Raw genomic sequence first — 144,179 nt, forward strand, 5'->3', positions numbered from 1 at the left:
CCTCCCCCACGGAGCTGCACTTTCAGGGAACCTCCCCATTGGGAGCGTTTGGAATCGCTGTTTTGTTTTTCACACTGCACTACCCCAAATGCTGTGTCCCTTGAATCTCCTGGGCTGGCTCACTGTCCAAGTCCCGTTCAGTCTCAAGTTCAGCCCTCTCAAGTCTCAGGTTGCTGGTTCAACAGGGCACCTGGACCAGTGCGCTTTGTGTGGAGCGCTGTGGAGCACCGCTGTGCTACAGCGCGAGCTGCCGCCACACCGGCTGCCAGCTACACCATGCAAAACCTCTGCCTGGCGTCCCACGTCTCTTTTATACCTGGGAATTTCCCCGTTCTGTGGGCAACAAAGGTCCATCTTGAAATGGGTCCCTGACTCACCCTCTCCACGCATCCACCGAGAGCTTCAATCCTGGGTTGTTCTCACAGCACCATTTTGAGTCCTCTCGTTTATGTTGTTTTAAGTAATTAAATTTGTAGTATTGTGTTATAGCAGTCATAGGAAACTAATATATACACACCATAGTCCTATAAGTGAATACATAAATGTACCAGATAATGTGAAAAAAATATTCCTAGCAGCTTTACTTGATACAGCAAAAACTGAACAAACCTAATGTCCATCAACAGGAGAGCGGCTGTAAGAAAGAAAAGGAGAGAAAAATAGCAGAGTATAATGTATTTAAGAGCACAGATTCCAGAGTTACCACACCTAGCTTTGAATTCCAGTTCCACTTATTTTCAGATTATATAAATCTTTTGCCTTTTACTAATTATTCAACCAAACAGTGCCTTACTTTTCTCATGTGCAAAATGAGATTATTTATATTGACTATCTTACCACATTTGTATGAAAATTAAATAAATTTATATATGTGTGTGTGCATATATATATATATATATATAGTAATTAAATTTGTAGTATTTTGTTACAGCACTCATAGGAAACTAATGAGAGAGAGAGAGAGAGCGCGCGCACTTAGGACAGCCTCCAAGATACAGTGCTATATGAGATTAGCTAATACTATTATAAATTGGAACTCAATAAAACCATAAAAACAAATTTCCTATGATTCAATACAGATGAACTTCAAAAATATAAAGTTGATGGAAAAAAACAAGTCACAAATAATATATTCAGTGCAATACAACTTCTTTAAATTTCAAAAATATGTGAATCTAAAATGAATTGTTTACAATAAATATATACGGGAATGATTGTGGGGTGGAGAAATTTATTGAGAGGAAAATACTCAGGGGCTACAGTGATATGAGTAATGTTCTAATTCTTAATCTAAGGGTTAGGTTCCTGGGTTGATTCTTGTATCATTTTAATTCTTGATATATAATAATTATATAAAATGTTTTCATCTAACAAAATTAAATGTTTAATCATACTTGTTTTGTTTAAGTATTTTATCATATAAATTATGGGAAAAAATGTAATAAACATTGGTACATATTCTCTAGGAAGTACTATGAGGCAATTAAAAAGAATTAGGAAATCATGATGTACTGAATTAATTATCTTCAAAATATATTGTAAAGAGAAAAACATTAAGTTCCACAACAATACTTTTAATACAAAGTTATTTATTTAAAAATCAAACAAAATGCTTTTACATATATACACTTCTGCCACTTTTAACAGATGAGTATCCTCTCTGGATCCAGGGAGGTCATTTCAGTGTCACCATCTCTTAGCCAAATAAGAGGTATGAAGATAGGAAAACGCATATGCAACCCTTTTAAAACCAAAACTCAAAGTTCTTCTACTCATACCTTCCTGGCTATAACGTAGGCATATGACCTCCTCTAGCTGCAAGAAACTATGGGAAACAAAGTTTTCATTCAGGCTGATATGTTGCCCAGAAAAACTTGGTTACTATGAAAGAATGAGGAAACAAATATTGGAGGAAAGTAAGTTTGCCACAAATGGCAATAACCATCATATTGAAAATTAGATGGATTTAAAAGGTAAGATACCTATAAAGCTATTTGTGTAGATGAAGAAAACATTATATACCACATAGCCTCAAATAAAAAGTTTATAAGTTGTGATTCTTCTCAAGGAAAAACTAGCTATATAATATTCTCAAAATAAATTGTCAATGTGAAAAATATCCTTCTACTTCTTATTCTCTCTACAACTGGAAATGTTAATAATGACCAAGTATATACCACAGGAGAAAAGTGAAGCTATGAATAATTTCAAGCCTTTGGAATCAAAATTTCTAATTACTTTTCTTGTCCTCTCAGCCCTCAAATAATATATAACAACCTTTACATGTATTTTTATAAGTAACACAAATTCATAAAAAACTAAATGTATTCAAGTCACAAAGTTGGTTCTACAGTCCAGCACTGACCGGGGGATAAAAACTAGCCATTTTGTCCTCTCTGTGACTTTCTCTGTTATTCTAAAAGTGTTTTATTGTCAAATGCACACTACTGTACAGTGGAGTATGCTAAATTTACCTTGTGGTCAAACAGTCTCCACAGACAAGCAGCTTGAGCTAATAAATGGAAAGATCCGTGGAACAATTCAGTCATAGAGAAAGCAGGGTGTGTTTCTTCATCTAGGGACTTTTTCTGTCTGGATTTTACCCAGTTGAACTGATCAGGCAGGGGAAAAAAAAATCTCAGAAATGCTACCATTATGTGAAATTAAGTTCAGTAACACAACTTTGGAAATGGAAAGAAGAAAAGCAATTTGCAAAGCCATATCCAGCCAGATGCCTGTTTCATTGTTGTTGTTGTTGTTGTTGTTGTTGTTGTTTGTTTTTATTTCAGATGAGCAAACTCAGATGCAAAGAGGTAGATAACTTACTTGGAATCACACAGTAATATTGGAAATGGATCCCCTAGCACCTTCAGGAAGCAATTCTATGTGCTCACGCTTATATATAAATTATCAACTACTCTTTTTGGCTTTTTTCTTTTTTGGTATAGCTCCACAGTCCCATGTTTAAGCAGCTCCCCTGCACACTTTTATTACAAATTTTCTTTGAACAAATAAAAATGTTCTATATTCTTTTGGGCAGTTTACTTTATTTGATAATAGTTGACTCATGGGAAAATTTAATTGGTCATAGGAGAATGTGCTAGTGAATATGAGGTTTAGTTAAAGATTAAAAATAAATACTCTAACTCTGGAATTTTCCTTGAATTCTAGGGACTGCCTAAAAAAATCAGACATGAGAGTGCCAGAGTCTGTGCATCTGTCTAACTGCAGGGTACATGCTCAGGTAGAGGGGGTTGGCTTGTATTTTCCTAAGAGTTCTTTCCCTGGTTGCTGGAACCTCCTCGGACTCTGGATTTCATGACAGAAATAAGGTTAACTGACCTTGAATTGAGCAGCAGAGGCAGCAGCTGAAATTTTACAGGCAGAAGCTCCAATTAAGCTGGCCTGTGGCACCTGCAGCTGCTGCCTACAGGGTAGGACTTCTTACCCCTCCTGCAAAAGTTTCCTGGTCAAAGCACAGTTTTCCTGTGTCTGGAATGTCTGTCAGACCATTTTCCAGACAAATATCCAGTCTTTTCCTGGGGAGCATTCCAGGAAAGCTAGCACTTGAACTGATGTCAGTCATTTGCTTTTGATTACAAATTTATTTCTGTATGCCCTTTAGTTAAATGTAATGGTGAGATTATAGAAAGCAGGGTCAGGGTGACCTGCAAGATATTATTATAGAAAGGGGCAATAAACACTGAGGCAGAAGGGCACAACATGCATAGAATGAAATCAAATTGAATTAAAAATAGCAGAATACATAGATATAAACTGTTCCATATATCAACTCTCAGTTATATACATTGAATCTTGGTATTGATTTTATATTTTTTATGTAGTATATACCCCTTATTGTGGGACACAGTTTAAAATTATGAAATAGCTAAGAGAAATACGTAACAAATATTTTTATTCTTTATGAAGGTTTGCTACTATTACTTTATTAGTTATATTCCAGATGAAATCATCAAAATTTCCTAACCACTGGCCACAGGGGCACACACCTGTAATCTTTAGGAGGCAAAGGTGGAAAGATCCCTTGAGCCCAGGAGCTCAAGACCAGCCTGGGCAATATAGCTAGACTGTCTTAATGAAACATTTAAAAGTTAGCTGGGTATCGTGACATGTACCTGTAGTCCCAGCTACCAAAGAGGCTGAGTTGGGAGGATTGCTTGAGCCCAGGAGGTTGAGGCTCCAGTAAGCTCTGATTGCACTATTGCACTCCTGCCTGGGTGACAGAGTCACCTCTGTCTCAAAAAAATGTACATATGACAACAGTTATATAATTACATAAAATTATTAGAAGTCCTATAGATCTGCTTTACATGAATGATGTCTTCTGAAAAGAGATTACATATCCTTAAATCGGGCACTACAGGAATTAAGGTTAAGTTCTGACTTGATGTAATTCAGGCATCTGGCATCATTTATTTTCTTAAAGACAGATATCAGCAACTTATACATGTAAAACATAGCTTAATCTCAGAAAATTTTCCTGTTCAAGAGTTATTATTTCAACTAATTCTAACACTGAGTTTAAATGACTTCCCATTTAACTCAGTTGACTGCAATGGCTCTCCATTTAACTCAAGGTAAAGTCAAAGTTCTTACCATGTTCTATAAAGCCCAGCATAAACTGGTCCCTTTTGACTACTGCCTTGGCTCACTGCTTCATCCACATTGGTGCCTTCATTGTCCCTTGAACACATCAAGTATGCTCCTAGCCTAAGGCATATTCTAGACTCAAGCTTTATTTTAACTGTCCCTTTTCCAGGGCCTTTATTCCCTCAAACATTCCTTTGGCCAGATTCTTCATCCCCTATAATTTGTATTTAGTTTTTATTTCTCAAGGCAGGCCACTTTGGCCACCTTATTTTATACTGCTCACATAGCCACCCACACCCCTAACCGCACTCTAGTTTTCCATTTTTTCATACCACTTGTTACTTTTTAACATGTTATTAGTGTTTATTATGCTTATTGTTTATGTTGCTAGAATGTAAATTTTATAAGGCATGAAATATTCCTGTTCAATAATTATTTCAAATCATTCCAACAGATTTGAAATTATTTCCCATGTAACTCAGTTGACCAGCACATAAGAGTTGCTCAAGAAACATTTGTTGAAAGAATGCTGCTGAACAAAAACCTTTGTATCTTTTTTCTTTTAACCCTTCTACTATCACCATGTACCTATATTTACCTATATTTATATTTATATTTATTTTTATTTTTATTTTTATTTTTAGCTCTGGGGTACATGTGTAGGTTACACAGGTTTGTTACAGAAGTAGACATGTGCCATAGTGGTTTGCTGCACCTACCAACCCGTTACCTAGGTATTAAGCCCAGAATACATTAGCTATTTTTTGTAATACTCTCCCTCCCCACCAACGCCCCAACAGGCCCCAATGTGTGATGTTCCTCTTCCTGTGTCCATGTGGCCTCATTGTTCATCTCCCACTTACAAGTGAGAACATGTGGTGTTTGGTTTTCTGTTCTTGCATTAGTTTGCTAAGGATAATGGCTTCCATCTTCATCCATATCCCTGCAAAGGACATGATCTCATTCCTTTTTATGGCTGCATAGTATTCCATGGTGTATATGTACCACATTTTCTTTATCCAGTCTATCATTAATAGGGATTTGGGTTGATTCCATGTTCTTGTTCTTGTGACTAGTGCTGCAATGAATATACATATGCATGTATCATTGTAATAGAATGATTCATAATCCTTTGGGTATATACCCAGCAATGGGATTCCTGGGTCAAATGGCATTTCTGGTTCTAGATCATCACACCATCTTCCACAATGGTTGAACTAATTTACACTCCCACCAACAGTATGTAAGTGTTCCTTTTTCTCTGCAACCTTACCTGCATCTGTTATTTTTTTAATTGTTTTTTCTTTTTCATTTCATTTCTATAATTATCAACATATATTCTTTAATCTGTTCTGTTCTTTTCATATTGAAAAAAATTTTCAATTTTTTCCCAAAGTCAATAAAATGTATAAAGAGTGAAGAGGGATAGATAAAATAAGTGTGTGTGTGTGTGTGTGTGTGTGCAGGGAAGAGGGGTTGATGAAGTACCTTTTTAAGCCACTAGTAACATTTAGCAGCCTAGTCTGGCTGTATGTAATTACATTTTGATAATATTTTAGAGTCTAGTGGACATTTGCATGATTTTTCACTAAACAAACATTTTCGACAAAATCCCTATTTTCAAGGAGTTGTCTTACAGTGAATGGAAGCAGACAATTAAATAACATATCAAGAAATGATCTATATTATGAAGAAAAATAAAACAGGTTAAGGCTGTAGGGAATGATGAACAGAGATACAGAGGATGAGGGGAAGTTACAATTAACTGGAGTGACATTGCAAATATTTTGTAAAATATGTTTTATCTGCAAGCACTTGTGAATTTTTTAGTTATAAACCAGTAATGTCTTCTTCGGAATTTTTTTAGTGACATGACAGATTTATAGCTAAAAACAGATGTTCCTTGCTCATAATGGCTGTGAAGGAGTTAGGGGTACAGCGGAATTGCTAAATTCTCTCTTCATAGGGGTTGTCAGATCTTTTGTTATTAGATCTAGAAATTAGCCCATGATCTCTGCAGTTTAAATGAATGACTTTCCTTGCTGTGAATTCATGCCAATTTTTAACACTCCACTAGCCAAGATATGACTACTCCAGAACTTTCTCACATGATAATGTTTAACCTCTTTCTAACCATTTTCTATCTCAAATTCACACTTTAAAGTTTCACCCATTGAAAAGTTAAGATGTTTTTGTCCTTTAAGTGATGATTAATTTTATTCTATACAGAAAAAATGGTTTAAATATATAAGATCAAAACCCAGACAAGATCTGATAAGTCAGAGCATTTCCAACAGATCACCACAGATTGGTGGTAATTTTCTTTTTCCTGATTATATTAACTGAGTCAATGCAACCCCTTTGTTTCAGTTGCAGAAAATCTGGTCCTTCTGCAGTATTCTGCTCAAGAAGTTAGATCACATGTATGATGGGCTTATACAAGGAAGCTGGAAAAAATAGAACTTATCCACTACCAAGAAACTTCTCAAATTGAAAACCCTCAGGTTCAACTGATATGTTTTGACATTTAACTTATTTTTTCATAAAATAAATGGTAACCATTAAGCATAAGGCCAGGTGCTTACTGGCTTGGGCAGGATAAATGTAAAAATACATTTCAGGTGCTGCCTTTAAGAAGAACTACAATCTGACATGATAGATAAAATAAGTCCAAGAAAGTGTTGTTAGATAAGAGGAAAATCATTTTTCATTCAACGATGAGAGATGGATTTATTAAGAAAGTTGCACTGAAAATAGCCCAGAAAGATGGGTATGTTTTAAGAGAAGGCAATGAGAAAAAGATTTTTTTTTAATTGTATTTTAAGTTTTGAGGTACATGTGCAGAACGTGCAGGCTTATTACATAAGTATACACATGCCATGACAGTTTGCTGCATCCATCACCCTGTCACCTACATTCAGTATTTCTCCTAATGCTGTCCCTTCCCTATCCCCCACCCCTTGATATTCCTCCCATTTCCTCCACCCCCCAACAGACCCCAGTGTGTGATGTTCCCCTCCCTGTGTCCATGTGTTCTCATTGTTCAACTAATGAGTGAGAACATGTGGTGTTTGGTTTTCTGTTCTGTGTCAGTTGACTGAGAATGATGGTTTCCAGCTTTAACCATGCCCCTGCAAAGAACATGAACTCATCTTTTTACAGCTGCATAGTATTCCATGGTGTATCTGTGCCACATTTTCTTCATCCAGTCTATCATTGATGGGCATTTTGGTTGGTTCCAAGTCTTGCTATTGTGAACAGTGTCCCAATAAATATACATGTGCATATGTCTTTATACTAGAATGATTTATAATCCTTTGGGTATATACCCAGTAATGGGATTGCTGGGTCAAATGGAATTTCTATTTCTAGATCCTCGGGGAATCGCCCAAACTAATTTACACTCCCACCAACAGTGTAAAACTGTTCCTATTTCTCCACATCCTCTCCAGCATCTGTTGTCTCCTAATTTTTTAGTGATTGCCATTCTAACTGGCATGAAATAGTATCTCAATGTGGTTTTGATTTGCATTTCTCTAATGACCATTGATGATGTGCTTTTCTTCATGTATTTGTTGGCTGCATAAATGTCTTCTTTTGAGAAATGTCTGTTCATAGCCTTTGCCCACTTTTTGATGGGGCTGTTTTTTTTTCATGTAAATTTGTTTAAGTTCTTTGTAGATTCTGGATATTAGCCCTTTGTCAGATGGGTAGATTGCAAAAATTTTTTTCCCATTCTATTGGTTGCTGGTTCACTCTAATGATAGTTTCTTTTGCTGTTCAGAATCTCTTTAGTTTAATTAGATTCCATTTGTCAATCGGCTTTTGTTGCCAATGCTTTTGGTGTTTTAGTCATGAAGCCCTTGCCCATGCCTATTTTACAGGGTAAAGAGGCAGGAAAGACTGAACTATAGGCCGGGAACGGTGGCTCACGCCTATAATCCCAGCACTTTGGGAGGCCGAAGTGGGTGGATCACGAGGTCAAGAGATCAAGACCATCCTGGTCAACAAGGTGAAACCCCGTCTCTACTAAAAAAAAATACAAAATTTAGTTGGGCATGGTGGCGCAGCCTGTAGTCCCAGCTACTTGGGAGGCTGAGGTAGGAGAATTGCTTGAACCCAGGAGGCGGAAGTTGTGGTGAGCCAAGATCACGCCATTGCACTCCAGCCTGGGTAATAACAGCAAAACTCCATCTCATTAAAAAAAAAAAAGACTGGACTATAGCAAGTAGTTGGACATGGCTATTATACAATGCAGGTAAAAGTAAACAATGGGAAATCAAACTGAAAGTTTATTAGAACTGGCAGACCTTGAGTGCATGGAATAAAAAGAGTTGGTTGCCTGCCCTGTCCTGCATAACCCAGTGATATTTAATCCTCCCCTCAGACCCAAGGCTAAATTCACAACATCCCATGTAAGTCACGGCAGCATTATCCTTCCATTATTAGGTATTAGTTTAGGAGAAGCACATGGCCAATTAGAGGAGTGAGTTATCTGCTACGGGCCGTCTGGCAAATGTCATCTTGCTATTAAGCATTAGAAAGAAATGTTCCCACTCCTTCCAGTGTTGGATCTGCATGATACTTGAAATTTTTACAGCTGTTTTATCATCAACCTAAGGATGAAGCCAAGAAGAGAAAAAAAACATAGATCCAAAAGAACTGCTAAGAAGCAAAGGTAGGGGACTATCTATGAAATTACTTAATATTTGTGACTTAATAAGACCCAGTGTTGCTTAACTCATTTAGAATTGTGGGTTTTTTAATTATTTGCATCTTAAAGCATCTTAACTGATACACTCAGGCTAGGGAATTTGAACTTATCTATATCAGAGCAGAAAATGAGGAAGCACAGATACTTATAAGTAGAGGATTAATATTAGATTAATCTGGGCATGGTGTTTGAGATGGATTCAGTTAGGATGAAAGTAGATAGGAGAAGTTACTTAGTAGACGATTATAATTATCCCAGTAAGAGATACTGCAATTCCAAACAAGGGTGAGGCCATGATGAAGATAGCTTTGAATATATATGAGACAATGATGAAATAAAAGTGGACCAGCAAGAATGTTTGCAGGTAGGAAAAAATTAGGCAATAAAGAGAGAAAGAAGAAATTATACTGGAAAATAAATGTATTCTTGGCCATTTCTCACTGGAATCCACTGTCAGGAGCCACTGTCTATATGGATTCTTGAGAGTGCTGTAGATGGTAGCAAACTGTTATAATTGGCAGCAGCCTGCTTGACAACACGTTGTCCTATCTCCTTCCTGTCTCCTTCTCCTTGTCATTTACCCCGCTCCCTAGGATTGTGCCCTCTAGTGAAGGAGTCTTACAAAAGCCTTTGCCTTGGGCTCTGCTTCCAGGAGAACCCAAAGCCAAAACACTCTCCTAAAAGGAAGGTTGGACTAAATAATACAAAACTACTTTCCACATTCAAAATTGTGGTTTTAATAAACATAATAATGTGCTTTCTAAAAGCAACTGCCCTACAGAAGAGGTACGACAATTCCCTCTCAAGAATATTATTAACAGTTAAATCCTATTACTACAGACCAACAAAGGGACTTCCAAGTTCCTTTGCTTCACTGCTATTTTGTTGAGTGTAATGCTTTTTGATTTCCCTATGTTGTGGTCTTGGGCTTGAAAATGGATTTCCTATCCGGAACATTTGTTCTCATAATTTCAATGTGTTGGAATATATCCTGTGTAAGGATTCTGGCACATTCTAAAAACAAGCCTCAAAAAATATATATTCTAGTTTCCAAATGGATTGGCTAGTAAAAGTAATATAAATGAAAATGAAAAAAGGCAACAGGAAACAATATTGAAATTTCTAACTTAACCAGGCATAGGAGACCAGAACAGCAATGGAAACAGTCAGGGTTCTCAGTGCAGAAAAGCATTTCACAGTTTGATCTACAGGCCCTACCAGTGCCTTCAGTTTCAAGCATTTCAGTAAAGTATGAATCACCTCTCCCGTGGAGGTAACTGCAGTGAACCTAGAACTCAGCAATACCATACGAAAGGCACAAAGACCCCAACTAAGGCAAGCAGCCATGAATGGTACATGTAATTCCTTGTCAGTAAGACTAGATATATGGAAAATAACTCTACGATTATACTCAGAAATAAAGTATTGCAAGTCATAAACACTAAATCACTGAGAAAAAAAACTGAAGAGTAAGCATGAATTTCATTCCTCTAAGGTATCAAATACATAGGGTATTTACTTCTCTAATTTCAGAGAAAGCTAATCAAATCTGATAATGAAGTCATTTCTTAAAATAAATTGATTTAGAATAGTTTTCACCTTTTTTAATAGTGTGGGAATTTTCCAGCATGCCTATGAAATTTAAGGCATGTACTAGATTCAAACATCCAGAATTAAATAATAATGTTCTTATCTCAACCATTTAGTAAACAGCTTTCCAGACACTGGAGATAAGCCCAGAGTATTCAAGAGGCCTTACACACTTAACATCCATATCTACAGTCACTTTTTGCCATGGGGGATATCTGATGGAGCTGGCAAGGGACATTATTAGGCAGTGCAAGCATTCTCATGGATAAATAGCAATGATTACTAAGCAGGCCTGCCTTTTTTCTCTGTAGGAATTTGTCTCCCCTCACCCAAAAGACCTTCTTCTCTTATCCTTTTTTGATTAAGGATCTGGTAAATTCATCTGAAGTGTCATAAATTTATTATTAGACATTATACTTTGTACTCTTCTAATACTAACATATTGTACAAAGTGTAACTTATTACATCTCTCAGAAATGCAGTCATGCTTAATGGTGCCAATACCTTCTGAGAAACATGTGCTTAGGTGATTTCTTCATCCTGTGAACATCATAGAGTACTCACATAAACCTAGATGGTATGGCCTACTACACACCTAGGATATATGGTAGAGCCTATTGCTCCTCAGCTACAAATTTCTACTGCATCTTACTGTACTGAATACTACAGACAGTTGTAACACAAAGGTAAGTACTGTGCATTTAAATATTGAAAAGGTACAGTAAAAACACAGCATAAAATAAAAAATGGTATGCCTCTACAGGGCACTTACCATGAATGTAGCTTGCAGGACTAGATGTTGCTCTGGATAAATTGGAAAGTAAGTAGAGGATGAACGTGATAGCCTAGGACATTACTGTACACTATTATAGTATTATAGTACCAGTATAACTGTACTCTATTATAAACACTGTACACTTAGGTGACACTAAATTTACTTTTAAAATATTTTTCTTCAACAATAAAGTTGCCTTAGCTTATTGTAACTACTTTCTAAACTTTTTAACTTTTTTTAACAGTTGACTCTTTTGTAATAACACTTAGCTTAAAATATACATTGTACAGCTATAAATATGTTCTTCCTTTATATCCATAGTGTATAAATATTTTTCTGTTTTAATTTGTTTTATTTTTACTTTTTAAACATTTTTTGTCAAAAATTACTGGATATATATCCAAAGGATTATAAATCATCCTATTATAAGGACATATGCACATGAATGTTTGTTGCAGCACTGTTTACAACAGCAAAGACTTGGAACCAACCCAAATGCCCATCAGTGATAGAAAGGACAGGGAAAATGTGGCATATATACACCATGGAATACTATGTAGCCATAAAAAATGATGAGTTCATGTCCTTTGTAGGGACATGGATGAACCTGGAAACCATCATTCTCAGCAAACTGACACAAGACCAGAAAACCAAACACTGCATGTTCTCACTCATAGGCGGGTGTTGAACAATGGGAACACATGCACAAAGGGAGGGGAGCATCACACACTGGGGTCGTGTCTGTTGGGGGGAACTAGAGGAGGGACAGTGGGGGGGGTGGGGAGTTGGGGAGGGATAACATGGGGAGAAATGCCAGATACAGGTGATGGGGAGGAAGGCAGCAAACTACATTGCCATGCATGTACCTATGCAACAATCTTGCATGTTATTCACATGTACCCCAAAACCTAAAATGCAATAAAATATATATTTTTTAAAAAATTAATATACAAACATATAAATTTGCCTAGCTAGGCTTACACAGGATCAAGGTCATGAATATCATTCTTCCTCCACAATTTGTCCCACTGGAAGGTTTTCAGGGGCAATAATATGGCATGAGGCTGTCACCACCTGTGATAACAGTGCCTTCTTCTGGAATGCCTCCTGAAGGACCTGCCTGAGGCTCTTAACTTTTAAAAATATATAAATAGAGGAGACATTTTAAGATAGCAATAAAGTATAGCATAGTAAATACATAAATCAGCAACATATCATTATCAAATATTATGTACTATACTTTTATAGGACAGTGCAATAGATTTATTTACACCAGCATCATCACAAACACTTGAGTAACGCATTGTGCTTCAATGTAATGATGGCTACAACACTAGGCAATAAGAATTTTTCAGCTCCATTATAATCTTATGGGACCACTATCCTATATGTAGTCTGTCTTTGACCAAAACATTGTTAATCAATGCATGACTTCATTTGCATGTTTTTTCTGTTCAGTAGGAAAAAAAAATGCCAACTACAAAATTACAGGCCTGCTAGTAGTGGAAAGATTGGTTTGGAAGACAAAAAAAGGGGCCAGTTGCCATATTCCTCACAAATAACACCAAGGATTTACTCACCCCTATCCTGTTTTCACATTCATCACAACTCACTGGATTGCCTTTACAGACGACAAAGACCTAGTTGATTGTTTCTGCAAGAGGACTGCAAAAGATTCATACAAGGGGAGTGTGCATTTTCACTCTGCCTGAGCAGTCTTTACAGGAGGAAGAAGGGAAATAAGGTGATTAACCCACCATCAAGCAATTTTCCTTCTTGTTAATAGAACCTCCTCACAAGAGATTCTTCCTTCACCCTTCTGTTTCCCTCTTGGGCTAAGAAGCATCAGTAAGCAAAGTTTTAGAGAGCCAAGCTAATGGGGGGTCAGAAGCAGAGGACAGAAGTAGACCCTAAAGAAAGGGTGAGACAAGCAGAGAACAGAAGTAGACCATAAAGAAAGGGTGGGACTTGATATCAAGCCAGCAGTTTGTTGAACCAGATGCTCCCTATGGATTCCTTTGGTCATGCAGCATTCAACACTTATTAAGACCTAATACACTGGGAAGTGGAGACACAAAATGAAAAGATAAAATATTTTTCAGTTGTTCAAAGCCTAGTGAAATCATTCCTCAGCCCACAGCACAACTGGAGAGGAGAATGGCTGGGCCCCATAACAGGTGCAGACGAATGCTGACTAGCAGTGAAAGAGCAGGGAGGAGAATAGCCCCTGAAAGCTTTTCCTTTTTACTGAACCTGGCTTTTAAGTTAAATGGTCTTGATATTCCCAACAATTCTGTAACCTGATTTTACTTATAATTTCAACTGTGTATTGTGGAAATTCTTATAGGGTTATCTGAGGCTGAGAATTACACTGTTTCTACTATACTTCAGAATTGTCATCTCATCACTGTCCTTTTCTTAAGTCAAATATGTTTTACTTTTTAAAGAAAATGTATTTTCCTCCTTTTATCCTGCTACCTCCATCTCATTTCACAAAATGTTAACATTCCTTCATTATGTCACACACGGCCTCCAACAAATGTCATCAGAATTGCAAAATTATTCGGTGTCTTATAACTGTTTTGCAGTATTTACCCAAGTTTCCTTGCAGATCTATTCATGAATAAATTTTGCATGCTCTATAAAGCTAACTGCATTCTCAGATATTGCCATTCATAGTTTTATGAGATACTAATTGTAAGAAGTTAATGTTTTCCCTGTCACATATATGTCCTTATTGATTCTAGAGTAGTTTTCATCAAAAAACAGCTAAATGGGAATAAAAAACAGCATGTAAACGAAGTAGTTGTCAGCAGTGAATGGCATGCTTAATTACTGCTGGCTATGGTGATTTAAACTAAAGAGATAACCTTTGGTAATTAAAAACACACATTAATTCTTTCCAACATATATCATTTCTAAAATACAAGGAAGTCAACATTCTTCCCAGTTCTATTCAAATTATGATCCTTTTATTTCCGGTTTAACTCTGGAATGCCATTCAGGTTTTATGTTTAAGCTCAATGCTAATGCCTCTCTCATCGGCACTCTTGACTCAAGGAAATGACCAGGAGCAATTGCTAAGTAAGTACAGGGCCCATCCACGAGTCTAACTGGCTTGCTTCCCAGATGCTCCTGCCATCTGTTGGAAATGTAGCCCAATACAAACAGAAGGTAGACTTAAATATGCACTTTTCCTCGTGTCTTTTTAAAAAGTGTGTTTATCACACTTTAATAATTAGCCATGTAAACAGGCTTTAAATCAGGGCCTCAGATACTGAAATAAACACTGCTCCTCCACTGGGCCACAGTAGGGAAGTTTTGCATCATGATATATTAAAACATATTTTCAATCTCTTTGTCTCCTTGTTTGATAAAATATGACACTGGCCCTTAAAAGAAGTCATACAGAGCAAAATGCAAGATGAGAGAATGGTTTTGCAGAAGAAAGAGGTCAATTAAGGGAGAAAAAAATCAGAGAAAAGGCACTCTGTGAGCCAAACAGGAACTATTTTCTCTCACCCCATGATATGTAGCTCTTGGTAGAAGTCACTGTTGAAATTTAGATAAATTTACGTGCAGTAGTCTATTCAATATCATGCTCAGATACTCTATAAATTAATGGAGATTTTAGCACTCATATTTTCTGAACCAAAGAATGCAAAGCACATTGGACCTCACTCCTGCCCAAAATACCATATAAATAATCAGAGCCCTAAAACAGTCATCCTCAAACTGTGCATCAGAATTAGCACACATTTCTAGCTGCAGAATTTCTGATTCAGTGGGTGTGAGGAGGCCCAAGAATGTATTTTCTAACAGTTTCCCAAGCTAGGGTGATGCTGCTGTTCTAGACTATAAAAGCAGTAAAGGTAAGAAAATAAGAATTCCAGAAAAGCAGAAACAGACTCAGACTAAGATGAGAAAGCCTTTGAGGACCATTGAATTTTACAGCTGAATGAGACATTAGTGTTAGGAGTCTCTAACTATAACCTCCCTCAATTAACAAGTTATAAAACAGAAGCCCTTGGGAGTTATCTGACTTTCTCTGAGTCGCTTAGTGGCCAATCCAAAACAGGAGCAGGTAAAAAGTTTGGCTGCTTTTGCTGTGACTCTCAGAACTGAAAACATAGTGAGAAATTTGATCAGTGGTATGCTAGTTGTACTCTGTAGATGTTTTTCCCTTTAGAAAACCTTAGGACAATGCACAAAAAGGGAGGAAAGAGTCTAATTCCTGGAAACACACATTCATGTGGACAAGTGAATTATAAATATCCTACGCATCTCCCTCCACACGTAAGAGACCTGCTTCAGAGATGGAATTTTAGAGGGAGGTGGAGGACAATGGAATACCAAAGAGAGAGACATAAGAGAAGATGGCATTCTTCAAGGGTACATTATATCCTTTCTTTGAGATTCCTGGGCAGTTTATGTGACTATTAAGTTGTCATCAAGGAAGCCAAACATGTCTAGAGAAGAGTTCCATCACGTGTCAGAGTCTCCAGAGCCAAGGGGTAAGAGAGCTTATTTAACCCAGTTTACAGCAAGTTACATGACTGTAAGAAAGTCATGGTCCAGAGACAACCTGGAAGGAGGGAAGGAAGACCTTAAGCCATAAAGGAGGGAAAGCAAACAAAAGGTTGAGAATTTGGCAAAATATGCCAATAAACTTTAAAGCTGTTATTTGTGTTTTTATATTTGTTAAATATTTTAATATTTGTACCGAGTGTCTTTACAGGATATAATTCATGAAGAAAATAAGACTGAATGTTTCAGTGCAATAAATTTCTCAAATAAAGTGGGAAATCTATAAAAAGTCTAATGTTAGCCTCAAAGTGGGAACCATGTTTTGTTCATTATTAAATCTCTGGCACCTGCACATAGTAGTCGGTCCATACTTTTGGCTTAAAGTTCCTTTAGAAGACTTCAGTCTACTTTATCCCTAAGGAAGAAATAAGGAAAGCTGTGTGGTTGTTTTTGAAAGAAAGAGTTGTAAAAAGGGAGAATTAAACACTGAGAACCAGATGAGGTGCTTGCAGTAGGAAATGAATAAGCGAAATCTAAAAGGAAGGAAAGATCGCGGGAGTATAATCAAGTGGCACTGCTATAAAAACTCAGTTGCCTTGCCACCACCACCTAAAGTTTTCTGCCCAAGCCTTAAAAGATTCTGGATATATGTTTGTTAGGAATACCATTCTCTTAGAACTGGCACTGTTAACTCAAGCAAAGTGAGATATGCAAAGCAGCCCAGTGAGGTCAGACATTAACATGTTCAAAATCTAAACCTGGGGTATGGAGCAAGCAAATGCTAATGGATTGGCTTCCCCGATCAGGTTTTTTAGTGCCTCTCTTAAACTGGTCTACTTTTGCATAGGTAAGCCACAAAAGGGAAAAATCCTATTCTAAGCCACATAGGGCCTGGAGCTCTAAGTATTACAAAGGGCTGAAATAATCGTCCCAACAGCAATCAATTCAGCTGTGAGTGGTGGACATGAATATTGAGTGAGGTGGGCAAAGAGAAGTTATGTAACACTGTTATCTTAGAAAAATGACAATGATGTCTTTATAAAAGCCATTTCCCCAAAATATATAACACCAAGTTGTTGCTGCAGTAAAATATTTGCTTCCTATAAACCCTGAAGGTGTGTTATGCGGATTAGTAAAATCCTTTAAAATGCCTCTAGCATTGCAAAACAAGAAATTCCCTCATGTTACAAACACAAGGATTCATTTACATGGGAGGAATTCCTGACCAGTCAGGGCTAATTTTTTCACTAATCAACCATTACTTAAATTTTGGTTCTGCATAAACCAAATGCCCCTCATGTAACTTTGCACAGCAGAGGCTGTGTAAATGCAACCATAAAATTTCATCTTGCTGTGCAGCTCTCAGGCCGGCTGAGCAAATCCAATGATGAGAAATGGGCAAAAGACCATAGCAGAGGGTACTGTGGTTCAACCATTTTCTAAGTTTTTTCCATTTGAAAACACTGAAATTTTGGAAACATAATCAGCCCTTGTTGCTAGTTGCTATTTCTGTGTGGTTCTTTGTGGTCCAGGCTCTCTGAGGGCACATCTGGTCACACTAATGGCTCTCCCAGGCAGGGTACTGCCCCATCTGCCAGGGCCTGTGGAGACAGGGGCAGGGCAATTCTTGCCCCCAAGAGGCTCTGGGCTCATCAGCACAACCTTCTGTGGTCCTGGCTGTTTGCCTATGCAGAGAAGGGCACTGGAGCAGAGGCTGAGAGCTGTGGGTCAGTCCAAGGCATGGATTTAATGAACGGTCTGCTGGAAGCCACATCAAACAGCAGCATGAGTCCACAAATCCACTCAGCAAGGTAACTTGAAGGGCACCTGTCACATTTCACTGCCATGATGGTTAACCCTTGATATGCCCAGAAAGAACTCTTTGCAGCATTTTAAAATATTTACCATATACCTCTCATATTGCCCACAAACAACCATAAACCCATAATACAAAGCTTATCGCCTCTCTTGGGTATTCACAAAGCAGGTGTCCATGCCCATTGAATGCTCTTAGGAATGAATGGGGAGGAAGCCTTTTGAAGCTGTGGTTGGGCAGAGACTGTAACAGTTCATCCACCTTAAGTCAAGCTCACAGTCAACTGGTAAACTTTCCTCCAGCTATGTTTCAGAATCACTCTATGGCCTGAACAGCACAGGACATAAGGAATTTAAGCATGCAATTTATGTATACTTGGAGGTTTCCAAATATACGAGTTTATGTCCCATCTCATAAATAAATTGAAAGCCATTATGTACTTTAAAAAATACAGTAGATTAATGTTTCCCCTCTCTGCCCAACTCCATAATTGTTTCTGTAAGCCTCTTGTAAAGTGAAACATACATTCAAATAGTAATTTTTTAGGCCATTGAGTAAAGCCTATTTTATGCTTCTGCTGATCCACTTTGCCACCAGGGGAAGGAAAAAACAAAACAGATTCAAGAACAACTTACGTGGAGTTCCTAAAATTTAAAATGCAGTCAATTAGAACCATTACCCCTGGTATCTTGGATGAGTTAGATGTTAAACCAGTATCAAGATGAACAAGAGAATGAAGCAATCAGATTTTCAAGTTTAAACAGCTCTTCTTCACAGTATTGTTCCCAAGGAGTAGAAAAGGCTAAACTATACCAATGATTCATGAGACATATCAGAGACCCACAGGCCTCAAAGAAGTTTCTTTCAGTGTCCCCAGAAACTCCATCTTATGTATTAACTAAAATTTATTTTCAATTTATCTGATTAATTTCCATTCTTATTAATATTTCAGTATGCATTTACATGATTCATTTATTCTTGAAATGACTGTTAATGAAGTATCCATAATGTACAGGTTACTGAACTAGAGTCAGTGAGAGATGCAAAGAATAATCACTTGAATCAAAAGCAGAAACTTACCTTGTAACACAAATAGATGATCTACCACATATATATGACCACCAAAGAAAAAAAATATTCAGTGATTCCTGTTAAAGCACGGTCAGAATGACTTTATTTAGCACTATCACCATATGTATAGGGGCCACTACAATGGGATTTTGCTGTAGAGGAGATTCAGCTCAACTCCAAATACAGCATGGACACCTGGGAATTTATATTCAAGGAGCAGGGTAGGTGTCAGGGGATAAAAAGTTACTATGAGGCAACATTAGGGTAAGGGAGATTCATGCTAAAAGTAGGCCAGGGTAATTAAACATCACCTGGGGGATGGTGGAGGATAAGGGCCCCAGCAGATACTGACGGTGGCTTGTTATTGAAGGTGGGAGGTTCTTTCGAAACTGACTTAGTAGGGGTCTCGGTAAAATTGGGTTTTACAAGAAAGTACACTGATGAACCTAAGAGAAGGCTCAAGGGTCTGACTAAAGTGTGGCCAAACAAAAATCTTTGTCAACCTCCTGGCCAGGTCCTTTGGTCTGTGGTCAACCTACTGTTCCCACCTCTCCACCGCCTGTGGTCCTATAATACTCTCTCTTATCTCCTTCTTCTCCTTTTTCATACTCACTTTCCCTGGTATTCTTCTCCTCTGTTGACAAGTTATATAAGCCCAGTTGTTTTAGAAAACCAGTTGTCTTTAGTAGATAATACCAAGTCCTGGGGTTTGGTATTAGCTCTCTCTCTCTCTCTCTCTCTCTCTCTCTCTCTCTATATATATATATATATATATATATATATATGTATATAATGTATGGTTGGATGGATGGATGGATGGATGAGGGAAACAGGGACCCCATTCTGAGTGAGCTTATGGACTAAACGACATAATAAGCAATATGAATGCCTATGTTCAATAAGTCTAAAAGTGATACATCATAAAAAATTAAGTGCAAAAGAGAAATCTGTAGGGTAGAATCAAGTATACTAGTTCTGGAGGAGGGATCCAAGATGGCTGATTAGGAGCAACTCAGGAATGCAGCTCCCAGCAAAAGCACAAAGGGTGAGTAGACTCCACATTTCCAGAAGGATTTTTATTGCCCACAGACCGGGAGATTCCCAGGCAGAGGAGCCCCATGGGTCACTAGCACGGCTGTTTTGGCAGGCATGGCTGTTTGGCCGGCACAGTTGTTTTTGCTGGCGCAGCAGTTGCCATACAAAATATACAGGTCTGGGCGCCATTTTAGCTTGTGTTTGGTGCTCTGGGCGCCATTTTAGCTTGTGTTTGGTGCTCTGGGAAGGCAGAGTCACCCATTCATTTGATTAAAAAGGGGACAGAAACAGGGAGCCAGGCCAGGAGATTCCTGGGCAAAAAAGGGCCAAAAATCCCAGTGCGGCTATTTCAGCTGGTGCAGAGGGTCACCACAGGGGAAATCACACAGATCCAAGAGCCTTTTCAACAGGTGACCGGAACACCTGGGAAAGAGTCAAACATTCAACTAAAAAAAAAAAAAAAATGGGTTCTGAGGCAGGGAGCCAGGTGATCAGGTTCGGCTGGTCCCAACCCCACAAAAAAAATAGCAATTGGAAATGCTCTGGATTGAGAGTTTCACAGCAACCACAGCTGAACCAGGGACAGTACAGCTCTGTGGGGGAGGAGCATCTGCCATTACCGAGAAACTCCACCCCTACAGAGGTAGTTTACCATTGCTGAGGCAGCCTGCCATTGTCGAGACAGCCCGCCATTGCTGAGGCAGCCCTCCATTACATTATAGAGGTGGGCCACCATTGCCAAGGCAGTTCTGACCACACCCATATGCACAGGACTGCAGGGAAGTTCACACAGCCGCTGGGCAGAGCCCATAGCAGCTCAGCAAAGCCTCTGCAGACAAACAGTGACTAGGCTGCCTCCTCACTGGGTAGGGAAGCCCTGAAAAAAGGCAGCAGCACAACAGAAATTCATAAATAAAGCCCTAATTCTCCAGGACACAACACCTGGAAAAAAACGGGTGGAGATTTATGAGTTCTGCTGCCGCAGACTTAGACATACCTTCCAGCAGCTCTGAATGAACAACAAAGCTCACAGCTCAGCACATGAGCTCCTATAAAGGACAGACTATCTCCACAGGCAGCTCCCTGACCCCGTATATCCAAAGAGTCACCCCATAAAGGAGAGCTCAGACTGACATCTGTCCTACTGGGACAAAATAGTAGAAGAAGAAACTGGCAGCAATCTTTACTGTTCTGCAGCCACTGCAGGTGATCCCCAGGGAAGCAGGGCCTGGAGTGGACCTCAGCAGTCTTACAGCAGAGGGGCCAGACTGTCAGAAAGAAAACAAAGAAACAGAAAGAAATAACTTCATCATCAACAAACTGTACGTCCATTCAGAGACCCAATCTAAAAGTCAACAACTACAAAGTTAACAGGTGAAAAAATCCACAAAGATGAGAAGAAACCAGAGCAAAAAGGAGGAAAATACCCAAAACCAGAATGCCTCTCCTCCTACAAGGGATCACAACTCCTCACCAGCAAGAAAAAAAGGCTGGATGACGAATGAGTGTGATGAATTGACAGAATCAGGCTTCAGAAGGTGGGCAATGAGAAACTAAAGATTTAGTCACAATCTCCTCTTATGCTTTATATTCCTGACCCTTGTTACATATTTTGTTATATATTTTCAGTCCTTTTTGTATTTTTATAATGGTTTTCTATTTCCTCCCTAAATTAGGGGTGAAAAGAGTGAAGAGAAGGTTGTGTGTAATTGAGAGACTGTGCCGCTGTTTTAGTCCTTAGAAGAAGTATTTCCCAGGGAGCTGAGACAGCAGGAACATGGCAGTAATTGAGGGGCTAGAGCCCTATCCTCTTGCAGCCCAGTCCCTGACTGCTATTCACATTGATCGCCCATATTCCCAGAAAGCATATAGTGGATTTCTCATACATAAAGATATTTATTTTAAGGGACTACTTGGATTCTTTAAGATCTCAAAATCTCTCTTAGCCTATTTTGAATAATGAAGTAAGCAAACATAAGCAAAAAAAAAAGAAGCTTCAATATTTGCAGATTATTAACTTGTGCATATATAAAATAAAACCCGGTATAAAATGTCACATATATTAGGGATAAACCTGAGAAACAGAGCCAATAGGACACACACACACAGACAAGAACTGCTTATACTGCTTATGTGGTTGTAGGTGCTGGCAAGTCTGAAATCCATAGGGCAAGACATCAGAAAGGGCAGAATGAAACTCTCAGGCATGAACTGAAGCTGCACTCCACAGAAAAATTTTTCATTCTTGAGAGACCTCAAGAGATTTGTCACCCTTAGAGGTAAAGGAGATGTGGCCTTGAATCTGAGGGAAGCAGGAAGCTAGACTGAGACCTTCATCTAGAGACGGCTCCTAGAAAACTGCCCCTTCAGTGCAAAAAATAAAAAAATATTCTCAAACTGGTAAAGAAAAGGAACAAGAAGACAGCAGCCAAAAAGATGAAAAAAAAAAAGGAAACTCCCATGAGAAATCATAACTCCAACTTTTTATTAAACAGGCACAGAATTCAAATGTATTTTACTTTCAAAGTATAAGTAATTGAAATAGAAACGTTTATGTGAAATCTGTTTCTACATTCATGAAATGTGGGACACAAGACAAGCAAAGGCAAACCCATAGTGTAGGGACACTTTTACAACACAGGGCATATAGGAATCCTCTGGGGAGTACAAGTACTACTACATAGGCAACAGTGAAGATGAGCTCACAGCAGGTGGGAGGACAGGTGCTGTATGCACTCATATACCATGTGAGGAAACACAAATCATGAAGAAGATGTAAAAACCTTCCAAACACTTGATAAACAATTTTAACACCGTAAAATGGGTTAAAACTGATCCAAGAGATAAAAGTAGGAATAGATGCCATAATAAAAGACCTGGAGCCTTAAGAGAAGATCCAAAATGGCTGTTTAGTAGCACATCAGGATTGCAGGTCCCAGTGAAAGCACAGAGGATGAGTGGATGCTGCATATCCAGATGGATCTTTATTGCCCACAGACCAGGAGATTCCCAGGCAGAGGATCCCCACTGGTCGCCACCGTGGCTGTTTTGGCCAGTGAACTGTTTTGCCGGCACCCTAGCATGGCAGTTCTCCGTACAAAATATACTCGTCTGGTTGCCCTTTTAAGCTGATGATTGAAGCTCCAGGAAGGCAAAGTCGCCCATTCATCTGATTATACAGGGGACTAAAACAGAAAACCAGGCCAGGAGATTTCTGGGCAAAAAAATGCCATGAATCTCAGTGCCATTGTTTCAGCCAGTGCAGTGGGTCACCACATGGGAAATCGCACAGATCCTGGCACCTTTTCAGCAGGCGACTGGAGCACCTGGGAGAGAGTCAACCCTTCAACTTAAAAAAAAAGGCTCTGAGGCAAGGAGCCAGGTGATCAGGCTTGGCAGGTCCTACCCACCCCCCGCCCCCAAAAAAACCAGCAGTTGGAAACGCTGTGCATTAAGAGTTTGACAGCAAGCACAGCTGAACCCGGGATGGTCCAACTCTGTGGGGGAAGGGCGTCTGCCATTACGGAGGCACTCCACCCCTATGGAGGTAGTCCACCATTGCTGAGGCAGCCTGCCATTGAAGAGGCAACCAACCATTGCCAAGGTAGCCTGCTGTTGCTGAGGCAACCCACCATCAGAGAGAGAATCTGCCATTACAAAGGTGGGCCACCATTGCTGAGGTGGTTCTAACCACACCCGTATAAACAGGACTGCAGGGAAGTCCACACGGCAGCAGGGCAGAGTCCACAGCAGCTCAGCAAAGCCTCTGCAGACAGGGACTAGGCTGCCTCCTTACTGGGCAGGGCACCCTGAAAAAAAAGGCAGCAGCACAACAGAAGCTCATAAATAAAGCCCTAACTCCCCAGGACAGAGCACCTGGGGAAAAAAAAGGTGTTGATGAGTTCTGCTGCAGCAGACTTAAACATACCTGCCCAGTAGCTCTGAATAAACAACAGAGCTCACATCTCAGCACTTGAGCTCCTATAAAAGACATACTGGAAAAGAAGGAGACAAGATGGTGCTGTAGGACCAATTCAGGATTGCAGCTCCCAGTGAAACTGCAGATGGTGAGTGGATGTTGAATTTCCAGATGGATATTTATTGCCCACAGACCAGGAGATTCCCAGGTGTAGGAGCCCCATGGGATGCCAGCACGGTTGTTTGGGCTGGCACAGCTGTTTGGGCCATCGTAGCTGTTTGGGCTGGGGCCACAGTGCAGCGGCACTCCGTACAAAATACACTGGTTTGGTTGCCCTGTTAAACCAGCAATTAGAGATTTTGGAAGGCAGTTTAGCACATTCATTTCATTAAACGGGACTTAAACAGAAAGCCAGGCCTGGAGATTCCCGGGCAGCAACGTGGTTCCAGCCAGCACAGTGGATTGCTGCACAGGAAATCACACAGATCCCAGCGCCCTTTCAGCAGGCAACTGGAACAACAGGGAGAGAATCAACCGCTCAACTTAAAAAAAAAAAAGGCTCTGAGGCAGGGAGCCAGGTGATCATGCTCGGCGGGTCCCACCACCACAAAAACAAATAAAATAGCAATTGGAACACTTGGGGTTGAGAGCTTCATGATAAGCACAGCTGAACCCAGGATGGTGCAGCTTGAAGGGGGAGGCACTGCTATCAAGGCACTTGACCCCTATGGAGGTACACTGCCATTGCTGACGCAGCCTGCCATTGCTGAGGCAACCCAAAATTCCCGAGGCAACCCGCCATAACAGAAAGAGTCCACCACTACAGAGGCAGGCCATCATCACCACAGCAGCTTTAATGACACCCATATAAACAGGACTGCAGGGAATTACACACGGCAGCAGGGCAGAGCCCATGACAGCAGGGCAGAGCCCACGGCAGCAGGGCGGAGCCCATGGCAACAGGGTGGAGCCCACAGCAGCTCAGCATAGCCACTACATGCAGGCAGTGATTAGACTGCCTCCTTGCTGGGCAGGACAGTGCAACAGATACTCATAAATAAAGCCCTAACTCCACAGGACAGAGCACCTGAAGGAAAAAAAGGGGCTTTATGAGTTCTGCTGCAGCAGACTTAAATGTACCTGCCTAGCAGCCCAGAATGAACTACAGAGCTCACAGCTCAGCCCTTGAGCTCCTATAAAGGAAAGACTGTCTCCTGAAGTATAAAGCACAAACAGTCTCCTCAAGCAGTTCCCTAACCCCGTATATCCAAACAGTCACCTCACAAATGACTGTTCAGACTGATATTTGGTGGGCATCATTCAGGGACAAAGATAGCAGAAGAAGAAACTGGTAGCAACCCTCACGGTTCTGCAGCTACTTCAGGTGTACCCCAGACAAGCAGGGCCTGGAGTGGACCTCAGTAGTCCTAGAGCAGAGGGGTCAGACTGTTAGAAGGAAAACTAAGAAACAGAAATACTTCATCATCAACAACCTGGATGTCCACTCAGAGACCCAATTGGAAAATCAGTAACTACTCACAGGACAGGTGGATAAATCCACAAAGATTGGAAGAAACCAGCGCAAAAAGGAGGAAAACACCCGAAACCAAAACACCTCGCCTCCTACAAGAAACCAAAACTCCTCAACAGCAAGGGAAAAAAGCTGGACAAAGAATGAGTGTGATGAAATGACAGAATCAGACTTCAGAAGGTGGGTAATGAGAAACTTCTGTGAGCTAAAAGAACATTTTATAACTCAATGCAAATAAACTAAGAACCTTGAAAAAAGATTTGAGGAAATGAAAACAAGAATGGACAACTTACAGAGGAATATGAGTGAATTGAAGGAGCTGAAAAACACAACATGAGAACTTCGGGAAGCATGAACAAGTTTCAACAGCAGAATTGACCAAGCAGAAGAAAGGATATCAGAGGTCGAAGATCAACTCAATGAAATAAAATGAAAAACCAAGATTAGAGAAAAAAAGTGCAAAAAGGAATGAACAAAGTCTCCAAGAAATATGGGACTATGTGAAGAGACCTAATCTACATTTGATGGGTGTATCTGAATGTGATGAAGAGAATGAATCCTAGCTGGAAAATACTCTTCAGGATATTATCCAGGAAAATTTCCCCAACCTAGCAAGGCAGGCCAATATTCAAGTCCAGGAAATAAGGAGAACACCACAAAGATATTCCTTAAGAAGAACAACCATAAGGCACATAATCGTCAGATTTGCCAGGGTTAAAATCAAGGAGAAAATGCTAAGGGTAGCTAGAGAGAAAGGTCAGGTTACCAACAAAGGGAAGCCCATCAGACTCACAGCAGATCTCTCAGAAGAAACCCTACAAGCCAGAAGAGAGTGGGGGCCAATATTCAACAACCTTAAAGGAAAGAACATTTAACCCAGAATTTCATGTCCAGCCAAACTGAGCTTCAGAAGTGAAGGAAAAATAAAATCCTTTGTGAACAATCAAGTACTCAGAGATTTTGTCACCACTAGACCTGCTTTACAAGAACTCCTGAAAGAGGCACTACACATAGAAAGGAACAACCAGTACCAGCCATTCCAAAAACATACCAAATGCTAAAAAGCATCAACAAAATGAAGAATCTGCATCAAATAATGGGCAAAACAGCCAGCTAGCATCAATGTGGCAGTATCAAATTCACACATAACAATATTAACCCGAAATGTAAATGGGCTAAATGCACCAATCAAAACACACAGACTGGCAAATTGGATAAAAAGACAAAACCCATCGGTGTGCTCTATCCAGGAAACCCATCTCACATGCAAGGATACAAAAAGGATCAAAATAAAGAGATGGAGGAAGATTTACCAAGCAAAGGAAGAGCAAAAAAAAGGAGTTCCAATTTTGTCTCTGATAAAATAGATTTAAAGCAACAAAGATCAAAAGAGACAAAGAAGGACATTACATAATGGTAAAAGGATCAATATAACAAGAAAAGCTAACGATCCTAAATATATATGGACCTAATACAGGAGCACCCAGATATATAAGGCAAGTTCTTAATGACTTACAAAGAGACTTAGACTCCCACACAATAATAGTGAGAGATTTTAACACTCCACTGTCAATATTAGACAGATCAATCAGACAGAAAATTAACAAGGATATCCAGGACTCGAACTCAGACCTGGAACAAGCAAACCTCATAGACATTTACAGAACTCTCTACCCCAAATTCACAGAATATACATTCTTCTGAGCACCACATCAAACCTACTCTAAAATTGACCACATAATTGGAAGTAAATCACTCCTCAGCAAATGCAAAACAACTGAAATCATAACAAACAGTCTCTCAGACCATAGTGCAATCAAGTTAGAACTCAGAATACAGAAACCAACCCAGAACCACACAGCTTCATGGAAACTGAACAACTGGCTCTTGAATGTTGACTGGATAAACAATAAAATGAAGGCAGGAATAAAGAAGTTCTTCGAAACCAATGAGAATGAAGACACAACATACCAGAATCTCCAGGACACATTTAAAAAAGTCTCTAGAGGAAAATATACAGCAATAAGTGCCCACATAAGAAGAGTGGAAAGATCCAAAATTGACACCCTATCATCAAAACTGAAAGAGCTGGAGGAGCAAGATAAAAAAAAACTCAAAACCCAGCAGAAGACAAGAAATAACGAAGCTCAGATCAGAACTGAACAAGATAGAGACATGAAAAACCCTTCAAAAAATTGATAAATGCAAGAGCTGGTTTTTTGAAAAGATCAGCACAATAGACGGACCACTAGACCGATTGATAAAAAAAAAAGAGAGAGAGAATAACCAAATAGACGCAATAAAAAACGATAAAGGGGATATCACCACAGATTCCACAGAAATTCAAACCATCTTCAGAGAATATTAGAAAAACTCTATGCAAATAAACTAGTAAACCTGGAAGAAATGGATAAATTCCTGGACATTTGTGTCCTCCCAAGCCTAAACAAAAAGGGAGCCGAAACTATGACTAGACCAATAACAAGGTCTGAAGTTGAGGCAGCAATTAAGAGCCTAAGACAGAAAAAAAGCTCAGGTCCAGATGGGTTCACAGCCGAATTCTACCGAACACACAAAGAACTGTTACCATTCCTTCTGAAACTATTGCAAATAATCCAAAAATAGGGAATCCTTCCCAAATCATTTTAAAAGATCAACATCATCCTGATATCAAAACCCAGCAGAGACTCAAACAGAAAAGAAAACTTCAGGCCAATAACCAGGATGAACAAAAATGCAAAAACCTTCAATAAAATACTGGCAAGCCAATTGCAACAGTGCATGAAAAAGCTTATCCACCATGATCAAGTAGGATCCATCCTGGGGATGCAAGGCTGGTTGAGCATATGCAAGTCTATAATCGTAATTCACCACATAAACAGAACCAATAACAAAAACCACATGATTATCTCAATTGATGCACAGAAGGCCTTTGACAAAATTCAACAGCCCTTTATGCTAAAAACCCTCAATAAACTCAGTATTGATGGAACGTATCTCAAAATATTAAAAGCTATTTAAGACAAACCAACAACCAATATCATACTCAATGGGCAAAAACTGGAAACATTCCCTTTGAGATCTGGCACTAGACAAGGATGCCCTCTCTCACCACTCCTATTCAATATAGTACTGGAAGTTCTAGCCAAAGCAATAAGGCAAGAAAAAGAAATAATGGGTACACAACTAGGAAAGGAGGAAGCCAAATTGTCTCTATTTGCAGACGACATGATAGTATATCTAGAAGACCCCATAATCTCAGCCCAAAAACTCCTGACCCTGATAAGCAACTTCAGCAAAGTCTCAGGATATAAAATCAATGTGCAAAAATCACAAGCATTCCTATACACCAATAACAGACTTAAAGAGAGCCAAATCAAGAACGAATTGCCATTTACAATTGCTATAAAGAGAATTAAATACCTAGGAATAGATCTGACAAGGAATGTAAGGGACCTCTTCAAGTAGAACTACAAACCACGGCTCAAAAAAATAAGAGAGGACACAAACAGATGGAGAAACATTCCATGTTCATCATTAGGGAGCATCAATATTGTGAAAACGGCCATACTGCCCAAAGTAATTTACAGACTTAATGCTATCCCCATCAAGCTACCATTGACTTTCTTCACAGAACTGGAAAAACCACCTTGAACTTCATATGGAACCAAAAGAGAGACTGCATAGCCAAGTCAATTCTAAGCAAAAAGAACACCGCAGGAAGCATCACACTACCAAACTTCAAACTATACTACAAGACTACAGTAATCAAAACAACATGGTACTGGTACCAAAACAGAGATATAGACCAATGGAACAGAACAGAGGCATCGGAGGCAACACAACATATCTACAAACATACAATCTTTGATAAACCTGACAAAAACAAGCAATGGGCAAAGGAGTCCCTGTTTAATAAATGGTGTTGGGAAAACTGGCTAGCCATGTGCAGAAAGCAGAAACTGGGCCCCTTTCTGACACCTTACACTAAAATTAACTCCAGATGGATTAAAGACTTAAACATAAGACCTGGCACCATAAAAACCCTAGAAGAAAATCTAGGCAAAACCATTCAGGACATAGAAGTAGGCAAGGACTTCATGAACAAAACACCAAAAGCACTGGCAGCAAAAGACAAAATAGACAAATGGGGCCTATTCAAACCCCACAGCTTCTTCATGACAAAAGAAACAGTCACTAGAGTGAATAGGCAACCAACAGAATGGGAAAAACTGTTTGCAGTTTACCCATCTGAAAAACAGCTAACATCCAGAATTTACAAAAAACTCAAACAGATTTACAAGAAAAAAACAAACAAGCTCATTCAAAAATGGGCATAGGATATGAACAGACAGTTTACACAAGAAGACATACATGAGGCCAACAAACATATGAAAAAATGCTCATCGTCACTGGTCATTAGAGAGATGCAAATCAAAACCACATTGAGATACCATCTCACGCCAGTTAGAATGGTGATCATTAAAAAATCTGGAGACAACAGATACTGGAGAGGATGTGGAGAAATAGGAACACTTTTACAGTGCTGGTGGGAGTGTAAATTAGTTCAACCATTGTGGAAGACAGTGTGGCGATTCCTCAAAGACCTAGACATAGAAATTCCATTTGACCCAGCAATCCCATCACTGGGTATATATCCAAAGGACTACAAATCATTCTACTATAAGATCACATGCACACGAATGTTCATTGCAGCACTGTTTACAATAGCAAAGACCTGGAACCAACCCAAATGCCCATCGATGATAGACTGGACTAGAAAAATGTGGCACATATACACCATGGAATATTATGCAGCAATCAAAAACGATGAGTTTGTGTCCTTTGTAGGGACATGGATGAATCTGGAGAACATCATTCTCAGCAAACTGACACAAGAACAGAAAATGAAATACCACGTTTTCACTCATACGCGGGTGATGAACAGTGAGAACAGATGGACACAGGGAGGGAAGCATTACACAGTGAGGTCTACTAGGGGGAATAGGAGAGGGACAGCCGGGGGGGGAGCTGGTGAGGGATAGCATGAAGAGAAATGTCAAATGTGGGTGAAGGGGAGGAAGACAGCAAATCACACTGCTACATGTCTACCTATACAACTATCTTGTATGTTCTGTACATGTACCCCACAACCTAAAATGCAATAATAAATAAATAAATAAATAAAAGACATACTGTCTCCTGAAGCAGCTCCCTGACCCCTGTATATCCAAAGAGTCAACTCACAAAGGACTGATCAGACTGACATTTGGAGGGCAACATTCTGGGACAAAGATAGCAGAAGAAGAAACTGGTAGCAGCCCTTACTGTTCTGCGGCTGCTGCAGGTGATCCCCAGGCAAGCAGGGCCTGGAGTGGACCTCAGCAGTCCTACAGCAGAGGGGCCAGACTGTTAGAAGGAAAAATAAAAAACAGAAATAACTTCATCATCAACAAACTAGACATCCACTCAGAGACCCAATTGGAAAATCATCAACTACAAAGATGACAGGTGGATAAATCCACAAGGATGGGAAGAAACCAGCGCAAGGAGGGAAACACCCAACACCAGAACATCTTTCCTCCTACAAGGGATCTCAACTCCTCACCAGCAAGGGAACAAGGCTGGATGGACAATGAGTATGATAAAATGACATAATCAGACTTCATAAGGTGGGTAATGAGAAAGTTCTGTGAGCTAAAAGAACATTTTATAACCCAATGCAAAGAAACTAAGAACCTTGAAAAAAGATTTGATAAAATGCTAATGAGACTGGACAACTTAGAGAGGAATATAAGTGAATTGATTGAGCTGAAAAACACAACACAAGAACTTCAGGAAGCATGCACAAGTTTCAACAGCCGAATTGACCAAGCAGAAGAAAGGATATCAGAGGTCGAAGATCAACTCAATGAAATAAAACGAGAAGGCAAGATTAGAGAAAAAAGGGTAAAATTGAATGAACAAACTCTCCAAAAATATGGGATTATGTGGAAATACCTAATCTATGTTTGATAGGTGTTTCTGAATGTGATGAAGAGCATGAATCCTAGCTGGAAAATACTCTTCAGGATATTATCCAGGAAAACTTCCCCAACCTAGCAAGGCCAACCAATATTCAAGTCCAGGAAATAAGGAGAACACCAGAAAGATATTCCTCAAGAAGAGCAACCCCAAGGCACATAATCATCAGATTTGCCAGGGTTGAAATGAAGGAGAAAATGCTAAGGGCAGCCAGGGAGAAAGGTCAGGTTACCCACAAAGGGAAGCCCATCAGACTCACAGCAGATCTCTCAGCAGAACCCTACAAGCCAGAAGAGAGTGGAGGCCAATATTCAACTTCCTTAAAGAAAAGAACTTTCAACCCAGAATTTCATATCCAGCCAAACTGAGCTTCATAAGTGAAGGAAAAATAAAATCCTTTGTGAATAAGCAAGTACTCAGAGATTTTGTCACCACCAGGCCTGCTTCACAAGAGCTCCTGAAAGAGGCACTACACACAGAAAGGAACAACCAGTACCAGCCATGCCAAAAACAAACCAAATGGTAAAGAGCATAAAGAAAATGAAGAAGCTGCATCAACTACTGGGCAAAACAGGCAGCTAGCATCCAAATGGGAGGATCAAATTCACACATAACAATATTAACCCTAAATGTAAATGGACTAAATGCCCCAATCAAAAGACACAGACTGGCATATTGGATAACAAGCCAAAATCCATTGGTTTACTCTATCCAGGAGACCCATCTCACATGCAAGCATATATAAAGGCTCAAAATAAAGGTAAGGAAGAAAATTTACCAAGCAAATGGGAAGCAAAAAAAAAGCAGGAGTTGCAATTCTCGTCTCTGATAAAATAGACTTTAAACCAACAAATATCAAAAGAGACAAAGTAAGACATTACATAATGGTAAAAGTATCAATGCAACAAGAAGAGCCAACAATCCTAAATATATCTGCACCCAATACAGGAGCCACCAGATACATAAGGCAAGTTCTTAATGACTTACAAAAAGACGTAGACTCCCACACAATAATAGTGGGAGACTTTAACACCCCATTGTCAATATTAGACTGATCAATGAGACAGAAAATTAACAAGGATATCCAGGACTCGAACTCAGACCTATACTAAGCAAACCTCATAGACCTTTATAGAACTCTCCACCCCAAATCCACAGAATACACATTCTTCTCAGCACTACATCAAACATACTGTAAAATTGACCACATAATTGGAAGTAAATCACTCCTCAGCAAATGCAAAACAACTGAAATCATAACAAACAGTCTCTCAGACCACGGTGCAATCAAGTTAGAACTCAGAATTCAGAAACTAACTCAGAACCACACAGCTTCATGAAAACTGAACAACTGGCTCTTGAATGTTGACTGGATAAACAATGAAATGAAGGCAGAAATAAAGATGTTCATCGAAACCAATGAGACCAAAGACACAACGTACCAGAATCTCTGGGACACATTTAAAGCAGTGTCTAGAAGAAAATATATAGCAGTAAATTCCCACATGAGAAGCAAGGAAAGATCTAAAATTGACACCCCATCATCAAAATTGAAAGAGCTAGAGGAGCAAGATCAAAAAAACTCAAAACCTTAGCAGAAGACAAGAAATAACTAAGATCAGAGCAGCACAGAAGGAGATAGAGACACAAAAAACTCTTGAAATAACAATAAATCCAGGAGCTGGATTTTTGACAAGATCAACAAAATAGACCACTAGCCAGATTAATAAAAGAGAGAAGAATCAAATAAATACACTAAAAAACGATAAAGGGGATATCACCACAGATTCCACAGAAATATAAACCATCATCACAGATTATTACAAAAAACTCTATGCACATAAACTAGTAAACCTGGAAGAAATGGATAAACTCCTGGACACTTGCATCCTCCCAAGGCTAAACCGGGAAGAAGTCGAAACCATGAATAGACCAATAACAATGGCTAAAGCTGAGGCAGTAATTAACAGCCTACCAACCAAAAAAAGCCTAGGTCCAGATGGGTTCTCAGCTGAATTCTACCAGACATACTAAGAGGAGCTGGTACCATTCCTTCTGAAGCTATTTCAAACAATCCAAGAAGAGGGAATCCTTCCCAAATCATTTTATGAGACCAACATCATTCTGATACCAAAACCCGGCAGAGACTCAACAAGAAAAGAAAACTTCAGGCCAATATCCAGGATGAGCATAGATGCAAAAATCTTCAATAAAATACTGGCAAACCAATTGCAATAGCACATCAAAAAGCTTATCCACCATGATCAAGTAGGATTCATCCCGGGGATGCAAGGCTGGTTGAGCATATGCAAGTCTATAAACGTAATTCACCACATAAAAAAACCAAAGACAAAAACCACATGATTATGTCAATTGATGCAGAGAAGGCCTTTGACAAAATTCAACAGCACTTTATGCTAAAAACCCTCAACAAATTAGGCATTCATGAAATGTATCTCAAAATAACAAAAGCTATTTATGACAAACCAACAGCCATTATCATACTGAGTGGGCAAAAACTGGAAGCATTCCCTTTGAAATCTGGCACTAGAAAATGATGCCCTCTCTCACCACTCCTATTCAATATAGTACTGGAAGTTCTAGCCAGAGCAATCAGGCAAGAAAAAGAAATAAAGGGTATTCAAACAGAAAAGAAGGAAGTCAAATTTTCTCTATTTGCAGATGACATGTTTCTATATCTAGAAGACCCCATCGCCTCACCCAAACTCTCCTGAAACTGATAAGCAAACTTCAGCAAAGTCTCAGGATACAAAATCAATGTGCAAAAATTACAAGCATTCCCATACACCAATAACAGACTTAAAGAGAGCCAAATCAAGAAAGAACTGCCATTCAATAAAATATCTAGGAATACAACTAACGAGAAACGTAAAGGACCTCTTCAAGGAGAACTACAAACCACTGCTCAACAAAATAAGAGAGGACACAAACAGATACAGAAACATTTCACATTCATGGTTAGGAGGAATCAATATCATGAAAATGGCCATACTGCCCAAAGTAATTTACAGATTCAATGCTATCCCCATCAAGCTACCAATGACCTTCTTCACAGAACTAGAAAAAAACACCTTAAACTTCATATGGAACCAAAAGAGAGACCGCATAGCCAAGTCAATTCTAAGCAAAAAGAAAAAAAATGGGAGGCATCGCACTACTGAACTTCAAACTATACTGCAAGGCTAGAGTAATCAAAACAGCATGGTACTGGTACCAAAACAGATATAGACCAATAGAACAGAACAGAGGCATTGGAGGCAACACAACACATCTACGACAATCCGATCTTTGACAAACCTGACAAAAAAAATCAATGGGGAAAGGAGTCCCTGTTTAATAAATTGTGTTGGGAAAACTGGCTAGCCATGTGCAGAAAGCAGAAACTGGACCCCCTCCTGACACCTTACACTAAAATTAACTCCAGATGGATTAAAGACTTAAACATAAGACCTGGCACCATAAAAACCCTAGAAGAAAATCTAGGCAAAACCATTCAGGACACAGGCGTACACAAGGATTTCATGACCAAAACACCGAAAACATTGGCAACAAAAGCCAAAATAGACAAATGAGTCCTAATCAAACTCGACAGCTTCTGCACAGCAAAAGAAACAGTAATTAGAGTGAATCAGCAACCAACAGAATGGGAAAAAATTTTTGCAGTCTACCCATCTGACAAAGGATTGATATCCAGAATTTACAAAGAACTAAAACAAATTTACAAGAAAACAAACAAACAAGCCCATTCAAAAGTGGGTGAAGGACATGAACAGACACTTACAAAAGAAGACATACATGAGGCCAACCAACCTATGAAAAAATGAGAAATGCAAATCAAAACTATGTTGTGATACCATCTTACGCCAGTTAGAATGCCAATCATTAAAAAGTCTGGAGACAACAGATGCTGGAGAGGATGTGGAGAAATAGGAATGCTTTTACACTGCTGGTGGGAGTGTAAATTAGTTCAGCCATTGTGGAAGACAGTGTGATAATTCCTCAAGGATCTAGAAATAGAAATTCCATTTGACCCAGCAATCCCATTACTGGGTATATATCCAAAGGATTATAAATCATTCTAATATAAAGACACATGCATACACATGTTCATTGTGGCACTGTTTACAATAGAAAAGACCTGGAACCAACCCAAATGCCCATCAATGATAGACTGGACAGCAAAAATGTGGCACATATACACCATGGAATATTATGTAGCCATCAAAAATGATGAGTTCCTGTCCTTTGTAGGGACATGGATGAACCCGGAAACCATCATTCTCAGCAAACTGACACAAGAGCAGAAAATCAAACACCACATGTTCTCACTCATAGGTGGGTGTTGAACAGTGATAACACATGGAGAAAGGGAGGGGAGCATCCTACACTGGGGTCTGTTGGGGGGAAATGGGGGAGGGGCATCAGGCGGTGGGAAATTGGAGAGAGATAGCATGGGGAGAAATTCCAGATATAGGTGATGGGGAGGAAGGCAGCAAATCACACTGCCATGTATGTACCTATGCAACAATCTTGCATGTTCTTCACATGTACCCCAAAACCTAAAATGCAATTTAAAAAATATATACTACTTCCATCTGTAGTTACTGTAGACAACAGTAATTTTAGGAACTGAACCCCACTGGCATTATCCAGCAGTTGACACTAGAAAGATTGAGAATCTCACTTGATAAAGTGCAGGAGAGAAATTAAATACCCAAGTTCAAGAGTTAGAATGCCTGGATTCACACACTGCCTTCGTTATTTGCTAGCTGTTGGAACTTGGGTAAAGTATTAACTACAGTTTACTGTTCCTCGGATTCCAAAATTATAAATAATGGTACCAGCTTCATTAGGACATAAAGATGAAGTAGCATGATCCGTACATAGCATTTATGCTTCTTGAGAAGTTATTGACATTAGTAAAAATTATTACTGCAAAATAATCTACATGAGTAATCTCTCTCACCCAAATAAGCCAAGAAGAGACTTTGTGCCTATGTTAAGGGTGTACTTCAATATCCTTTGAACCCCCACAGTTATGCTTCCCTCAGCTAGTATTTTCAGGGTGGAGACTGGTTTATGAACACTTCATTTCACACAACTACACAATAAACCTAACTCAGATTCAGTGAACCAGCTGGGAACACATAAGTAAGTCTTGAGGGAAGTGTCCCCTGCACGGGAGAAGAAAATATGAAGAACACATACACAGTGGGAAATGCAGAAAACCCCCCAGAGAAGCGGTGCGGATATCAAACAGTTATACTGAGCACTTACTGAATTGTTTTTACTCACCCACATAAGAAGCTATGGCAAAGTTTAAAATTGAAAAGTTAAAATGGAAAATGTATGTATTAATTCCTGTGCTAAAGTCTCATACCCTAGAGGGAAACTTATCTCTCTTTTGGGAAGAGGAAATTAATATATGTTTGTTCAGTACTTTGATAATGTAAATTACAATCATGCCTCTAAACCAAAAGAATATCGATTCTAAGTGGTGATGTGAATAAATCTCTGTAGAAGGCTGTCATTTTCAACTCAGTGGCTCTCATTGAAGCTTTCTAAAAGCTTTACATTATCCTAAGCCAAAGGCAGATTCAGAAAACGATTTTAAAGAATTTATTTCAAAATTGATGAAATGACAATAGGTGAAGTAATAATAATTTCATAAATCTGTCTGGAAAAAAACCAGCTAACTTATCACTTTTCAAAGGGGAAAAGACTGAAAATTCTCCAGCACATTCATAGTATTTTATGCTTATAAAAATTAAAAATGGATGAAGTAACTTTTTTTTTTTCATAAAATTAGGGGGAAAAAAGTAATTTTTTGATTGAGATCAAGGCTTCCAGGTTTGAATCTAGAATAAACTTTAAATCCCCAAACTGAGAATGATTTTTAAATATTTTAATCCTGCCTGCTTTCAACAATAGGAACCCACTCAAATGACAAAAGGGAAAAAAAAGTATCTAATGAGATCTTGTTCCTGTCTCCAAAGTGGTGACTTTTCAAGCACTCTGGAAGAGTTAAATGAGGGCTATTACAGAGTTTCGCATAGGATGATCAACAATGTAAATGCAGAAAGAATCTCATAATTACCAAAGGAAACTTCCAGCTGTGGGCAATTAAAGATTTAACATATTAACAATGAGAACCTTCTGAACAAGGGAAAAAAGAGGCAATTCGAAGTACAGTTTCCACTAAAACAATGGCATAATCAAACATCTGATCCGGAGAAGTCAAGAAATAGTTATGTTGAATGATCAGATGTGCTTGACTCCAGATCAAATGTGTCATAAACTCAAACATCATCCCTAGTACAAGAATGGAGTTCTTCACATTTTCATAACCATAGAACATTTAGAAATGTTGACAGCTTATACCATGTCCAAAAGTGGTGGTAGGAAAATGTTCCACTCTTTTCCCTCCAATTCACATATGGGTGAGAAAATAGAATTCCTAGGTCTCTAGCTATTCATGCTTCTAGTGCCTCAGGCTAACATTTTCATTTCACTTTTTTTCTTTACACTAGCACTCTCCATTTAAGTGACATTAAGGGAAGCACTTTTTCTGGGCTATTTTATAATTTTTTAACCCAAATCTTCATGAATACTGGTAAAATAAAAAGCTATAGTAATTTTAAACATTTCTAGGTTTGAGCTGCTGGTCCAAATAGAAGTCTAAAAGTCATGATTTGGGAACAGTTATTTTGAATGAATAAACATGTATATTGTGAGCAGCTTTCAATGCACAATTTCTCTGCAATATATAACTATAGTGGAGTCTAAAATTCACTCATGCCACAATTTATATAGATCTTTTAATTTGTCAACATTTGTCATTAAATAACCTAGTTTTCTTATGGAGACCTTACTGAGTAGTTAATGGGATAATTTAGTTGAGTAGTTATTCAACTTAAAATAGAGTTTGGCCTAATCATCTAAAAATCTTTTTAAATAATACTGTTCAGCTCATTTTAAAATGCTCTGTCTTTGGCCCTCTCAGCAGCAATACTGGGTATGTCTGAGATATGGGGAATTAATGAGAGATGAGACTTTTAAAATATAATTATAAAGAGAGGAGAAGACTTCCTCAGTCAGGGTCCTTGGATATCTCTTGGGCAATGCTAGCTAGTTGTATTGCTTCCTTCACTTGTTTGCTAAGTGCATGGCAGCAGTCCTGGCAAACAAGGTATAACCTAGGCCCTCATATATACAGAGACTCACAAAGCCTTTGACCCATCATCATTTACTGTCCCAAATGAGTGTCCTACTCTTCTGCCTTGGCTATAAGATCACATTGCTTTAACCAGTTTAGTCTCCATGACATACTTCTTGCTTCCAACTGAGCTATATTCCTGGACATGCTGAAGGGAATAAGGACTCATGTGTCCTTGCTATACCACACAAGAACTGAAAAGGGGCCATGAGATTGCCTCCCCTGATGGTTTACCTCATTTACCTATCATGAGGTATTCTGAACTCTCCTTCCCATAATCCCCTGAGAATAGAAGGAAACATTCTCTACCCCATATCCTGCTTCTCCTGGACTTCAACTCAATGCTTAAGTCTTCATGAAACTGACAGTTAGGGGCATTTTCTCTATATGCTGGGAGATCTCTATAATCAGAGTGACCAGTTAGGAATGCTCTCTCAAAATATGGTATCTTGACATTTGGGAAAACAGCAGAAGCAGGAGATCTCTCTGACCTTCTCTCACCATTCTTCCCTGTAGCAAGCCATAAAAAAATTCTCTGACCTTCCTTGAAAGTAGATGATAACCTAAGCAAAAAGAACAAAGCTGGAGGCATCATACTACCTGACTTCAAACTACACTACAAGGCTACAGTAATCAAAACAACATGGTACTGGTATCAAAACAGAAATATAGACGAATGGAACAGAACAGAGGCCTCAGAGGCACTGCCACACATCTACAACCATCTAATCTTTGATAAACCTGACAAAAGCAAGCAATGGGGAAAGGACTCCATGTTTAATAAATGGTGTTGGGAAAACTGGCTAGCCATGTGCAGAAAGCAGAAACTGGACCCCTTCCTGACACCTTATACTAAAATTAACTCCAGATGGATTAAAGACTTAAACATAAGACCAAACACCATAAAAACCCTAGAAGAAAATCTAGGCAAAACCATTCAGGACATAGGCATAGGCAAGGACTTCATGACTAAAACACCAAAAGCATTGGCAACAAAAGACAAATGTGATCTAATTGGCCAAAATAGACAAATGTGATCTACTTAAACTCCAGAGCTTCTGTGAAGCAAAAGAAACAATTAGAATGAAATAGCAACCAACAGAATGGGAAAAGATTTTTGCATTATACCCATCTGACAAAGGGCTAATATCTGGACTCTACAAAGAACTAAAACAGATTTACAAGAAAAAAAAACCAAATCCATTCAAAAGTGGACAAAGGATATGAACAGACACTCTTCAAATGAAGGCATATATGAGGCCAACAAACATTTGAAAAAATGCTCATCATCACTGGTCATTAGAGAAATGAAAATCAAAACTACATTGAGATACCATCTCATGCCAGTTAGAATGGTGATCATTAAAAAATCTGGAGACAACAGATGCTGGAGAGGATGTGGAGAAATAGTAATGCTTTTACACTGCTGGTGGGAGTGTAAATTAGTTCAACCATTGTGGAAGACAGTGTGATAATTCCTCAAGGATCTAGAAATAGAAATACCATTTGACCCAGCAATCCCATTACTGGGTATATATCCAAAGGATTATAAATCATTCTAATATAAAGACACATGCATACACATGTTCATTGTGGCACTGTTTACAATAGAAAAGACCTGGAACCAACCCAAACGCCTGTCAATGATAGACTAGACAAGGAAAATGTGGCATATATACGCCATGGAATATTATGCAGCCATTAAAAATGATGAGTTCATGTACTTTGTAGGGACATGGATGAATCTGAAAACCATCACTCTCAGCAAACTGATAGACGAACAGTTCTGTCAAACATCACATGTTCTCACTCATAGACAGGTGTTGAACAATGAGAACACATGGACACAGGAAAGGGAGCATCATATACTGGGATCTGTTGAGGGGGGCTAGAGGAGGAACAGCAGGGATGGGGCAGCTGGGGAGGAATAACAATGGGAGAGATGCCAGATATAGGTGATGGGGGGATGGAGGCAGCAAACCACATTACCATGTATGTACCTATACAACAATCCTGCATGATCTGCACATGTACCCCAAACCCTAAAGTACAATTTAAAAAAAAAAAGAAAAGAAAGTAGATGATAAGACTCCTGTTCCACAGTGGTCCTTCCCCTACCCACAAGAAAGTAATGAAGATACACTGACACAAGGAAGAATCCAAACAGGCCTTGCTGAGTTCCCCCGACAGCCCATTTTATTACCATGAGATCATAGCCCTTTTCATTCTAACATGCTTCTACATAACTGTCCACTCTATCAAACCTAAGAATAAAAATACAGTTTTTCCTGTTTCTTTGAGTCTTCATTTCTGAAGACTTCCATGTCACCCAAAATTTATATTAAATAAATGTGTAGTCCAGGCACAGCAGCTCATGCCTGTAATCCCAGGATTTTGAGAGGCTAAGGCAGGAAGATTACCTGACGGCAGGAGTTCAAGACCAGCTTGACCAACGTGGAGAAACCCCATCTCTGCTAAAAGTACACAAAATTAGTGGGCGTGGTGGCAGGTGCCTGTAATTCCAGCTACTCAGGAGGCTGAGGAAGAAGAATTGCTTGAACCTGGGAAGCAGAGGTTGCAGTGAGCCAAAATCATCACACCATTGTACTCCAGCCTGGGCGACAAGGGTGAAACTCCATCAGAGAGATTAGATAGATAGACAGAGAGAGAGAGAGAGGGAGAGATGATAGATGGATGGATAGATAGATAGATAGATAGATAGATAGATAGATAGATAGATGATAGAGAGTATGCTTTCCTCTTGTTAATCTATCTTTTAACAAGAGACAGGGGGCTCAGCCATGAATCTTGCAAGAGTTGAGGAAAGAAGCCTTTTCTCCAGTATAGAAGTCTTTCACACAAGCCCTTAATAAGTTACAGGAAAGCTCAAAATAAGTATCAAGTTCTTTCTTCCTTCCATCTGGCCTTCCCCATACCCATCTTAACCCCACCTTGTTTTCAAGCATATTGTCTTGCTCCAGAGATTAATCACTTTTCTCTGTCCTGGAGTGATAAGCTTCTGGACTGTAAAAGTGATTCCTCTAAACTTTCTCCCACTTCATTGCAGTACATCTTCTATCTTGAGGACAACATGTGACTTTGAATCAGAAGATTCAGAGTCCAGACTTCCAGGTTCTAATTTAGGGCATTATTTTATCCTCTACTTTTAGAATACTTTCTAATGATATGTTCCTGGATAAGTCACTTAACCTTTTCTGATTCTTTGTTTCTTTCTGTAAGAAAGGGTGTAACACATGTTCTTTCTGCATCTTAGTGTCCTTGTAAGAACAATACAATTTCCTGAAGTTGAAATGTTTTGCAGATAACTGTTAATTTAAGTTTAGCCTAAAGCTGCCTCCTCACATATTTTAAATTCAGCATAAAGGATTGTTTGTACATAGCAAACTGTAAATTAAATGGAGGTGTAAAGAGACTGAACCCTACTCTTGGACCAGTCACCAAGTTTTGGCCAATCAAAGGGAGTCAAGTGTTCAAACCATGTTCAAATAGATGACAAGCTGTAACCAATCCAGCTGTTTCTGACCTCACTTCAGTATTCTGTAGATCACTTTCCTTTTCCTGTCTGTAAGTCTTCCACCAAGTGGCTGCGCTGGAGTCTGAGTCTCTTCTGGCTCGGGAAACTACCCAATTCACAAATAGTTCTTTGCTTAATTAAACTCTATTAAATTTAATTTGAGTAGAGTTATTCTTTTAACATAAAAGATACAGGAAATGTAAGCTTCTTCCTTCTCAAAATGCAAAATTGGCAGATTCCACACTGGGCATATATAATGCCAATTATTTGACACAGCACTTAATACCTCATTCTATTAGCAGTTTTGCCTGCAGAATCTGTCTGATTAAAAAGACTAAGAGTCACATGATCATAGATTATTAACTATCACTTTATTATAAAATTGGCTTGCTAGAATTTATTAAAGCATGTTTCCTGTGCTTTCAAATCACCATAGAAAGAGAACTGAAGATTGCTTATCATCTTTGCATTTCTTTGGTTCAGTGCTAAGAAACAGGCTTCAAATTAGGGCCTGATCTGACGACCCTGCCAAGTCATGGGGTCATTAAGTCATGTGGAGCATAAAGAAAGATCATAGTAAATAATTAAATATGTGCTGGTGTTTTAGAAGACCTATGCTTTACACAGTGGAAGCAGAAGTCAAGGTTCTGATCCAGAACACTCTTCATCTATGAAGAAGGTCAAGATTGACACTCACCACTCTGGTCTGTTCTAAATTGTTATGCAAAAAGGAATGCACATGATTCAATTCTGTATTATTCCCTCTAGTTAAGATTCAAATCACTGAATAGTACTGAACAGAACACAGAATTAGAAAAAAAAAAAAAAACTATCCAATTTTTAATGGAAAAAAAGCCTTTTGGTCTTTTATAAGTTTTTCTAGGTAAAAGTGACTGTATAATAAGCAACTGCAATATATAATTTACCAGGAAAATTATTACCTACGATCATTAAAAAATATCAAGATGAACACATATACCATATATTTGTTGGTTTTAGAGGCAAAAGAGAAAAGAAAATCATTGCTTAGTTAATATCTAAGCCAATACCTTATTTTCTATCTTTAAATAAAATGAGCTTCAGGAAGGAATAATTACTTGTCTTAAGGTACTATAGTTATCTTCTCCTATCAGTAGCCACACTTTCTGGTCATCGGGGCCTATATTTGAAAATTTATAAAACAATCTAAAAAAAGAAAAATCATAATTACATCTCTTTAAAGCCCACAAGGAAATATAACTACTTAATTCCATCTATGAATTATCTGGGATAATAATTCATTTCAGTTTATAGAATGAAAAATACTTTTAACTTACATTTTATTTTATTTTTTTATTCACTCTGAATCTTTATAATTCTTTTTTTTTGAGTTTTTTTTTATTGCATTTTGGGTTTTGGGGTACATGTGCAGAACATGCAAGATAGTTGCATAGGTACACATGTGGCAGTGTGTTTTGCTGCCTTCCTCCCCTTCACCCACATTTGGCATTTCTCCCCATGCTATCCCTCCCCAGCTCCCCCCCACCCCACTGTCCCTCCCCTATTCCCCCCAATAGATCCCAGTATGTAGCACTCCCTTCCCTGTGTCCATGTGTTCTCATTATTCATCACCCGCCTATGAGTGAGAACATGCGGTATTTCATAACTTACATTTTAAATGCACAGAACAAAGAATGAAAATGAAAGACTATTCAGTCCTTCTCTTTATATAGTAATGTGCATCTCTGCATAGCTTTCCTTTATAAATTTGATTGCCTTGTGATTTGTCCATAGTTTGAAAAAATTTGTAAAAAGAGAATACTTTATTATATTTTTTATATAATATTTTTATATTTTTTCCAGAATATAAAAAAACAACAGAATTATCCTACTTAAGCCTCCTCAGGTGATTCTAATAATCAGGCAGATTTTAAAAATGTAGTGGAAAAATGGTATGACACCTTTCCTCACTCATCATCAGGGTCATGGTCTACACTCCATAGATAAAGATAGGCTAATAAGAGAAAGACATAACAAATTTACTTAATCAAGTTTTATGTCACATGGAAGCTAGTCTATTTTTATGCTTAGGTTCAATGAAGAATGGACAAGCAGGTAGACATGTGATTGGACAAAAGAGTCTGATCTAATGGTAATGGACTGAGTAGTAGCAAGGCTTATCAGTTCATATGCTTCTTGGCTTCTCTGTGTAGTATTTCTTTTCTCCTCTGAAAAGGGGTGGGGGTATTTTGACCTACGTTCATGCAAGGTGGGTCAGAGAATTTCTTTAGGGCTAGCTTTTAACAGAAAGGTGGGAAAGGTCAACATGATCTTCTTGTTTCCAAGGCCCTCTCAGTCTCCTTCAGTTCAAAGTACTCTGAGGCAGCATTTTCCCAGTTCCAATGCCTCCTCTTAGCTGGCTGTTTCTGGTTGTATCCAAATCTCTCTGTTTCCTACATCTCCCTTCCATTGCTAAATTCCCATCCTATAGGGAATACTTCCTTTCTGTACCCTACCTCTCTCTCCTATAGCTACATCTCCTTTCCAGAACCGACCTCTCCTTTCTAAAACCTATTTCCCTTTTCTAGAGCCTATTATCTTAGGGGCCTAAATTTAATGAGGTGTCAAGTAATCTACCTCTCACTCTCCTAAGTTAGTTTGTGAAGGTGATTTTAAGTTTCCCTGAGTATTTGTGTCTTAATGGAAGACTCCAGGAGAATAAAAAGGCTTTCAGAAGTTAAGTAATGAATCCCTGGTAAAAGTTAGATACCTCAATCAGTTAATTTTGGTCTTTACTTATACTGCTTACGAGACTCTATATTTTCATTCTGTATTAATGTAATGAAAATTAAACAATACCACCAAAAACCTAAAGATTTACACTTTATAAATTAATATTCTTTCCCCAGAAATACTCCCTAGTCAAGAGACAAACATCTGGAAAAACAGAATTTTTAGTTTAATTCACAACAGAATTCAAATTATTTTTTTAGTCCTTTTTTTTTGAGAGCCAGATGCCATGCATCACAAATTGTTTGCCTAATTCAAACCATCAAGAAAATTATCTCTCTTTTATATGATATCAAGTTTAGAAGAGGGAAGTTGGATGTGGAGCAATCACAATTCCTACTTTTAAAAGTTTGAAGGATGTATACTCAGCAGTTCTTCAGATGTCATGCAAACATTCTGAAGTGTTTCCCTTTAAGATAAGCTTTTGCTTTCTTATTTTTCTAAAATAAGTTATTACATATATCTCCGATTTTACTCAGAAGAAGGCTGTATTATATATGTAGCATAAAATGTGTCCTCTAAAATGAAAAGCTGATTTCATAAATTTGATTAGTAAAACACTCTGGAGAAATGAGAAAGTTTTTCTGATTCTGACAGGACAAAAGCATTTGTAGCTCAAACAGATTTTTTTTAAAGTGAGTTGTATCATACACTGCCAAAGAGACATTTGATTTTTGGGGGGGCGGGAGATTCTTTACATCTTGGGTACAAGCAATTTAAATCAATGGAACAAGGTAGCATTTAACAAACTCATACCCTGGATCTATAGAGGCTTTTCTAAAAATCAGTAAATAAAATGATCAGATAATGGATTCCCCTTTGCCCAGATCTATTAATCTTTCTTGCCAGACTAGCAAAGAAAGACTTATTTAATAAAAACAATAATTTAAGATACTGACATTAATATTTACGTGTTTGAACACATTTAGTTGTATCCAGCATTGTGCTAGTTTTTCTAAGGGTAAAAGGCAGTTTATAAAACCAAGTTCCATCACTCTCTTAATAAGGATGATACAAAATAAGAAGGTAAATATGGTGTATTTTAAATAATTAAGTATATGTAACTGAAATTCATATTAATTTAATTCATCCATATTAATGGGTGGATAAGACATAACAGAATATTTTATGAAATATGTGGGATCTGAGTAAGACTTGTTGAATGGCCAATAAATAGACCAATTTGGGGGCCCTAATTTGACATGCCCAATTATTATAAGACTATTATCTAGTACCTTAAGTGTCTTAGTTAGAAGCTGAACAAGAACTTATCTGAAAACGAGTGCTTCAATTATTCAAGGTGAGATGTAACTCATAATACTACCCCTAGTAAAAGCATAATTGTGATTTAAAAATAATAATAGTTGATGATCCTTGCAAAAGTAAATTTTGAAAGGTTTATCCGGAGATTATAGTAATTATATATGGTAAGATTCGTGTAAAAAATGCTTTGTCTAGCATTATCCAAGTTGTGTTTAACCCTCTGAGGACCTGCAGCCAGATACCTTGATAAAGTTGACTCCAGAGGCTGAGTGCACACCCTGAGAAGCTCTGCCTCAGGACCCTGCCTGGGATTCCTTTGCAAGCTCTCTTCACCTTAAGGCTTATACTGTGCTATCCAGGATCTGAGCAACTACTCCCAACTTCACGGCCTTCAGAATGTCTTCTCATCTATCTCACCAATGTCGCAGCTGCAGCTTGAGAAGCCAAGAACTGCCTAAGTCAGGGTGAAAAGTATTGCCTTGTCCCTTTCTGTGTCCATGCCTAACACATACATGTATCAGGTCCAAATACCCCATTTCAGACATTTGTAAAGGGCATTGTGCCACTCCCCCTTTCTGGGGCAGCCATGGCAGATATTGCTGATCAATCACGTCATTCCTTTCAATGAACCCAGGCATAGCTAGGTTTGCAACTCTCAACCCAAGGGCCTTCTGTTCACAGTTGACATGGAGTCTGTTTGGAATTTCTGGCCTAAGTACCACTCAGGGATTATGGGACCAGGAGAGAGTCCTGGTACAGTTAGATGGAAATCCAGGATTTTTGAGGGCTATATTTACCAAGGATCAAACTATATATGTGGTTAGGGAAAATAGTCACTGTGAAGATAAATTATAGATTTTTTTTTAAATAACAAGGTAAGAAGACAAAAATCCAATGTTGGAGTTGGGGCTATTATAGGAAAAACCAATTACAAAAAAATATGTGTAAAGAACTTATAGATTGATTTCACCATCAGAGTCCTAGAAGCATGCTTAGCTGTCATGGGGAGAAATGACTTGTCAAAGTCACCCAAGTGGTCAGAAGCTGGGACTAGAATTCCTGATCCAGAATTCACTGACCATGAAACAAATGAGCTTGTTGCAGTGTCACCTCCACAGATGAAGTTGGCTTCTGACTCAGCCTCCTTTCCCTTTAGAGAATCAATTTAGTTGCTTCTTTTCAGAATATCATAGTTAACATGTAAACCTTCTACCTGCTAAGAAATGCTCTTTAAGAAGTATAAAGAGTTGGCTGCAAAAATTCAACTGTTTCTCTTTCAACTCCTTTAATTACAAGTAGCTAAATCTCCAGATGCAGCCGACCACTGCTAAATGTGGCTTCTGTCTGCATTGATCCTTGGCATCTTGTCACTGTCAATGCCCTGAACCATAAGCACTCAAAGGAGGAGAAGTACAGAGAATCCATTGCTGCAGGTGTAAATAAAATCAATCTGCTCATTTTGGCAAATGTCTTATTGATCAGAGCTGTTAAATATATGCTTTCATCTCCACCTTCATCAAGAATGTGGATACCTTTATGCTAGAACATTAAGTATCAAGCAGTATGTCTGCATTCTTGTCAGAATGGCTACAAGGATCAGTAATAATATGGCAGCATATAAACTGAAGTTTAGATGTATTAAAGTGAGAAATCAATAAGAAAGGTGGAGACAAAAATGAGGATAACATGAGGCACTGATTAGTCAAAAGCTAAAATGCAGACATTATAAATTGCAGCAGCATTTCCACATGCAGCTTTCTCTGTCACCTTATGCAGCATTGAAGCAGAGTGAGAGAGTCAAGTCTGGGAAATCCCCTTAAGTCTCTGAACCTCAATTCCAATTCTTTAAATCTAGGCAGCACAATCCTTACCTCAGAGAATTGCCTGAGGATTAAATGAGGTGATATATGGAGAGTTCCTCATAGCATCAGTACTTAATGAATATTTGTTTTCCTTCTGCTCTTAAGTGTCTCTATCTGCAGGGCAGAGTTGGCATTCCCTCAAATGCAGATGATGGTGTGACCTAAGATCTTCTATCAGTTAGGATAATTTCAATTTCAGGGGAGAGAAAACCCAGTGCAACCTGGCTTAAATAATAAATAAATTTATGGCTTCTGTAACCAAAAACTTCAGAACCAGTGTTGGTTTCAGGCAATGTTTAAACAAATGATGCCATCAGGAAGCTGCTCTTTCTCTCTCTCCTCTCTGCCTTCCTGTATACCAGTTTTATCTTTAGATTTCACAAAGGGTCACCCAGCAGCTCCAAGCTACCCCTCATTTGAAAACACAATGCACTCTTTTTCCAGGCAAATGCACATCTCCCCACATTGTCTGAAGCAAGGAAGGACCTTCTTCTGCAATATCACAACCCAGGCCTATGTTTCATTACACAGGATGCATAGCCATTTCTGAACTAAACCCCATAATCAAGGAGATGAGAAATGTTGTCAAACCAAATGACCTGGGGGTCTGAGAAAATAAAGTAGAATGTTGTATTGACACAGGGCATCAGAGGACCATTACAAATAAAGGATACAAATGGATCATGGAACTATCAATCATCAGAAATCATAGGTTCTAACCACTCACCTGCAGACCTGTAAACCTAAGAATAAATCTTTGTTGTTGTTAGACACTGATGTTTGAGATAGTTTGTTGCACAGTATTACTGTGGCAACAGCTACCCAATACAGTAAAGAACAGATGACTAGTACTGGGGAAATATCACAGTGGATAGATAGAGGAGTAATGGCCATGGAAAAGAGGAGACACGATCATAGATGAAAAAGATCTTAAAGGTAGAATCCTCAGAATTTTCTAATTAATTGAAAGTGCTATGAGGGAAATCTTTTGATCTGAGTGCGTTTCAGCATAGATAATTTCCATTTACAATAGTTTATGCTTAGGATACTGTTTTAAACTGAACAAGCCTGAAAGCCATGAGTAAGAATCTTCCTAGGATATCATGTCTATTTGATAATAGATAGCCCAGCCTATTACAAGTTATGAGTTAGCCCACCCTGCTTGGTACACAGAGGTAAAATTTATTTCTGCCCAGTAGGCTACCTACCTACTTCCCCATTGGAGGATAAAATACTCACCGATGGACCTTTTAACTGGCACATAAAATGAAGGCATGATTTTGAGTATTAACTCCTCAGAAGTGACTACCCAAACCTGTATGATACACAGATATTATTCTGTTGTTTCTAGTAACCAAGATGAGTTCTGGATGCTGGTGAATTCTCCATGGGCCACAAATCAACAGTCATGTAGATGCTTGACAGCCAGCAGCTGGAAACCATTATAGTCCCATAACTAAGAACCCCTAGCCCATAACTTCAACAAAAGAAGATGCCAACTTACTATCACAATATATGTAAAAAATAGATCCATAATGTCATGCTAAACAGTGACTTTCACAAATTTCCAATTAAGAGGGAAGAGAGAAAGCAGCAAAAGATAGAGAAACAACGTCTGAGGCAATAACAGAAAGTTGCAGGGGGAAAGAGCTTAATAAATACAGTAAAGGAGATTTAACATTTGTTACAAATATAATTAGACATCTTTGCACTAAGAAATAGCTGAGATATTTTCTTAGAGAGGTCTAAATGTTAAAGTGCCTTACGTCTCAGGCCTCAGCTCTCTCCTTTTCTCTCTCCACTCCTTCTCCCTAGGTGATCTCATCCCCTCCATTTGCGTTAAATATCATCTGCATGTCAATGACTCAAAAATTTATATCATCCTGAACTTCCCACTGATTTATATATCAAATTGCCCTCTTGACATCTCCACTTAGATGTCTAAAAGGTAACCCAAACTTTAAAAATCTTAAACAAAACTGTTTATTTCCATGACTGTAGCCTCTTTCTCACTCAATCCCAATCATTTCAGTAAAGTCACCCCATTTACTCACTTTCTCAAATATAAAACTAGGTTTCCTCTTTAATCCCTCATTCCGCATATTTACTGCATCAGGAAGTCCTGCTGAATCAATTCACAAAATATACTTTATTTTTGTCCCTCTTTTCTTTGCATCTACACTGTCATCACCCTTGTGCAAATCAGCCTCAGCGCTTACTGGACCCCAGGAAACTCTCCTAACTGGTTTCTCTCTTTGCATCTTCCAATCGGCAACCAGAGGAAGCATTTTCATGACTATCAGACCTTATCATTTCCTGTTTGGAATAATCAAATTGTTTTTGTTGTGGAATTCAAACTTCACCATGATATAAAGCCTGGAGTTGACATGGTCTTTGCATATCTCCCTCCTCACACTCCAGCCACATTGGCCTTTCTTCTGTTCTGTTCCTGGAACAACCCAGCTTATTCCTCCTTCAAGGTCTTTTAGGAGCCAGCTTGAAAGTCATCTACTCAGTGATAAGTTCCTGTCTGCCCTCATTGAACAGTGAAGTCCCCAGGCCCACCAAAAATGCCATCGCAGCACCCTACTCATCACTTTTCAAAATTATCTCGTTTGTTTCTTTATTTGCCTTTTTGGTCATTTCCTGACTGAATATAAGTTTCAGAAGAGCTACAACTTTGTTTTGGTTTATTTTCCCACTGCTGCATCCCCAGGTAGTGGCACACAGTAGATGATCAAATATTGTTTCTAAAATAAATCATCTATTTCCACAAATTTTAAAATCCAGTTTGTGGAGTCCTAGGTTCCGCTGAGGCACTCAAGTTGCAGCTGGAGGAAGAGGAGGAAGGCAGAAAAGTGGAACAGGGTTTTGGCTGAGTTTTGAACCTTTCATTGATTCAACTGGAACATTTTTGCATTTGGTTTATGCAACGGCTTCCATGTAAGGTTTTCTTTGTTTAAAAGTTTATGCCATGAAACGTATATGACAACCAGCAGTCCCTTGCCATCCCTTTATGTGACAAATGAGCTACTTGCCCATGATTTCAAAGTATAATGGTAGCTCACCAAGCCCAAAATCCAGGTTCTCCTGACAAAGGTTCACAGGCTTGTCACAATATCCAGTATTCCAAATATCCCAAGTCCAAAATGCAGCTGTTATATTCACTCTCATTAAATAATAAAGTCACACTGTCCTTACTGTGAAAAGTAACACTCTTCAGCATGCTGGATTTTCTCTCAAATCCATACAGAACTTTATTTTAAATGACAGAACTACTGGTTTGAACTGAATCATAGATATTTACCCACGGTTTTTCTAGGCAAATAGTTAAGACCAAAGGAGGAAGCCAAATGAGATTTTCTTCACATGTAATGTCTTCCTCTGCAAATCAAGCTGTCAAGCAACAGAATATACCTTATAGCTACAATGTAGAATAAATGTCAGACTGTAGATTATGATAATCATTTTTATAAACCAATGTACAAGCATTAATTTGAGATTATTAACGATAGCTACATTCATACGGGCATTTGTGAATATAATAAAATATAACATCTGATTTATTATAGTTGAGAGTCTTGAAGGGATTTACTTCAATAGGAAAAGAGTTAAACCATAACTTTCTTTCAGCCTATTAAGGGTTAAAATTTATAATATTTCCTAGAGCACATCAGATTGAAGAGAATATTACAAAACCTTCTGCACAAAGCAGATTTGAAACAATGTTCACATCCAGAAAACTCAATTTATGGGGACCCAAAACTCTTTCAGCTCTAAGAAAATATATGTAATGTGCAATACAGAAAAAGTCTCCAATAGAAATGTTTATAAAGACTGTAGTAAATAAGTAAATAGACTATGAGAAGAGATAATATTTCAAGAATAAAGGGAAAAAAATGTAGTATAGTGAAAGCAGCACCTCCTTGAAAGTTAGAAGTCCTGCATTTTGGTATTGTCTATAATCATCATGTGCTGGTACAGACCATTTTGATGTCTATGTGTCTCAACTTTGCTATTTGTAATAGACATTGAACATATTCTGACAGCCTCCCTGTCATCCATTTCCCTTGTCTCCTGTGACAGAGGAACCAACCAACCAACCTCACCTGTGTTGAGGTCTAGATATTACAGACCCTGCCTAAAACCCAGGGTTGGGCCCTTGCTAACTTAGGCCAATGAGTGGATTTCACTCCCTAGTCATAGCTATTGGTTTATGAATGAGTACAGAGATCCCAGTTAGAACCAATGGGCCATGAGAAGGCATCTGTTAGAGTTCCAGGGATCTAAACTTCTCTTTTCTACAATGACTAGAAGTTCTCTCTTCCTCTAGATATCGTGGTATAAGGATATAAAAATTGAAACCACTGCAGTCAATGATGCTACCAAGAAGCCAGACTGAAGACAATGATGAAGACTATGTCTACAGAACAGGACATACTCCAGAGGCTGGTAGAAAAAGGGACTGAAACCATGAGAGTACCCCCTCAACATCTGCATATAATTATGTCTGATATCAGTTGGAACTCTGGACTTTTCAGTTATTAAGCTAATAAAATTCTTGTGTTAATCAAGCCAATATAGGTAGGGCTTTGTTTTGCTAAAAATATAAGTGCCCTAACATACACAGAACTGACTGTATCTGAGGCCATTTTTAGCAAGAACCATCGGTGACTACACAAGCGTCAGTACCTCTTTCTTCCTTGCCCCAGTCTGGGTCTCAGTACTGCTGTGCGCTGTCAGTAAAGACTGACTCCATGTTCCCCATCCTAGGACAGAGGGGAAGAAAGGAGGGACCCTGAGTCTAAACCAACCCCTTCCATCCAGTGTTTCTTTATAATGGTTAACTTAAGAAGGGGTATACATGAAAAGCATTCTGTTGGCAAGGAGACTAAGATTTCACAGAATGGATTCATAGATTCTTCAGAGAGACCCAAGGAAAGTGTTGTATAAGGCATCAAACTTCTAGAAAGATGCAGCTGTATTTGACCATGAGGTGAGTTGGCTGGCCAGCTAAGAGTAGGAAGGTTTTCTAAAAGGAAAGTACCTTTTCAATGGATCCATGAGCACGCTGCCATTTAACTGCTGAGTTAGTAAACCCTGTAGCTACCATACTCATGGACTTCTTGTTTTAAGTAAGATGATAAATGCCCTTAGGTTTAAGTCATTTGAAATGCCCTTATATTTAAGCCATTTGAAATTACCTGCAGCTGAAAGCATCTAAACTGATATCCCATGCTAGTTCTCAAGTATTTAAATTAATAAAATCTCACAATAGTATATAGCACATTGTACTTTTTTAAATTGTTTTCAAAAATATCACTTCATTACTCTCAAACAGGTTCTATCATTATGAGGACCTTTAATCATTTATAGAGACAAGAAAAATGTAGATTTGCAAGTTTTTCTGATATCCCAAAGCTTTCTGTTCTCCAAATTAGTGTTTTGTTCCACCTCAAATAATTAAATTATAAACACATCTTACCACAAGACCTAAAATTTGGATATATTAATTTCTCACCAATCACAAATAAGTGGCAGGATAGATGACAGAAATATTATAATTCTGAAACAACAGCAGTAATAAATGCCAACTGGTACTTTAGCTGAGCAATTCTAAGAGCCCTAAGTATTTCTAGTAACCACCTGAAATAAATTTTCATGCTTGACTTGGTAAGAAATTAAAATTTACAGTTGTATAGGAGGAATTTAGTTTAATATGCGGAAAGCAGGATGAATGTGCCTATCATTAATATTATATAATGCACACATATTGTCATTGTTCAATTTTTATAACATTAAACTGGACTTTTCCTAGTTAAAACAACTAGTCAGTTGGTAAAGTAATTGTTTTCCAGAGTGATAACAGCAAATTATTAAGACCCTTTTGCCATCAGGTGCTTAGACCTATCCTCCAGTTTCATTTTACTTTGATTGTCTGCTTTAAAGGCAATGCTATGTCAAATTTTGCTTCCACCATGAATCCATATGATGCAGAAATGAAAAATAATAAATTGTATGAGATGGAGGTTGACATGGTAATTTAATATAGTAGGGTTTTAAAAAATTGTTACCTGGAGTTCACCAATTGGTATAATATCAAAACTATCCCATGGCTTGGTGGTATATCTACCTATGTTTTACACATGTATGACATCCTCCTTATCCATCTTGCAACAAACTCATCTAATTCATGGATGTTATTCAATTCTACTCCTTTTCAAACTCTTTATGACATTCCAAGTGGCTCCAGGCTCTTAATTTTTAGAATCCTTTAAGGTGAATGTGACTCTGCCTTAGTAAAACTATTATCAGACTTTGGAATCCAGGGGCTCCACAAATATTAAAGTAATTTTTCCCAAATGGTGAGGGGCCTTTTTTTGCCAGCTAACTAATACCCTTTTATTTATGTAGATTTGGCTTGAAATTTCTTAAAATACATGCTTAAAAGTTATTGCTTATCAAGTACAAAGCAAGGTCTCTAAATTATCAAAAAGGTCTTCTGAATACATTTACATGAATTCACTGCTTTAAACTACACAAGGAAACTGAAAGACATTTTGTTTTTCACCTTAGAAACCTCCTGCTACCCTTTTGAATATTTCCTTGGGATAAGCAGAAAGTGCTGTTGGACAGGAAGTTGAAATGACCAGATAGAACTCACAGGATCTTATAATTCAAACAAGGAAATTTAAGGCAAGTAAAAGACAAGAACAACCCTCAGTAATTTTCAAACACATTGCATTTCATCCCCTTTACTTTTGGTTTTGTACCTTCTACTTGAACATGACTAAAACTCAGCCTCAAAATTTATCATTTATTCTTCTCATTTCTATTTGTAAAATACAGTGTAAACCCAGATTATTGACTCCTGAGAACTAAATAGATTGTCAGAATGCCTAATTGAGACCCTCATTTCAGAATGCATTAGTTACCACCAGAAAGACTATAGTGGGAATCTTAGAGAACAAATAATAAGAACTATAGTTTCTACATTCTAAGAGCTTAAAATATAAAATATTGATTGATAACATATGCCCTACCTATACAAAAATGAATGTGTAAACATAATTAACTGCCATGTATATTATCTATATTTCTATATAATATGTACATATTTATACATAAATATATGTAAAAAGTTGACATATTTACATTTATGCTTTTAAAATGGTTGTATTCCAAATTCCAGTTAATGTTTTAATTAACCAGATAATATTGGCATTCATATTTTGAAGAAAAAAACTAAATAATTCTCTCATCATCTTGGAAGCTCATTCTTGAAAGTAAAAGTAAACTCAGACTTAAATTGATTTAGACAGCAAACAAATTTATTATCTCATAAAAAAAATAGCCCAGATTTTGTTGATTCAGTGACTCAGGGAGATTATAGAAAGCCCATGTTGTCTTCTCCCTGACCTGTCTTTCACTACATCAGCTAGTTTGATTTTTTTTGATTGATAGGTAGAAAAATATATATATAATATATATACTTGAAAACTGGTGAGTAGACCTTAAGTGTTCTCATCACACAAAAATATGACAGGTGTGTGAGGTAATGCACATGTTAAACAGCTTGATTTAGCAATCAACAATGTATGCATATATCAAAGCAACAACATATACATCATCAAAGCATTATATAAACATTTATATTATTTATATATATTTATGGTGTACAATATGATGCTTTGATATATGCATACAATGATGAATCACTAAATCAAGCTATTTAACATTTGCATTACCTCACACACCTGTCATGTTTTATGTGGTAAGAACACTTCAAATCTCACCAGTTTTCAAGTATATTATCTATTGTTATTAACTATAGTAATCATGATGTGCAATAGGGCTCTTGGACTTATTTCTTCTGTTTAAAATTTTGTTTTCATTTTAGATAGTTAGATAGAGGCCAGTGACAACTATAGCAACATCCAGAGAAAGAGAAGAGAGACTTCGACAATTATGCAGTTGAAGTTCTTCCTTTCAAATGAACTGGGCCAATTTACATCATTGCCCATGCTTAGACTAAGAACACAGTGTAGTTCTAATTAACTGATTCGCTCAAATTTGAGTTCCTGGACCAATTGTTGCTAGTGGTGATGGGACCACCACAAGTAAATCAATCAGAAACCACATCTGAAATTAGGCTTGGATTTAGCATCCTCTGAGTCAAAGGGATTGACTGGAAAAGGGTTGATACCTGAATAAAACTGAAATTCTACTAGAAAGAAAACAGTGTTGGAATAATTATTGGGTAGGAAACAAATAGGGTTCCCTATAATGCCATTAAAAAAGCAAAAAATCCTAAAGAAAATGTCATATATTTGAATGTTATCATAATAAAAGAGTCACAATGACCTGTTAATGTTTAGTATCTAAACTATAGTTGTCAGAATCATGACTTGGAGATTATAAGATAATAAATGTCCTTTTCCATTGCCAGATGTATGAGACTGCCCGGTCTTATAATAGACCTAGTGCTGTGGAACTGAATTCTCTGAGTTACCAAACGAGATGGACAAATCCCACCGCAGAATGGAAAGCACTGCCTTTGGAGCCACACTGAATTGAGTTCAAATTGTAGAACCTGACCCTGAAATACATATGGCCTCTGCAAAGTTCTTCTGTTATATAATACATATTTAAAGGGTGTGTAAGGACTAAAGGCATTACAGTAAGCCATGTGCTTAGCAGAATGCCTGCAAGGCTGCAGGTGACCAATGCCTATCATATGCCAGGATTTCCTCCCAGTCTGGACCCAATCAAATCCAGCCACCACTATCACCACCCACCCCTAAGCACACACACAGAAACACCACAGAGAGAGACAGAGTGGAAGAGAGAGAGACAAGAACATGTCCAAGGTTAGTCAGCAGTGATACATCAGGCAGGACTACTGCACTAGAGGTAGGACTGCTGGCACTACGACGAGGCCAAGAAGCATCTCTAGTGCACAACTGAAATAAGGCATCTGTGCAATCTTCAGAGTCATCTGAGGCTCCTCTCTCACCCATTCCCAATCCTAGTGTACCCCCATTTCTTCCAAATTCACATTCAACCACTTGCTCATCACTGAGTTTAATAAGCTTTGAGTCCCATTGAGTCATTTATGATATTTTCAATCCTTCCTTATCGGAGAATATTTACTTTTTTAAGTTTTATTTTTTCCCTGAATATAGTAGAATACATAATTACCATTCTACCCTACCCCATCACCCCCCAGCAAGAGGGGATTTGGTGATTATGTGAATGTATGAATTCTTTTTTAGGTGTTTTGTACTTTGTGGGTGAAACATGTTGCATGAGTTCAAAGCTTTTCTATTATTTGTCCACTATTCAGGACAATAGGGTAATTTGACAACAGATTTTCTCCTTGGCAGAAAAAAAAAGCTGACTGCAGGGATGGAAAGCAGGGGGAGGTAAGGTGCATTTCTTTTTTGAGGTTAAGGTCACAGGCACTGTAAGATAAAAGTTCTTTATTTTATGAAGAAATAAAGGATTTTTAATTTATTTCCTTATTTAAGAACACCAGCATACACTTACTTTTTTAAATGTTTGATATATCTTTTTCAACAGTTTTATATGAAAATTTCCTCGTTACAAATTTATTATCCACAGTTTATATTTCACAGCTATGAATCTTTATTGTTCAAGCAAACTTTGATGCAGATTTTGATATTCACTATAAATTATGTCATTCTTGGTGATTTATTGCATTGAGATGTATTTGTTGTTTTGAACACAATAATGACTGATACCCCTAAATTAATGCAGGGACACTGGACATCACTAAAATAAGAGTAATCAGAATTTCAGGACTATTCACTTCTAGCAGAAAATTAAGTAGAAATCAATCACTGGGGAACATAATTTATTTTACTCACATTCTAGAGGTATGTCCATTAATTCTTCAGCTTGCTCTGATAATTAAAATTCTCTGCCAGTGCTGAAAATTTAGCTCTCATTCCTCCCAGAAAAAATTTCAAGAAGGTAAATTTTGCTCACATACAAAGCCAGGAACTTTATCTTTCATGAGGAGCACATTTCTATTGCTTTTTTTTTCATTATGCATCTGTTTTAATTAATTTTATTCTAAATATATTTCTCTTTAAATAGCTTCTTATATTTTAGAAGACAAGTCTTTTCTGCTACAAGGTATTTTCTGCTACTTCATACCTAGAAAAACACATCACTTTCACTAATGTTTGTTCTAAACTGAAGGAGTTGTGATAATAGATATTCGCCTGTAGGTCTGCTAGTTGTCAGTGTGTTATCTATTGCTCTGTGTCTACTTGAGCACCAACAGATATAATTGGAAGATGAGGGGGTTTCTAACAAAGCTAAACAAATTGAATTGTCACTTTGTCTTAAGGAGATCAAATAAGTAAGTGTTCAAACAAGATTACATGACTTGAAGTGCTATTCATATAATCAAATGCAGTTTTCTAACCTTATGTAATGAATGCTTCCATTCACTACATATGTAATAAATATGTAATAAAAATACAGCAATGCATTTTTCTATAACATTTATTTCCTCAGAAAATATATCAATAATTTACCATAATTATAGAGAATATTATTTTCTCTTTTTCTTTATATCTTCTATTTCTCATTCTCTCTCTCTGTCTCTCTCAACCACTCTCTATATCTTCCAAGTACACACTATAGCCTGATTCTTCATATTATTTTGTGTCTCCCAAGTAGCATAACACCTTGCTCTTAAGGTAACACCAATCCATTTCAGGCTTAAACGTATCTTTATATTCTATTCTTATCCCATGAGAAAAGAGAAGCCATCCCTACATTTGGGAATTAATCTCCAGATTCTTCCCAAAGAGCAAACCATTCTTCATGTGAGTTCAAAGTAGGTATCCATGTCCAAAATTCTGGCCTTGGCTTCTTGGATGATAAAAGCCTCAGTCTTCAGTGACCTTCGGCAAGTCTCTTTAATTCTTTGTCTCTTACTATAGAACAGGTTTTTAACTTCGCAAGTGACTAATGATGACAACGAAATGTATAAGAGATCTGAAGTTTCAGGATGAAAGTTAACAGTTGTGTTATGTTTATACAACTCTGCATTCATTACTTAATACTCCCATCAATGTCACTGCAGAGCTGAATTATAGACTTCACAACTGCAAACTAGTATGTTTATAGTAGAATATATATTAAAGAGAAAAACACTATTTCCAAGTTCATTGTTATGTAATGTCTTAAATCTTTAAGACCCAAGAAAACCCTAAGAAAACTGTACACAAAATAACAGATAGCCCAAGATTTTTTCTCTATAAACTTCTCCACTCCTGGGTTGAGGTGCAAAAGGGATCCATCTGAAACCTTAATTATGCCCATATCTTTAAACTTGTAACTTATAACAATTTTGGATATAAATCTTCCTTCTATAGAAAATATAAGTTTTTTATTTTAAATTTATAAACATTACTTTTATTATTAAAATCAAGACCAGTCTCATTCAACTGCTGATGTTGTCACTTAAAGCAGCCAGAAACAAAACAATTGCAGTCTCATGTTGCTTAACGATGTAGACACATTCTAGGAAATGTATTGTTAGATGACTTCATCATTGTGTGAAAATCACAGAGTGCACTTATGCAAACCTAGATGGCATATTCTACTATAAACCTAGGTTACTGATCCTAGGCCACCAGCCTGTACAGCACTAAATACAGTAGGCAATTGGACACAATGATATTTGTCTGTGTAAACATTTGTAAACATAGAAAAAACACAATAAGAATATAGTGTTACAACCTAGTCCACAGTGAGCCACAGGCTTTCCTTAGTCAAGGTGAATGATAAGCCAGACTTGTCTAAAGTGGGGAAGTTTGACAGGGAAAAACTGAAGAAAATTAATACCAAGGAAAAAAATACCCTTCTGTCAAAGGAAACTATCTGGCAGGAGAAACGGTGTATTTAAATATTCTAAAATGAGGATCTCCTCCCAAGAGAAAATTTCAACATCGTTTGAGAGTCTTGGTTGTAAAAACCGATGCATTTGTAGAAATGTTAGGCATTTTCCGATGTCTTCTCATCTATACAACTTGGCTAAGAGGTCAGAAGAGGCCAATGTTAACTTCCCATTGATGGATAAATTCCAGATGTCAGATGCTGTCAATAATCTTAACACTGATGTCCTTTGTGTGTATAGTCCTTGTACCTCCTATAGGATAAGGCAATTTTAACATTCTACAGTGGGCACCTCCATTGCTCCATAATCTTTATGAAGTTGCAGATTTTTGCAGCTTGTCATGGTTTATTTTCATTTCTAATATAGCAATAAAATAATAAATACAATAATTATATTAAAAAGGTATATGGTATAATAATCTTATGGCACCACCATCGTCTATGCAGTCTGTCATCGGCCAAAACATTTTGCAGTGCATGATTGTATATTAAAACCAGTGTCATCACTTTTGAAAGCCATGATCCCACCTTTAACCGTAATGGCTAATAGTTTTATGATAGCAACTTATTCATTAGAACTAAATAGTAGACTTTTGAGTTGAGTTTCATTAATAGTCTATTTTATTTTCAAGGTTTGAAAGTGGAGGTGGCTATTTTGTAAGAGCTAATTTGAATTGCTTCCCCGGGACAAAGTGGTTGCATTCTTCCTTTGTGGTATAAAATTTGAGGCCATGATTACTATATATCTTTCCATTACAATGAACCCAAACTCATTTTAAGGATGGTTTGACTAAGCATACTAGAAGTGATGGGCTTATCTCCTAGAAGAAGGTAGCCTTCTCATTAGGAAACTACTGTGGCCTTCTATTCTTACCTACCCTTCTAATACTCCTACATTTTCATAAGATGATTTCAATCCTACCCAAGCTTTAAAGATTATTAAAGACCAAGATTCTGTACTTATCTGGGAAAGTTGTCTAAATATACTTCGAATACATCTTATTAATATTTTATTTTAATCCCAGAAAATATTGATTGGAAGTTTAGTTTCAGGTTAAACATTACTGTTAAATTTATTAAAATTAAAAATTTTAAAAATCCGAATTCTTTCTTAAGCTCAGAAATTTAGTTTACCAATCATACCATCTACTTATAAATCTAACAGATTTCAGCAGTTATTTAAGCACCTTTGAATCATATTTGGTTGCATTAAGTCTTAGCTACACACCTTCAAACATGTTAAATACATTTCTTAAATTTATGATATCGACTTCCTTCTTGAAGTTCTTTTCTCTGACTTAATAAACACAAATTATCAAATTAAGTAACTCATAAATATAATGAACTAAATTTATAAATATGATGAATCTAATAATATTAATATCGCAACACTGTTTATTCACTTGCTAAACTTTCTTCAGAGGCTGAATCAATTACTCAGTTATACATTTTCCATTAGAGGTAAGAGGCTGCCAAGCTTATGACATATTCTCTTACACATTTACAGCTACTTAAAATACCAATAATATAACATTTTAACACAAAAATATTAATAATTTTTTCTCAAATTTATAACATCCTTAATATTTAAAATCTAATATTTACTATTTTAAATAATGAATATATTACTTGTAAAGCATAGTAATAAAATATCTGTAAATCCACCACCAAAGTCAAAAAGTAGAACACAGATCTACACTGAATCTACCTATGGGTTCCACCCCCACCCCATTACTCTGCTTCCAGCCAGAAATAACCAAGCACCATCAGTACTCAAATATTTTTTAGTTTGCCATGTTCTTGCCTATATTCCTGTGCATAATATTTTGGCATACATGTGTGTATCCCTAAACAAAAAATCTTTTGAGGCTTTGTGTACATTTTTTTTTATCATTTGTGCATATTTACAAATTATCCCACTATTAGAAGATGCATTCTTATGAAAGAAGACCTCAGTAAACTAAAGCTATTCAATTCTTATTTTTCCTCACAATTAGAGATAGTCTTCTTATTTACTGTACTGAAGGCGTTTTTATATTCCCCATAAAAAGGGGTTTCAAAATTTCAAAAAAGGGTAGTATCTTAGGGCATATTGTGAAATTCTCTGCTCAGAAAAGTTTGATGTGGTTAGATTTTACATTTTATCTTTAAGTTACATAGACATATACATACCTAACTCTTAAGGCATTTGAACTTTATTATTCCCTAAAATATAGAAAATGTTAAACTTTAAAGACTAAAAATTTATGAGGTCATGCTTTACTTCATGCTTAGGGGTAAATCAAGTATTGTAGATATTTGCAATGATATTTCAATTGACATTGAGAGCTCTCAAATTGCTAAGCTTACTTAGGATAATTCTCTGCATACCAAAAAAAAAAAACCCAACTACCCTAACTTTATAACAGAAACCACTTTCACTTTCTACCAATCTTTGTAAAATTCCAATATTTTATTAAATCCTCACAATAACAAAGTTATCTGATTATATGTATTTAGGTTACAGATGTTTAAACTCAAAATGATAGCAACTAAACCCTGTACCTTCAGGCCCACATTAGACATTTCTAACTTTATCCTATTTAACCTAGAGATTGGAAAGCTGAGGCGTAATATTTTAGTAACCCAAACATCTATATATAGAAATTCCTCTTTTTATTTAAAACTCAGGAGTTCTCAAAGTTCAGCATATTTAAGAATTTAAAAAATAGGACTGTATACGCAAACATGGATATTTCACTTTACAAGAGAATCGAGATTTTCAAGAGTAAATTTAACTGTACATGATTTTAGCTGTAAGTACTGACAGGAGAACCCAGCCTTTGTTAAAGATGCACTTTTACTCCTAATGTTGAATTCAGTCCTAATAAATAATTTTCAAATGCTCATCTGAGAAAGACAATATTAGTGAAGGCTGGCCTGCAGCCCCTCCTTTCACTAGAACAGAAAGGCTTGACTTAAGAAGCCCATGAATCGTTTTCAGGAAGCCCCCAGATTACATGTGAAATTAGATTTCTGTAGGCATTTTTCAAGAGAGACAGCTTGCTACTTTAATCCAGTTTTTAAAGTCAACACTTTCAAATATTTTTCATGCCATGGTACAAATAAAAAATTGTAATATTTGTATAGCACACTGGGGAAAGCTAGAGGGACTTAAAGGAATCTAAATTGGAATTTATTTTAAAATCCATTACATTTACTTATGTAATTATAAGCACAAAATGCAACATACTAGAGAAGTTAGTAATTATTAAATGTGAATAATATATCCAGATAAAATATTTTCAAATATTTAATGAGAATCATTAGCTTGCTTTCATGAATATAGATTTTCAATATTAAGTTTAATGCTTAAATGGGAAGATACAATTTTTGGTCAAGACTTTTTAATAATGATGTATTCAAAATCTTGAGAGTCACCATCAATGAGAAAATTTATTTGTACAAATAGGTAAAAAATATATATATATATCCAACCAAGGTGAAGTAACAGGAACAAGATTTCCCTTCCCACTTGAAATAATTCCACACAAAATAGTTGAAAGAATAATATCCAAGATACTGGACATAAGATAACATAGGATAGTGATACCTGAGAGACATTAAAAAAAAAAAAAAAGGTGAGCCCTTAAGTGCCCCAACCTGTAGCCTTAACAGAAATTCAGAAAGAGGCATAGAAAAAGAAATCCAAAGCCTAACTCAGAGAACACCCACAATTGAAGAAATGGAGATGAGACTCTAGGGAGATCAAGGCAGCTATAGGTCATTGATAAAATGCCAGAAAGAAGAGAACTGCATACAAAGAGAACATCAGAGATCTGTGAAGAGTCCCCTACAAGTATTCAGCAAAGTACTGACCAATGTATATATGCAACAACAACAACAACAAAAAAAACTACCTAAAGCCAGGGAGAAAAACTTCTGAAAGAATCAAAGTAAATAATTCACAGGGCATTGGGTAGAATAATGAGGAAGGTCCTGACTCATAGTATGGAGCAATCAACCTCAGACTAAGCACTGTTCTGGACCTACCTAAAGAATTTTTAAAGTAATACTCAAAAGGACCCAACTATTTCCCAGAACAAAGTACAAGAAATTTTTTTAAGAATATATAAATATTCCGCATCCAAAAAATAAATTTTACAATGTTTGGCATCCAGTCAGAAATAACCCTCCCCCCACCCTCCAAAAAGCCTGTTAGAACTGATAAATAAAGGCAATGAAGTTGCAGGATACAAAACCAACACACACAAAAAATCAGGTGTATTTCTTTTCACCAATAATGACCTATCTAAAAAAGAAATCAAGAAAACAATCCCATTTACAATAACTATAAAAAACTTAGTAATATGTTTAACCAAGGAGGTAAAAAACCTATATACTGATAACTATAAAACACTGATAAAAAGAAAGAAGATGCAAATATATGGAAAGGTATCTTGTGTTCATAAATTAGATTAATATTGTTAAAATATTCGTACTACCTAAAATGATACACAAATTTAATGCATTTTTCATAGAAATAGAAAGAATCCTATAATTAATATGGAACCACAAAAGACCCCAAATAGCCAAAGCAATCTTGAGAAAAAAAATAAAGTTGGGAACATCACACTTCCTGGTTTCAAATTGTTACAATATCATAGTAATCAAAACAGCATGGTACTGGCATAAAATACACACATATACCAAGGGAACAAAATAGAAAACCTAGAAATAAATCCAAGAAAATATATAGCTGACTACTTTTTGATACGGGCACCAAGAAAACAACATGAAGAAATGATAGTCCTTCAGTAAATGGTCTTGGGAAAACTAGTTATGGTCAAGAGATCGAGACCACCCTGGGCAACATGGTGAAACCCCATCTCTATTAAAAATACAAAAAATTAGCTGGGCATGGTGGCACGTGCCTGTAATCCCAGCTACTCAGGAGGCTGAGGCAGGAGAATTGCCTGAACCTAGGAGGTGGAGGTTGTGGTGAGTCGAGATCATGCCATTGCACTCCAGCCTGGGTAACAAGAGTGAAACTCCATCTCAAAAAAAAAAAAAGAATGAAACTGGACCCTTATGTTATACCATATACAAAAATTCATTAAAGAAATAAATATGAGACCTAAAACTCCCAGAAAAAAACGTAAGGGAAATGCTTCTTGACATGGCAATGACCTTTTGGACATCACACCAGAAGTTCAGACAACAAAAGAAAAATTGGTAAGTAGGACTGTATCAAACTAAAACACTTCTGTACAGAAAAAGGAACAATCAACAAAATAAAATGGTAGCATATGAATTGAGAGAAAATATTTGCAAAACATATATCCACTTGAATGCACCCTGCCTTGCCAGTGCTGTGACAGGAATGCATGCCATCCTTGTTGACCTGCCATAACGCCATTGCAGTTAGAGCCTTAGGGGTCACAGAGCCAGCCAGCACTCTGTACCAGTGCAAACACAGCTACAGGAGTAAAACTAGGCACAGAGAAGAATAGACCCTCCCTTTCCCTAAGCAGTCACCCCTGCCAGAGGGGGCAAAGACAGTGCACACAGACCTGTGTCTTTCAGGTCTAATCACAGCACAGATGCAGCAAGCATCCCCAGTCCCTGAGTCATGCTGTCACCGCCACTGTAGTGAATGCCTACATGGTGCAATTACCCTGGCAACTGCTAGCACTGTGCAGCAGCTGATGAGCATCTGCCTTAAGTTGTCACTGATGCTGCTACTGGCACAGGCAAACAAGGAGAGATCACATTGACACCGCACTACAAAATGCTTTAGCTGGCACCACCCATCAGAGTTTAGTGACCAGTAATCTGGAAGCATCTCAACCCCACACAATGCAGTGAATTCTTAACTTGAGGAGCCAGAGAAAAAAGTCAGAGTCCGATACAAGTTCACCAGAGTCAGAGAATGCAGTCCAAGAGTTGAGAGCTGAGCACTGGTCTCCCTAAAATCTTCCAGAAATGAAGCCAGTCAATGAACCCACCTAATACCACAATCAAACCCTTAAGGTCATCAAATAAAAGAATTTTAAAAGTTCAAAAGTCAGCAATTTCAAAGACTGAAGAAACATCAGCCCACAAAGATGAGAAAGAACCAGTGCAAAACTCTAACAACTCAAGCCAGAGTGCCTTATTTCCTCAAAAGACTGTACTACCCTCCAGCAAGGGTTCTGAACTGGGCTGAGATAACTGAAATGACAGAAATAGAATTCAAAATATGGATAGGAATAAATATCACTGAGATACAGGAGAACATCCAAACATAATCCAAGAAAGCTAAGAATCACAATTAAACAATACCGAAGGTGACAGACAAAAATAGCCAGTATAGAAAAAAAATGTAATCAACCCAATAGAGCTGAAAAACAGACTGCAAGAATCTCTTAATGCAATTACAAGTATTAATAGCAGAAAGGACCAAGCTGAGGAAAGAATTTCAGAGCTTGAAGACTAGCTTTCTGAAGCAAGACTCAAAGACAAGAATAAAGAAAAAAAGAATGAAAAGGAATAAATGAACCTCTGAGAAATATGGGATTATGTGAAGAGTTCAAATATACAACTTACTGGTATCCCTGAAAATGATGGGGAGAGTGTAAGCAACCTGGAAAACATATTTCATCCATGAGAACCTCCCCAACCTAGCTAGAGAGGCCTACATCCAAATTCAAGAAATGCAGAGAACCCTAGTAAGATATTAGGTTGCTACAAAAGTAATTGAAGTTTTGGACCATAAATTTTAAATCGTTATAACTAGGCTCAAACACATCTCTATTAATCAAATAGGAACCATTATAATCAACACATTTTTGCCATTCAGAAATAAGTTTATTCCTGTAGCATAAATATCCATGCTTTGGGATTTTATAAACTCTTGGGAAAGAAACATTTTCTGCATTCTGTTCATTGTGGAAGCATTTTCCCTGAAAAGAGTTGTCAAGATACTTGAAGAAGTGGTAATCAGTTGGCAAGAGGTCAGGTGAATATTGCAGATGAAGCAAAACTTTGTACCCCATTGGTTGCACAACTTGAAGTCAGGCATTGTCATGGAGAAGAATTGGGCCCTTTCTATTGACGAATGCCAGCTACAGGTGCACAGTTTTCAGTGCACCTCATCAATTTGCTGAGCCTATTTCTCAGATGTAATTGGTTTCATCAGGATTCAGAAAGCTGTAGCAGATCAGACAGGCAACAGGCCACAAACCAGTGACCATAACCTTTTTTGGTGCATGTTTTGCTTTGGGAAGTGCTTTGGAGCTTCTTCTCAGTCCAACCACTAAGCTAGCTGTGGCCAGTTGTTGTATAAAATCCACTTTTCATCTTACGTCACAATTCAATCAAGAAATGGTTTATTGTTGTTGCATAGAATAAGGCAACACTTCAAAATGACAATTTTTTTTTAAATTTTTGCTCAACTCATGAAGCACCCACTGATTGAGCTTTGTTGCCTTTCCAATTTACACAGAACAGTCAACATTCATTTCCTTGGCAATTTCTTGTATAGTTGTAAGAGTAAAAGCTTTGATGATTGCTCTCAATTGGTCACGGTCAACTTCCAATGGCTGACCACTATGCTCTTCATCTTCAAGGCTCTGACCTCCTTTGCAAAACTTCTTGAAGCACCACTACACTGTATGTTCATTAGCGGTTTCTGAGCCAAATGCATTACCGATGTTGTGAGTTGACTCTGCTGCTTTCTGACTCATTTTGAACTTGAATAAGAAAGTCCCTCAAATTTCCTTTTTGTCTAACATTATTTCCATCGTCTAAAATAATTATAAACAGCAACTAATAAGCAATTAACAAAAAAATAAAGTGAAAAATGTACATTAAAATGATGTATAACACAAACACATTTATTTTAAAAATGTATTCCGGTAACAAATGGCAAATTTCAACAATGCAAAAACCACAGTTACTTTTATACCAATTCACTTCACAAGATCATTCCCAAGACACATCATTAGATTCTCCAAAGTTGAAATGAAGGAAAAATGTTAAAGGCAGCTAGAAAGAAAGGTGAGGTCACCTAAAGGGAAGCCCATCAGACTGAGAGCAAACCTCTCAGCTGAAACCCTACAAGCCAGAAGAGACTGGGGGCCAATATTCAATATTCTTACTGAAAAGAATTCCAAACCAGAATTTCATATCTGGCCAATCTAAGTTTTATAAGCAAATAGGGAATAAGACCCTTTTCAAACAAGCAAATGCTGAGAGAATTTGTTACCACCAGACCTATCTTACAAGAGCTCCTGAAGGAAGCACTAAATATATAAAGAAAAACCACCACCAGCAACTACAAAACATACTTAAATATATAGATCGCTGAAGCTATAAAGCAACCACACAAACAAGTCTGCATAATAACTAGCCAACATCATGATGGCAGGATGAAATTCACACATATCAATATTAACCTTGCATGTAAATGTGATATATGTCCCATTATAAGGCACAGAGTGGCAAACTGGATAAAGAACCAAGACCCTTTGGTATGTTGTCTTCAAGAGACACATCTCAAATGCAGACACCTATAGGCTCAAAATTGGAGAAAAATCTACCAAGTGAATTGAAAACAGAAAAAAGCAGGGGTTGCAATCCTAATTTCAGAAAAAACAGACTTTAAGAAACAAAGATTGAAATAGACAAATGAGGGCTTTATATAAGAGTAAAGGGTTCAATTTGAGAAGATCTAACTCTCCTAAATATATATGTACCCAACCTGGGAGCACCTAGATTCATAAAGCAAGTTTTTAGAGACCTTCAAAGACATTTAGACTCCACCACAATAATTGTGGGAGCCTTCAACACCAATGACAGTATTAGATAGACCATCAAGACAGAAAATTAACAAAGATATTCAGGCCCTAACTCAGCACTGGATCAAAGAGACCTGATAGACAGCTACAAAACACTTTATCCAAAAACAACAGAATTATATTTTGCTGCACATCCTCTAATAATGACCAAACGATCAGACATAAAACACTCCTAAGCAAGTGCAAAAGAAATGAAATCATAACAACCACTCTCTCAAATCAAATCAAGACTAAGAAAATTACTCAAAACCATACAGTTATGAGAACATGCTCCTGAATGACTTTTGGGTACATAATTAAATTAAGGCAGAAATCAACAAGTTCTTTGACTAATGAGAACAAAAATACAACATAGCAGAATCTCTGGGATAGAGCCAACAGAGTGATAACAGGGAAATTTATAGCATCAACAGCCCCATCAAAAAGTTAGAAAGATCTCAAGTTAACAACCTAATATCACAACTACAAGAACTAGAGAACCAATAGCTAACAAATCCCAAAGCCAACAGAAGACAAGGAAGAACCTGAATCAGAGCTAAAGGGAAAGAAATTAAGACACACAAAATAAAAAGAGCAACAAATCCAGGAACCATTTAAATTAATAAAACAGATATTTTTAATTAATAATATAGATTTTTAATTAATAAAATAGATAGACTGCCAGCTATACTAATAAAAAAGAAAAGAGAGAAGATACAAAAGAAGACAATCAGAAACATCAAGGGAGATACTACCACTGACAACACAGAAATACAAACAACTCTCAGAGGACATTAGGAACAACTCTATACACCTAAACTAGAATATCAAGAAGCAATGGATAAATTCCTGGGTACATGTACCTTGCCAAGACTGAAACAGCAAGAAATTACATCCTTAAACATACCAATAATGAGCTCTGAAATTGAATCAATAAAAAATAGCCTAGTAACCAAACAAAGCCCAGGACAAGATAGATTCTGATGAATTCTATCATATGACAAAGAAGATCTGGTAGCATTCCTACTGAAACTATTCAAAAAATTCAGGAGGAGGACCTCCTCCCTTACTCATTCTGTGAGGCAAACATCATCCTGATACCAAAATCTGGCAGACATAGAACAAAAAAAGAAAATTTTATGCCAATATTCTTGATGAACATCAATGCAAAATCCTCAACAAAATACAGCAAATCAAATCCAGCAGCACATCAGAAAGCTTATCCACCCTAATCAAGTCTATATTATCCCTGGGATACAATGTTGGTTCAACAAACACAAGTTAATAAATGTGATTCATCACATAAATGAGAAATACAGACAAAAACAACATGATTATCTCAAACAATACAGAAAAGGTTTTTGTAAAATTCAACATCCCTTCATATTAAAACCTCTTAATAAACTAGATATTCAAGGAACTTCCCTCAAATAATAAGAGCAATCTATGACAAACCCATAGCCAACATCATACTGAATAGGCAAAAGCTGGAAGCATTCCTCTTGAAAACTGGCACAAGACAAAGATGTCCTCTTTCACCACTCCCATTTAAAATAGTATTGTAAGTTCCAGGCAGGGCAATCAGGCAAGAGAAAGAAATCTAGGGTATTCAAACAAAAAGAGACTAAGTCAAACTGTTCTTGTTTCAGATAACATAACCCTATATATAGAAAACCCAATAGTCTCAGCCCAAAAGCTTCTTAAGCTGATAAACAACTCAGCATACAAAAATCAATGTGCAAAAATTACTAGCATTCCTAATACCAACAACAGTCAGTCAAGAGCCAAATCAGGAACAAACTCCCATTGACAATTGCCACAAAAAGGAATAAAATACCTAGGCATACAACTAACTAGGAAGGTAAAGGATCTCTACAAGAAGAACTACAAACCACTGCGGAAGGAAATCAAAGATGACACAAACAAATGGAAAAGCACTTTATATACTCATGAATAGGAAGAATCAATATCATTAAAATGGCTATACTGCCTGATGTGGTTTTGCTCTGTGTCACCACCCAAATCTCATCTCAAACTGTAATCTCAACATGTCTAGGGAGGGTCCCGGTCAGAGGTGATTGGTCATGGGGATGGTTTCCCCATGCTGTTCTCATGATAGTGAATTCTCATGAGAGCTGATGGTTTTAAAAGTATTTGCAAGTTTCCCCTTCGCTTTTTGTCTCTCTCTCCTGCAACTTTGTGAAGAAGGTGATTGCTTCTCCTTTGCGTTCCACCATGTGTAAGTTTCCTGAGGTTTGGCTCTCTGACTCCACCCAAACCTCATCTCGAGTTGTAATCCCCACATGTTGAGAAAGGGATTAGTGGGAGGTGATTGGATCATGGGTATGGTTTCCCTCATGCTGTTCTCCTGACAGTGAGTGAGTTCTCATGAGAGCTGATGGTTTTATTTTATTTTATTTATTTTTTTATTGCATTTTAGGTTTTGGGGTACATGTGAAGAACATGCAAGATTGTTGCATAGGTACACACATGGCAGTGTGATTTGCTGCCTTCATCCCCTTCACCAATATTTGGCATTTCTCTTCATGCTATCTCTCCCCAACTCCCCACCCACCGCTGTCCCTTCCCTATTTCCCCCCAGCAGACCCTGGGGTATAGTGCTCCCCTCCCTGTGTCATCATTGTTCAACAGCTGCCTATGAGTGAGAACAGGCTTCAGCCACCGCACCTGGCCGTCTCTAGATTTTTTAATGAACGCCATTCTGACTGGCATGGGATGGTATCTCAATGTAGTTTTGATTTGCATTACTCTAATGACCAGTGATGATGAGCATTTTTTCATGTTTGTTGGTCCCATGTATGTCTACTTTTGTAAAATGTCTGTTCATATCCTTCACCCAATTTTGAATGGGTTTTTTTTTCTTGTAAATCTGTTTTAATTCTTTGTAAATTCTGGTTGTCAGCCCTTTGTCTGATGGGTAAACTGCAAATATTTTTTCCCATTCTGTTGGTTGCCGATTCACTCTAATAACTGTTTCTTTTGCCGTACAGAAGCTGTGGAGTTTGATTAGGTCCCATTTGTCTATTTTGGCTTTTGTTGCCAATGCTCTTGATGTTTTGGTCATGAAGTCCTTGTCTATGCCTATGTCCTGAATGGTTTTGCCTAGATTTTCTTCTCGGGTTTTTATGGTGTTAGGTCTTATGTTTAAGTCTTTAATCCAACTGGAATTAATTTTAGTGTAAGGTGTCAGGAAGGGGTCCAGTTTCTGCTTTCTGCACATGGCTAGCCACTTTTCCCAACACCATTTATTAAACAGGAAATCCTTTCCCCATTGCTCATTTTTGTCAGGTTTGTCAAAGATCATATGGTTGTAGATATGTTGTATTGCCTCCAAGGTCTCTGTTGTGTTCCATTGGTCTATATCTCTGTTTGGGTACCAGTACCATGCTGTTTTGATTACTGAAGGCTTGTAGTATAGTTTGAAGTTCGGTATTATGAGGCCTCCCACTTTGTTCTTTTTGCTTAGAATTGACTTGGCTATGTGGGCTCTCTTGGTTCCATATGAAGTTTAAGGTGTTTTTTTCCAGTTCTGTGAAGAAGGTCATTGGTAGTTTGATGGGGATGGCATTGAATCTGTAAATTACTTTGGGCAGTATGGCCATTTTCATGATATTGATTCTTCCTAACCATGAACATGGAATGTTTCTCCATATGTTTGTGTCCTCTCTTATTTTGTTGAGCAGTAGCTTGTAGTTCTCCTTGAAGAGGTCTTTTACGGTCCTCGTTAGTTATATTCCTAGGTATTTTATTCTCTTTGTAGCAATTGTGAATGGCAGTTCCTTCTTGATTTGGCTCTCTTTAAGTCTGTTATTTGTGTATAGGAATACTTGTGATTTTTGCACATTGATTTTGTATCCTGAGACTTTGCTGAAGTTGCTTATCAGTTTCAAGAGATTTGGGGCTGAGACAATAAGGGTCTTCTAGATATACAATCATGTTGTCTGCAAATAGAGACAATTTGACTTCCTCCTTTTCTATATGAATACCCTTTATTTCTGTTTCTTGCCTGATTGCTCTGGCTAGAACTTCCAGTACTATATTGAATAGGAGTGGTGAGAGAGGTCATCCTTGTCTAGTGCCAGATTTCAAAGTGAATGCTTCTAGCTTTTGCCCATTCCGTATGATATTGGCTGTTGGTTTGTCATAAATAGCTTTTATTATTTTGAGATATGATCTGTCAATACCGATTTTATTGAAGGTTTTTAGCATAAAGCGCTGTTGAATTTTGTCAAAGGCCTTCTCTGCATCTATTGAGATAATCCTGGTTTTTGTCTTTGGTTCTGTTTACGTGGTAAATTACATTTATAGACTTGCGTATGTTGAACCAGCCTTGCATCCCCGGGATGAATCCTACTTGATCATGGTAGATAAGCTTTTTGATGTGCTGTTGCAATCAGCTTGCCAGTATTTTTCTGAAGATTTTTGCACCTATGTTCATCATGGATATTGGCCTGAAGTTTTCTTTTCTTGTTGAGTCTCTGCCGGATTTTGGTATCAGAATGATGTTGGTCTCATAAAATTTGGGAAGGATTCCCTCTTTTTGGATTATTTGGAATTGTTTCAGAAGGAATGGTACCAGCTCCTCTTTGTATATATGGTAGAATTCAGCTGCGAACCCATCTGGACCTGGGTTTTTTTGGGGGTGGTAGGCTCTTAATTGCTGCCTCAACTTCAGACCTTGTTATTGGTCTATTCAGGGTTTTGACTTCTTCCTGGTTTAGGCTTGGGAGGATGCAAGTTTCCAGGAATTTATCCATTTCTTCCAGGTTTACTAGTTTATGTGCATAGAGTTTTTTGTAATAATCTCTGATGATGGTTTGAATTTCTGTGGAATCTGTGGTAATATCCCCTTCATCGTTTTTTATTGCATCTATTTGATTATTCTCTCTTTTCCTTTTTTTCAATCTGCCTCGTGATCTGTCTATTTTGATCTTTTTTCAAAAGAACCATCTCTTGGATTTATTGTGTTTTGAAGGGTTTTTTGTGTCTCTATCTCCTTTAGTTCCGCTCTGATCTTAGTTATTTCTTGTCTTCTGCGAGGTTTTGATTTTTTTTTATCTTGCTCCTCTAGCTCTTTCAATTTTGATGATAGGGTGTCGATTTTAGATCTCTCCTTGCTTCTCATGTGGGCATTTATTGCTATATATTTTCCTCTAGACACTGCTTTAAATGTGTTCCAGAGATTCTGGTATGTTGTGTCTTTGTTCTCATTGGTTTCAATGAAAATCTTTATTTCTGCCTTCATTTCTTTGTTTATCCAGTCAACATCCAAGAGCCAGTAGTTCAGTTTTCATGAAGCTGTGTGGTTCTGAGTTAGTTTCTGAATTCTGAGTTCTAACTTGATTGCACTGTGATCTGAGAGACTGTTTGTTATGATATCCATTCTTTCACATATGCTGAGGACTGATTTACTTCCAATTATGTGATCAATTTTAGAGTAGGTGTGATGTGATGCTGAGAAGAATGTATATTCTGCAAATTTGGGGTGAGAGTTCTGTAAATATCTATTGGGTTTGCTTGGTATAGGTCTCAGTTCAAGTCCTGAATGTTCTTGTTAATTTTCTGTCTTGTTGATCTGTCTAATATTAACAATGGGGTGTTAAAGTCTCCCCCTACTATTGTGTGGGAGTCTAAGTCTCTTTGTAAGTCATTAAGAACTTGCCTTATATATCTGGGTGCTCCTGTATTGGGTCCATATATGTTTAGGGTCGTTAGCTCTTCTTGTTGCATTGATCCTTTTACCATTATGTTATGTCCTACTTTGTCTCTTTTGATCTTTGTTGCTTTAAAGTCTATTTTATCAGAGATGAGAATTGCAACTCCAGATTTTTTTGCTCTCCATTTCCTTGATAAATCTTCCTCTATCCCTTCATTTTGAGCCTTTGTGTATCCTTGCATGTGATATGGGTTTCCTGAATACAGCACACAAATGGATTTTGGCTTTTTATCCAATTTGCCAGTCTGTGTCTTTTAATTGGTGCATTTAGCCCATTTACATTTAGGGTTAATATTGTTATGTGTGAATTTGATCCTGCCATTTTGATGCTAGCTGGCTGTATTGCCCATTAGATGATGCAGATTCTTCATTGTGTTGATGTTCTTAACCATTTGGTATGTTTTTGGAGTGGCTGGTACTAGTTGTTCCTTTCTATGTATAGTGCCTCTTTCAGGAGCTCTTGTAAAGCAGGCTGGGTTGGTGATTAAATCTGAGTACTTGCTTATTCACAAAGGATTTTATTTTTCCTTCACTTATGATGCTCAGTTTGGCTGGATATGAAATTCTGGGTTGAAAGTTCTTTTCTTTAAGGATGTTGAATATTGGTCCCCACTCTCTTCTGGGTTGTAGGGTTTCTGCTGAGAGATCTGCTGTGAGTCTGATGGGCTTCCCTTTGTTGGTAACCTGAGCTTTCTCTCTAGCTACCCTTAGCATTTTCTTCATTTCATCCCCGGAAAATCTGACAATTATGTGCCTTGGGGATGTTCTTCTTGAGAAATATCTTTGTGGTGTTCTCCTTATTTCCTGGACTTGAATGTTGGCCTGTCTTGCTAGGTTGGGGAAGTTTTCCTGGATAATATCCTGAAGAGTATTTTCCAGCTTGGATTCATTCTCTTCGTCACATTCAGGTACACCTATCAAACGTAGATTAGGTCTTTTCACATAGTCACATATTTCTTGGAGACTTTGTTCATTCCTTTTTGCCCTTTTTTCTCTAATCTTGCCTTCTCATTTTATTTCATTGAGTTGGTCTTCAACCTCTGATATCCTTTCTTCTGCTTGGTCAATTCGGCTGTTGAAACTTGTGCATGCTTCCTGAACTTCTCGTGTTGTGTCTTTCAGCTCCATCAACTCACTTATATTCCTCTGAAAGTTGTCCAGTCTCATTAGCATTTTGTCAAATCTTTTTTCAAGGTTCTTAGTTTCTTTTCGTTGGGTTAGAACATGTTCTTTTAGTTTACAGAAGTTTATTATTACCCACCTTCTGAAGCCTGATTCTGACACTCATTGTCCATCCAGCCTTGTTCCCTTGCTGGTGAGGAGTTGTGATCCCTTGTAGGAGTAGGGGTGTTCTGGTTTCGGGTGTTTTCATCCTTTTTGCACTGGTTTCTTCCCATCGTTGTGGATTTATCCACCTGTCGTCTTTGTAGTTGTTGACTTTCAGATTGGGTTCTGAATGGACAACCAGTTTGTTGATGATGAAGTTATTTCTGTTTCTTTATTTTCCTTCTAACAATCTGGCCCCTCTGCTGTAGGACTGCTAAGGTCCACTCCAGGCCCTGCTTGCCTGGGAATCACCTGCAGCAGTTGCAGAACAGTAAGGGTTGCTACCAGTTTCTTCTTCTGCTATCTTTTTCCCAGATGGATACCCACCAAATGTCAGTCTGAGCTCTCCTTTATGAGGTGACTCATTGGATATACAGGAGTCAAGGTGCTGCTTGAGGAGACAGTCTGTCCTTTATAGGAGCTCAAGTGCTGAGCTGTGAGCTCCATTGTTCATTCAGAGCTGCTGGGCAGGTAGGTTTAAGTCTGCTGCAGCAGAACTCATAAACTCCTGTTTTTCCCCAGGTACTCTGTCATGGAGAGTTAGAGCTTTATTTATGAGTTTCAGTTGTGCTGGTGTGTTTTTTTCAGGGCTTCCCTGCCCAGCAAGGAGGCAGCCTAACCACTGTCTGCCTTCAGAGGCTTAGCTGAGCTGCTGTGGGCTCTGCCCAGCTGCCGTGTGAACTTCCCTTCAGTCCTGTTTCTATGGATGTAGTTAGAACTGCCTCTGCTATGGTGGCCCACCTCTGTAATGGTGGACTCTCTCTGTAATGGTGGGTTGCCTCAGCAAGGTGGGCTGCCTCAGCAATGGTGGACTACCTCCGTAGTTGTGGAGTGCCTCAGTAATGGCTGAAGCCCCTCCCTGACAGAGCTGGACCTTCCTGGGGTTCAGCTGTGCTTGCTGTGAAACTCAACCCAGAGCATTTCCAATTGCTGTTTTTTTGTGGGTGTAGGACCAGCCAAGCGTGATCACCTGGCTCCCGGCCTCAGAGCCTTTTTCTTTAGTTGAATGGTCGACTCTCTCCCAGGTGTTCCAGTTGCCTGTTGAAAAGGCACCGGGATCTGCGTGATTTCCCGTGTGGTGACCCACTGCACCGGCTGAAACAGCAGCACTGAGAGTCATGGTGCTTTTTTGCCTTGGAATGTCCTGGCCTGGCTCCCTGTTTCAGTCCCCTTTTTAATCAGATGAATGGGTGACTCTGCCTTCCCGGAGCTCTAATCACCAGCTAAAAGGGAACCCAGACCCGTGTATCTTGTATGGGGAACTGCCACACCAGGGTGCAGCAAAACAGCCGTGCCAGCCAAAACAGCCACACTGGCAACCTGTGGGGCTCCTCCACCTGGGAATCTCCCGGTCTGTGGGCAATAAAAATCCATCTGGAAATGTGGCATCCACTCACCCTCTGCGCTTTCACTGGGAGCTGCAATCCTGAGCTGCTCCTAATCGGCCATCTTCTTCCCTGCTCAAGCTGATGGTTTTAAAAGTGGAGCACTTCCTGGCTCTTTCTTTCTCCTGCTGTCATGTAAAATGTGCCTTGCTTCCTCTTCACCTTCTGCCATGAGTGTAAGTTTCCTGAGGTCTCCCCAGTCATGCAGAACTGTGAGTCAATTAAACACCTTTCCTTTATAAATTGCCCCATCTCAGGTAGTATCTTTATAGCCATGTGAAAATAGACAAACATACTGGCAACACAATTTATAGATTCAATGCCATTCCTATTAAACTACCACTGAGATTTGTCACAGAACTTGGAAAATGTATTTCAAAATTCATATATAACCACAAAAGAACCCAAATAGCTAAGGCAATTCTAAACTAAAGGAGTAAAGCTGGAGGAATCATGCTATTTGACTTCAAACTACACTACAGAGCTATAATAAGAAAAACAGCATAGTACTGATACAAAAACAGACACATAGAACAACGAAACAGAATACAAAACCCTGAAATAAGGCCACAGAGGTATAACTATTTGATCTTTGACAAACCTGACAAACACAAGCAATGGGGAAAGGATTCCCTATCTAATAAATGGTGCTGGGATAACTGGCTAGTCATATGCAGAAGATTAAAACTGGGCCCCTTTCTTATACCAACCACAAAAATTAACCCAGGATGAATTAAAGACTGAAATGTAAAACACAAAATATGACTCTAAAAGGCAACCTAGGGAATACTATTCAGGACACAGGCACAAGTAAAGATTTCATGAAGACATGAAAAGCAATTGCAACAAAAGCAAAAATTGACAAATGGGAAGCTCTGATGAGCTTCTGCACAGTGAAAGAAATTATCAATAAAGTAAACAGACAACCTACAGAATGGCAGGACATTTTTGCAAACTATGTGTCCAACAAAGGTCTAATATCCAGCATTTACAAAGAACTTAAACAAATTTACCCCCACAAAACAACCCCATTAAAAAGTGGGTAAATGACATAAACAGACACTTTTCAAAAGAAGACATACCTGTGGCAAACAACCATATGAAAAAAAGCTCAGCACGACTGACCATTAGAGAAATGCAGACCAAAACCACAATGAGATACCATCTGATACCAGTTAGAAAGGCTATCATTAAAAAGTAAAAAAAAAAAAAAAGAAAAGAAAAGAAAATAGGCTGCTCTGCCTATGGAATGGCTGTTCTTTTATTCATTAGCTTTCTTAATAAACTTGTTTTCACATTACTCTATGGATTCATCTCGAATTCTTTCTTGCATGAGATCCAAGAACTCTCTCCTGGGGTCTAGATTGGGACCTCTTTTTCCAGTAACATCTTCCTGGTGAATCCCAAAGGGCCAATACTGAAGAGATCCCTGACCCAAAGGAAATACACTGCAGCACTGATTGTCTGACTTTGGGTAAGTGGTGGGTTACCTGGGAAAAGGATGGGATTAGGTTAGAGGCCCAAATAAGGGGAGTTAGAGTCTCTTCTAAGACAGAGTTAGTTAAAGGCCCCTTTTAATGAAACTCAAGGATCCTTGACCAAACTTGTGTTCGAGGCCCAACTTAGGAAGGTTAGAGAAGGTTAGAGGCCATGCTCTCACTAAAGACCCTCTCAGCTAAAAATGAGTTAACCACTATTCTCTTTGGATTAATCTGCCTTGCACTCTTTGCTGCCAGCTATGGGTGACAGGATTAGGCATGTACAGGATCACAGGACATGGGAAGCTTTTTTTTCCCAAAAAAGGAAACTTGAGAGCTGATGAGACTGCTGGAAAAGTTCCTTTTACAACAGACAAGCAGCAGCCTGAACTTTTGATTTAGTGTTGCTGCAATGAGTGGGTCTTTTTCTGGCCTCCCTTAGCTTCTTACCTTCCCCACTCTACTCCAGGCCATGCTTTTCTCTTTCACTCCTTTATTTTTTCTATCTTTTCTGTTACTCAGAGCAACTGTCCATTCTTTCGTAGTGCCCAGAGACCAAATAATAAAAACATCCTTTGGAGCTTGATCTTGTAACCACATGGAGGTACTTTCTCTTGGTCTCTGTCATCCAGGAAACAGAAATTTTGGGGTTCATGTCTGAGTTAGCTCTAAAAATTATCTTGAGTAGTTAAAAGCCATTTCAAGCTCCAAGCTGGCTGCTCTGGACTCCCTCTGGCAAGAGCAATGGAAACCACCCAGTGCTGTAGCTCAGCAGTTAAGCCTTCACCATTTTGTAAAGGAAGCCCAGGTTTAATCCTGGGGTAGGGAATGAGTCTTTTTTAGTTTGATATTTGGGAGACCTTTGTCATTTTTTTAAATTCTCTTCCCCTCCCTGAGCCATCTTAAATTTTCCTTTCCCTGGACACAGAAATATTGGCTGTTTGGCATGGCTAGAGTTAGGTAATAAGAGATTTAAAAGGATTTTTTTTAAAGAACACTATGATTAAAAGTCAGCTTAATTAATTAAAGGCAGCTATTCAAGCTTGTATTAGTTTCTTATGCTTTTAATAAAGACATACCCAAGACTGGGTAATTTAAAAAGGAAAGAGGCTAAATTGACTCACAGTTCCACATGGCCAGGGATGCCTCACAATCATGATGGAAGGTAAAGGAGCAAAGTCACATCTTACATGGCAGCAGACAAGAGAGCATGTACAGGGTAACTCCCATTTATAAAATGTTTTATTGCAAACTCAAATGCCCATCAATCAACAAATGGATAAATGAAAAAATAAATAAATAAGTGTGTGTGTGTGTGTGTGTGTGTGTGTGTGTGTATATACACATATATGTGTATATATGTGTATATATATGAATACTACTTACTCATAAAAAAAGGAATGAAATAATAGCATTCAGAGCAACCTGGATGAAATTGGAGACCATTATCCTAAGTGAAGTGACTCAGTAACGGAAAACCAAACATTGTATGTTCTCACTCAAAAATGGGACGTAAGCTTTGAAGGCACAAAGACATAAGGATTATACAATAGACTATGGAAACTCTGGGAGGTAAAGAATGGGGCGGGGGGGGTGAAGAATAAAAGACTATCAATTGGGCACAGTGTACACTTCTCCATAATGGTTGCAGCAAAATCTCAGAAATCATTACTAAAGAACTTATTCATGCAACCAAACACCACCTATTCTCCCAAAAACCTATTGAAATGAAAAAGGAAAAAATAAGTAAAAAATAATAATAATAACAGATGCTGGTATGGTTGCAGAGAAAAAAGAACACTTATATACTGTTGGTGGGAGTGTGAATTAGTTCAGCCATTGTGAAAGACAGTGTGGTGATTCCTCAAAGATGTAGAGACAGAAATATGCTTCAACCCAGTAATCCCATTACTCGGTATAAACCAAAAGGAACATAAATCATTCTATTATAAAGATACATGCACACTGCAGCAGTTCACTGCAACAGCATTCACAATAGCAAAGACATGGAATCAACCTATTAGACTGGACAAAGAAAATGTGTTACATATACACCATAGAAGACTATGCAGCCACAAAAAGGAATAAAATCACGTCCTTTGCTGGGACACGGATGGAGCTGGAGGCCATTATCCTTAGCCAACTAATGCAGAAACAGAAAACCAAATACCACATATTCTCATTTGTAAGTGGTAGCTAAATGATGAGAACACGTAAACACATACATGGGAACAACAGACACTGGGGCCTATCAGAGGTTGGAGAGTAGGAGGTGGGAGTGGGTCAGGAAAAATAACTAAAAGCGTACTAGCCTTGATACCTGGGGGATGATTTATAATCTATACAACAAACCCCCATGACACAAGTTTATCTATATAACAAACTTGCACATGTGCCCCTGAACTCAAAAGTTAAAAAGAAGACTATCAACTGAAGTGGCTTTCTCACTTCTGTTAAAAATCAATTGTCTATATATGCATGGGAATATTTCTAAACCCTCTCTCTTGTTTATCTATTTGTTTATTTTTACATAAATACTACACTCTTTTGATTATTCTACCTTTGTATGTATTTAAATCAAGAAAAGCCAGCCCTCCACCTTTGTTCTTCTCATTTTGTTTGGGGTACTTAATGTTTTTTGCATTTCCATATGATTTTTTTAATTAGCTTGTCAATTTTTAGAAAATACACTGCCGGATTTTCACTGATTTTTTAGATCAACTTGGAAAAAACAATACTTAATAGTATTGACTCTTTTGACCTATGATTCTATTAAATAGTTTAATTTCTCTTAGCACTCTTCTGTAGTTTTTAGCACACAGGTCTTTCACATTTTTGTTGAATTTGTTCCCATCATATTTTATGATGCTATATTTTATTTTAAATTTTAATTTGTTTCTTGTGACTAATACATAGAAACACAATTGGTTTTTATATATAGATCTTGTTACCTTGCCAAACTCATTTTTTTAAGTTCTAGTGGTTTTGTGTAGATTTCAAATGTCCTTCTAGATACATGATGTCATCTGTGAACACAGACACTTTTGTTTCTACATCTTCAATCTGGATGTTTTAAAATTCATTTTTGTTGCTTGACTACACTGGCTGGAACCCACAGAACAGTGTTGATTAGAAGTAGTGATAGCAGACATCCTTGCCTTTTTTTTCTAATCTTGGGAGAAAATCACTCAACTTTTCAGTTATGTACAATGTTAGCTGGTTTTTTTTTGTTGTTGTTGTTGTAGATGTCTTTTATCTGTTGACAAAGATCTATTCCTAGTTTGCTCAGAGTTTCTTGTTTGTTTGCTTTTAATCAAAAATGAGTGACAGATTTTTGTCAAATGCTTTTTCTGCGTATACCAAGATAACCTTTTCTTTCAATTTTTTTCTAGCATTTTAATATGGTGAAATATACTGATTGATTTGTTAATGTTAAATCAACCCTGAATTCCTAGTATAAAACTCACTTTGTCATGATGTATTATGCTTTTTAAATATTTTGAATATGATGTGCTAAAAATCTTTTTAGAATGTTTATATCTGTGTTCATGAAGTATATTGGTCTATGGTTATCTTTTCTTGCAATGTCTTTGTCTGATATTATTATCAGGTAAATAATGGCCTCAAAAAATGAGCTATGCATGTTTCTTCCTTGTCCATTTTCTAAAATAATTTGTGTTTAAATGGTATTATTTCTTTCTTAAATATTTGGTCGAATTCACCAGTGAAATGACCTTGGTCTAGGTTTTTCTTTGTAGAAATGTTTTTACTATAAATTCAATTTCTTTAGTAGACACCAATCTAACTAGGTTATATCTTCTCAAGTGAGCTTTGCTAATTTGTCCTTCCAGAAATTTGTCTATTTCCTTTAAGTAGTCAAATTTCTTCATATAAATGTATTCATAATATTCACTAATTATCCTTTATTTGTGTAAATGTGTAGTGAAATCACCTCTCACTCCTGATGTTGTTAATTTGTGTCCTTTCTCTTTCTGATCACTCATTTTATTTATATGCTCAGTAAAACTGGTCCCATTAATTATCACTATTGCTTTTCCATTTTCAATTTTATTGATTTTAATTTTGATCTTTATTTTTCTATCTTATTTTAGATTTAATTTACTTTTCATTTTTTAGTTTCTTAAGTATAAGCTGAGATCATTATTGCCAGATCTTTCTTCATTTCTAATGTAAGCATTTAGTGCAATAATTACTAATATCACCCACCCCAAGTATATTTTAGTGGCATCAGACGAATTCCAACATGTTGTCTTTTTATTTAAGTTCAAAATGTTTTATATTTTATTTTCATTTTTTTCATTATCCATGATTTTTTTAGTAATGTCTTGTTTAATGGATAAAGATTTTCTAGAGAACCTTCTGCTATGCATTTTGTAATTTCATTGTGATTCATATTTCTATGTGACTTAAATTCTTTTAAATTTATTGAGATTTGTTTTTTGATCTAGATTTTGGTTTGTTTTAGTAAATGTTTTATGTACACTTAGAAAAATGTGTATTCTGCACTTGTGTGGAGTATTTTGTGACATCAATAATATAATTTAGATAAAATTAGTTGACAGGGCTATTCTTACTTTCTGTCTAGTTTTCTTAATTATAGAGAGTGAAATATTAAAATTTCTGACTATAGTTATTGAATTTATATATTCCTTCTTATATTTGAACCAGTTTGTGCTTAATTGATTTTGAATAATATTAGATGCATTAACATTTAGGGCTTTTATGTCTTCTTGATGAGTTGATCTCTTCATCATTATGAAACTACATTCTTCATCCCTGATAATATTCTTTGCAATGAAATCTACCTTGATATTAACATAATCTTTTTATTTGATTTGATATTAATATTGGCAGGGCAGGTAAAACAAAACCTGCCCACGCACACATGAGCCAGCAAAGTGATGTGAGAGATTGCTGTGGGTACAGGGAAACTGAGGTGAGTGGAGGGAGCAGGCAGACTGGTGTGTGGCTGTGAGGGGCCACCCTGCTGGAGCTCTCTGTTAGCCAGGCATGCTCCACCAGCACAGGAGCTACGATGTAGTTCACCAGGACACCTGAGGCTGGTCCAAACACAACCAGGTTGAAGCCCCAGAAGGGGTCAGCTGACCCAAGGGTGCTCAGGTTAGACCAGTCGCATCTGATGGGCAAGACTGCCCTGCAGAATTAGGCTTCACCATTCCCCTAGGGCTGAAGTCTCCTGTGGAAGCAAAGTCAAGTCTAGAGGGATGGCCATCCCTGGCCATACTCTGGTACAGATGCTCAGCACCAAACCCTCTAGATTCCACATCAGTTGATGTGCTGTCTGTACCACTTCTCTAAGCAGCGCTCCCTGTCAACTTGAGTGTCCATGGTGTGGAAGGGTCTCCTCCTACTGTGATTCCAGAAGCCCAAGTGAGAGCAGGTTGCTACTTTCCCGATCACTTCATCTGTTCTCTGGAGAGCCATTGGAGTAGGAAGGAGTCCTGGTGCACAGTAGCACTCTGTGGGGCTCCCAGCTTCCTCTTCCTTGAGCCCAGCTGTGTCTTTCCTCGGTCCACTCTCAGTGCCTTTCCTCTGGAGATCTATTAGGAGTGTGCCAGTTGTCCAGGTCCCTTGGTGGCAGCTGCATCTAGTCAGCCATCTCCTGCATCTAGTCTGCCATCATCTAGTCTTTTTAACAAATGGTGGGAAACTATTAAATAATCCACATGCCGAAAAAAGAAAACAAGAAAAAAACTATGCACACTTCACACCATATATAAATATTAACTCAAAATGGATCACATATCTAAGTATAAAACCTAAAATCATAAAACTTCTAGAAGAAAGCATGAAAAAAGTCTCTGTGACCTTGGGCTAGGTAATGACTTCTTAAATAAAACATCTAAAGCATAATCCATAAACAATATAATGGTAAGTCAGACTTCATCAAAATTTAGAACCCCTGATCCAAAAAAAAAAAAAACTATTAAGAAAATGAACAAACTACAAGCTAGAATAAAATATTTACAAATCACATATCTGATAAAGGACTCGTATTCCTGCGCCTGGGCTAGGTAGAGGAATCGAGGTGGGCTTCTTTGTCCAAAAAGCCCACGGAAAGCTCTGAGGAGAGAGGGCTCTGCTGCAGACCAAGCAGCCAATCTGGTAACAGAGTTAAAGATCAATCACTCCAGAGGAAGTTTAAAAGAAGTCGTCTCATTGGATGAGAACATAAATGAGGAGGGAATAACTGCAGAGTTAAAACTCCACTGCTCCTTACCTATATGAATATCCCCTCCAGATTCCCCTCCCACAACAGCATGGGAGCGCTCTCTCTCTCTCTTTCTCTTTCTCTCTAATAAATCGCTTTTTCTGAAAAACTCTTTGGGTCCACAATATTTATTCAAATGGTAAGCTCACTGAGCCTTCAGGGACCCTTTCCCCATTCTTTCCCCATTCCAACGCCAAGGATGTTGGAATGGGGAAGGCGATGAACACAGCCCCACCCCAGTTGCAATACCAGGCATTGGTAAGGTTGTGGAAGAGCTGAAACTGTCATACACTGCTGGTGGGAATGGAAAAAATGGATCTACCAACTGGGAAACTGTGTAGCAGTTTGTCAAGTTAGACATACATCTACTCTATAAGCCAGTTATTTCTCTCCTGGGTATTTATCTAAAAGTAAAGAAAGAGTATGGCCATACAAAGTCTTGTACATGAAAGTCCACTGAAGCTTTGTTTATACTATCTCCAAACTGGAAAAACCCAATGCACATCAACAGGTAGAAAAATAAACAAATCAGAAGGATAGAATTAATTGTTATGCAAGAGAGATATTTATATGTTCACTTGAGCTGCACCTGCCAGATACCCCTGCCCTACCATATCCCTCATTCACCTTTCCCCACTGTTGTGTGGTCACACTTAGGCTGTGTACAGAAACAAACAGCTCCAATATTTTCATGGAGTCTTTTATAAATGCTCAAGGGTTATGCTCTACAATTGGATGCTAACATGGATGGCAAAGTGGTAGGACCCCCTTGGCAAGGCTCAGGTAGTTTTGGAAGAGCAATGACAGCTGATGATCATGGTTTCTGCCATCTATTTAGATCACTGAATAAGCACAATCCCTGAAGCAACCATCCTGGGACTATGGCTATCTAAGACACAACTAGCTGTCTGGGGAACTCAAGTGATCCTCACCCCATCCCTGTTATCCCTTCACAATATAACAGAATGTCCAGCAAATTGTGACATTCTGGTCTAAGGCTGTGGCCTAAGAAGAATTAAGTGTAAGACATACATTCTTTTTTTTTAAGTTCTGGGATTCATGTGCAGAACGTGCAAGTGTGTTATATAGATATACATGTGCACTGGGTTGTAGCACCTATCAACCCATCATCTAGGTTTTATGCCCCACATGCATTACTATTTGTCCTAATCCTCTCCCTCCCCTTGTCCCCCAGGTCCCCCGACAGGTCCCCATGTTTCCCACTTTGTGTCCATGTGTTCTCATTGTTCAACTCCCACTTATGAGTGAGAACATGTGGTTTTTGGTTTTCTGTTCCTGTGAATTTGCTAATAATGATGGCTTCCAGCTTCATCCATTCTTGACTCTTGCTTAAATTGACTACCAATGGGGTTGCTGTTGCCTAATTCTGCCTGAAAGGATTTCACTGCAGCCTATTGTGGGAAGTGGTGAGAAACAGAAAAATCCCTTTTCAATGTATTCCAGTGCACACTGCATGGACGTTTTCAAGAATTTGTGTGATTCAGTATAAAAGCCCTGGCTGGGGACTCAGACAGATGTAGGTTGGGATCACAGTTCTGATTCTTACCAGCTGTGTGACTCTAAGCAATTTCTTTAACCTCTCTGTGCTTCAGTTTTCCCATCTTTAAAAGTAGAATAACTATGGGTTTTCTATGAAGATTAAATGAGGTAATGGAAGCAAGTTATGGAATTAAATGTTAGTGATGAATACGATTATCATTTATGAGGCCTCTTAGAGACATTTTTCTCTAGTCTCAATAGCAGTAGCGATAGCGTTTTTCTGAAAGTTGCTTTATTTTTACTTTACAGACCTCATGAGTCTTGTAATTCACTATTTCTTGGTTCGTGCTGGTTTTAATGTGGCCCATTTTAAGCAAATGTGCTTATTTTATTGCTTACTTTGTGTGCCCTTCTGTCTCTGGCTCCTCCTATTTTCCTAACATACGGTCTTTTGCCTCATTGTCTTCTTTTAAATGTATTTTATTATGCTGTATTTTCTCTATCTTTGCAAGCCATCTTAAATGCTGCTGCTGTTGTTCGGTGTAGGTTGAGGTGTATGTGAACAAAGTAAACTACATAGAATAAAGGTTTACGTAATTACACTTAAGAATATCTATTTAACATTTTGTTATTTTTAAAATGTTTCCTTATCTTTAAAGTTGGAATAATGACATTCTCTATAACATATGACAACCTCAAGGATTAAATAATGCACATGAAGCATTATGCTACCTGCTATACCTAGTAATCAATAAGTGTCAACTCTTATTATTCTGAAATATGTTATACTCTTCCAATTCCATTGTTTATTTTTATCTCATTGAGTTATGAAGCCATACCCCTTCAAATTATCTAAGGTCCTCATCAAAGTGCTCCAAACCTTAATTTGTGACACGTTTCTTTTGATTTTTGTCTCTGATCTGAATTAACTCCTTTCATTTAAAACAATTAAATATCAGACCGTATAGTAAGCATAAATTCATCAGGGCCAAAAATAAATATATTTTATGGTGAAAATCACCAACCCCTCATACATCTAGTCATGCTTTGAATTATTTTAAATTTTAGTGGGCAGAATGCAGTACTGATCAGCATATATTGTTTCTGGGTAATATGGACAGAGCTCCTTCAAAGGTCCATTATAAGGAATATTTAGATGGGAGGGGACAAGCACTCCATTATTATAATGAGACTGAAAGTAGACAATGGGCAGACTCAGACTGTACTTCTGATTTCCCTCACATTAATTTTGTGGATTTCACTGAGTTAGTTATTCTCTCTCAACTTGGTTTTTTCGTATGTAAAATGAGGAGATCAGTTTACCTTTAAGGTGTGTGTTTGTCTAAGGCAGTTATGTTCTACAATACAGCCTCTCTATTCCAAATCACCAAAACAGTTCTCTCTTCTTAATTATTAGCTTACAATTCATGCAATAACACAAATATATTAACAGGGGGAAAAAAATGTCAAATTTCCATTCTTGTCACATTTAAATAGAGGTTTATGTATTGTTTCTCTTTCATATCTAGCAAGCCTACCTTATTTTAGGATGGATATGTCAGTAATACGATGACTACAATTCTCAGTTTGCCCACAGTCCTGGTTTATGCCTGGTGTTCTAGTATAATTATGAATAGTTTCTGCTTTTATTCTCAAAAGCTCCCTGGCTTGGATGATAAATTACATGGTCACCCTAACCAGACAGGGCCACCAAAAGTTGTTTTGATAATAGCCACCATTTCTTGTGCATTTAGACACTGGACTGAAATACTTTATACATATCACATATCTTAATACTTACCAATTCTAAAAGCTAAGTATCATTATGACCATTTTCAGATGAAGAAACACTTTCAGAGCTGAGAGTAATTGCAAAACTAGGTCTCTCTGACACCAAAGTCTATCCATATATCTTACTGATTAGAGTCAAAGAGTCAAAATGTGATAAATGAATATTTTTACCTATTAGCTGACTTTACAGTAATGGCCAAGTTTCCTGTTTACAGTGAAAACAGAAGAGGTCTGTAAATAAGTTGAATTGTGAAAACTGAAAATGAAAGACATTATGACATTACTTTTTACTTATTATAGACATTCAACTTTAGATGCCATAAATTTCAGCACTCCTCTATTTTTAAATTCCAAACACTCAAGCACTGAGATGCTGATGAATTATTCACAAATTTCTGATTTCCTGATGTTTACCATATTCTCTGAATGCTAACTTTCCCAATACATTTCATTTGTTAAGAGGAATAAAAGAATAAAGAGCATACAACGTCATTGGATAAAAAGCCTCTTTTTCATAGCAAGGGTCTGACTTTTTTCTCTGCTTTTATTATGCAGTTTTTCTTCTGTACCTTCACTCATTCCAAAGCCATTATTGAGTTTCTATTATTTGCCAAGTAGTTTTGTAAATCACTTAACAGTGTGTAAAGCCTTTTCACTAACATTGTCACCACTATTGACAACTACCTCATTCTAGGTCAGAGAAATCTGTTTTGATGGAGAAATTTGAAGCAAATTTGAAAGTGGAAGAGTTAACTTCCAACCTTCCTCAGAAACACCAGTATCATCCCTAAGAAAATGTAGACTAAGATAGTAGATCGCCCCATATTACCAAGTTTTAATTGTTTATATTACAGAAGAATTTGGAGAAGGCTCATGTTTCCCATTGCATGTCAAAAACACAAAAGGATACCAAAAAAGAAAAATGGCATTGGCTAGAATAAACTTAGATTCTATCATAAAAAGGTATTTATGTGAGAGTCCTTCTGCTTACATAGATTCCCTTAAAATCTAGCCATTTCTTTTTAATTGAAAGTTGTAAGAGAAAATGATATCTGATTTACATTTTAAATTTCCACGTAACTATAAACTTTTATAGTGGTGAACAGATGTTGATGTGAATTTTACAAAGCTAAGATATACTTTTCAAATTCATGTCAGAGGAATGTCAAATTGAAACTAGGGAAAGAAATTCTAAAAGATGAGCAAAATTGTAGTGACTACTAGGATTTGCTTAGTATGATAATATATTTTTCCAACTAAAATCGTAAGCAACTAATAGTTCAAAGAAGTCTTCGACAACATCAATCTAAGTTTATAGACACAGCTTGAAACCAAGTTTATAGCTACACTATTAGTAAATATATACACACATACACATAACACACAAAAAAATCATGATTACAGGTCCTTATGCACACTGTTGCTATTGGATTTCAAAAAATGTTTAGATATTAACTACAAAGTTGTCATGAATTGAGCTTTAATACATCTTGATGTGCATGATAGCAATCATTTCAAAAAAGATACTAGCAATAACTAGTCAGTCCTAGAACAAACACCAATAGATTTTGCCTCTGATAAATCTGATGAAGTCAAAAACATGTAGACATGATAGAGTTGGTATGAACTCAGAACTGACCCCTGAGACTACTTGCCACCTCCAGTCCTGCATTCATTTGAATTAATATTAAATTCATAAGGGAAAACTCCCCAGAAGATAGGGGCCAGACAAAGAGAAAAACAAGAAGTTTATCTGAAGGGCATTCCAGGAACAGAAAATTTGTCTCTGCTAAACATGTAAAGTATTCAAAATCATTTCATAGGTTCATGTTAAAAACACCAAAAGGAAATTCAAGACGAAAACAACATCCAGTTTTCTGAACTCTAAGATTGTGAATCTATTAGCTCTTGGCATCTTAAATCTGAGAATTTTTGTTTGGTTAACAGACCAAATTCAGGATTTTCTTACTCCACTGTGTTCCTTCTAAAGCTCAGATTCATTCTGATATATTATAAAAGAGTATGTTGCGGATATATAAAGAAACAGATAGGGGCACCGGATATTGCAGACAGAATATCATCTGTTAACTCATAGATCAATAAGATATAGTAACAGACTAGGTTCGATTAATTATGTTTGTCACAGCCTGATAAGACATGTTTTGCACCAGACTATTTTCTATAGCTGGTTGTTGAGGGTTTGAACTGCTACTTAAAATCTCTACATAAAATCCCTAATAAGCAAAATAATTAAATAAGACTTGAACTAACTTCACATTCTAATGCCATTTTATTGGGTGTTCTATTTTACTTCCACTTGTGGTTTAATAATTTCCTGTTCTCCCTGCTCACAGCCCAGGAGTCATCTCATGGTATTTACCAGGCATTCGTTGGTCCTGAAGGGTTGCCATAGTCTTGACACACAAGTCATAAAGCATCTATGCAGAAGCAAATGGTACTACAACTGCTGCTATTTTACATACAGCAAGAATCACCCAAGGGGCTTAGAACAAATATAGCATTGTACAATGCAGGGCAGCTGGTTGGCTAAATGTGGCCCCCAGCTGTCAATGAGACAACTGATGATAATTAATTACTAGAGATTCAGAATGAGTCTGCCTGTGTTTAAGTCCCTGGTCATAGGACAGGCTCTCTAGGAAGGTCTGCTTTCATTTTTTCAGGCCACTAGGGAAAATTCTGGGCATGAAGGCAGAACAGATGTATCAGCAGTGTGGATTTATCTCAAATCTGGTGGTAAAATAAATTTGTGGAATGTGAATTATATATTTTTTATATTACAAGCAGTTGTTTAAACGATGAACTGAATAAACTTGTTTTATTGAAGTTTATGTTTACATTTATTTCATATACTTAAATGTAAAATTTTTAATAAAGGTTTTAAAGTACGTAAAAGCACCAGTGGAATGCAGGGGAAGTCTTTCGTTAGTTTGAAAAAGTTGTGTAATAATAAAAAATGGTTAAAAAAATTCCCCTCAACAGAAACCTGTAATTGTGTGTTTCTTAAGACTTTCTGATCCTTTGTGAGAGTTCTGTCCTCTACTGACGTTGAGCCTTTCCATGCACTTTTCAATAGTACCTCTAAGATGCATGTTCTTCACATGTACCCCCAAACCTAAAATGCAATAAAAAAAAAAAGACTACTGGTCTCCCATTTCTTGAGGGCCATGAAGAAACAGAAGATGACTCTGGGCATCTTTAGATATGGCCACAGGACTACTGATATTGTCACAGGATTTTGAGTCATTATTTGTAACCTGCTGCAAAAAAATATTATTTTCAGTGATCGCTTTATTGGATACTTGTGCATATGTGTGCATGTGTTCGAAGCAACTTTTATATATGAATCACTCCTGGTCTCAGCATAGATAAGGCAAAACCGCCTTTTCAATGTATAGGTAATGTGAGTGTTACTCTGGCTTTGATATAATATCGATTATCATATTATAGGCCACATTACGTTGATTGTATATATTTTTTCAGCACCATGCTCAACTGTGGGAGACAAAAGCTTTGAAAAGAACTCAGTATTAATTACACTATGACAGGCTGGGCATGGTGGCTATCAGTTGTAATTCTAGTACTTTAAGAAGCTGAGCTTGGAAGATCATCTGAGGCCAGGAGTTTGAGACTAGCCTGGCCAACACAGCAAGACCCCCTCTCTACAAAAATAGTAACAAAAATTAGCCAGGTGGTGAAGCACATCTACAGTCCTAGCTACTTGCTGGGTTGAGATAGGAGAATTGCTTCAGCCCAGGCATTCTAGGTTACAGTGGGCAATGATTATGTCACTGTACTGCAGCCTGGGTGACAGAGCGAGACTGTTTCTAAACATATATATGTGAATTATATATTTTTTCACATATATATACACATATACACACACATACATAATAGGTATTAAATATACTATTAACATATATAGTATCATTGTATATGTTATATATCTATCATAGACATTATATATAGTATGTATAGTATCATATAGTATAAATATAGTATATCATATACTACTAGTATTATCATATAGGATTATTATATATTATAACATCATTATATAAACATATACACTACAATAATATTAAGGAAAAATAAAGAAAATATGTTTTAAAATATTCTTTTTACTTCAACAGGTAACAAAAACAGACTAGAGTATTATTTTATTTTTGCTTTGCTTTTACAATTACCTAGCTGGGATTTTGTCAAGTCAAGGTAGAAAAAATAATCTAAAATAAAAGTAATTTACAGCCACTCCAACAAGATTATAAACTTTGTTGGGCAAGCATTATATCTATTCATTCTTCTCTCTCCCTTTAGGTCCTGCATAGACTTGCTCTCTGGGATATTAGGGCATGAGATATTAGAGCCTAAATACAGAAAAACATCTTTATGAAGCATTTCATACTGTCATGAAAGGTTAAATATCTTGTATAAAAAAATTAATTGCTCTCAATTCGCCATGAGCATCACTGCCATGGACATCACCACAGCATCACAGCAGTGTTATTTGGTTCGATTCCTACTTTTCTCTTCCTTAATAGGAGAAGAATAGGAAAATTATTTATACTTGAGATTTGTTTTGAAGCTTGCCTTGCTTTATAATATGTTTTCTTTTATTTAAAATATACTTACCTTTACAATAACTTTACAGCAAAGTATGATAAAATTAAATTTTAAATGAAAAACAAAATGATGAAAAAAAATAATTGTAATAATTTAAATAATAAGCAATAAAAATTAAATTTTAAATTTTTATGGGCAACTAAGAGGCAAATTTAAAGATACAACAGTTTCTAATTTCTCCCTCTTTTTTTTTTTTTTCAGACAGAGCCTCACTGTCTTGCCCAGGTTGGAGTGCAGTAGTGTGATCTTGGCTCCTTACAACCTCCACGTCCCAGGTTCAAGCAATTCTCATGGCTTAGCCTCCTGAGTTGTATCTATTCATTCCCATGTGGGCAATCACATCTGGCTAATTTTAGTATTTTTAGCAGTGCTGGCCAGGCTGGTATCAAACTCCTGACCTCAGGTGTTCTGCCTGCCTTGGCCTCCCAAAGTGTTGGGATTACAGGTGTAAGCCACCACGCCTGGCCCTCATTTCTCTTTATAAAACAATTACGTTGTTATATAGACATTAAACAAGAAAAAATATTAGACCCAGAGTTTTTCAAGGAAGAGTGTTGGGAAGTAGTCTTTCCCCAGATTGATAAATATTTGAAAGGAATAGAAAAAAGACAAACCATTCCATTTTATTTAGATTTGCTGTAATACAAGAAAACAATTTTTAGTTTAATTTTATTTTGTATTAGCAAATAAATAATTTTATGCTACTTGTTTTTTAACCAAATGTACTAAAATTCATGAAATTTTGAAATTACACAGTGGAATATTTTGCTTGGAATGAAGATATTATAAAAGAAATGGTTTTTATTTTTTTCATGCTATTTATTAAAAAAGGCTTTTTCTTATAAATTTGTTTAAATTCTGGATATTAGCCTTTGTCAGATGGATAGTCGGCAAAAATTTTCTCCCATTCTGTAGGTTGCCTGTTCACTGGATGATATTTCTTTTGCTGTGCAGAAGCTCTTTAGTTTGATTAGATCCCATTTGTCAATTGTGGCTTTTGTTGCCATTGCTTTTGGTGTTTGAGTCATGAATTCTTTATCCATACCTATGTCCTGAATGGTATTGCCTAGGTTTTCTTCTAGGGTTTTTATGGTTTTTAGGTCTTACATTTAAGTCTTTAATCCATCTTTAGTTACTTTTTGTATAAAGTGTAAGGAAGGGGTTTAGTTTTAGTTTTTTGCATATGGCTAGCCAGTTTTCCCAACACCACTTATTAAATAGGGAATCCTTTCCCATTGCCTGTTTTTGTCAAAGAAATCCCATTGCCTGTTTTTGTCAAACAACACCATCAAAAAGTGGGCAAAGAATATGAACAGACACTTCTTCAAATAAAAATTTATGCAGCCAGCAAACATATGAAAAAAAAGCTCGTCATCACTGGTCATTAGAGAAATGCAAATCAAAACTACAATAAGATATCATCTCACAACAATTAGAATGGTGATCATTAAAAAGTCAGGAGACAACAGATGCTGGAGAGGATGTGGAGAAATAGGAATGCTTTTACACTGTTTGTGGGAGCATAAACTAGTCCAACCATTGTCGAAGAAAGTGTGATGATTCCTCAAGGATCTCTAACCAGAAATACCATTTGACCCAGCAATCCCATTACTGGATATATACCCAAAGGATTACAAATCATTCTACTATAAAGACACACACACATGTGTGTTTATTGTAGCACTGTTCACAATAGTGGAACCAACCCAAATGCCCATCAATGATAGATTGGATAAAGAAAATGTGGTACATATACACCATGGAATACTATGCAGCCATATAATAGGATGAGTTCATGTGCTTTGCAGAGACATGGATGAAGCTAGAAACCATCATTCTCAGCAGAGTAACACAGGAACAGAAAACCAAACCCTGCATGTTCTCACTCATAAGGAGTTGAACAATGAGAACATATGGACACAGGGAAGGGAACATCACACACTGGGGCCTGTAAGTGGATGGGGGGCTAGGGGAGGGACAGCATTAGGAGAAAAACCTAATGTAGATAATGAGTTGATAGGCACAGCCAACCACCATGGCATATATATATCTATGTAACAAACCTGCATGTTCTGCATATTTATCCCATAACTTAAAACATAATTTTTTAAAAAATAAAAATAAAGCTATCCTGGAAATATCTTGTTGAAAGAAATTTTTTTTTCATATTCACTGTGAGATACAGAACTATCAAGTAGATGCTCATGAGAAATTCTACACTATTTTGCTTTTCTTGTTTGGAATTCCGTTTCTAGAAAGAGCCTTAATGATGCCTATTTCGCACTCACTCAGTGTGATCATAATATATCCTGGACAGAGGAGGACTCAAGATGGCGCTGTGAGAACAACCCAGGATTGGAGCTCTCGTTGAATACGCAAACAGTGAGTCGGAGCTGCATTTCCAGACTGATCTTTGTTGCCCACAGAACGGGGAAACTCCCAAGTATAAAAAAGACACGGGACGCCAGGCAGTAGGTCTGCCTGGTGAAGCCGGCAGCCGGGGCGGCGGCGGCCAGCCCTACCCAGCAATCCCCACAGGGCGCGCTTGTCCGGGTGCCCTGTTGAACCAGAAACCTGAGACTTGAGAGGGCTGGACTTGAGACTGAATGAGACTTGGACAGTAGGCCAGCCCAGGGGAGTGAAGAGAGAGAGCGTTTGGGGTACCCAGTGGGACGAACAAAACCGCGATTTCAAACTATCCCGAGCAGACAGTCCGAGACGCTCTGTGGGGGAGGGGCGTCCACCACTACCGAGGCAACCCGCCCCAACTGAGATACACGCCCACTGCTGACACAGCCAGCCATTGCCGAGGCAACCCGTCCCTACTGAGATACACACCCACTGCTGACACAGCCTGCCGTTGCTGAGGCAACAGGCTACAACAAAGAGACTCCGCCGCAGGGCGTGGCGGAGACCACAGCAGAGCCTGCAAGAACAGGGCAAATCACACAACAGCAGGGCGGAGCCTCGGCAGCCAAACAGTGGCTAGTCTGCCTTCTAGCTGGGCAGGACACCTCATCAGACATCAAAAATAAAAGCCCGAACCCCCCAACACAGAGCATTTGAGAAAAAAAGGGTTTTTTTAATGAGCTCTGTTGCAGCAGAATCAAACATAGCAGCCTAACAGCCCTGAATGAACAACAGAGCTCACAGCTCAGCAATTGAGATCCTAAAAAGTACAGACTGTTTCCTCAAGCAGCTCCCTGACCCCTCTATTTCCAAAAGACTGACATTTGGCAGGCATCATCCTGGGACAAAGATAGCAGAAAAAGAAATGGGTAGCATCCCTCACTGTGCCACAGCTGCTAGAGGTGCACCCCAGACAAGCAGGGCCTGGAGTGGACCTCAGCAGTTGTACAGCGAAGGGGCTAGGCTGGTAGAAGGAAAACCAAGTAACAGAAATACTTCATCATCAACAATATGGGTGTCCACTCAGAGACCCAATCGAAAAGTCAGCAACTACACAGACGACAAGCGGATAAACCCACAAAGATGGGAAGAAACCAGCAAAAAAAGGAGAAAAACACCCGAAACCAGAACACCTCGCCTCCTAGAAAGGACCAAAACTCCTCACCAGCAAGGGAGCAAAGCTGGACGGAGAATGACTGTGACGAAATGATGGAATTAGACTTCAGAAGGTGGATAATGAGAAACTTTTGTGAGCTAAAAGAACATGAATTAAATCAATGCAAAGAAACTAAGGAACTTAAAAAAAGATATGAGGAAATGATAACAAGAATGGATAACTTAGAGAGGAATATGAATGAAATAAAGGAGCTGAAAAACACAATACGAGAACTTCGCGAAGCATGCACAAGTTTCAATAGCCGAATTGGCCAAGCAGAAGAAAGAATATCTGAAGTCGAAGACCAACTCAGTGAAATAAAACGAGAAACCAAGATCAGAGAAAAAAGCGCAAAAAGGAATGAACAAACTCTCCAAGAAATGTGGGACTATGTGAAAAGCCCTAATCTACGTTTGATAGGTGTACCAGAAGGGGACGAAGAGAATGAATCCAAGCTGGAAAATACTCTTCAGGACATCATCCAGGAAAACTTCCCCCACCTAGCAAGACAGGCCAACACTCAAATGCAGGAAATACAGAGAACACCACAAAGATATTCTGCAAGAAGAGCAACCCCAAGGCACATAATCGTCAGATTCAACAAGGTTGAAATAAAGGAGAAAATACTAAGGGCAGCCAGAGAGAAAGGTCAAGTTACCCACAAAGGGAAGCCCATCAGACTCACAGCAGATCTCTCGGCAGAAACCCTACAAGCCAGAAGAGAGTGGGGGCCAATATTCAACATTCTTAAAGAAAAGAACTTTCAACCCAGAATTTCATATCCAGCCAAACTGAGCTTCAGAAGTGAAGGAAAAATAAAATCCTTTGCGAACAAGCAAGTACTCAGAGATTTTGTCACCACCAGGCCAGCTTTACAAGAGCTCCTAAAAGAGGCACTACACATAGAAAGGAACAACCGGTACCAGCCATTCCAAAATCACACTAAATGCTAAAGAGCATCAACATAATGAAGAATCTACAACAACTAACAGGCAAAACAGCCACTTAGCATCAAAATGGCAGTATCAAATTCACACATTAACCCTAAAAGTAAATGGACTAAATGCACCAATCAAAAGACACAGACTGGCAAATTGGATAAAAAGCCAAAACCCATCAGTGTGCTGTATCCAGGAAACCCATCTCACATGCAAGGATACACAAAGGCTCAAAATAAAGGGATGGAGGAAGATTTACCAAGCAAATGGAGAGCAAAAAAAAAGCAGGAGTTCCAATTCTCATCTCTGATAAAATAGACTTTAAAGCAACAATGATCAAAAGAGACAAAGAAGGCCATTACATACTGGTAAAAGGATCGATAAAACAAGAAGAGCTAACGATCCTAAACATATATGGACCCAATGCAGGAGCACCCAGATACATAAGGCAAGTTCTTAATGACTTACAAAGAGACTTAGACTCCCACACAATAATAGTGGGAGACTTTAACACTCCACTGTCAATATTAGACAGATCAACCAGACAGAAAATCAACAAGGATATCCAGGGCTTGAACTCAGACCGGGAGCAAGCAAACCTGATAGACATTTACAGAACTCTCCACCCCAAATCCACAGAATATACATTCTTCTCAGCACCACATCACACCTACTCAAAAATTGACCACATAATTGGAAGTAAAGCACTGCTCAACAAATGCAAAACAACTGAAATCATAACAAACAGCCTCTCAGACCATAGTGCAATCAAGTTAGAACTCAGAATACAGAAACCAACCCAGAACCGCACAGCTTCATGGAAACTGAACAACTGGCTCTTGAATGTTGACTGGGTAAACAATGAAATGAAGGCAGAAATAAACAAGTTCTTCGAAACCAATGAGAATGAAGACACAACGTGCCAGAACCTCTGGGACACATTTAAAGCAGTCTCTAGAGGAAACTATATAGCAATAAGTGCCCATATGAGGAGAATGGAGAGATCCAAAATTGACACCCTATCGTCAAAATTGAAAGAGCTAGAGGAGCAAGATCAAAAAAACTCAAAACCCAGCAGAAGACAAGAAATAACTAAGATCAGAGCTGAACTGAAGGAGATTGAGATACGAAAAACCCTTCAAAATATCAATAAATCCAAGAGCTGGTTTTTTGAAAAGATCAACAAAATAGACAGACCACTAGCCAGATTGATTAAAAATAAAAGAGAGAACAACCAAATAGATGCAATAAAAAACGATAAAGGGGAAATCACCACAGATTTCACAGAAATTCAAACCATCATCAGAGAATATTACAAACAACTCTATGCACATAAACTAGTAAACCTGGAAGAAATGGATAAATTCCTGGACTCCTGTGTCCTCCCAAGCCTAAACCAGGAGGAAGCTGAAACTATGAATAGACCAATAACAAGGGCAGAAGTCGAGGCAGCAATTAAGAGCCTACCACACAAAAAAAGCCCAGGTCCAGACGGGTTCACAGCCGAATTCTACCAGACACACAAAGAGGAGCTGGTACCATTCCTTCTAAAACTATTTCAAACAATCCAAAAAGAGGGAATACTTCCCAAATCATTTTACGAGACCAACATCATCCTGATACCAAAACCCGGCAGAGACCCAACAAGAAAAGAAAACTTCAGGCCAATATCCATGATGAACATAGATGCAAAAATCTTCAATAAAATATTGGCAAGCCGATTGCAACAGAAAATCAAAAAACTTATTCACCATGATCAAGTAGGATTCATCCCGGGGATGCAAGGCTGGTTCAACATACGCAAGTCTATAAACGTAATTCACCACATAAACAGAACCAAAAACAAAAACCACATGATTATCTCAATTGACACAGAGAAGGCATTTGACAAAATTCAACAGCCCTTTATGCTAAAAACCCTCAATAAACTCGGTATCGATGGAACGTATCTCAAAGTAATAAAAGCTATTTATGACAAACCAACAGCCAATATCATACTGAATGGGCAAAAACTGGAAGGATTCCCTTTGAAATCTGGCACTAGACAAGGATGCCCTCTTTCACCACTCCTATTCAATATAGTTCTGGAAGTTCTAGCCAGAGCAATCAGGCAAGAAAAAGAAATAAAGGGTATTCAAATAGAAAAAGTGGAAGCCAAATTGTCTCTATTTGCAGATGACATGATAGTATACCTAGAAGACCCCATCACCTCAGCCCAAAAACTCCTGAAACTGATAAGCAACTTCAGCAAAGTCTCAGGATATAAAATCAATGTGCAAAAATCACAAGCATTCGTCTACACCAATAACAGACTTAAAGAAAGCCAAATCAAGAACGAACTGCCATTCACAATTGCTACAAAAAGAATAAAATACCTTGGAATACAACTCACAAGGAACGTAAGGGACCTCTTCAAGGAGAACTACAAACCACTGCTCAATGAAATCAGAGAGGACACAAACAGATGGAGAAGCATTCCATGTTCATGGTTAGAAGAATTAATATCGTGAAAATGGCTATACTGCCCAAAGTAATTTACAGAATCAACGCTATCCCCATCAAGCTACCATTGACTTTCTTCACAGAACTGGAAAAAACCACCATGAACTTCATATGGAACCAAAAGAGAGCCCGCATAGCCAAGTCAATTCTAAGCACAAAGAACACAGTGGGGGGCATCACACTACCGGATTTCAAACTATACTACAAGGCTACAGTAATCAAAACAGCATGGTACTGGTACCAAAACAGAGATATAGACCAATGGAACAAACAGAGGCACTGGAGGCAACACAACATACATACAACTATACAATCTTTGATACACCTGACAAAAACAAGCAATGGGGAAAGGATTCCATGTTTAACAAATGGTGTTGGGAAAACTGCCTAGCCATGTGCAGAAAGCAGAAACTGGACCCCTTCCTGACACCTTACACTAAAATTAACTCCAGATGGATTAAAGACTTAAACATAAGACCTGGCACAATAAAAACCATAGAAGGAAATCTAGGCAAAACTATCCAGGACATAGGAGTAGGCAAGGACTTCATGAACAAAACACCAAAAGCATTGGCAACAAAAGCCAAAATAGACAAATGGGACCTAATGAAACTCCACAGCTTCTGCATGGCAAAAGAAACAGTCACTAGAGTGGATCGGCAACCAACAGAATGGGAAAAAATTTTTGCAGTTTACCCATCTGACAAAGGGCTGATATCCAGAATTTACAAAGAACTCAAACAGATTTACAGGAAAAAAGCAAACAAGCCCATTCAAAAGTGGGCAAAGTATATGAACAGAAACTTTACGAAAGAAGACATATATGAGGCCAACAATCATATGAAAAAATGCTCATCGTCACTGGTCATCAGAGAGATGCAAATCAAAACCACATTGAGATACCATCTCACGCCAGTTAGAATGGCGATCATTAAAAAATCTGCAGACAACAGATGCTGGAGAGGATGTGGAGAAAAAGGAACACTTTTACACTGTTGGTGGGAGTGTAAATTAGTTCAACCATTGTGGAAGACAGTGTGGCGATTCCTCAAGGCCTTAGAAATAGAAATTCCATTTGACCCAGCAATCCCATTACTGGGTATATATCCAAAAGACTATAAATCGTTCTACTATAAGGACACATGTACACGAATGTTCATTGCAGCACTGTTTACAATAGCAAAGGCCTGGAATCAACCCAAATGCCCATTGATAATAGACTGGATTGGAAAAATGTGGCACATATACACCATGGAATATTATGCAGCAATCAGAAATGATGAGTTTGTGTCGTTTGTAGGGACATGGATGAATCTGGAGAACGTCATCCTCAGCAAACTGACACAAGAACAGAAAATGAAACACCGCATATTCTCACTCATAGGTGGGTGATGAAAAATGAGAACACATGGACACAGAAAGGGGAGTACTAAACACTGGGGTCTATTGGGGGGAAAAGGGGAGGGCCAGTGGGAGGGGGAGGTGGGGAGGGATAGCCTGGGGAGAAATGCCAAATGTGGGTGAAGGGGAGAAGAAAAGCACACTGCCATGTGTGTTCCTACGCAACTGTCTTACATGCTCTGCTCATGTATCCCAAAATCTAAAATCCAATAAAAAATAAAAATATATATCCTGGACAAAGGAAGAACAGAGAAATTTCACTAATTTTTATTGACACTTTTCTCTTAAGGATTGGTTAAAAAACTGTAGTCAATTAAAATTTAATTATGGTGCTACTTAACTCAAAAAATGGAGAAGGAGTAATGTGATGAGGACAAAAAGAAAAAAGGAAGAACATGGGAGAATCATTGAAGAGGAAAAGAAGAGGGACAGAAATCTAAAGATAAAGATCAAAATTTGTGGAGTGGCACTTAATTCATCAGTTAGAACAAAGAAACCTTCTAAGGAACGGCCAAAAATATCTTTAATAAAACAGCATGAATGAATGAATGAGTACCTTAATAGAATTAGAGTGGAAATACGGGGAGCTGCATCAAGTCTTTCCACGGGGAGCTAATAAGCACGTCCCTTTTGGTGGGTACAAATTATTTTCTTCCAACATAATCACAAAGCACTTTAATAAATGACTTTCCCTAAATTCAACCTTCAACTTCATTGAGTGGCATTGTGAAAGGGTGAGGATGATTGTCTTTTAGTTAAATTATAACCCATTTTATGTGTAGATTCCTATTTCCTTGGCTTTGAAGACTTACATAAATAAAATAAGAGGTAATCCTTGCTCTTGTACAGATGACAAAAGTCATACACACATGCACACACACACACACAAATATATAACAACATAAGAACATTTACCAACGTATAATTCATAAAATGAGCAGATCTCTCAATGCTTTCAGAATGCAGAATAAAGATGGAAAAAGCTCTGAGATCAAGTCTTTAAAAAGAACTGGTGGAATAAGTGCAAGGGAAACAGCAGGTGGAAATGTGCAAATTAGAAAATTATTTCATAGTCATGTCTTCATCACTGATTAGAGCAAAAGGTCCAAGTGGGATAATAATGTGAAAATGAGTAGTGGACTTCTGTCATTTGTAACTGTCTAGGATTCTATTCCCCTTTTTTTCTAATAGCATTCTCATTTTCCTGAAGAGAAACATTCTTCCCCTATTTCTAATTGGGTGAGGCTAACACTCACAAGGAGAGGATGTCCACTCAAGCCAGCCATTGAGAACAGCACACCCCCAACATCCCAGGGATTAGTTCAGAGATGGGTATGTGACTGAAACTGACAATCAGATCAGAGCAATACCAGCAAGTATTTGAAGAGTTTCAGGAAAGACACATTCTTTCATCTGGTTCTATCCAACTAGTACAATGTCAACCTGGAGCATACACTGGTGACCTTTGCTACCATATGGGGACACCTGCCTGAGAAAGAGGCCAATACAAATCAAAGGAATGACCATATATAGAAAGAAAAACAAAATAGATTCCTGACACCTTTTTTGAAATCCTGAATTCACCTATACCTAAATTTTAATATCCTTCAGAACTTTAAAGTATGTGAGCCAATAAATTGCCTTTTCTGCTTAAACCAATTTTAATAAAGTTTCTGCTATTAGCAACCAAAAGAATCTTGACTGATACAGTGAAATCTATGAGAAAGAGAAGATGGAGGACTTTGAGTTCTAATCTGAGAACAGGAACACAAAACCCGGAAAGGTAGGGAAGTCTCACATGTTGGTAGGATTAGGGTCCACCTAAGTATTTGAAAGTACAAGGGATATAGAAATTTTTTTATTCAAATTCTCACTCTTTAATGAGCAACGTAAACTTGAGCAAATAATTCAACCTTTGGGGCATCTATATTCTCAATTGTAAACAGGGATAATAGTATCTACCCTGGATAATATTTGTGACTATAAAATGAGATAATATATATGTGAGAATACAGTGGGTACTCAGTAAAGACTATTTCCTTATTTCATTCCCTACTGAAAATGTTATCAGAATTTACATAGCAGAAGTTATACTATTTCTGGAAATTCAAATTATTTTCCAAATGCCCCAGTGTAGCCCATCCTCCTATGCTCACACTGAAAGTTGATATCCTTTCCCCATAGTCTGTCCTATCCCTTCTCAATGCAATTTCATTGTCAAGATGCTACATCAAGTAAGAAAGTTTATACTTTAAGAACGGTCACTTAAGAATAAAAATATTTAAACCTGTAAGAATGATTTTCTAAAGCAGGCATTTTAAGCATGTTGAGGCAAGTTTGTTGAGATAAGGAATTGAGTTAATCTAGATGCTAAGATAGCATGTGAAAAAATGTAGTTCACAAATCAACCCACACACATATATATATACTGTCTTTAGATTTAGAGAAAACTGATGATCAGGAAATAAATCAGCCTGTACGTAATGGAGTTACAGAATAAAGTATGTTGTACATTTAGACATAAAAAGAATACCACTTAAAGTGGAATACACCAAAATATTGAGGTAAATACAGTCTAGCATCACTTAACGACAGGAATGAAAACTAAGACAAAAACTAAGATGAAAGCACACACATTAGCTCAGGCCTACACATGGTCAGATCATCAATATTAATCTCTTTCTCCTCCACATCTTACCCTCCAGAAGGTCTTTAGGGGCAATTACATACACAGAGCTGTCATCTCCTATGATAATATGCCCTTCTTCCGAAATGTCTCCCCAAGGACTTGCCTGAGGCTGCTTTACAGTTAACTTGCTTATGTAAGTAGAAGGAGTACACTCTAAAATAATGATTAAAAAACATAGTATAGTAAATGCATAAACCAGTATTTATTATCATTGTCAAGTATTGCATACTGCACATGATTCTATGTGCTAAACTTTCATATGACTGGTGGTGCAGTGGGCTTGTTTACATCAGCATCACCACAAACACCTGAGTAATGCTTTGCTCTACAATGTTACTACAGCTACACTGCCACCAGGTGATAGGGATTTTTAGCTCTATTATAATCTTAAGGGACCACTTTCATGTGATTAAATACTGATTGAAATATTGTTATATAACAGTACTTTATTGAAAACAACAGGAGAAAATAGCTTCTCCTGTTTCACTTCTCCCTCACCCTTTGATTCAAAACTGTCTTTAGCCGACAAAACTATAGAGAACAGGCTCTGGCAAAGGTACCAAAGTCTCTTTAGTTTTTTGTTTTGTTTTGTTTTTTTGAGATGGAGTCTCACTCTGTCACCAGGCTAGAGTGCAGTGGCACAATCTCAGCTCACTGCAACCTCTGACTCCCTGGTTCAAGCAATTCTTATGCCTCAGCTTCCCAATTAGCTGGAATTACAGACATGCACCACCATGCCGAGCTAATTTTTGTATTTTTAGTAGAGACAGAGTTTCACGGTGTTGGCCATGATGATCTCAATCTCCTGACCTTGTGATCCACCTGCCTAGGCCTCCCAAAGTGCTAAGATTACAGGCACGAGCCATCACACCTGGCCACCAGTGTCTCTTAATGCCCAGATGGAATGGACTCTTTGCTGACCTAAGTTGCCTGACTTCTCTTGAACTAGTACACTGCTCACTACTCCCATTCTGCAACTTTGTCTATCCAATTCCTGTTACACTCTTGCCTGGCTGTCTTCCTTGCTCAGTCTCTTTAATATAGTCTCCCTCAACAGGACCTGGATTAGTCCATTCTCATGCTGCCATTAGGTTGGTACAAAAGTAATTGCGTTTTTTGCCATTACTTTCAATGGCAAAAAGCCACAATTGCTTTTGCATCCACCTAATATAAAGATACTACTCAATACTGGGTAATTTATAAACAAAGTAGGTTTCATGGACTCACAGTTCTACATGGCTGGGGAGACCTCAGGAAATTTACAATCATGGTGTAAAGGGAAGCAGACACCTTCCTCACAAGGTGGTAAGAGAGTGTGAGCATGTTAAGAAGGAACTGTCACACATTTATAAAACCATCAAATCTCAGGACAACTCACTCACTATCATGAGAACAGGACTGGGGAACTGGCCCATGATCCAATCCTCTTCCTCCCTGGACACATGGGGATTACAATTCAAGATAAGATTAGGGTGGGGACACAAAGCCAAACCACATCAGCAGCTCATGCATTCAGTTGCTACCTACTTGCTGATGAGTCTCAACTCTATATGTCCTGATTAAGATCATTAAATGGACTGAATGACATTTTCACCTGGATTCTCCATGGATTTCAAATGCAGATTCTTCAAATTCTTCTCTTTCTCCTGCATATTCTCTCTGTGTGTGTGTGTGGGGGTGTGTGTGTGTGTGTGTGTGTGTGTGTGTGTGAATACCATTTCCTGAAACCATGTGCCCTCTGGGATACTTAGGAATCAGCCTAGATTCCCTTCTCTTTCTCAGCCTAACAGCCAAGCAGTCAATGAACAAATCTTATAAATTTACCTTCTAAACAATTTTGTATCTGTATCACAGCTCCATTCCTTTGCCTCCCTTTTATTTTTAATTTACACCATTATGTCTCACCAAGAAATACACTGTAATATAATATGTTGCCTCTAATCTTATACTCCCCCATTCATTCTCTATATCACTGCTACGATATTTTGTTTTTCTAAAATGTAAAACCATTCATGTCCCCTCCGTCCATCTGTTTTATATCTTCCTGACATTTTCCCCTATCTCAAATGCTCTGCCACACTTTAACCATTGCTGATGAGTCTTAAATCTCATCAGCAGATTTTAGTGATGCTAATTTATCAAGCCTTATCTTCTGTCATCTCCACTATTAACCTCTTGATGACCACTCTCCCACTTTTACACCAACCCACTCCGAAAGTGGGTTGCACTTTAACATTGTATCTTTAACACTTCATTAAATTTGGTTAGCTATCTGTTTATTCTACTTCATTTGTGAGACAGACATTCTGAAAATGTGAAATGTATAATGTTCATCTCTGTAGATGCAAGGACTTGATGAATAGTAGGTTCTTAATAAATATTTATTGAAAGAATTATGACATTTATACAACTGTATGCATGATATACAGAGAGAAACTGTAGAGAAACTTGAGCACAAACAATACAATGACTGGGTAAACAATTAGTACCATGTGCATCTTGTAGCCATAATTCAATTGAGTAACACAGATGGCTATGTATCAGGAAAAAAGGTGGAATAGAAACTTTACTCCTAAGAGAACATACATAACATACTACAGTTAATAGTATTTTCCAAAATGTCATTACAAGATCTCCCATCGCACATGTTCTTCTGCAATGTGACTTTGCCACTTTTCCATCAAGAAGTAAGCTCCCTACCTTACTCAACTTAGATGGGCTCTGTGGCAGCTTTGGCCAAAAGAATGTGACAGGTATAATGCTATGCCAATTCTGGGCATAATCCTTAATTAGCCTGGTGAATTCTGCTTCTTGCTTCTTGGAAGCTAGCTATCACATATGAAGTACACTCCTAGACCACATTCTTTAAAAAGCCAAATCACATGGAGAAGAAATGAAAAGTGTGAAAGCATGGAGAGTGAGGCAGCTGACTATGAATACAGAGGTTACCTTAAACACCAGCCCAGTTGAGGCTTCAGATGACTCCAGCCCCAGATGCCATCTATTAACAACAGCATAAATGATCCCAAATGAGAAGCACCTACAAGTGCTCGGTCAACACACAGAAGCAGAAAGAAATAACAAATTGGTGTGAAGAAAAAACAAATTTGGAGGTGGTGTGTTATACCACAATAAATAATTAAAACACAAAATTTGTTCTCAACTTTGCTCTAACATTGTTAGAATTTCTATATTGAGTAATTTGTAATAGAAGCTGGCTTTCAAATACCTATCAGCTTCATGAAAACACAATGAAAATTTAAGGGCAATCGCAATAAAAAGAGCAATATCTGAAGATCTTTTTAATTTAAAATATTTATTGTCTTTGATAAAAACACAGAAAAAATCCTAATAACTACTGATAATGAACTGCTTAAAATAATTATATATCCCCTTAACAGAACATACGTTATAAAAATGAATGTCTTAGCCCTGTACAAATGGGCATGTAATTATGCCAAAATAATACATTAAATTGCAAAATAGTGTGCACAATATGGATCCCATTCTTTAAATATATACATCATTTTTTAAATTTGGAAATAAAAACATGAACATGTACCTATAAGGGCATAGTTACCTCTGAGAAAACGATTAGCAATAAAGACTAATTTTGCCATATTTATGTCAAATTGATTAAATACTTTTGTAGTTAATATGCATCATAATTTTTGTAAGGAAAACACAAATATGTAAAAAAAATAAATGTCTGATTTTTGTTCCTCTACCATTCTGTTCTCAAGATGGCCGTATCTAGCTTCTAAAGGTAATTTAGATCTACCCTCGTTCATCTATAGCTTAACAATACCATAGAATTCCAGGGTGTATGTTCATGTTATTATTATTGAGTTAACTTATTTGACAACTTCAAATCCAAATTGTGTAACCTGGCAATTGAGACCTCCACAATTTTTTTTTTCTCAAATACCAACTTTTTTTTTTTTTTTTTTCAGTTTTTTAAATGTTTGATTCCAGTTGAACAAAACTACCTCTGTTCCCAGAGCTGTACCCTGTCTTTTCTGCATCTGGACAACTCATGCTGTTCTCCTCACCCAGTGTGTTTTCTCCAGGGTTATGTAGTGCCCACCCAGCACCCACCCTTCGGGCCCAACCCTGTTCTGTGTTTCCCTCATTGTAAATCATCTAGAACCTTATCTGAGCCCTATCTGCTTTTTCTTTGTGCTTGCCACTCTCTACCTTGTATTTTTTGTGATTATTTTAACTGATGTTTTAAATAGATACTTAATTCTAATAGTTCAAAGTTGAAATGCATTTTAAAATATACAATGAACAATCTCTCTCTCCAAATGCCATGTTCTCAGCCTTTATTTAACCAGTGATTTGCTTTCTTGTGATCCCTTGCAGGGATGTTTTGTGTACATACAAGCACACACACGCTTATTTTCACCACTTTCACACAAACTGTCTTGCACTTTGCATTTTTCACTTAACAAATTTACCCATTTGACCAGAAATATTACAGAGCATTCTATCATATATCAGGAACTGTTCTAGGCATTACAGGAATAAAAATAAACAAATAAAAAAGACCAAAAAAACAAAATCACCCTCACAGAGCTTACACTCTAGTGAAGGAGATAGAAAAGAAACAAAATAAAGTGCAGCATGTTAAATAAAAAATGCTAAGTTAAACTAATATTAATAAAGCAGAAAAATGGAAAATAATATTGTAGGGGGTAACATTTTAGATGAGGTGACCAATAAAGACTTTACTGAAAAGGTACTTTTAAGATAACATTCTGAAGGCAGTCAGGGTATTAACCATGTGTTAATGGGGAAATAACATTTTAGGCAGAATGAAAAAGTACAAAGGCATGAAGTAGAACTGAGTATGCCTGGTGCTTGGAAAAGCAAATAACCTGTTATGGTTGGAGCAGAAGGAAAAAAACGACCCACTATCCATGTTTTACTTACATTTGAATGTAAAAGTTTATTATTTAATATAGTTAGTATGCATGCTTTACCTTAGTTTTTTCCTACGCTTAACCCAAAGCCTTACAAATAGTAACTATGAACGAGTTGTTAAGTAAGTAGATGTATATATAAGAAAATGAATGAATTAATAAATGATGCATAATCTAAACCCAGTGTACAAGATTCAGGGTCATTGCACTTGCCATTTCTGCAGCCTGGAAGGTAGTATGGAATCCTCCATTCCTATGCAACCAGTACCCTCAAATCTTTAAGAACCTTACTCAATGGGAACATTGAACATCTCATCTAAAATTAACCAATCAATAAAAGTAAGAAAATAAAGATTAAAAGAATAATGAATAGCTCTGTTTAGGCTCCTGAACCAGAGAACCTTGGCATTGCTGCACAATATTCTAGAGAGCTAATGTGATGTAGGAAAGTACATGTGAAAACAGGCATAGCACAAAGGATTCTCCATCCTTCCACCAACAAGGCCATGTAGATGTGTTTTGTCAGTTATCAGGAACTATAGATTATTTGTTAGGTGGTAGGTTTATGTCTATGATGTACTGACGGACATGATCCAGTTTTCTCAAATAGGTGTAATCTCATGACAAACTTGGAGGTGTTTCTCACTATGACTAAAGGAGATTGAAATTCAAAATTTCCCATTTGTCTTATACATGCCACATGCATATATTTTCAACATTTTTAATGAGCCTTGTATCTATTAAAATACGATAAACTAGGAAACTTATAGAAAATATTTCAGAAAAAGAAACAACTACTAGATTTTAAAACCAAAGAGATAATAGACAAAGAATGTAAAATTCCTAATAAAACCCCAGTTACAGAAGTTTGGGGGTATGTCTCCACCAAGAACAGAGTGTGCTGAATCTAATTTGCTGTATCATTGCCAAATCTAACCCTGGTTTTATATTAATTGAAACGGATGCTTTATGAAACAAAGATCTACATTCTGAAAATTGTTTTCCATGCAATGTGCATTAAGGAAACTTGTTCCATAAGCACATCTGGTCCTGGCTCAGCATGCTGTGAGGAGAATCTATGCACCATCTCAGTGCTCTAACATGAAAACTTTAAGAAGACCTTGCTTTCCTAAACACATTCAAAGACAATTCATGTCAATATTTTCAAACCTTTTAAAACCCTCCTTTTCCTGACATGCATGTTATATTGGCGCTTTTAGTGTTTTTCATCAAGTCATAGAAGAGTACTGAAAATACTGCTCCAATTTCTTCGGTATGTCTCAAGTATAACATACTATTTTTCAACAGATGCTACAAAAGCCCTCATTGATCTCCAAGGCATTTAATACATAGAAGAAAACCAAAATTGTGCCAGTAGTTGTACATTCTTAAAGCACTAGTTTACATAGCTATTTATGGGCTTTTCCATTTTACTACTCTGAAAAGAATATGTCTCAATTTTAAAGTCTACTACAAGGAAAATTATGATCTAGAAACTTAGAATCATTTTCTTTATATTCTAATATTGTAGCATATTCCTACCCTTTTGAGATTTATTTTATGGCCAAAAGTTGTTTTCAATATTTTCTGTATTGAATTTAAGACAAAATATATAGCATGTGCTAAAATTATCTTTATTTGATATTTGTTATTGCAAGTACCTAGTCTTAAAAGATTAAAACAAATGTAAATGTGAAATAAAAGTTTATAAGTGACTTTATAAGGATATAAGTTATTTAAAACATGAAAATAATTTCATTTGGAAAGAGCATTAAAATGATCAGACATGCAAGGAAACAAAATGTATGACTTTATGGAAGGATAAACTAGAAATTCAGAAAAAGCAAAATAGATTTTTAGGTTCTGTGGATAAATAACTAAAAATATGTACTAGCAGAAAACACTGAAAGTACTTTAGATTTTACTTATATTTTTAGTTTAAGAAATAATTGATTTTTTTCCTTATCCTTCAAACTTTAAACAGAAGTTTCATAAACAAAATTACATTTGCCAAATATTAATTATTTAATTGCCAAGATTTATTCAGAACACAGAAATAATCATTGAATCACGAGGACATCTTTATAAAATTTCTACTAGTACATCCAGTTGCAGAATGTGGTTCTCTGATATGTTGTCTTTGTAAAACATTATCAAAATATGAATTACTAAATGAAATAAAAATAAACTGACAAAATGTATTCTATGTTCAATTTCTTCAACATAAGGTGAGCACATTTTGCCAAAGCTAGACAAAAGGGTGAACCCTTAGAGACGATTCAGGATGAATAGCCTATTCAGACTTCTGAAACCTAAACCTGCATCATGAGTTGCTCCATAGCACATTAGCCAGGAGTATTTACTAAACACCTAGTTAATTCAGGGTTTAAGGACTCTGGCAACTTTCTGCTCTCTCCCTTTATTTTACCAACATTCTTAAACATCTGCCAGTACCAGTCACTGTGCTAACTCTGGGAGTTCAGTGGTAAACAAGTTTGAAAAGGTCACTGCTTGGGCCGGACGCGGTGGCTCAAGCCTGTAATCCCAGCACTTTGGGAGGCCGAGGCGGGTGGATCACGAGGTCAACAGATCGAGACCATCCTGGTCAACATGGTGAAACACCATCTCTACTAAAAATACAAAAAATTAACTGGGCATGGTGGCGCGTGCCTGTAATCCCAGCTATTCAGGAGGCTGAGGCAGGAGAATTGCCTGAACCCAGGATGCGGAGGTTGCAGTGAGCCAAGATCGTGCCGTTGCACTCCAGCCTGGGTAACAAGAGCGAAACTCCGTCTCAAAAAAAAAAAGAAAGAAAAGAAAAGAAAAGGTCACTGCTCTTAAAGAGTTAACATTCTAGTGAAAAACCCAGATGATTAAGACATAGAAATAAAGAAACAAATGGTAATGAAGGCTATGAGGAAAATCAAAGTGTCTTGAAATAGTTACTAGAGGAGCTCATACTTTAGATCTAGTGATCACAAAAGGTAACACTTGAATGGAGATCTGCATGATGATAAGACCAAAGAAAGATGAGACAAGAGCATTCTAGAACATAATAAATTCTCAGTGAAAGGATCTGGATGCAATTTTAGTTCATCTGGAAAACAAAAGTAAATAAGTAACTTCCAATTTGGGCTATAATTGGGAACATTATAGCCCAAATTGGAAGGGCTATATATATATGTATACCCAAATGAGTATTACACTTTTAACTTATAATGTTAGTAACTATAAAACTTGACACAACTAAGTAAATCAACTCTTTTCAGCCATTGCACAATTAATGGTACCGGACCATCATCGTTGACAGCAAGAAAACATAGTTGGAGCACCCTATCTACCCTGGCTTCCTACATAGGGGTACTCTCAAAATCATAATACAGAAAAGGAGAGTTTGAACAGACAAGAGAGGTCTAGCTAGGTAGAGGACTTAGAATTCAGGGCTGCTAAGAAGGCTGGAATTTGTCAGACCACAAATTGAAGGAAAGAAACTGCACAGAAATCTGCATAAAGGCCCCCTTGAGTCTAGCTAAGTACTAGGCTACACATGTCCATGTAGGAAATACTCCATAAGCCTTGGCACAAAACAGCTCCTGTGATTGAGGAGCTGAAATCATATTCTGGAGGTTTCATAGTGCTGTGAGATGCTGGAGTTCTGACCATCCTTTGTAGAGAGAGATATTTCTGAACCTGCTGAATATTCAATTGAGATACCAATAAAGATACACCCCTTATGAATAAAGCTCCTCTAACCTTAGAAGGAGAACTACTCAAGAATTGCCTTAAAAAAAAACATAAAGCAAGCCTTTATGAATTCAAGAAGACCCTTCAATAAATTAAGTGCCTTCCAGAAGAAGACCAACTGTATTAAATGAAGATAACACAACCAAGATTCTCAATAATGTAGACTCCACAGCATATAGTAAATAACATTAACTTTAAAAATTATAAGAAAAACAAAACCTAAATGTGACCTAAAACTAGGGGGAAAATATTAGTCAATTAAAAAAAATACATATATATATAGAAATGACACCATTGTTGAAATTAGCAGATAAACTCATAAAAAATATTATAAATATGTTCAAGAATTTACAGGAAAAGATAAACATGCTGAATGGACAGATGAGGGATCTCGACAGAAAGTCAGAAATTATATTTTTAAAATAGAAATTATAAAACTGAAAAATAAAATATCTGAAGTGAAAATTGTATTAAGCATGAATCAAAGACACCGGAAAAAAAATCAGTGAACTTGAAGGCAGATCAATAAAAAAAAAAATCCTAATTTAAGTGTAGAAATAAAAAATTCTTAAGAGAAAATGAACAGAATCTCAGTGACATAAGACTAATGTGAAGTAGTCCAACATACTTGCAAGGATAAGCTGAGAAGAGGAAAACCTGGACAGAAAACAATTAATAATAGTTCAAATATTCTCATATGTGATTTTTAAAAACATTAATTCTGAGATACAAGGAGCCCAATCAACTCGAAACAAAATAAACAAAATAAACCCAAAGAAAACCACAAAAAATGTTTAATTGGATGCAATACAGTATTAATTTTACATTTTTGTTTGCTATAATACATTACTTTAAATTGTGTGTGTGTGTTTGTAGGGTGGAGCATAGAGTTAAGTTGCTTGAAATCAGTTGGATCTTTTCTAGGCTTTCTTTTATTCTTCGTTTAGGTAGAGTCTAGAGCAGTCTTTAGTCTAGGGTTAATATACTTCTAAGTATATTACTTCTAAGGCAATATCCTTTTGAAGATTCTACTATTTGATGCTCATAAATTATGAGCTTATTCACTCTGCTGCTGAAAATGCAAACAATTATCAGCTCTGTGTGAGCTTTGTAAATTACTCTATTTCTTTCTAGTGTTCTGTTGTTCTCCTATTGTCATGCAATTCCTTGTTGCATTTGTGCAGATCAATACTGAGTCAAAGATTCTAGGGGATCCCTCTGCAAATCTATAGAGATCTCTTTCTGTGTAGCTCCAGCCATTTTGGCATTCTGCCTCATAAATTCTAGCTGTGTTTGTCTCTCTGATCTGTCTCCTCAACTCAGTGAGACCACCAGTCTCAGCTTGGTTTCTTCTTTCCCACACTAAAGCCTGGAAACTGCCTGCATGCAATAAAATGCTGCAGTTTATAGAGTTGATACTGTATATATGCTTACTGATAGTTATTTTGAATATAAAATTAATGTATGCTGATTCCAAACGTTCAGAAAATTCAGAAAAGAATTTTGAAATACATCTTTTTAAGTGGTTTTCCTTTCTGTCTCTCTCACTCTCTTCTCTTTTGCTTCCTTCATTCTCTTTGTGTATGTATGTATGTATGTAGGTACTTTCAAAAATAAAATTGGATTATGCTGCACAAATTTTTTTTTTTTTTTTTTTTTTTTTTGAGACGGAGTTTCGGTCTTGTTACCCAGGCTGGAGTGCAATGGCGCGATCTTGGCTCACCGCAACCTCCGCCTCCTGGGTTCAGGCAATTCTCCTGCCTCAGCCTCACGAGTAGCTGGGACTGCAGGCATGCACCACCATGCCCAGCTAATTTTTGTATTTTCAGTAGAGACGGTGTTTCACCATGTTGACCAGGATGGCCTCGATCTCTTGAGCTCGTGATCTACCCGCCTCGGCCTCCCAAAGTGCTGGGATTACAGGCGTGAACCACCGCGCCCAGCCAAAATATGTCATTATTTAAGTTAGGCCATACGTATATAATTTGTAAAGCCTCAATAATGAAACCCTGCCATATTAATGGATAAACAAATTGTAGTATATACATCCAATGGAATATCATTTGGTCATAAATATGAGTAAAGTTTCAGCACATGTAACAACTTGTATGAACTTCAAAAAGACTATAAGAAGCCAAACACAAAAGATTATATATTGTATGCTTATATTTATATGAAATGTCTAGAACAGGCAAATCTATAGAGACAGGAAACAGACTCAAGGTTGCAGAGGGCTGAGTAAGGGGAACATAGAGATTGATAACTCATGGATACAGGGTGTTCTTATGGGGTAATGATAGAGTTTTGGAAGTAAAGAGAGGTAGTAGTTGTACAACATTGTTAACGTACTAAATGCCACTGAATGGTACACTTGAAAGTAGTTAATTGTATGTCGTGAATTTCACCTCAATTTAAAAAAAATAAAACCTAACACAATAAATGATTTTCCTTGTCTTTACTAGTACATCAAATTAATATACAAAGGTAAATTTTAAAAATAATGATGGAACTGTGCCCTCTGTTAGGTAACTGAGAATTAAACTTCTAACCAAGTCACCACGCAAGGCAGTATTTTCTCATGACTGAGAGTATACTGTTCCAAGAGTAGAAGCCTTTTATGAATTACAGATCTATCAAAAATGAATGTTGTCACTTGAGAGGTCTGCAGACCAGTTTAAACATGTAAGTTTTTAATATAACATAAACATGTCTAAAACTTTATCAGTAAATGTGTATTATTAATGGTAGAAGCTGTTTTAATGTCAGGATTTATTTGAGAATCATTCTTGATTTGGTGACTTTTTCTTACTACTCTTTGACTCTTGAGAATCTTTAAGTCAATACAATGAAGTTGTATCTTTTTCACAGTGTTAACATTCAAATATCAGACCCATCAGAGTTGGCAAATTCCTGTGACATATCTATGAGTCTTAATACTCCATGTCATATCCAATATGAGGTCAGTGGATATGTTGCTTTACTAAATGTGAAACAAATTTTAATGCTAGACCTATCCATGAAATCACTTTCTGTATGTTTTTGTCTCTTCCACCATTCTCACATATTCTTACCCAATATTGAGGATTTGCAGAGCATAGGACGAATCTTTATATTTCCATTAGCACCTTGCACAGTGCTAGTCATATAATAGTTTCTTAAAAACAAATAATAATTAATAATTAATTATTGACAGAATCGGTTCCATGGACAACAAAAATTAAATTCATGTTACACATCTAATTTTCAACTCCTTCTAATTTATGGGTGTGATCCCACAGGCCATTCTCAGACAAAATGTTCAGAGAAGCCTAAAAAAAATGCAATGAAAATAAAACTAGACATCTTTGATTTAACATCTTCATGGTCATTTTTATCTAGATGTGAAATTTGATCATAGTGTGGAAAGGAATATCACTTCCCAAGTGAGATCTCCGACTTGCACCAAAGTTTGCACATAGAAAATCCTAGTGAACTTCTACTAGAGATATGCAACTAAAAGACTGATCTCCAGAAGTATAGCTGAATTTTTTTTAAGAAAAAACTTGTAGAAATGTGGCAGAGACCAGTGTTTTTTCCTCCTATTAGAGTCAGATTATATCAGGGGCACATGGCTGGAATGCATTTCCCAATCTCCCTTGCAGTTAGGCAGGGTTCAATGACTTAGTTATCTGTAATGGAATGCAAGTGTAATGATGTGCATCACTTCCAGGCAGGGGTTTTGAGTGGATGTATCTCTCTTGGCTGGTTGCCAGTTTTAACCAGTTTCTTGCAGATGGCAGTGCCAAAAGTTGGAAGGAACCCAGATTTCTAAATCATAATTTGGAAAAAGCCACCTAACTACCAACTTTAGCCTGTGATATGAGCAAGAATTTAATTTCTATTGTGTGTGAGCCATTATACATGTGGAGATTCTCTAAATGCAGTTTAACCTATGTATGTTTCTTAAGGACTTAAGGAATAATGATAGTAGGCATGAGGGAATTAGGGCAATAATTGAAGCAGACCTAAAAGCTTGAGTCGAAATGAAACCGTTACAATACAAATGATAAAATCACATCTCGATGGTCTACTTAAGCATTATCAATAAACTAAAAGTTTAAAATGGTGGATTCACATTCTGTTAGCAACAATTCTGAGGACTTGGTTTCTTTAGCTTGTGTGTCATGCTAAAGCAAATTACAGTGCCTCACTGCAGAGCTGTTTTGACATCAACTAAAAAAAACTGCAAAATATAGCATGCTGTTCTTGTAAACATAAGCATAGAGATTTTCTTTCCAAGCTTATTTTCAAAATAACTAAGTATTACTTTATGTTAGCCTAATAGGAATATATATGCAAAACAAATTCATTTCAGCAATTACTCATTCAGAGGCAAAGTTATTCATTCTGGTAAAATCTACACTTATCTGAAGAGATCTCCATGAGAACAGAAAATTCTAGCAAGACCTCTCTGAGTAGCCAAAGCTACTCTCAAGTAGTGCCATTTTAGTTAAGCGATGTGCCATGACAATTTACTAGTCAGAATTATTCTTTTGCCCTTTTCTTTCTCATATCTGTCCTAGTAGCTATCAGTTCTTCCTTTTCACCCCTTGTCTGCTTGCTGAGTATTTAATTGGGTGCAAAGGTTAAATGCAAAGAGACAGAAAAATACTTAGACCTCACATATTTTCCAAAGAAAAGGAATAAAGACATTAAAACTATGATCTTCCCAAACATGGGGAAGGCAGCAAGAAACTATTGCTTTAATAATATTCTATATCATTTGTCAAGATTGTTGTATATGAAGTTAGCTAAGTGGGGGAATATTGGGCAAGGAGCCAATAAGACCCACCCAATTCTAGGCTCTGGATTCATAATAAACTCAAAGAGGCAGAACTACAGAAAAATGGCTTTAAATTATAAAGAAATAAAATTTTCTGCATTGGAAGAAAGGAAATAGAGTTACAGACTTTGGAATTAAAAGGAAACATGTATTTAAAAAAAAAAAAAACTCTTCTGGGTCAAGTACTGATTTGCAAAGATACCGAAAGTAGAATATGCAGGAGTAGGAAAATTCACAGGAGGCATATGTGTTAGTAAGTATGCTAGATCAAGCAAGAATGAGGGCCACTGTCACCAGGAAAGGATCCTGGTTTATGACTACAAAAGGAAAGAGAAAGATGGATATTGAATAGGAATGGAAAAATGCTGAAAGTCAGGGTAGGACTGGAGGAAATCATACAGGGGTTATCTTCAGAGAAGGGAAGGGAAGGGAAGGGGACCAGGATGAGGAGGAAAGGAGGGAGGGAGGGAGGGAGGGAGGGAGGGAGGGAGATTTAACAACTACAGTATTTTTGCTTCACCACATCTTATGATAATATATGTCATCAATTTGTGAATACTCTAAAAACCAAATTCACAAGTATATCCTTGAGGATCAGTAAGTGCAAATAGTGATGCCCATATCTGCTACATGGAAAAAGACAAGAAAGCCAGAAACATTGCATCAGAGAGCACAAAAAAGAAACTAGGGGAAAGTTGGAAAAGAAATACTTGTCAGCTACCTTTAATGACTTAAAGGTTGTTCCAGAGATTGAAACATTGCCAGCAAGAAACATTTTTAGCTTCCATATGCCATAATCTGACTTAAAATTGTATTGTAATTATTATGTTAATTTTTTCCATTAAATGTTCTGATAAGAGGTCTAAAAAATATCCATTGAACTTGCATTTGCCATGTATCACATCATTCCAGGACTGCTGGTGTATAAGGGACATAAGGTGGGAGTTTAGAGTTTTGAGAGGACATCTCACCAAAATTGTGGTCTTGTGTGTATCACTATGACTATTGCTATTATGTTGTTGTAATTATTTTTTGTTGGTTTGGTTTGATTTGGTGTTTTGGTATTTCTTGATGATCTATTAGACTGTGAACTTCATGAGGCCTGGACTGCATCTTATTAATTTTTGTATTCTGTTACTTAGTCTAGTACCAGGTATAAACTTGAAACTCAATACATGCTTTCTGATTGGGCAAATGACGGAATCAAGCTAATTACTCAATGATCTTATAGAAAGTTGAATTAATATGTTTGTTTAAAATGTATGAGGACTTTCACTGCTAGGAAAATGGAGTAGATGCAATTTTTCTTTTGCCTCCTGCAAAGTACAACTAATAGCCCTATATCCTATATAGTAAAAAAATTAAAAAAATAAAAATAAGAAAACTCTGAAAGTTGGAAAGACGCTATTCTCTCTGCTGTTTTCTGTCTAGAGATCTTGAGAACCCATGGAAAATTATAGTTTTGAGTTCTCTGGGGTTACTTCTTGCTGCATATACCCAAACATGGAGCTGAAAAAGCCAGCAAACCAATGTATTCGTCTGTTTTCACGCTGCTGATAAAGACATACCCAAGACTTGGCAATTTACAAAAGAAAGAGGTTTAATGGACTCATAGTTCCACATGGCTGGGGATGCCTCATTATCATGGTGGATGGTAAGGAGGAGCAAGTCATGTCTAACACGGATGGCAGCAGGCAAAGAGAGAGCTTGTGCAGGGAGTCTCCCCCTTATAAAACCAACAAGATCTTGTGAAACTTAATGACTATCACAAGAACAGCATGGGAAAGACCTACCCCCATGATTTAATTACCTCCCACTGGGTGCCTCCCACAACACATGGGAATTGTGGGAGCTATAATTCAAGATGAGATTTGGGTGGGGACACAGTCAAACCATATCATGCAGTAAGGTCAACAGCCACAGACCAAAAACAGAAAGTCCTAATGAAAACTTGCTTATTCAAGCCAAAGCACCAGCAAAGAGACAGCCTAGCAAGACAGAAAACCTTTCCACAATAATTATCCTACTCCAGCCAGACACCACAGAAAACTATGCCCCAAACTGCATCCATATTAGAAGAGCCCAGGTAGAGAACTGAAGTTCTATAGTGAGGCACCTCAATTTTCCTGCTAGGGAGGTATCAGATTAGGTTGAATGGAGATCCTGGACTTCCACCCTTACCTGGCAGCAATGAGATCTCCATCCCTCTCCCCACTGAGGTGGTATCAGAGGAGGCTTGATAGAGAGTAAGAACTTCCATCACTGTCTAATAGTAATCAGATCACCCCACTCCATCCCATATCCCCTGTGATCAGTGAAGACCATGTAGGGAGCAGTAATAAGGCACTACTATTCTTACCAGCATGGGAAGTACCAGTGGAGTTTAGTGGGGACTCCAAACTCCTAACCCCACTAGAAATAAAAAGAAACTGGAGGCCAGGTGTGGTGGCTCACGCCTGTAATCCCAGCACTTTGGGAGGCCGAGGCGGGTGGATCACGAGGTCAACAGATCGAGACAATCCTGGTCAACATGATGAAACCCCGTCTCTACTAAAAATACAAAAAATTAGCTGGGCACGGTGGCGTGTGCCTGTCATCCCAGCTACTCAGGAGGCTGAGGCAGGAGAATTGCCTGAACCCAGGAGGCGGAGGTTGCGGTGAGCCAAGATGGCGCCATTGGACTCCAGCCTGGGTAACGAGAGCGAAACTCGGTCTCAAAAAAAAAACAAAAAAAACTGGATACTCATACACTGCTGGTGGGAATGTAATACGGTTCACCCACTGTGGAAAACAGTTTGACAGTTTCTTCAAAAATTAAACATGCAACTATCATTTGACAAAACAATTGCAGTCCTGGTAATTTAGCCCAGAGAAATGAAAACTTGTGCTCACACCAAAACCTGTATATGAATAATAGCAGCTTTATTTATAAGAGCCAAAAACTGGATTTAGTGAGTGAGTGAAGGCTTAAACATTCTGATTGACATCCATATCATGGAATACAACTCAGTAATAAAATAATCTATGGATACACAAAACAATCTGGATGAATTTCCAAAAGATTATCCTAGCAGAAAAAGCCAGTTTCAAAAGGCTACTTACTGTACAATTCCATTTATATAACATTCTTGACATGATGAAATGATAGAAATGGAGAAGAGACTAGTGATTTCCCCTGGTTAAGGGGTGAGAGTAGGCAGGAGGAGGATGGTTGCAGCTAAAAAAAAAAAAAGGACAAAGCAGGGGATCCTTATGGTGATGAAAACATTTTGCATCTTGACTATATCACTGGCAATATCCTGGTTTTCACATTGTACTATAGTTTTAAATATATACAAGATGTTACATTATGAGAAACTGGATAAAGCATACATAGTATCTTTTTGCATTCTTTCTTAGAATTGCATGTGACTACAATTATCCCAAAATAAAGAGTTAAATGAAAAAAATAGTACTTTCCTACACAGTAGAAAAAGAATATAAGAGGGCATGTTAACTAGAAATGTAATGGTCAATCTTGCATGGAGCCACATATTTCTTCATATATAATGGGCCTTCCACAAATCTGGTTATTATCTTTTAATATCATTTCATGCTTCATCACACAGAATATGTCATTATGATTACTTTTGATACTATTGCTTTACAGACATTTTAAGGTTAGTTTTAATATGTACTCAATTTTCAGAAGAAAAAGAGATGGAGATTACATGTACAAAGTCTATATTAACTGGAAATGGAGCTGTAATCAAGATTTATAGATGTGTTAGTACAAAAAAAAGTGACAAACAGTAGGATATAAAATGCCAAGAATCTTTTGCTGAGAGCATTAAAATCTACTGTAAATCAATTTTTCAACCCAAGATACAACAGTTTTCAACTATTAAAATCTCTAGTCTGTATCTCTGTTAAATGGTCTTCTGAATGAGAACTAGAGTTTCTATTGAATTCTCTCATTGAGTTCACAGGGTCATGAGAATTTTTGATAGCTAGAGACTTTCTCCAAGAAGCAAAAGTTTCTGAGTTTTCTTACTCCAAGATCTGACACAGACTTAATGGGTAACTTTGAACAAGACATAATATTTCTTTAAAAATTTGCTTTTCCTGTCAGGTTTGTGAGAATTGCAGATACCAAAGTCCCTCAGTGTTTTTTTTTTTTTTTTTACCTTCTCTTTGGCCAGACTTACGAGGAACAAACAAGGATAGAAGCCAGAGCCGTGGCCCTGACTGATGGAGAAACAACACAACATAATCTATAGGAAGAATCAAGCCACAGCCATTATTCAATGGATGTTAAACCCCTCTTTTCTGTAAAATCCATTTCAGTTCCTGTTATCCCCTCTTCCTTCAGCTTCCTTCATTTAATACAAGCTCCTGAGAACTTCAAGGCCCCATAGAACTTGCTTGCATGAAGTGGGGATACTCAGTGCCCTGTTTTCTCTGGAGCTATAGAAAGACACAACAAGACACTCCTGAACTACCTTTTCATCTGTTCACTCTTCTCTACAAGAGGAAAAGGGCAAAGGAAGGATGGGTCCCTATAGTATTTTATTGTATAACTCACGGTTAGTTTTCTGATGAAAACATCTCTGAAATCATCAAAATAGGAATTGCCTACTCAGTGAAGACATGGTTTGCCTTACAGATATTCTACAAAATGTTTCAGATGAATGCCTACTGGGACTGTCAGAAACAGTTTAGCACTCCCTGGAATTTACATGTATGTATTTAGGACTTCCCACATTTAAATCATAGTCAGCTAAAGTAGGTGTCAGAATATTGCCCACCATGAATTATCCAAGGCTCTAATAATCATGGCATCTGTTCTGCCTTCCCTTTGCAGTTCAAATAAGCAGAACTTTCCAATGCTGGGAGCTCAAAGTACTGTCAGATGTCTGTAAAGAGGAATCATTTTTAAAACCAGGAGACTTGAATTAAAACCATCATTCTAAGAACCAAAGTAGACTTGGTGAGAAATAAAGCTTGTAAGGAAATGTATTCTATCCACTGTTTGTCAGAACGTATCTATTCCAGAAGATAACTAGGCATCAGCATTTTAGAGATGGAAGGAGGTAATTCTGCTTCATGTGCCCTACTGTAAGGATGAAGGGCACATTGTTAACAATATAAACAGGACTAAACAATGAGCACATTGTTAAGGATATAAATGGGACTAAACTTCTTTCATTTATTCCATCATTTATTCTTTCAATAGACATTATATATATACACACACATATACATATGAATATATATGTATATGCACGTTTATATATATGTGAATGTGTATAGGCATACATATATATATATATATATATATATACGCACCTTAATATATCTATTTAGTAAAAGCCTGATATGTGCTTCTGCCACATTTATTCTGTAATGTTCCAGTACAAATTATCCTTACCTTAGAGCACCATCTTTGAAGAGTAGTCTATAAGTCATATTTATCAGGATCACCTGGGGAACTAATTAAAAATTCCAAGTTCCTGGGCCCTAGTGGAGATTTGCTGTGTAAGAATCACTGGCCATAACCCAGCTATCTGCATTTTAGAGACGCCAATGAAGCAATGGCTATGCGTACTAGTGTTTGAGAAACAATGCCTTGCTGGATGTGGTGGCTCATGCCTGTAATCCCAGCACTTTGGGAGACTGAGGCAGGTAGATTGCTTGAAGCCAGGAGCTCAAGAGAATCAATGCCTTCTAGATTTTACCTTTTTAATGATTGCACTCAAGTCTCAGCTGTCAATCTTTGAAGGTAATTTAGCCTTTTAGGGAGACATGACTCTTAACTGATATTTCCCTACTAATACAAAGTTAAAGAATATTTAAAATACATAGAACTACATCAAAAATGTATTAAATTATTCACACTCAAATTTTCCAAAATCATCTGTATGACTATTAAGTGAAAATCTAGCCTAAAACTTAAGCTTTCTAATGAGACATTTGTTTACATTCTTGAAAGAAACTTGGGTTTTCTTCAGCCATTGCTTGTGTGCTGTACTAAATGACTTGTCTAGCTAAAGCTGAAAAGTGAGGTGCAAATTTGTTTCCTTCAATCACATGGCTCCTCAAACAGTCTAACCCTGTGTAGGTATCACAAGACTTCACAAAAGGACTGAGGAGATTCATTTGCGTCAGGACATATTTCTTCTGAAGACTCAGGTTTGAAAACAGAAATAAGTAGCTTTGTGAACATGCTATTGCTCCTTAAACACAGCTTATAGTAACGCATGCGAATGCCTCAAAAATTTAACCTTCAGATTAAATTTATCTTTAAATAAATGGGATTTCAAACTAGAGAAAAGGCAGTGTGATTGTTATAGAATATTGCAAGCTCTATACAACTTGAAAGACTTTAAGTCATTTTTATAAAAACTACATTGGCACAAAGAAGCAAAATTTTCAAAAAAATTTAGTCAGAATCAACGACTGCAATTTCTGTTTGGGGAGAAAGGAGGGACGCTCGAAAATTTTTCTCCAGTAGTCATGGATCGGGAAGGGCAACACCCCTACTTAAAATTTAGATAAGAAAATGTTCGCTACCTTTCCTCAGGCATCCCGCGTCCACCGATTACTCCTCCCTAGTCGCCGCATCACTGGCTGGCGTGAGGAAAAATGGCTACAAACTTCCTAGTAGTACATTTGAAGATCTGGTTCGACATGTTTAAATATGACGATGCAGAAAGGAGATTCTACGAGCGAATTAACTGGCCCGTGGCTGGTGCCTCCCGCCAGGAGAATGGCTCCAGCGTTATCCTCCGTGATATCGTGAGAGCCGGAGAGACCACCCAGAAATCCCTGACCGGAAGCTCAGGTCCCCAGGCCTTCAGCGGCCCTGCGATGACCACAGCGAGCTTGTCGTCTGGATCGCCGGGCTGGAAATGGAGAACCAGAGCCTGCGCTGCGTGGTGCAGGAGCTGCAGCAGACCGTCTGCAAGCTGGAGGCCCGGCTGAACGTGCTGGAGAAGAGCTCGCCCGGCCACCGGGCCACAGCCCCGCAGACTCGGCACGTTTCTCCTGTGCACCAACTGGTACCCCCAGCCAAGAAGCCAGCCACACCAGCAGAGGATGATGGGGATGATAACATTGACCTATTTGGCAGCGACAATGAGGAGGAGGACAAGGAGGCAGCGCAGCTGCGGGAGGAGTGGCTGCGGCAGTACACGAAGAAGGCCAAGAAGCCCGCGCCGGTGGCCAAGTCCTCCATCCTGCTGGACATCAAGCCTTGGGACCATGAGACTGACGTGGCCTCACTGGAGACCTGTGCGCTCCATCCAGCTGGACAGGCTGGTCTGGGGGTGCCTCTAGGGTGGTGCCTGTGGGCTACAGTATCCGGAAGCTGCAGATTCAGTGTGTGGTGGAGGACTACAAGGTGGGGACAGACTTGCTGGAGGAGGAGAAGATCACCAAGAGCACGTGCAGAGTGTCGACATCGCAGATTTCAACAAGATCTGAATCCTGAGTGTGTGCGTGTATGTGTGCGCGCTGCATGCGTGATGTCCTTCCACAATTAAAAACTGAGACCGACAAAAATATATATTTTTAAAATATAAATCATGAATGAACCCATGGAAACTTTTATCTAAAAAGATTCAAATCCAAAGATCCACATTTCTTTCAAAATTTTTTGATCTAAAGTGTTGTAGGGGTGTGGCAGTTCCCTATAAAGTAAGAAATACATAAAATTCAAAAACACACACTAAGGAAGCATGGGTGAGAAAACAGGCAAGCGAGAAAGAAGGCACTTTCAATACGTGAAGGTTCTCTTCCTGCCCTTGGAATACAAAGAAAGGCAGACAGGCATTTGTCACATTATTTATAAACAATACTGAAGTTAACTCTTTCCCTGAACTACTTGAGTCCCTTTGTAATAAGGAGTAAATAACTATGAGTTTTGAAAACGTGTTGAGTTTATAACCCACTGGGTTGTCTTTATGAATTTGAGAAAGTCTTCAAGTTCGAGAAATTAGTATTAGACTGAAATGTAGCTTCTGTAAGCATTAAAATGCCTTTTTAATGAGTGGCATTGCAAATACAGTTAGCTATACTTATATCAGGTGGCTTTTATTTTCACATGTATTATTCTACTAGAGTTTTTTAGTGTTTTTTTTCTTTCATTTCAACTTAGTCAGGAACAGAGCAATTGAATCTCAGTTACTGAGTCTTGAATAAGTGAGAATTTCTCCCATAAACACTAAACACTAAAAATTATTTTAATCATTATATTCAAACAAGAAAAGACATGAACTTAAATGGCACAAATATAAAGTAATTACCTTGCTAACCATATCCAGTCAAAGCTGTCAGTGGTATATAAAGTAGTCCCAAAGTATCCTGGGAGATTCGCTCAAAGACCCCTGAAGATGCCAAAGTGAGATTTCTAACCTCTCCTTTCCTTTCTTTTTTTAAGTTGTTCTATCTCCCTTGCTCTAGAATAACTTAAGTACAGACCTAGCATATGCTTGAGGCAAAACTTTAATGCCTAATCCTACATATCCATATGTATTTGCAAACAACCTATGTACATCCTTCAGTATACTTTAAATAATGTTTAGGCTGGGCATTAGGTCTCATGCCTGTAATTCCAACATTCTGGGAAACTGAGGTAGGAGGATTCTTGAGGCCAGGGGTTTGAGACCAGCCTGGGCAACATAACAAGACCTTGTCTCTACAAAAAAATAAAATAAATGAAAAAAAAAAAATAACCAGGCATAGTGGCATGCATCTATAGTCCCAGCAACTTGGAAGTCAAAGGCAGGAGGATCATTCAAGCCCAGGGTTTTGAGCTTACCACTACATTCCAGCCTGGGTGACAGAACAAGAGCCTCCCTCTGAAAAAGAAAAAAATAAAATAAAAAATATATATCTAGATTACTTCTAATACATAGAACAGTGTAAATGCTTTATAAATAGTTCTTATAATGTATTGTTTTTAAGTCTTTTGTTATTTTTATTGCTATATTATATTTATTGTTTTGTTTGTATTCACCCAAGACTGGTTGACTCTGAGGATACAAAACCTCTGGATACAGAGAGTCAGCTATAATTTATGTTACCTTCTCACTTAAAATGGTGAACATGGAATTTCATTTTTACAATCAAATGGTGGCACAACAGCAAGGATTCATGTCATTCCAGGGCTCTCGATAGTAATAAAGCCTTCCAAGCATGGGTGTTTTAATCCTGGCTGGAGGCCGAATGCAGTCTGATCCACTTCCTAGGGTAGTTTCAATGTTACCGTCCAACATTCAGTGAGAAAATGACTGGAGAAACACCAGCATCCATGTGGATTGCACCGTAAGGTTTTAACTTTTGAGAATTTGTTATGTTACCCAATATGCTCTCTCTCATTGGCTTTCCATTTCACCTCTCTCCAGGGGACAGGGAAGCTTATAAGAAGAGCAATATTTATGCAGAATAATTCAGAAGTGAAGCTTTCAAGGAATGAAATATGTATGTTGGCCAGTGAAAAGGAAACTGCTCATCTTCCCAAGACTCATGAATAATCCTTGTTTACTCCGTAATAGCTATGAATTTATCAAATGCACATGCACACACACTCTCAGGTACTTGCTGGAATTATGATTGAGGAACCCTGTGCTGCCATCTTGTTGGAAAAATTAAATAATATGATTTGTGATTCAAAACATTGTTTTGATAGCCTAAAATTATCAAAATTAAGGATGGTAATAATCTGGTAATTAACAGCAATTTCTTTTATCACCACAGAAATGACATGATACAAACAACAGTGACCTATAATTTCCTTCACATGAGATTTGCATATATTATCACTAAATTTGTAATTACCCCAGCAGTCACCCAAAATATTGCTTATCATTTGCTCATAAGACGTCAGGGATATTAAAGTGGACTGGATCACCTAGTTTTCTAGAGCTATTGAACAAAAGGTCATTGCAAAAGAGAAAACTAAATACAGTGTGACAAGTACAGCAAAAAGGTAATTAGTGTCTTTATAGCTTTCTTGCTAACTTTTTGGTAAAAGACAAGTATGTATATATGCAGAATTTTTTAAAGCCAATTTATTTTGCTTTTGTGTTGCCTCCACTGTAATTAAAACTGGAATTAAATAGCAGAGGGTTAAAAAGTTAAACAAAATAAACAGTAACTGAATTCTAATAGAGTTTTATTTCTCTCTGGATCTATGCCTGGATTTTCCTTTGCTGTAGAGGCAATTTGTGAATGAACTTCTTGCTGCCAGGGAGGCTTTCATTTGAGCTTTCAGAACTCAGATTTCTAACTTCTCCAAGGACACTGTACTTTCTGGTTTTTTATTAAGTAGCTGCTAGCTCCCTTTCTGTAAAATAACTAACAGAATACAGGACTAGAATATGCTTGAGGCAAAACTTTAATGCCTAATCCTACATATCCATATTCTATACGCATCTCTAGATCATCAATTCTACTGACATTAAAAGAATATCAGCACTAACTCTTTACATGTGAGTTGAACATCACAGTTTGTAAAGTCTCTTCGTACATGTTTGTATCAAACTTGACAGATAGCACATATGAATCTTGTAAGGCAGCATGAGTGTTACATGCCCACTTCAGAGGCGAGGAAGCCTGAAAGTCAGTTGATGTGATTTTCCTAAGAGCCAGGAAGGGGTGGACCTTGGGGACAAGTATACTGCCTGGTTCTCTGTGAACAGCCATTTTCACTACTTAATAGCCTGTATTTGTCCACAATATTTGTTTTCAGTTTTTCAAAATGGATTTTAGCATTGTTTTAGATTCTAGGTTCTAGGCAAAATACAGTTATTTCATGAGGATTCGATAAATATATAGATTAATTTAGACAAAATTGGCATGTATAACAGGGCTTAAAACAGTTTTCTACATACAAACTTAATAATTTTTGTTCATTTGCATCTAAATATTTTAATTTTTCATTGCTATTAGAAACTTTCAGTTATATGATCTAATTAGTATTTATATATAGAAAAGATATTGATTTTTATAGATTGATTTTTTAGAAGCTACTAGCTTACTAAATTCCCCTAATTTTTAAAATTATTTTGGATGTTCTATGTAAACAATAATATTCATGCAAATAATTATTTTCTTCTCATTTCAAACATTTTTGCTCTTTATTTCTTTTTCATATTCAATAATATTTGCTACTGTGTTTCCAAAACAGTGGTGAAAAATAATGGCAATAACTGCCAATCTTGTTTCTGTCACTATAGATAAGTTTGCATTTTCTAGAATTGTAAATAAGCAGAATCCTATAGTGTGTACTCTTCTGTCTAGCAATGGCCAGGGCAGGAGAGGTGAGGTAGGGCAGGTGGTAAGTATTACAAAGGGATGCAAAAAATGTTTATAGGTGGTGAATGTGTTCATTATTTTATACATAGTAATCGTTTCTCAAGTGTAAACATATGTCAAAACCTATATATTTTAAATATGTGCAGTTTAAATATATGCAGTTTAATTATAAAAGAAATCAATCACACCTTAATAAAAATGTAAAAAACATAGCGATAGTGAGTATCCTCTTGTTTCTGACTTTGGTTTAAGCTATGTCTTTAGATTAGATTGGCCAGATGATGATTGATTGATTGATTGATTGATTGATCGATTGATTTAATGTGTATATTTCTTATATTAAAGAACTAATCATCTACAGTATTCTTATTTTCTCACTTTTTGGCATCAGAAATACATGAAAAGTTTTGCCAAATACCTTTTTGGCAATATTTAAATGATCGGTGGTGGTGGTGGTGGTTGTTTTCATTTATCCAAGAATATATTATCAATAGATTTCCTAATACGAATAACCCTTCTATTCTAGAAATGAGCTATAATTGTTTATGGAATATTTATAACTATTGAATTTAATTTGTTAGTGAAATAATTTTTTTTCACTTCAGGGTTATGTATGTTCTGAGAGATTTGCCTAACTATTTGAAAATTATCCATGGTGAGTTCATTCTGGAAGTCAAAAGCAATGGATGTGCCAACCAACTTACTTTAACACAAATAATATCATAACAAGATAATTATCTTAACAACATAGTCTTGAAAACAACCTAAACAACATCTAAAATGTGAAAAGAACAAGGTTAACATGCCTTTGGGTGGTTACATTACTCTGAAAATTACCTCAATTCTCTACTTCATTTTCAATGTGGATAGGCTGAATACCCTTCTTACTAGAGGAAGAGAGCGCCTAAGGTACTGAGAGTTTCCAAAAGCTTTTTAGTCATCTTTAGCAGCTTCCTTAACTGTTCAGTGATCACATTAATGTGATCTGTCTAACACAGAACAGTCTTTCTCAGAGAGTACCCCCCTGACAAGCAGCATTAGCCTCACCTGAGAAGTTGTTGGAAACACAAATTGTTGGATCCACTCCAACCCTACTGAACCAGAAATTCTGTGATTGGGCACAGCAGTCTGTGTTACCAGCCTAGTAACTGTGATGCACACTATAGTTTGAGAACAACCCAGATACAAGTACTCTTGAGTTTAGCTCTTCAATCAACTTCTTTAACTTAATATCCTAAGCTAAGCTACTTCCATTCTTTTCAAAAGAATTCTGAATTATTTGAAGACAGTCAATGTTTTTAATCAAAGCTCATGGCCCAGCAGAGTACAAATGGCACTAACAGACTTGTAATTGTTTTGACATTTCTTTTAAAAAGAGGAATATTTTCAATTTTCAAGTATAGCTTCAAGAAAAATGGATCTTTTCAACTTCTTGGAAACTAAGAAATTTTTTTCTGCATATATACAAACTTGTCTATTACCAAAAAGTTAACAAGAAAGTTATAAAGACACTAATTACCTTTTTGCTGTACTTGTCACATTGTGTTTAGTTTTCTCTTTTGCAATGACCTTTTGCTCAATAGCGCTAGAAAACTAGGTGATCCAGTCCATTTTAACATCCCTGACATCTTATGAGCAATTTAGCACACACTACCCCAAAATGTGGCACCTTGGCATTTCAGAAAACAGAAACAGGAAGTTCACTTTCACCTTTCCTCATCCTTCTCTCCTGATTCAGGTCATAAATCCTAGGAAAGACTCTCTGACCTTACTCTGAAGCAGTTCACAGGACCTGCCTTAAGAGGTGCCTTCCCTGTGCCCAGAGCAAAGTAACATCCTTATCTCTGAAGATATAACAGGATCACAAAGAAGAATCTGAACAAACAATTCTTACTAAATTCTTCCTGGTGTATTACCATTAAATCATACTTTTAAATCCAATCATACTTCTCTATTTCATCCTCTTATTCATCAAAGCTAGTATAAAAAATATATGGGTTCTTCCAATTCTTCTGGTCTTTATATCCTTATGAAGCCTCCTATGTCATGTAAAACTTATTATAAATAAATGTCATGCTTTCCTTTTGTTGATCTGTCTTTTGTTGTAAGGACCCATTCATACATCTGGATGGGTTCAGAAAAAATATATCTCCTCCCCTACAATGAAGCAATATAAATGAATGCTAGTAATGAATAAACTAGGTATTTCTTAGTGAACTTCAGTGGCAGCAAGCAACATGCACATTAAATAGTCAGCCTCCCAAAAAAGCAAAAACAGCTTGGTAAATTATCTCAGCAACTCATTATCAGGCAGCAAAGAGGACCCAAAAAGTGTAAAACTATAAACTGGGAACCAAGCACATTGACAAAGCAGTAATGTTTTTTAAAAACCAGCTGAGAGGAAGATTATGAGAAAGTAGGTTGTTGAGCACAGAAACAAACTCAAAGGAAAGGCTTACAAAAATTGGAGAACAGAGGGCAAGAAGGGGCAAAGGAGATCCACACATAAAACAAAAAATGTTAGCATAGAATTTGTGGAACAGACCTGGGCTTCACTGAGGGAAACAGCTTTCAGGATTAGGAATCCTTCAGCTAAGAGACAGTTGACTTTTTTAATTGAGCTACAGACAAATGAAGAGGTAAAAAGGTGCCAAAAGCTAGAGTCAATATGAAATGAAAGAATAAAGTAAGTGCTTTTATTGTTAAATAAATGGCCTCTACCTAAGCCATTTTTGAATAATTTTGTTTCATTCATGTGATACAAATAATTTAACAGCATCTGTGGCTTCTTCCCTTAGCTCTAGATTCTCCTCTGTGTCACCCTTCCTTCTTTATCCCTTTGCCTTTCTATCTGCCTCGTTGATGAATTTCATTGTTACGGCCATTTGCCTACAATCACCATTCTTTATTATTGTACCTTGTTTGCACAGAAGAAGTCCTTGCTGTTATTTTATTTTCATTAATGCTTCCATCTTGAAATTTTCAAAAATGCAGTTTTAAACAGAGGATGCTCCCAGATTTGCCCTTGCATCATGACAGAGAACATTTCAGCCCTAGCCAGTGGCGTGCCCATGGAAACTGGGAGTCATTGTATCCTAGGAAACTATGGCAACCAACAGAGACAAACTGAAAACAGGCCCATTGTCATCATTTTTAACAAGTCAAAGATGTGAGTATCCTTTACAATGAATTCAACTGTCATTTGCCAAAAAGAAGATGCAATTCGAGTTGGCTCCAATAATTAAAACAGATAAGTATTTGAAAGCATAGACATATGATTGATTTTATTCCTATTGTTCTTTAACAATAAACGCTTATTAAGTGGGTTCTAAAAATAACCAGGAAAATCAACAGATATAATCAGCTCTTATGGGAAACTTCTTCCACATTATTATTAAATACATTGCACTATCAGTGTTCTAGCAATTTATCTGTGTACACAAATAAGTGGTTGTTATCACAGCACAAAGATGCCCAGAGATAATTCTGATTTCTTCTGTGGTTTTGTGCATCAAAAGTTACTTGAATAATGAATTAAGATTCTGTTTAGTGTTGGTTTATCCACTTTGGGCTCCCAATTATATTGAGAATCTTCTTCAGACTCTACTAAATAGTTTAGCTGTCTAATCAAACCAAGTTAATGAGAGGCCATATAGGTCATCCATGTAGATATAGCATCTATTATTTTGACAAATGAGTTTACAGCATGAAAGCAGAACTCCCACTGCATTGCAGTTTGTTTGAGTTCATTTATTTTGCATATCACATGTACTTTAATTCCAAAACTTTTCTCCCCAAGGAAATCTGGGTCATAGCTTTCATTTTCCTTACAAAAATAGAGCTGGGTAAAACAATGTTTACAAGAAGTCTTCATGCCTCTGTGGCTGTGTATGTGTGTGTGAGTGTGTATGAGTGTGAGTGAGCATGCACATGCATATGTATTTATTATTTTGAATCTAAACTTTTTTACAATGTGTCAAATGATCTTTATTAAATTTTAGTCACTCCCCAAAACAAAGGTTAGAGAATAGAGTGGCACATTCGTGACGGTGATTTGCAATCCTGTAAGTGTAGCCCCACAAGTAAAGTGCTACACAAAGGAAAGAACCAAAAGATCCTAGATGAGAAACAGTTATCTGCAGAACTCATGCATTTGATAAACTCTGGTCTGTTCCTTGGTTAAAGCAGGAAACCAGAAAAGTGAAACATATATTCTAAGTATTTCAACTTAAATATGAAAAACAAAGTAATTCACAAATATTTCGTTCAAGGTCTTTCATTTGATAATAAGCCCACTGATTAGAGTTTTCTATCATCTTTCTTGGAGTAATGCATTATCTATCATTTTAAATTTTAGTTCTTTAAAAAATACTGAAAACTCAATATTCTGTGAAACAATGGAAGTATAATATCTTTATAGATTTTTTACATGTTTCAATCTTTCACCAATTTCTTGCTCACATCTATTTTGGCAACATTATTTATTAGAAAATTACTTTTCTAAATATGTATTTTGCAGATGATATTTTCTTAATTCCAAACGTATTCATCTATTTACATAATATTCAATTAAATCACATAATTCTTAAAACAGTCAACTGGAATTAACAGGTTTGAGAACAAGCAAAGTAAGTATAATCAGAATTATACAGACATACTAGGGAGTGGCCTATTATCCATGAATATTCAGAGTAGCATGAGAAATACTGTATTATGTTCCAGAAAAGAAATTGAGGTACAAATTGGTTGTTCTGAGACTAGCGAAAAGAGTTTCTACTGTATATACTCAATTGTGGGGTGGGCAGTAGCAGGCTGCAGAGGTTATACCTTAGTGGTACACAGTTTCCCCACGTGAGTGTAGGGATTGGACCAGAAGTGAAGCTCATCCACATAGCCCCCAGTTGTATATTTAATAAATTTAGGACAACCTTATACATGCTGTGTGTTGACACATAATCAAATCTATATTTTATTCAAGTGTAAAGAGGTATAAAATAAAGTACTGGGCCCACTCAAAAATAGTAGAGACCAAGAGGGAAAAAATAACATTTGGAAAATTCAGAATAAAAAGGTGCCTTTGAAAAATGATCTGTAATATGGAGAAGAAAGTTTCAGGAAATTGCATATTCAGGATAATGCAAAAATCACCATCATAATAAAGCTGAGGAGGAACTTGTAAGAGATACAACAGATAAATGAAAAAAGAATACCTGACTGGAGAATTAATGGCTTAAAATAAAAACAATAAAATTTATTTTGGAGTAAACAAAGGGAAAGACTATGTGAAAAATCAAATGAGAGACAGAGAGGAAAAACTCAAGGAGGTTTCCCAAAATTCAGAAGCACACAATGACAAAGTTTATAGATAGAAAAGAGAAACAAAATTAAACATGAACAATTTCGGTTCCCAAAAAACATAATAGAACAAGTGCAACAAAAATCAGTACTGACAGATATAATAGAAGAAATTTTTCCTAAGCTGATAAAAAGATTCATTTATGTAGAGAAAACTTGTTATATCCTTTGGGAAAAAAATGTTAATATTGTTTTTGCCCTTTTCCACCTTTTCCTATTTCATTTACAAGTTGAAGCCTTGATCGTACCCAAATCTCCTCTGTGAAATCTTTATTTTTAAAATAGTTTTCCATACCTCGCCTCAGCCAAACTTAATTGCTCTTTCAGCTATCAGAATTTAAAACTCTTTTCCTTAGCTTTAGAGCATAAGAAAGTTAAATTTTATAGTTAATCATTTGTTACTGTAAGATATATGACTCTTGGTACTATTCAAACAAGGAATAAAGATTCTTTCCATTAATCTTGAGCCATTACAAAATAATACCTCAGTAAATGCTTCATAGTAAAAATAGAATAGTCATACTTCTCAATAAAAAATAGTAAATAAATTTGAAAATTAGGACAAAACACAAATCTCTCAAAACCATTATTTTAAATGATTGTTGACCCAAAAAAGATAATCAATCCTTTAATTATAGTCAGTTCAGAAACCATTTTTTTTATTTTTTATTATGTATTTATTTTAAGATAAAGTTTTGCTCTTGTTGCCCAGGCTGGAGCACAGTGTGCTATCTTGGCTCACTGCAACCTCCGCCTCCCTGGTTCAAGCAATTCTCCTGCCTCAGCCTCCCAAACAGCTGGGATTACAGGCATGCACCACCACACCTGGCTAAATTTATATTTTTAGCAGAGACAGGGTTTTTCCATGTTGGTCAGGATGGTCTCCTGACCTCAGGCTATCTATCCTCTTCGGCCTCTTGAAGTGTTGGGATTACAGTTTCCAGGCCACTGTGCCTATTAAAGCTTTTTTTTTTTTTTTTTTTTTTTTTTTTTTTTTTTTTCCTGAGTGTAGGCTTACCCATATCCTATAATTTTAGGATAGGGTAAATTTTAGGATAACATTAAAGTTATCTCTCAAAGTTAAATTTATAGGTTATGGGTAAGCCTACAATCAGAAAAAAATAGCTTTAAATTACTACGAAATTCAAGACTTTTGAATAAGAGTTGTAAAATTAACCTGAAGAAGAGGAAGAGGACAATGAATATGTTTAAAAGAAGAATACAATGATCATCATCACTATTTCTTGAATCCTAACTATGTGACCAATATTATGCCAAAATGTTTATTTTCATTGTCTCATTAAAACCTTGAGACAATTCTGTGGAGTCAATACTACCACCTTCAACTTAGCAGCTGAGAAAGCTGAGGCTCAGGAAAGCAAGAGTAGAATGGCTAAACCTCAGATCTGGATGTTTGCAAAATGGATACTGAAAAAAAATAAATTCTGCAAGTATTTATCAGGTAGAATAAAATATCAAAAATGAAACATAACCAGATAGCACAACAGGATTATGGTCAATAATAATATATACATTTCAAAATAACTAAAAGAGTATATTTGGATTGTTTGAAATAGAAAGGATGAATACTTAAGGGGATGAATACCTTATTTTTCATGATGTTTTTATCACACTGTGCATGTCTGTACCAAAATATTTCATGTGCCCCTTAAATATATACAGCTACCATGTATGCAAAAAAACTAAAACTCAAAAAAGATTTTAAAATATACCCAGAGAACTATAGATTTTTAAATCCTATAGAAAATATTTTATAAAATGTGAATATATTTTACTGTATGTAAAAACCTTGATAATGTATGATGTTTTAGAAAGTATAAATTATCATATTTAACCCAAGAAGAATTAGAGTCCTAAATATAATAATAATCCCTCAAGAAGCTGAAAATGCTTACAAAGAACTACTCTAATATTTAACATATTCCAAATGAAAGTTTCAATGAGATCTCCTGAAGAACTTGAAAGATGATCCTGATGATCAACTAGAAGAAAAAAAACAAGAATAACCCAGATCTTTTTTTCATTAGAAACTAAAAATACAAAAACTTAGCTGGGCATGGTGGCACGGCCTGTAATCCCAGCTACTCAGGAGGCTGAGGCAGGAGAATTGCCTGAACCCAGGAGGCGGAGGTTGCAGTGAGCTGAGATCACGCCATTGCATTCCAGCCTGGGTAACAAGAGCGAAACTGTCTCAAAAAAAAAAAAAAAAAAAAGAAATGAATAATGAGAGAGAAATTATCCTTTTGGTTAAATCATATTATAAAACCATAGTAATTAAAACTTAGCGGCACCGTGGAAAAACAGTGGGTTGGATCAATGAATTGGAGTGGAAAATCTATAAATAGATCAAAAATAAGCATATGATTGAGCTATCAATTCAAATGAAAAAGGATGGGTTGCCAGGTGTGGTGGCTCACCCCTATAATCCCTGCACTTTGAGAGGCCGAGGCAGGTGGATCACCTGAGGTCAGGAGTTTGAGACTAGCCTGGCTAACATGGCGAAACCCCGTCTCTACGAAAAAATACAAAAATTAGCCAGGCATGGTGGTGGGCACCTGTAATGTCTACTACTTGGGAGGCTGAGGCAGGAGAATTCCTGGAACCCAGGAGGTGGAGGTTGAGGTGAGCAGAGATTGTGCCATTGCACTCTAGCCCAGGCGACAACAGGGAGACTTCACCTCAAAAAAAAAAGAAAAAAAAAAAACAGCTTCTTTAATACATTATATTTGAAAACTGTTTATTCATTTTGCGGAGTAAAGATAACTTCTTTAAATTTTATCCTCTAATAATTTCCAGATATATTAGGGATATGAATACATTTTTTAAAAAAAACATGGAAAGTTTAAAAACATATAGGCAAATATTTACATAATATTTAGTGAAGATACTTTTTTCTTTCCTAAAAATGTGAAAATATACAGAAACCATAAAGGAAAAAAACTGATCGATTTCAGTATGCACAAACTAACTACATATATGTAAATACACACACATACTTCCACTTCCACTTTTTTGTATTGTTAAGTTAATATCACTCCCAACTTAACAATATAAAAAAGATGACCTACAAAATCATAATTTCTCTGGAGCTGAGCAATCTACGCAATAAGTGAACTAAATTCCAAAGAGAGATAAACCCTTCCAAGCACAGAGAAGACATATAATTCTTTCATCTTTGACAGAGCATGAGAATAAGAAGTAGCCAGCATACAAGCAAGTAAGGAGAAATCAACTAAAATTTTAAAAAATTCATTAGGGCCAAGCATGGACTAGAGTGTCAGTATAGAATAGCCAGGAACTCCAGACTCATAGGTGTAAGTGTGGGCTCCCTGGCTCCCTTGCTTTCCCACAAGATAGCGTAGAGGCAGGACAAAGGAGGCAAAAGAGAATCTCCCACCTCCACCCCACAAACTTAGCTTGATGATGTAGCCTGCTGGAGGTGATCTACAGCTGCTGGGGAGAGGAAAAAACACTGCCTATTTTCGAAACCTTTCTTTCCTATGAAGCAGATGCCCTAGCTGCCAGCAGAGGGCAGCAAACTCTCCTGCCCCAGGCCCCAGGCATACGCTCATACTTGCCAGGAGGGACAGAAATAAGACAAGTCTATCACTGGGGAGGAGGTGGGAAGCCATCTTTCCCACAGGATGTAGGAAAAGAGCCACTGTTACTGGGAAAAGGGTAGAAGCAAAAGATTTCTGCTACTGGGAGAGGCACAGAAACCTCTCATCTACCTTCCTTTCATTCTCACATGTACCTAACTCTAGCCCTTCTGTTCTCATGAACAAGTTTATACTCACCTTAGCATATTTTTAAAAATTGAAGTAATATTCACATAACATACAACTAACCATTTTAAAGTATACAATTCAGTGGCATTTAGTACACTAGCAATGTCCTCAACAATCACCTTTATCTGTTTTCAAAACATTTCATTACACCTGAAGAAAACTCATTAATATTACACAGTCATTCTCCACCACCACCCCAGCCCCTTGCAATGATTAATCTCCTTTCTGCCTCTGTGGACTAATCTATTACGGATAGTTCATATAAAAGGAATCATACAATATGTAGCCTTTCATGACTTGCTTCTTTCACTTAACCTAATGTTTTCAAGGTTCATCCATGTCATAGCATGTATCAGTTCTTCATTTGTTTTCAAGGATGAATAATATTCCATAGCATGGATATACCACATTTTGTTTATCCATTCAACTGCTGATGGACATCAGGGTTGTTTCCACCTTCTGGCTATTGTGAATAGTGCTGCTATAAATACTTTTTCAAACTATTATGCCAGCTGTTCTCAATACCTGGAACTCCTTTCTGGAGAATCACTGCACACCTGGCTTCTTGTCGTTCAGGTCTCACTGTAAATGTTACCACTTTGAATCGGTTTCACAATCACAGTTCCAACATAGCTCCCCAGGCACTGGCTGCCCCAGTTCTCAACTTAGCATGTCTCCCTAAGATTCTTCTGTTTGTTTGCTTATTGGTTTTCCCACTAGAATTATATCCTCACAGAAGAAAGGAACCTTTCTGTCTTGTTTCATACTTTCCCGTCACCCCTTGAAGAGTTCCTGGTATATAATAGGTACTCAATAAATACCTGTTAAATGAATGAATCAATTGGATAAACAAAATAAAACAATACACAATATTTTTTGCCTGTCAGCTTGACAGAGATTTAAAAGAGCCCTGTCAATCAAAAGGACCACAATTGGGTCTCCAGAAAAAAGCCACTTGCCACTGCCAGAGGGAAGATAACATGAAGCAAACTTCCTTGACAGCAATTTGGTGATAAATATCTAAAAGCTGAAAACTACATATTCTTTGTACCAGTCATCATCTACTTCTGCATATTTACAGTAAAAATGAACAAAACAAAAAAAAACAAAAAACTAGATCTCAAAGATGTAGACCAAAGGATATTTTTGCAGCATTTTAAAAATAGCAAAAGGATAAGTCCTATCTAGTCATAGGAGACCAGTGGTACTACAGGAAATCAATACAAGGAACTGCATGTGGTCATTACAGGGGATAATATGAATATATATTTATTAGTATGAAACTATGTTCATAGGTTTTTGCTGTTTAAAAGAACTAGGTACAAAAATATGTAAAGAAGGAGCTAATTTTGGTAAGAAATGATATGTATGGTGATGTGAAAGGGAGACCAAAAGAGAAAAGAATGATAATCATTACGATTGGGGGATATGATAATAGCAAATGTTTTGCTTTTTTGACTAATCATTTTTATTCTTCCATCTTCCAAAAAACACCTTTTAGTTATAATTATAGCTGGGCACAGAGACTCATGCCTGTAATCCCAGCACTTTGGGAGGCCAAGGTGGGTGGATCACCTGAGGTCAGGAGTTCAAGACCGGCCTGGCCAACACAGCGAAACCCTATGAGGAAGACCCTTAATTGTCATAAGCTTCTAAGAGCCCTTCCCCCTAGACTTCTACATTGCATTTCAATAGGAGAAGTAAAGGCTGGCAGATCCGGGCACCACCCTTAATCGCACTCCTATAGATCGCAGGCATGGTATGGAAGAATCTTTCCGGAAAGCATTGTTTTTGCTTAACATGATCAGATCCCCACCTAAGTCATGTACCCCATGCCTACTCCATGGATCGAGATGTTTTCACATGTAACGTCTAAGACTGTGATCTTTCAAAAGGGTACAGGATTTTCTCTTTGGGGAGCTCGGATATTAGGGCATTTCAGGCCTGCTGCAGCTCCCAGCCAAAGAAATCACTTCCTTCCCAGTTCGGTGTTTGAGAGGTTTGTTTGCTGCCGTTTTCCTGCTCCACTATCTCTACTAAAAATACAAAAATTAGCCAGGTGTTGTGGCACATGCCTGTAATTCCAGCAACTTGGGAGGCTGAGGCAGGAGATTCGCTTGAACCCAGGAGGCAGAGGTTGCAGTGAGCTGAAATTGCGCCATTGCACTCCAGCCTGGGCAAAAGAGCGAAACTCCTTCTCAAAAAAAAAAAAAATTAATTTTAATAACAAGTGATGTAAATAAATAAAAATAATCTTGCCAGGCATGGTGGCTCACGCCTGTAATCCCAACACTTTGGGAGGTCAAGGTGAGCAGATCATGAGGTCAGGAGATCAAGTCCATTCTGGTTAACACAGTGAAACCCCATCTCTACTAAAAACACAAAAAATTAACCAGACATGATGACAGGTACCTGTAATCCCAGCTACTCAGGAGACTAAGGCAGAAGAATCGCCTGTACCCAGGAGGCGGAGGTTGCAGTGAGCAGAGATAGGGCCACTGCACTCCAGCCTGGGAGACAGAATGAGACTGTCTCAAAAAACAATCATCATCATCTTAGGTACATAATGCCATTAGTTCTTCCTCTTGAAAACATGGAAGCAGAAATAATATTCTTTTCTGAGACATGTATATCATTTAAGTAGATACCAAATTCAGGTGGAATTTTCTGAATTTCAGAATACTTAGAGTTTCTATATTGACTCATCTTGAGTGTAATCAGTAACAGTTTTTCCTCTTATAATTTCCAATGCTAGTAACACATTGTGACAGATTATATATACATTATCTCATTGTCAATGATCTTCGAATGTTATAAAATATGCTAATGATTCACCCTTCAGTTACTCTTTTGGAGTCAGTGCACTAGGTCATAGACACACAGGATGTTTTCAGGGCATGCTGCCTATTATGTCTCCAGGGATATCTGAATTTAAAACTTTCTTAGGGAAGCAACAGTTTTGCCTTCTGCTAAACACTATGCAGGTGGAAAGCACATGAATATGCTTGGGAAATGAAACTCTAGAATCCAGGAATAGTTAGGCAGCTTGCAAAGATACTTATCTAGGATCAGAATGCAGCCACAAAAGAAGTTGAGCAATGCAAGGCACGGTGTCCAGTTTGGACAGAGTTAGACAGGTCTTGATGCTTATAAGGGCAAAACAAGTTTAAGAGCATAAATGTGTGGTGAGGAGGGTGTGGCAGCTGTGTGAGTGCAAGCAGGCAAGCAGTGGGTTCATGCGGATGAAGAGCATGGTGATTCTGGGCCACCAGCTGATTTACTGGGGTGATAAGGAAAGAAATCAAGACAGGAGCCTATGTGCAAAACACAGATCAACGCTCTGGAAAAGGAAAAGTCTATGGCTTGAAGGCACAGCATGATTTGGACTTATCTCTGGCACACTACCTGCCTGATCTAGGACAAACAGTTTAACTGGCAGCTCTGACTAAACTAGGGCTGCAGCTACTGCCTTGTCAAGATTAAGCAAGGGAAGTGGTTGTGTTCATCTTGGCTCAAAGGAGGGAGTGGGGCATAGGTGATTTCTCCTGGGAGGGGTAAAAAAGGCAGACACTGATGCTTTAATTGATATAAAAGTGAATAAAGCAGATCCGAGACAACAAAGTGCTTAACACGTCATCAGGATGGAAAATTATAACGATAGAGATAAAGAACCTTAGGTATAGAGAAAATGGGGAGGGTGAGTTTTGAGTTGTAGAGGAAGACTGGCTGCAGCAAGTCTTGAAGGTCCAAATGCTGTGTTCAGACTTCATCTTACAGGCATGGGGAAGCCTTCATAGTTTTTGAGCAAGGGGATGGCATCATAAAGGTAACATTTTAAAGCAGTGGCTCCAGTTGTAATGAGTAGGGAGAGGCTGGTGTGTTTTTTTAAGCATAATCTCCCTCTTCCTTGTTGGAATTTTTCCATTTTTCCTTCAGTGTCCTCAGATTCCGAACTCTGCTCTGTCCATATACACCAACATGCCAGCACTTCGGGCCTTGACATTCCAGAAAGGAGTACAGTGAAAAGGGCAGCAAGTGTGACCATAGCAGTAACAACAAATATCATTTTCTAGCCAAGTGGGGCTCACAGTTGAAAACAAACTTCAATTCATTTAGGGATTTTTTACCAACATATAGTCTGTCACTCTTCACATCTCATTTTCAAAGTTCAAGAACCCTACCTGCTAATGGACAAGTACTCAGATGTTATTTAAAATGTTTGATTATTTGTTGTAAAATCAATGGAAGCCAGAGAACCACAGAAAAAAATCTTCAAAGTTGACTTCATAAAAAGTCAACTTAAGTATGAATTAACTACATCTAATTAGGATAATTCTTTAAAATATCAAGCACTAAAATGATAAAAATGAATGGCCATAGTCTTTCCAACATCCTTCCTAATATCTGAACCTCCCAACTGTTTAATCTTAGAGAGCCATGAACTTATCTCTGTGTTGTATATTTCATGTGATGATGATGAGTTATTAGAATATGCATCCCCCATTCCCAACTCCTTTCTCTCTCTTTGGGATTATGTCCATCGTTCTCTTTATTTGTATTATCTTTCAGATTCCTGGAGTTGTTCAGCCCTAAACCTAGGAAACTTGAGGGCCTTAATGTTCTATGAAGTAACAACAATATTGTGGGGACAGTCATCAGTAGTGGCAACATTCTATACACATTCTATCACTACATCACTAATTGCAACATGACCATAAAGCTGTGGAACTTGAAAAAGAAAAGAGATGATGAGGTCATCCCGAGCATTAGTCAGTATTTCTAATTGCTAGCATACAGTTCCAAGGTTTCTAAGAGAAACCCTTATTTTCAGGATTTTATAACTTGGCACTTGTGATCCACTGTAGACTTAAACTCGGCATGAAAGGCCCCAGGCATAGGAACATAATTAATATATTCTGAGTCATATAAAAAGAGGGCCACTAACATAAACTCCAATGATTCACAGATGACTCTGTTTTAAAATGACCTTTTTCAAACAGCCATTCCTCAGGTGCTTATGCAGCCATCAGTGCCACGATTGTCACCATCCATCACCCTCAGAGAATTCTGGAAGGCAGGAGCCACACACATGATCAAATACTCTCATAGGCTCTTGGTGAGGATATGTTTTTTCAGGCCAGGTCTGTATGTCTATTGTTTCAAGGCCATGAAAATGGTCTGCATATTAAAGATTTTATTACTACTTAATTTTTTAAAATGTGAATTTGTATCAAAAAATGTGATTTAAATACATTTTGTGGCAGTTATAGCACTTTTCTTCTCTCATTGGCACTACACTCTCCTGGTGATGACTGGAGGCCACAATTAAACAACCAGCTGCCCTTGGCTAGCCTCTGCTCAGGGTGTTCAAAGCCCATCAGATGATTCTCAACATGTCATTATTATTGCTAAGCAACAACTGACTACAACCAACTGAGTAAAGCAAATGGTGTTTTAGAAATTCTACAGAAAATCATCATTGTACAGAGACCCAGAGGACTACCTGAGGAAAGAGAGGTGATAATAATAAAGCAGTGTTGATGACAATAATGACAGTGGTGTTTATTTTAGGATACACTCACAAATAAGAAAGTCAGCAATTCACTGTGCACCGCTCAAACTGACACGGGCAGATTTTCTTAGCCTATACATATTTATTAACCATTTACACATATAAAAAGTCAGGCTATAATTCTCATCTAAAGGGAGTTATGATCTAGTTATAAAGGAGTTAATGCATACAAAATAATGAAAACATCAAGAAAATAATTAAATGTTAATTTGAAAGAATTGAGAGAAAATGAGTGGCACTGAGATAGTGAGGGAAGCCTTGGCTGAATCATGGGGTTCTGATCAGTGGAAACAAGAGGAGACTCATTGCAAATAAGAGCATCCATGTTAGTAAAGGTAGGAGATTGAAAATGTGCCAGTAAGAGGTGAATCTTAAGTCTGCATAGCACCTAAGCCACGCACTAGGAAGTCACTGTTCACACTTAAAGGGCTGTT

At 37.4% G+C, this 144,179-nt stretch overlaps 1 pseudogene; it reads left to right on the plus strand.

The window, feature by feature from the left end:
- Positions 1 to 124,335: 124,335 nt before the first annotated feature.
- LOC100396725 (elongation factor 1-delta pseudogene) lies at positions 124,336 to 125,272 on the plus strand (annotated as a pseudogene).
- Positions 125,273 to 144,179: the final 18,907 nt, after the last annotated feature.

Source organism: Callithrix jacchus, chromosome 2, assembly GCF_049354715.1.
Source record: "Callithrix jacchus isolate 240 chromosome 2, calJac240_pri, whole genome shotgun sequence".
Lineage (NCBI taxonomy): Eukaryota > Metazoa > Chordata > Mammalia > Primates > Cebidae > Callithrix > Callithrix jacchus.